General features: G+C 40.5%; 4 protein-coding genes across 4 annotated transcripts; 2 read left to right on the top strand and 2 right to left on the bottom strand.

The window, feature by feature from the left end:
• The first annotated feature begins 75,118 nt into the window (after positions 1-75,118).
• LOC124253186 (peroxidasin-like) lies at positions 75,119-78,856 on the top strand. The gene is made up of 5 exons (XM_046686913.1): positions 75,119-75,127; positions 75,605-75,713; positions 76,811-76,912; positions 77,508-77,600; positions 78,144-78,856. Exons 1-5 carry the CDS (start codon positions 75,119-75,121, stop codon positions 78,854-78,856), a joined length of 1,026 nt encoding a protein of 341 aa, XP_046542869.1.
• A 918-nt stretch (positions 78,857-79,774) lies between these two features.
• LOC124253231 (peroxidase-like protein 3) lies at positions 79,775-82,711 on the top strand. Its single transcript, XM_046686961.1, has 3 exons — positions 79,775-79,932; positions 81,664-81,766; positions 82,602-82,711. Exons 1-3 carry the CDS (start codon positions 79,824-79,826, stop codon positions 82,660-82,662), a joined length of 273 nt encoding a protein of 90 aa, XP_046542917.1. The 5' UTR covers positions 79,775-79,823; the 3' UTR covers positions 82,663-82,711.
• Positions 82,712-90,612: 7,901 nt separating this feature from the next.
• Positions 90,613-105,451, bottom strand: LOC124252917 (organic cation transporter protein-like). Its single transcript, XM_046686594.1, has 11 exons — positions 105,377-105,451; positions 103,691-103,841; positions 102,393-102,630; positions 101,686-101,789; positions 96,516-96,670; positions 94,914-95,082; positions 94,445-94,657; positions 93,027-93,253; positions 92,291-92,472; positions 91,422-91,573; positions 90,613-91,001 (listed from the first exon to the last, which is right to left on the bottom strand). The coding sequence occupies exons 2-11, from the start codon at positions 103,831-103,833 to the stop codon at positions 90,920-90,922; spliced, it is 1,665 nt and encodes a 554-aa protein (XP_046542550.1). The 5' UTR covers positions 103,834-103,841; positions 105,377-105,451; the 3' UTR covers positions 90,613-90,919.
• A 6,487-nt stretch (positions 105,452-111,938) lies between these two features.
• Positions 111,939-137,606, bottom strand: LOC124253180 (organic cation transporter protein-like). Its single transcript, XM_046686901.1, has 11 exons — positions 137,403-137,606; positions 133,999-134,236; positions 132,811-132,914; positions 122,923-123,077; positions 119,299-119,467; positions 118,851-119,063; positions 114,693-114,851; positions 114,137-114,363; positions 113,074-113,255; positions 112,778-112,929; positions 111,939-112,335 (listed from the first exon to the last, which is right to left on the bottom strand). Exons 1-11 carry the CDS (start codon positions 137,543-137,545, stop codon positions 112,254-112,256), a joined length of 1,824 nt encoding a protein of 607 aa, XP_046542857.1. The 5' UTR covers positions 137,546-137,606; the 3' UTR covers positions 111,939-112,253.
• Between the last annotated feature and the right edge of the window lie 6,573 nt (positions 137,607-144,179).

The following is a 144,179-nucleotide window of genomic DNA, read 5'->3' as shown; positions in this document are numbered from 1 at the left end:
CCTGGTGTAGATTGTGGTTGGAGTATATTCCTGGTGTAGATTGTGGTTGGAGTATATTCCTGGTGTAGATTGTGGTTGGAGTATATTCCTGGTGTAGATTGTGGTTGGAGTATATTCCTGGTGTAGATTGTGGTTGAGTATATTCCTGGTGTAGATTGTGGTTGGAGTATATTCCTGGTGTAGATTGTGGTTGGAGTATATTCCTGGTGTAGATTGTGGTTGGAGTATATTCCTGGTGTAGATTGTGGTTGGAGTATATTCCTGGTGGATTGTGGTTGGAGTATATTCCTGGTGTAGATTGTGGTTGGAGTATATTCCTGGTGTAGATTGTGGTTGGAGTATATTCCTGGTGTAGATTGTGGTTGGAATATATTCCTGGTGTAGATTGTTGGAGTATTGGTGTGGATTGTGGTTGGATTATATTCCTGGTGTAGATTGTGGTTGGAGTATATTCCTGGTGTAGACTGTGGTTGGAGTATATTCCTGGTGTAGATTGTGGTTGGAATATATTCCTGGTGTAGATTGTGGTTGGAGTATATTCCTGGTGTAGATTGTGGTTGGAGTATATTCCTGGTGTGGATTGTGGTTGGAGTATATTCCTGGTGTAGATTGTGGTTGGAGTATATTCCTGGTGTAGATTGTGTTTGGAGTATATTCATTTGAAATTTCATTAATAAAACCACCAATAACTCACCCCTCTATAAACGAATGACATCCATGATATTTTGTCTTACACTTAAATACCAACATCCATATGCCCTTCAAGAACTTCAATAAAGTACTTGCTATCGACAGACGTTCCGTGTTGTAGTAGTCGTACAAAGTCAACACCTTTACTCTCAGTAAGGAAAACCGAGGTCCGAACTTTACTCACCAATCCCTCACTTTAAGCCATTTGAACTCTATGGTGATAGGTTGGTTGGTTTTATAGTTTTAGGGAGACGTAGGCAACTATGGTGATCTAAGGTTGGACGAGTTGTCGCCCTTTTCACACACCTGTCTGACAAATTGCACGCCTCGCCACCCCGCACTTAAAGATAAGGGGAAATATGCCTGTACAGATAAGGGCCTTGCCTTACAGCGGGTATATCCTGAAACAGGGACGATTTCTATGGATAGACACTTCTTCAAGTGATGCTTGATAACGTAGTTAGCATCTACACCGAAACGTCGTATCCATTGCAGTAAAGAAGTTGTCTATCCACAAAAATCGTTTCTGTTCATCATACCAGCTTCTAACTGCCACTCAAAGAACGGTTAATCTTTGTTGTATGCTGAAGTTCATGGACACTTGCTTCGGGTAAGGGCGGTTGGGTAGCCTAGTGGTGGCATGCATTTTGTCTCAATAGTGAAGAGACACATTCTAAAATGGTGAGGTGAGGTGAAATTGGGTTTAACGTCGTGCTTGAGAATATTTCGCTCATATGACGATGTGCATGCGTGTGTAGGTGTATGTGCGGCTGCTTGTACTAGCCCAGAGTTAAGCTGGTTTTATAGTGCTAGCCCACCGAGATACCATGCCGCAGTGAAGCATGAATACCCCACTCAGACACATTATACTGACTCCGAGCCGGCCACTACACCACGGAGGCGGTCCATTCTAACATGGTTTGTACTTTGAGGATATACTGGTGTACATAAGCACGTACGCACCTGGTGTTTTGGGACTATTCCAATTAACACCATAGATATTTTCCAAGCAATGTTGTTATTGGGTACAATATCTGTGGTGTTTTGGAAACACATGCATAATGTTTGTGTCAAGGCAGAATCAAAACACTTTGATAAACAGATACACGACTTATGTTCTAAGTTACAGGTTTACCTTTAAACACCTTGCAGAAGAAGAACAAAGTGTATTAAAGGAAACTGCATTATGTGAGCCACTTTCTTTATACTCTTCTGCTGTTACATGATAACCCCACGGGAGTCAGCCTGTTATCTGTTACAATCTGTTATCTGTTATCCGACTGAGTTGGGTTTTATTATCGACACTATTAGATACCAACCGCATGGTCAATAGCCTCGAACTAATTGCACAGAGACTACGATGTCATCCATTAGATGTTAACTTGAGCTCACATTGCACAGTCCAGCTGTTCGCCATTACTATAACATTGAAAAGGTTTTGGAGACTCACAGAACAAAATGGTATCTCTGTCACATAAAACAGATGTTCTATGCATGGTGATGTATACAAAGTCAGTTTCTTTTCTGGTTCAAGTCATTATCACTAGCGCAATCCTTCTGACAAACTCTACATGGACAGTCTACGGAATGAACGAACGAATATGCATGGTGTACGTATATTCAACAAAGGTCACTACTTTACAAGGCAACATCACGGTATGAGTAACGATACACATAATTAAAAGAAGATACATGGTGTACAAATATAATTTACGTAGATGTTAGTATCTCCTTCTACGTAGATGTAAGCATGATCTACGCAGTAAGTATGATGGTATCCTTCCATTTGTCAGACATCCCAATAGTCACACAGTAAAGAGACGTGCGTAGATGACAATGGTTTAGACCGTTGCACCAATAGGCACCCATACAGAAATGTGGACAAATGTGCGGCATTATTTCACAAACGTACAAACAAACAGACAAATTCCACGAGCTGAATGGCCCCGATAGCTCCGCTATTCATGTTGCCCATATGCCATGTGTTAAGCCCTGGAGCACCTCTGTAATGGAACCGAGATATTGTTCTGACCCGGGTCTCACAGGAATCGTGCTGGGGGCTCACTCATTGATGACCATATGTCATGGCAATATAAGAATGCACACAGGTAATATAAGAATGCACACAGGTAATATAAGAATGCACACAGGTAATATAAGAATGCACACAGGTAATATAAGAATGCACACAGGTAATATAAGGATGCACACAGGTAATATAAGGATGCACACAGGTAATATAAATATACAGGTAATATAAGAATGCACACAGGTAATATAAGGATGCACACAGGTAATATAAGGATGCACACAGGTAATATAAGGATGCCCACAGGTAATATAAGGATGCACACAGGTAATATAAGGATGCCCACAGGTAATATAAGGATGCCCACAGGTAATATAAGGATGCACACAGGTAATATAAGGATGCACACAGGTAATATAAGGATGCACACAGGTAATATAAGGATGCCCACAGGTAATATAAGGATGCCCACAGGTAATATAAGGATGCACACAGGTAATATAAGGATGCACACAGGTAATATAAGAATGCACACAGGTAATATAAGAATGCACACAGGTATATATAATATAAGGATGCCCACAGGTAATATAAGGATGCCCACAGGTAATATAAGGATGCCCACAGGTACTATAAGAATGCCCACAGGTAATATAAGGATGCATAGAGGTAATATAAGGATGCCCACAGGTATTATAAGGATGCACACAGGTAATATAAGGATGCACACAGGTAATATAAGAATGCCCACAGGTAATATAAGGATGCACACAGGTAATATAAGGATGCACACAGGTAATATAAGAATGCACACAGGTAATGCACACAGGTAATATAAGGATGCACACAGGTAATATAAGGATGCCCACAGGTAATATAAGGATGCCCACAGGTAATATAAGGATGCACACAGGTAATATAAGGATGCACACAGGTAATATAAGGATGCACACAGGTAATATAAGAATGCACACAGGTAATATAAGGATGCACACAGGTAATATAAGGATGCCCACAGGTAATATAAGGATGCCCACAGGAAATATAAGGATGCCCACAGGTAATATAAGGATGCCCACAGGTAATATAAGGATGCACACAGGTAATATAAGGATGCACACAGGTAATATAAGGATGCCCACAGGTAATATAAGGATGCCCACAGGTAATATAAGAATGCACACAGGTAATATAAGGATGCCCACAGGTAATATAAGGATGCCCACAGGTAATATAAGGATGCACACAGGTAATATAAGGATGCACACAGGTAATATAAGGATGCCCACAGGTAATATAAGGATGCCCACAGGTAATATAAGGATGCCCACAGGTAATATAAGGATGCCCACAGGTAATATAAGGATGCCCACAGGTAATATAAGGATGCCCACAGGTAATATAAGGATGCACACAGGTAATATAAGGATGCACACAGGTAATATAAGGATGCCCACAGGTAATATAAGGATGCCCACAGGTAATATAAGGATGCTCACAGGTAATATAAGGATGCACACAGGTAATATAAGAATGCACACATGTAATATATGAATGCACACAGGTAATATAAGGATAAGGTGCCTATAAGGATGGTGAAATCACTTTGCAAACATCAGCAAAATGTCTCTCTTCACATGGTAAATATACTCAGAACAGATACACCTTAGCGTTATCATGTATTCGTGTATTTAAGGTGTGATGTATACACGAGAAATGGCGTTTTATATTTCTTTTACTTTAAAAACTTATTTAATTGACATTTAACTGTCAAATAGTTTATGCAAACGATTTCCCAATTTAAACGCCCGTTACACAAACATTATACAGACAGTAGACAATTGTGTAAATATTAAATATTTTAATGTCAATAAGGTGCTTACAGTGCCATATTTCAGTAATGAATTTATCAGGAATGAAATTGAAAAACACACTAACTATATCAGGGATAAATAAGTTATACAAGTCATCTGGTGAGCTGATTTAAATGGTAAAATAAAGTATGTAAAATTCGAAATGTATGAGTATGACTTCTGAGTGTATGTTGATAAATAATAAGTTTATAGATAGTAATCATCTATGGTCAAACCCCGATATGGGAGTTATACCGACGGGTTTAGCTGGGTATTGAGCGAGGAACCAGTTACAGCCACCCTTACAACGAGCAGTCGAGAGGTGAGGACAATCTAATTCACAAACAGAATAAGTGAAATATGTACTTGTACTGACAGGCTAACACTAACCATCAAATACCATCAGTAATGTCGTACAATCTGGTTCCGGAGGCCATTATTTTCTTTACATTGAATGAGTGAGTGAGTTTAATTTTACGTGGCTTTTAGCAATATCCCACACCAAAAATGGGCTTCACTCATTGTACCAATGTGGGGAATCGAATCCGGGTCTTCGGCGTGACGAGCGAACGCTTTAACCTGAAGGCTACCCCGACCTTCCCACATTGAATGAGAGTGGTTTACGCTACTTTGACATGTACTTTCCGCGTGTCAGCTTCAAGTGGAAACAGAGCCCTAATTGGTTTGATCATAGACACACACCTGTAAGATGTAACTCAAAGTGCAGGCAAACCTGGAAATGTAATCGGGGTAACTCGGGATTCAAACATGGAAGGTGTCTGGCACGTCCAAGGGACATAACTCTGTGCCGAAACGACGATTAGACTATCTCTGCTCCCATCACACCAAAATAAGATTGCCCTCATTATGCGTTTCACAGCACATGTATGCGTGGTAAAAGGTCTGATAACACGATCATGAAACTAGGTTTACATTGCCACTAGTGCAGGTTTTAATCACCATTTATCATAGATACATATACGGAACAGTCAAGGACATACTGACGTTTATCCACACGTCACTACCGCCATTTGATAACGGCGTTAGCAGCTACACGATAACGTCGCATCTATTGAAATCAAGAAGTTGTCAATCCATAAAATATGTCACAACGCTGGAGTCCCTGTCGGTGTAAGTGTTCAGTCAATCCATTGCCACCTTTGACTTGCCATGGGGGTTGTTTGTTCGAGTGGGACTTACCCGCGACATGCAGTAACGTGTTATACACGTTTGCCCAGGAAGACCCACAGTTTGTTGGCAGATTGCACTGACCACTATAAGCTAAAATAACTGTGGTGTTTCTGTCACTAGTTAAACGTAGCCCCGGGATAAAGGTGATTGTCACAACACGTAACTCATCTGCTGAACAGTCAGTGCCGAGGTCATGTGATCGATCTCTCATCCTGAAAGAAAATATTCAAAACAGTAGATAACGTGTGAATATAACATTTAACAAACAACAATAGTTATTTTTCCAAAGAATCTAGTTGCTGTGTTTTGTTGTTGTTGATAACCAATGCCTTGTGTTTAGCGTTTATCTGTCATGTCACATGGCTGCCTCAATGCATGGCTGACTGTCTCAATGCTCTGTCATGGCTGACTGTGAGTCCCAATGCCCTGTCACATGGCTGACTGTGAGTCTCAATGCTCTGTCACATGTCTGACTGTGAGTCCCAATGCCCTGTCATATGGCGGACTGTAAGTCTCAAGGCTCTGTGACATGGCTGACTGTGAGTCCCAATACTCTGTCATATGGCTGACTGTGAGCCTCAATGTTCTGTCATATGGCTGACTGTAAGTCTCAATGTTCTGTCATATGGCTGACTGTAAGTCTCAATGTTCTGTTATATGGCTGACTGTAAGTCCCAATGCCCTGTCACATGGCTGACTGTGAGTCTCAAGGCTCTGTCATATGGCTGACTGTGAGTTTCAATGTTCTGTTGTATGGCTGACTGTGAGCCTCAATGTTCTGTCATATGGCTGACTGTAAGTCTCAATGTTCAGTCATATGGCTGACTGTGAGTCTCAATGTTCTGTTATATGGCTGACTGTAAGTCCCAATGCCCTGTCACATGGCTGACTGTGAGTCTCAAGGCTCTGTCATATGGCTGACTGTGAGCCTCAATGTTCTGTCACATGGCTGACTGTGAGCCTCAGTGCTCTGCTCTGTCACATGGCTGACTGTGAGTCTCAATGTTCAGTCACACGGCTGACTGTGAGTCTCAATGCTGTCACATGTCTGACTGTGAGTCTGAAGGCTCTGTCACATGGCTGACTGTGAGTGTCAATGCTGTCACATGGCTGACTGTGAGTCTCAATGTTCTGTAACATGACTGACTGTGAGCCGCAATGCTGCCACATGGCTGACTCTGAGTCTCAAGGCTTCGTCACATGACTGACTGTCAGTCTCAATGCCCTGTTATATGGCTGACTGTGAGCCTCAGTGTTCTGTCACATGGCTGACTGTGAGTCTCAATATATGCCCTGTCACATGGTTGACTGTGAGTCTCAAGGCTCTGTCATATGGCTGACTGTGAGTCTCAATGTTCTGTTGTATGGCTGACTGTGAGCCTCAATGTTCTGTCATATGGCTGACTGTAAGTCTCAATGTTCAGTCATATGGCTGACTGTGAGTCTCAATGTTCTGTTATATGGCTGACTGTAAGTCCCAATGCCCTGTCACATGGCTGACTGTGAGTCTCAAGGCTCTGTCATATGGCTGACTGTGAGCCTCAATGTTCTGTCACATGGCTGACTGTGAGCCTCAGTGCTCTGTCACATGGCTGACTGTGAGTCTCAATGTTCAGTCACACGGCTGACTGTGAGTCTCAATGCTGTCACATGTCTGACTGTGAGTCTGAAGGCTCTGTCACATGGCTGACTGTGAGTGTCAATGCTGTCACATGGCTGACTGTGAGTCTCAATGTTCTGTAACATGACTGACTGTGAGCCGCAATGCTGCCACATGGCTGACTCTGAGTCTCAAGGCTTCGTCACATGACTGACTGTCAGTCTCAATGCCCTGTTATATGGCTGACTGTGAGCCTCAGTGTTCTGTCACATGGCTGACTGTGAGTCTCAATATATGCCCTGTCACATGGTTGACTGTGAGCCTCAATGCACTGTCACATGGCTTACTGTGAGTCTCAATGGTCTGTCACATGGCTGACTGTCAGCCTCAGTGCCCTGTGACATGGCTGACTGTCAGCATCAGTGCTCTGTCACATGACTGACTGTAAGTCCCAATGCCCTGTCACATGGCTGACTGTGAGTCTCAATGCTCTGTCACATGGCTGACTGTGAGTCCAAATGCTCTGTCATATGGCTGACTGTGAGTCCCAATGCCCTGTCACATGGCTGACTGTGAGTCTCAATGCCCTGTCACATTGGTGACTGTGAGTCCCAATGCCCTGTCATATGGTTGACTGTAAGTCTCAAGGCTCTGTCACATGGCTGACTGTGAGTCCCAATGCTCTGTCATATGGCTGACTGTGAGCCTCAATGTTCTGTCATATGGCTGACTATAAGTCTCAATGTTCTGTCATATGGCTGACTGTAAGTCTCAATGCTCTGTTATATGGCTGACTGTAAGTCCCAATGCCCTGTCACATGGCTGACTGTGAGTCTCAAGGCTCTGTCATATGGCTGACTGTGAGCCTCAATGTTCTGTCATATGGCTGACTGTAAGTCTCAATGTTCTGTCATATGGCTGACTGTAAGTCTCAATGTTCTGTTATATGGCTGACTGTAAGTCCCAATGCCCTGTCACATGGCTGACTGTGAGTCTCAAGGCTCTGTCATATGGCTGACTGTGAGTCTCAATGTTCTGTCACATGGCTGAATGTGAGCCTCAATGCTCTGTCACACGGCTGACTGTGAGTGTCAACGCTCTGTCATATGGCTGACTGTGAGTGTCAACGCTCTGTCATATGGCTGACTGTGAGCCTCAATGCTCTCACATGGCTGACTGTGAGTGTCAACGCTCTGTCACATGGCTGACTGTGAGTGTCAACGCTCTGTCATATGGCTGAATGTGAGCCTCAATGCTCTCACATGGCTGACTGTGAGTGTCAACGCTCTGTCACATGGCTGACTGTGAGTCCCAATGCTCTGTAAGATGGCTGACTGTGAGTCTCAATACTCTGTGACATGGCTGACTGTAAGCCTCAGTGTTCTGTCACATGGCTGAATGTGAGTCTCAGTGTTCTGTCACATGGCTGAATGTGAGTCTCAGTGTTCTGTCACATGGCTGACTGTGAGTGTCAACGCTCTGTCATATGGCTGACTGTGAGTGTCAACGCTCTGTCATATGGCTGACTGTGAGCCTCAATGCTCTCACATGGCTGACTGTGAGTTTTAACGCTCTGTCACATGGCTGACTGTGAGTGTCAACGCTCTGTCATATGGCTGACTGTGAGCCTCAATGCTCTCACATGGCTGACTGTGAGTGTCAACGCTCTGTCACATGGCTGACTGTGAGTCCCAATGTTCTGTAAGATGGCTGACTGTGAGTCTCAATACTCTGTGACATGGCTGACTGTAAGCCTCAGTGTTCTGTCACATGGCTAAATGTGAGTCTCAGTGTTCTGTCACATGGCTGAATGTGAGTCTCAGTGTTCTGTCACATGGCTGACTGTGAGTGTCAACGCTCTGTCTGTCACATGGCTGACTGTGAGCCTCAATGCTCTCACATTGCTGACTGTGAGTGTCAACGCTCTGTCACATGGCTGACTGTGAGTCCCAATGTTCTGTAAGATGGCTGACTGTGAGTCTCAATACTCTGTGACATGGCTGACTGTAAGCCTCAGTGTTCTGTCACATGGCTGAATGTGAGTCTCAGTGTTCTGTCACATGGCTGAATGTGAGTCTCAGTGTTCTGTCACATGGCTGACTGTGAGTGTCAACGCTCTGTCACATGGCTGACTGTGAGTGTCAACGCTCTGTCATATGGCTGACTGTGAGCCTCAATGCTCTCACATGGCTGACTGTGAGTGTCAACGCTCTGTCACATGGCTGACTGTGAGTCCCAATGCTCTGTAAGATGGCTGACTGTGAGTCTCAATACTCTGTGACATGGCTGACTGTAAGCCTCAGTGTTCTGTCACATGGCTGACTGTGAGTCTCAGTGTTCTGTCACATGGCTGAATGTGAGTCTCAGTGTTTTGTCACATGGCTGACTGTGGGCCTCAATGTTCTGTCATATGACTGACAGTGAGCCTCAATGCTCCTTCACATTGGTGACTGTGAGCCTCAATGCTCTGTCACATGGCTGACTGTAAGCCTCAATGCTCTGTCACATGGCTGACTGTAAGCCACAATGCTCTGTCACATGGCTGACTGTAAGCCTCAATGCTCTGTCACATGGCTGACTGTGGGCCTCAATGTTCTGTCATATGGCTGACAGTGAGCCTCAATGCTCCTTCACATGGCTGACTGTAAGCCTCAATGCTCTGTCACATGGCTGACTGTGGGCCTCAATGTTCTGTCATATGGCTGACTGTAAGCCTCAATGCTCTGTCACATGGCTGACTGTAAGCCTCAATGCTCTGTCACATGGCTGACTGTGGGCCTCAATGTTCTGTCACATGGCTGACAGTGAGCCTCAATGCTCTGTTATATGGCTGACTGTGAGTCTCAATGCTCTGTCACATGGATGACTGTGAGCCTCAATGCTTTGTTATATAGCTGACTGTGAGTATCAATGCTCTGTCACATGGCTGACTGTGAGCCTCAATGCTCCTTCACATTGGTGACTGTGAGCCTCAATGCTCTGTCACATGGCTGACTGTAAGCCTCAGTGCTCTGTCACATGGCTGACTGTAAGCCACAATGCTCTGTCACATGGGCTGGATCATGGTTCAAGTCGTTATCCTCCTAGGCACTGTTTCTCAAAGAGAACACAGAGCTACTACAACCGTGAGACAATGTTAAAGAATGGAAACTCAACATTACCTTCAGTGTCGGTGTATAGAGCCTAAGCATTACCCTGGGTTGTAATAGTGAGTGAGTGAATGAATATCGTTTTAAGTCGCTTTTAGCAATATTCCAGCAACATCACGGCGGGGGACACCAGAAATGGCCTTCACACGTTATAGCCAATTGGGGAATGGAATCGGGGTCTTCTGAGTGACGAGCGAACGCCAGGGTTGTAATAGCCTTAGAGATACGATCTCCGTATGAATTTGGCTCAAATGAAAAGAGACGTGTGGAACTATCATATGGTTAATACTATTATCCATCCCCTTGTATACTTCAATTAGCTGTATTAAACCGTGTTTCTGATTAATTAAAACATTCTGGTTTAAATTCCACATCAGTCTGGCTTTGAGAAAACAGGATGAATATTTACAGCTTTTAAGATGCTAATGTGTATGGAATACTGATAACAGCAACAGCCATCGCCCATTCCTAAGTTCAGTATTTTGGTCTAGCATTTATCTGTTGTTGTTTTGTTCAATATAACACTGTGATTCAGAACAATATTTTCAGACACAGTGATAGTTGATGAATCCATTGGCCTGTGCGTATAAGGTGACCGTAATATGTTCTGTGATAATAGAAACTGCTCTGAAATGAGAAGTATCGACTTGATTATAATTGCCAAAAATACATCTTTGATGAGCAAAATTAATTGAGGGGACCCACTGTTTTGTATGGATAAATTCATTTTACTGCCAATCTCACCCAAAGGCTGGAACACACATCTACACCCACGTTAACGTCCACATCTACAGCCACGTCAACGTATACATTCATGCCACACCCACACCAACCTTCGTGCAGTATCTCTGATATGCACACTTCCGAGTTAGGCCATAGAAGCATCATTTGCAAATGGGGAAATCTATGTAATGCAACCAGAATGTTATCAGATGTCAATGATTTGATGTTAAAACCAAAACTGAAAACGTTGGTTTTTTTGTAGCTGTGATATGTATTTCATCGGTGTTTGAAATATTTGAGGGTTGCAGACTAATTATTAAATGGAAAGCATACACTTGGACATTGAATTTGCACACAAATTCCAAACGAAATTCAGATGCAAACTGTGTGAGCTGTATACTGTTCAGTAACACAAAGGCGTGGTCCCCTTACATACCGTCGTATTAACCTGTGTATCTAAACAAGCTTTGAAAACACATCAGTTTCCTTATGGAGGAGGGCAGGCAATTAACGCCGCAATTTTGTACAGACTGAGGTACAAGTTATGCAGGCTTGTGAAAACTACTATTATATCTTCCAGTATCAACCTTTGTAAAATGATGCAACTTCAGACACAGAGTTTGTAGACAGTGTCTTGGAGGTCTTGACGTTTTATCTGCTGAAGTTGACTGCTAAAAGTATCATATTTTGTATAGTTTTGCCGGGGTTGTGTTCACAGAAACCCATACACAAACGTTTGTTTGAAGACGTGTAATCTGATTTTTTTCTGTGTTGGGTCAAAAACCAATTCAATAAATGTATCACGTATTGACAAGTCATATAATTTATAACAAAAACCTAATATATAAGTAAAAGTAGGTAGACTAAAAGTGAAAACACCATCTCTGAGTATATATATATATATATATATACTCTCAAAAAAAAAGAAACGCATATAGGAATTTCAACTGTATTTTGATGTTTATTTTGAAACATCTTGTAGGCTTTATGAGTAAATGAAATATAGCGAAATTGCACCCTGGGAATGCAGACTTTTCCGTCTTTGGCACCAACTCGAGGAAAGTCAGTTTGTGTGTCACATGGAGACGTGTGGTGGCGCTGAAGTCAATACCTCGTGTGACCACCGTGGGCATCCAGGACTGCACGGCATCGCCTCGGCATCGAACGAATATGTCTCAGAATCTCGTGTTGCCCAATCGCAGCCCACTCTGCCTGTAGTGCCTGTGCGAGTTGCTGAAGTGTCTGAGACTGAGGGTTTAGGCGTCGCGCCCGTCTGTCCAGGGCATCCCACAGATGTTCGATCGGGTTTAAGTCCGGTGATCTTGAGGGCCAGGGGAGCACATTGATGTTGTGGTTCTGGAGGAAGTCTCTAGTGTGTCGCGCTGTGTGGGGCCTGGCATTGTCCTGTTGAAACAACTCCCTCTGGCGATCAATGATTGGAAGGAGGTGTGGGCCTAGGATTTTGTCACAGTACCGTTGAGCTGTCAGGTTGCCCTGGATCATCACCAAATCACTTCTCCTACGGCAGGTGATCGCTCCCCACATCATAACACTTTCCCGGCCGAATCTGTCCACCTGGGGAACGCAAGCGTCGGCGAAACGTTCACGTCGACGTCTGTACACCCGCATTCTTCCATCGCGTCGTTCCAATAGAAATCATGATTCGTCACTGAACCAGATTCTACGCCAATTCGGTAGGTTCCAGGCCTGAACGTTGGTGCACCACTGAACTCGATGTCGACGATGTTGCTATCGACGCACAGGGCCAAAATAAAGTCTTCTGGCACGTAAACCAGCCTCTCTCAACCTGTTCCTGACGGTCTGTGCAGAAAGCCTCCTCAATCCGGGTATTTGTCGAGCGGTACTGGTCGCCGTAGCTGTTCGATGACGCAGGTGATGTACCCGGATGTAGCGATCCTGCGACGCAGTGGTCGCTCGAGGTCGCCCACTACGAGGGGCATCTGCTATCGAATTCTGCCGGCGATATCTCTCCCAGAGCCGTGAAATGGTGCTTTGGTGAACATTCATGCGTCGGGCAACTGCACGTTGAGACTGGCCAGCTTCAAGCAAACCAATGGCGATATGACGGTTGGCTTCACTTAGACGTGGCATTTTGCGTTCGTCAACAATATTCCAATACAGTGAATAATCAACAGACAGCGATCAACCTTTTATACCCATCATTGAGACTATCTGATCCCCAATTTTCACGTGCATTGCATGTGAATTGTGTATTCTGTGACACTACACGCCGAAATTGAAAATTGTTAATACGGGTATTTTACGGATGTTGCGTTTTGTTGTGATGTTTCAAAACATAAACACCATAAATGAATCACGTTTTAATTCATTGCTACATGAAATTGCTATTTCCGTGATGCGTTTCTTTTTTGGGAGAGTATATATATATACACACCATTGAATGTTCTTGACGGCCTTGTTGGCTGGTGGAATTGAAGCGTAAAAGAAATATAATTTACAGTGTCCTTCCTTACAGAGGCATAATCTGCTGTCCACAAGGTGTCTCAGGTCATGGCACAATCTCCATACAAATAGACAAGACATATTTGTATATTTCTTAAAAATTGTCACCTTATCAGTAGTGTGAGTGCTTGTTTGAATACCGTTGTGTCGTCGTGTTTACTGAATAACAAACGAAAGCTGTCTACCCTGCAACTACAAGTCAGACTTCCTCATACAACAGTCATTACAAATATGTCCTGAAGGGATATGGCACATGCATATACATTTGCACATTTAGCAAAACACCTTGTGTGGTCCTTATACCCGCCTGGGAAACTTTTACCGGACGCAAACAAATTGTGAAGTGAAAGGAATACTTTTACACTGCAAGTCCTTGGTATCGCCTGACTTTGGTAATAAGATCTATGGAATCTTGGTTTGAGTAATAACTTTGGTAATAAGATCTATTGAATCTTGGCTTGAGTAATAACTTTGGTAATGTAATCTATTGAATCTCTAAAACACATCAAACCTACAGATGCCAATTAATTCTGGTTTGGTTTTGCAGAATGTGAAAGCGTTTGTTCAGAAAACTTAATTTTAGAAATATGTAAACCATGGCAAATGTACTGATTCTGCTCATTATTGAATGAGTCGCTTTCTTCTATATAGATGATGCCAAGTCGTACTCACACACACACACACACACACACACTAATTACAGTGTCTAGACCTAGAGTACACACAGTCTTCTGGCCGCACCGTTACACAAACATTTCAGGGCTACTTCTGGTCCCTTGATCAGATACAGGACATGCATATACACATGTACACGAAGCCACATATGGTTACATCTATAGTCGTGAACCCAGCCGTGGCGAGGGTATAGTTATACGGCTTGAGGTGACAGTTGTTACAGGAACATCGGTAAAAGGTAACAATGTAAACAGGATCATAACATATTTAATGGATACGATAAGCTGACATTTTCATGCACAACCCTGAAGTCATCTTCACCTGGGACCACACACAGAGATGATTGAACCATCGATATTGGACACACGGTGCACTTGTCGCAACTCCTCTGACTTGTCAGGCAACCGATGAACACCTCCAATACACCGTCAACACACCCACCAAGATGAGCTTGCCAGGCAAAGCATGAACACCTCTAATACACCTTCAACACACTTACCTAGATGAACTTGTCAGGCAAACCATGAACACCTCCAATACACCTTCAACACACTTACCAAGATGACTTTGTCAGGCAAACCATGAACACCTCCAATACACCTTCAACACACTTTCCTAGATGAACTTGTCAGGCAAACCATGAACACCTCCAATACACCTTCAACACACCCACCAAGATGAGCTTGTCAGGCAAACCATGAACACCTCCAATACACCTTCAGCACACTTACCTAGATGAACTTGTCAGGCAAAGCATGAACACCTCCAATACACCTTCAACACACTTACCTAGATGAACTTGTCAGGCAAACCATGAACACCTCCAATACACCTTCAACACACTTACCAAGATGACCTTGTCAGGCAAACCATGAACACCTCCAATACACCTTCAACACACTTACCTAGATGAACTTGTCAGGCAAAGCATGAACACCTCCAATACACCTTCAACACACTTACCTAGATGAATTTGTCAGGCAAACCATGAACACCTCCAATACACCTTCAACACACTTACCAAGATGACCTTGTCAGGCAAAGCATGAACACCTCCAATACACCTTCAACACACCCACCAAGATGAACTTGTCAGGCAAACCATGAACACCTCCAATACACCTTCAACACACTTACCTAGATGAACTTGTCAGGCAAAGCATGAACACCTCCAATACACCTCCAATAAACCTTCAACACTTACCTAGATGAACTTGTAAAGTAAAATAAAGAAGTTGTTGTTACTCCAACGACCATTTAGATCATCCAGAATCATGTCCGGAACCCACCTAATGCATGTTACAGCTATACAGAGGTTACTTTCATTTTGCATGATGTATTTTGCATACTGAACTGCAACAACAACTGCATCACGTCGTGACAATGATTTAGGTGGAACAAACCACGAACGTAAGATATTTTCATAGAAATTCTCGTTTATTGAAAGACTAACTGACCGCTGGATGCTGAGATCATAGAGCTGCTACATATGTATAAGGGGTCTAGTTATTGGAAACGAAATATCTGCGGGGTTGTTCATGTAGGGGGTGTAGGGGTTGGTGACTGATGACGTGAACCATACACACTGTGTGTCGTCCTACAATAAGTGCAGCCTCAAGTAATTTCTTTAACACTTAGAATTGATGTCAGGTTCCTTTTCCCATATATGAAAATGCCATACGAGGTAAGAAATACACATCCCCTTTAGGTTTATATTTTTCAGAAATTGATTCATTGCGGGGGTCTGTAATTGAGACCTCCCACGTTTCCAACAGAATTTCGTTGTGCTGTGACGGAATGCCGGATGTGCGATTTTGTGTTTCTTTTCTGAAACTGGTGTAAAATTCGTACATTTGCGTTTGATGAATTATACAAAACCCACCACCATCCAAACATTCAAATTGACTCCATCAGCAACAAATGATATTTACATAAATAATTGACTCCCATGAAATAATTAGCGACTAGCTATTGTTGCTTCCCTTATCTGTTACAGTATGTTTTGAATGTTCTGAGCTGTGCTCCTCATATCAGGTTGTCGTAGAACAACAATGAAATAATACTCGATTCAAAGGGAAACGTTCACATATTTAGGACTAACAGCTAACAGTAACAAACGACAAGCACTCTGGGGGAATCAAATAAATTCTGGCAAGGATCGCTGATTAAAACACGATGAGTAAATATACCAGCAAATTAGCAAAGCAGCAATATAACGGCTATTACCAAAGATTGCTAACACTACTCTCTGACAAGACAGTCGACAAGATGATAGATGAAGTTGGCAGTGACCAATTATCACATGGGAGTTAATGAACTCTGTAGAACCAGTAGAACCGGCTTGGGAAACTGAGCACTTTGCGTCTCCCGGACAGCACAGATCAGGAGGATGCGGTTAAATATAAACCCAGATCAACGGAAAAATAGTCACTTGGACTGAAGAGAGAATTTCGACATGTCGGATTGACTCACAGTAGCAAACAGGAATTAAACATAAACTGGGCACTCCCTTTAACTTGGTTATCCGCGGAATGCTCAAAATAAGTGGTATCAAATATAACATAAAGAGAAAGAGTAAAATCGCCCCTTAAGTACTAACTAAAGAAATTGAGCACAAACTAACAGTTTGATCCATAAGTACATACCGATTCCTGGATACCAATACGCTCGAATGATCTAAAGTTTATACACCCGTGCGCGCGGACGTCGGAGGAGACAGGCTAGCAGGGACCCCTATGAGTGCCCCACGGAATAACCGAAACAGTGATTACTGAAATTTGCAAAACACGGCAAGCAAACTAACCAATAAAAGTGCTGAACATAAGCCACCTAAGTGTATAACTAAACATTTACAACCAGATATGCACAAGTCTTTAGTTGGCTAATAAGACCATGCAGACATGGGAAAGCTCATCAATACATGCACAAGCTTGCCTAACCATAGGATACCCCAATGATGCCCTTATTCGTGACCAACTCGTGTTATTAAGGGACAAGCCGAATAGCGAGGTTACGGAAAGGGGCGAGTGGTGACGAATGTGATGCTCTAGGGAATATCGTAGCACCGAGCTGAGCCGAAGGGGTGCCGAGCTGGGCCGAAGGGTGCCGACCTGGACCGAAGGAGACCGAGATGAATCGACAGTCGGACAGAGATCAGCGGTCACTGGATCGTGTGGAGCCTGGTGTTTTTACCCGGTGATGTTTCAGATTTGTGCATTTTATAATTTTGACCCCTTCCTTGATTCTTTCTAAATGAATTGCGGAATATACAAGAACAGCATTTTTTTTTGCAATACATTTTCAGTCAAATTATTGGAAAATGATTTCTGTTTGTAAATTATTTATCATAAATCTCACGAACATCTTTGTTTCTATTTTCTGGGCAAGTGAAAACTTGGTGATATCTTTCTTTTTGCCAGGTAGTACAGGTACGAAAGTATAAAAATTAAACATTGATGATTGTGCGTATTTTATCTTTTGACACCTACACGGTAAGCAGATATTTTGTGGGTCACGTGTGGTTGTGTTTCCTGTCACTACATGTCATTTTGTTAATATATTTTGAAAACCTAATTAGACATAAAAACATTGTAGAAAAATCGACGCTATAGAATTCACGTTGAAAGAAGATCAGACACATAGGCTTCCACCTTTCGGTATCCGATGTGTGGAGATAAAACGCTCGGTGTCTGCAACAGAGAGGTTACAGCAATGGGCGTGGTGTGGATTACAGATAGGCTGCGTTCGCCGTATTACCGCACTGATGCATGAAATCATCCTCATTCTTGTTGGAGATAGAGTTACCAGGACATCCGCGACACCCACTTCCATGTCTTTCTAATTCTTAACTAATCCACGATGTTTAGCACTGTTGAGGCCTGTATTGGGTTTTTGAGACTTATTACTTCGAATAAACAATCAAGAGAGCCACATCGGCTACACATTCGAGGAATTATGCTTTTATGTGAATACAATGATACATCAGGCTCATACTGCTTGCTTCACAGTTCATGCAGGAATACATGCCCACCTCAAAGGAGCCTCACAATGGTCGTCGTTGATTCAAATCCGGAAACTGACCAATCGAGATCATGACTAGTTACATTCACCTACAATGTACCCATCCTTGTCAATATTATTTCTAAAACTCTGTGGGAAAACCGTTACCATTTTAACCAAAAAGATATGTGATGTAACTAAAAAACTCCGGGGGTTAGCCAATGAGGGAGTACATATATTTTTTATAAATGGTATAAATACGACGATTGCCGTGTTGCTACAATTAACCTACGCTGCTTTTGAACTTACAACACTTGTAGGAGCAGAGAAACGGCAATATGAATATATGTAAGTATTGGAAGTTTGGGTGAGTGAGTGGGTATTCCAACGATGTTGTGGCGGGGATACCAGCAGTTGGCTTCATACAGTGTATCTATTGTGGGGATCATTTCGTGAGTGCGACCAGAGACCATATCTATTATATGGTCTCTGGTGCGACGTTTCGATACACATCTTGTAACAATGTGTGGAAGGAATGTGACAACGGCACAAGAATGTGTACCGAAACGTCGCACTCACGAGTTAAAAGAAGCTTTTCCATAAAATGTGTCTGTACTGAAATTTCAAACGTCTAAAACGCACTCAAAGAAGGGGTTTACTGTTGCTCTGACTTACAATAAGGTCGAATAATGTTTGAAGTTTGGCGAGAAGTGTGTTTTCGCTGCATCATTAGTTTGAAAAACTTAAAACTCTACCCACTTAAAATATTATCATATGCAGTTACTTTAGTTTGTTAATACAGTTTCGTGTAGCTATACTGAACACAGCCGCATGCGATATTGTCCATTTACCAATTACCTGTGTCAGCATTTTAACAAGAAATGGCAGGTACATATACTCGTATGGAACTTTTTCAAATTTCGATGGATGTTTTTGTTCATGATTTGTTGTAATGTTCCATACAATCGTCTAATTGTCGTATTCCACCAGCTATGTCCCCCTTGTTGTCAAGGGAGGGGGGTGGGCACAATATTGTGTGTTCGCCGTATTGGCATAGTCCTTTCAAAACGCTCATCTCATTATCTAAGGGTTTCTGGCCTTTTTATATAGGTCTGCGGCCTCTTCTAGCATGTATGTTCTCATTCCACATCGTACATTCAACCTAGTACCTACTGTCACATTCTGTCACATTCCGTCGAGTTCGCGTCATATTCTCTATGTTTCGTCCAGGTCATTGTTACATTTTGAGGGTAATGCTCACAGACAAAAACCCAAGGAAACGACCTCCCTTTGTATAGCGTTATTATATTGTTACAAGAACTCCAGCTGACGATGACAAGTTTCGTGCACTGATGACAACGTCTCCTTCAGGTACATACATCATTATGTCTGTAACCCTGCACATCTCCACCACTGCTGTGACCATGCACCGTGGGCACCACCCCCGGGCTTGCCACATATCTGAGGACACAATCCAACAAGCATTAGACAACCCCTGTAACCTTGGCCACGCCCCAAGACGATCACCCAGACACGCCATGGAACCAGTTAACGTGTGTTTTCTCCAAGAGGGGCGCGTCATCAGCAGTCTGCAAGCCATGCTGTCCAAATTTAAACAGGTTGGTTTTAATTGAAATGTATTAAACGCCGTAGTTTTGCAACTTAAAAAGCACAACTTACACTCTATGTTTGCTCTTGGTGAAATAATGAGGTCGAGTGATTGAACCTATATCAGTATCGCAGAACCCCTCTAATGCGGATCCTGGATATTCGGAAACTTTTTCTACCGGTTAATATTGTCCGTGAATAAAAATACATATGTACAATACGAAATGCCTCCTTAGTCCGGAAATCCGGTCTCCGGATCCGAACTGTGAATTTTGGTTAACAACAGTATCAAATATACACTGTTTTGTCTCACGTGACGATGTTTGCTTTACATTTCATCACCTTGGCATCCAACATATAAGGACGGGTATCATCACAGTGTTGGTATATAATCTTGATATTACACACGCTGGTTATACATGTATACTGTATGCATTGTACATCTAGACTGATGTTAGGTATATATTGTATCCAAAATTTCATTCACGCTACGCGTTCTTTTTTAAATCAAATTTAGAGCTATTATTATTTCGTTATATACCTCTGATTTTCCAACACAGTATGTATACATCCATTCTACCATAACCGTGTTATTAAAAATACATAGTGTGTTGGAAAATCAGAGGTATATAACGTGATTATATACCTCTGAATGAATTTGATTAACCAATCACAATCCAGTATTTACTGAAGTCATGGTAGAATGTGATGGATATAACAGTTAAGAAAGATATTTCACGACTTTTCATTTTTTTTAAGAATTGTCTGAACATACAGTATCGGGGTAATCTTGACTTCATAATAGCCTATTGAACTTAAGTGGGGGGTTTTAAGTGCTATTGTTCACTGGCCGTGATCAAGACTATCGGCTGTCAGTGAGCTCGTGGTACTTAGAGACTATGTGATTCCAGCAAAAAAAATAAAATTCCAAATATAACAAATGTTGCAATAAACTAATCTGCTGTATATTTATAGATATTTTAAAGCGTTATATTATATTTTTTATCGTACCTACAATCGTTTCCAAATGTGCGAATTACTCTAAGCTGGAAGCGCTCGTTACCAATATTATCATCTCTTTGTGATAAGCCTAGAGGTACGATCAAAGATGATAGCCTGATTTATCGAGCCTTCACCTCTGTTTATAATTCTATTCACATATTGCACTCGGTACACTCATAGTTCAAAAGTGACTGACAGGTATAGACTACGAAATCATACGACATGTCACGTAAAGGTGGAAAGTTAACAGTGTTGACATCTTGGGTGGAAACATGTTTTAAATAATTATATATTTTGGAAAAAATGTGCAACAAGATGCACAATGATTTTGAGAATAATGTTTTCTCTCACAAAGGAAGTCAATTATTAATCAAACTCCAAGATGAAATTACTGAGCTTGACTCATTTGTTGATGTTTGGTTTTAGGACTACAGACTAACCAGGTACGATGAACAGCTTCTGGCATCGATCGAGGTGGGCCTTCCCACAAGACTACATAGGAATAACAATGTAAGTCTGCGTTATTTTGACACTACAAGAACGTTTTAATATTGTACTGTGAGAAAGCTTTTTCTTGTACTTTTCCCCCAGTTAATATTAGGGTATCTATTTTAAAATCATTTGTTAAAATCGTTCTTAAAGATTCCGAAATCTAAACAGTTTATGGTTTTTCAGTCAAGTATCTCAAGTGTCTCCCGCGTACTTTACCTATATTGTGAACTAGGATAATTCTCTGTTTTCACATCACAATACGGCGAAATACTGGGCACGTGACCTGAATGAAAGTGCGCTAGTCCGGAGGGTACGTTCCGCGGATATCGACCTGATGAGCGGATTAAAAGAGTCATTGGCAGGAACATATTCCTATAATTTTACAAGCGATTTCACATCAGAACAGTTCGGAGGATCAAGTATCTCAGCTATTTGATTTAATATGAACAAGCGATATTTCATGAATATCCAGATACAAGATTGATGGAAGGACTCCGGTATCATAAGGGACTGTTCATAATTTATGGCTAGGGGGTGTGATGATGATATTTATGTAGAAGCATGTACAATGTGAATGACCCCCCTAAAATTCATGTACAAAATAAATGATGCCCCTGCGTGTCATATACAAAATCAATGACCCCCGTCCCCTTCCCATAATGTCTAAGCATAATTTTAAACATAATTTTATGTACAAAATTGCTGACCCCTCTAACTCCCCAGAACAATATGGGTGGCCCCCTTAAAATCATCAGAACCCCACCCCCAGCCATACATTATGAACGGTCCCTAAGTACACACAACATCAATCCCACCAACACAACCACACCAACACAACCGCAGCAACACAACCACACAAACACAATACCAACAACACGGCCATACCAACACAACCACATCAAAACAATACCACCAACACAACTACAGCAACACGACCACATCAACACAATACCACCAACAAAACCATACCAACACAATACCACCAACACAACCATACCGACACAATACCACCAACACATCCATACCAACACAACCACACCAACACAATACCACCAGCACACCCATACCAACAAAACCACACCAACACAATACCACCAACACAACCACACCAACACAACCATGCCAACACAATACCACCAACACAACCATACCAACACAATACCACCAACAGAACCATACCAGCACAATACCACCAACACAATGCCACCAACACAACCATACCAGCACAATACCACCAACACAACCATACCAGCACAATACCACCAACACAACCATACCAGCACAATACCACCAACACATCCATACCAACACAGAAACACCAACATATCCAGACCAACACTGAACAGTTACCGTATAAACGCTATAAATATCCCACCGCCCTCAACACCTCAAAGTGCTGAGTGCAGCGACAACTAACTTCAACACTGACAGTCATTCTATTGATTTGTTTCCTTCAATAATCACGTGGTGTGTGACGTCGGTGAAGGCAGGTGAGTGGGACAAGTTAGTGATGAAGATATTTTTCATCATTGACGCTGCAAATCGATGGGCTGGGTCTATTTACTGGAGTTGTAATTATTGGCCTTTATTATTCCCTAATATAATGATTACATATCCTTTTACACTCATTACACAGCCATATGATGCCAACGTTAACATTGTTAATGTCTGTGTCATTGTTAACATTGTTAATGTCTGTGTCATTGTTAACATTGTTAATGTCTGTGTCATTGTTAACATTGCGAACATAATGCACTAAACAATATGAAAGTATTCGTTTTAAAACCAATTATCATTTAAATAAATACGAAATCAAGGGTTGGGCGGAAGAGGCTCTATCTACAAAGAGGGGTATAGAGGCGCCCACTGAAGCCACTACTTTTATTATTATTATATATTTTATATAACACATAATACTATTATCAAATATAATTTACAGACCGCTGGAATATTGCTGAGTGAGGCGTAAAGCTAAACTCACTCACTCACTCATCAAATATAAACTTAACTGTTGGTCAGCAGAAAGATTATACGAATATTTCATGGTGGCTAAAATGAAACCAACAAGTTCATTGAATGTTATTTGATGGTGATGTGTGTTACAGGTGTCGTCGTTTTCTTTAACCACAGGATCAGATGATCGTTTTCTTTAACCACAGGATCACATGATCGTTTTCTTTAAACACAGGATCAGATGATCGTTTTCAGCCTCGTAACGTTGTGATAAAGTTTGTTATATTTTAGTCAAATCCGAAACAGTTTCCTTAAAATTGCAAATCATGCTACTTTGAATATATTTTCTTCGTCTTTTGTTCAGAGAACGGAGTATGCACAAGCAATGAGGTCCTACTATCGTGAACTGTCGTGTTTCTCGCATGCAGTGGGCAGGTCCGGTGTGTCCATGTCGTGGGCACACCAACAGCGTATATGTACTATCGTCAGCAGCTACCTCAAGCCGATGTTGTGTGTTGGCCCTGATGCAGGAAATGAGGATGTTTACGTCGACTGCAGTGACTGGACGAGTTTGATCCCTGATGAAATTGGACTTTACGGCTACAAAGTCGTTGATTACTTTTTACAGTTTGTGCAAACGCTCCAACCAACATGTCAAGTGACTTTGCCCCTGTGATGACTTGTACCACGGTCCCTGGTAGTTCCACGCTCTGGAATTGGTTTAACATTTTACCTCATCACCTTTGTCCAGACAGAACATGCTCGCCTTTTCTGTGAACACGTAGTTCTAGCGATCCATTTATTTAATTGTCACTGCTGTTTTGCCATTAACGCACATTGGAATCTGTACGAGCGGATATTTGTTTATGGACGTATTGCTGTAGGCTGCTCATTATCTCGTCACTGCTTCCAAACCATACAGATTATATATTGAGAAGCATAATTCAAAATAGAGGTCTTTCAGGACACCCTTATGGGCAGCGAACAATCTGAGTGTTCGTTTTGTTTCTTTCGTTGCACATGTCTGCGTTTATTTCCCTGGATGTGTTCTTTTTATACAAATATTTCCTCAAACAACATTTGTTATAAGCTAAAACATGTCCACGAGTTGAAAAATATCGAACCCCAATAACTTTCATATCAAACTTCATCTTGTTCATTAGATAGAGCCAGATAGTACCTATCAATTTTTGTCATATAATCTGCTTCTGATGTTTTCCAAATGTTCAAACAATTTCCATGGTATACCGTAACCTACTTCTTACGAGAAGAACAATGTAAGAGTTTTGTACTCTACCTTCAGTATATATTATATTGTTTCATGCTCGGCCCCCTGAATGTAGACAGCACATAACGTTGTTCTTGATATTCCGTGGTGGTTTGTGGGATGCTGTTGTTTCCAAACAGACAACCTTCTCATTCAATGTCTTTGTGTGTGGCATTTTCAGTCTTTTGTGGGTGAGTATGTTCACTAAAGTGTATAGTCACTGACTTTATTAATATTTCATTAATTTATTTATACATTTATATTTATGAACAATCATACAAATGTGCATATTTTTCTGTACACTTGTATATTGCCTGTTCATGTTCACGTTTGACATATTGTTTAAATATGTATTTCTGAAATCTTCAAAGTTCATCTGTCTCTAGAAGGTTTTCTCCCGTGTATGGCTTGCCATGACGTGTCAACATAGCCATGTTGATCTATGAATCGGAGTATTCCGTTCACCAGCCCTAACGTCTTCGCTTCAATAAACATGAATATTCATCTTCGAGTGTTGGACGTTTCTGTATGTTGTCCGTTGATATGTAACTCGACTTTCAGGAGGCCTAATATTTATTTTATATCATACACACGCCATTGTAGATGTTGAGTACACATTTCAGCCTCCTCAATCTAGACGTATGTGGTAACTGTAATGATCAATACGTGCTTCCTTGACAAACCTGAATACAGTTCCTTACATTGCACAATCTAGAGAACCAGCGAACCTTTACACGCAGCTGTGCAGCCGGATACAGTAATGCCCGGATTGACGAGCAGTTTCAGTACAGTTCTAAGTGAGGAAGAGAGGTTCCTGTAAACGTCTTGTCCAACTTAGTACGCCTCGCGTCATGGTGCTGCTAGAGACAGGGGAAGACTTGACATGCCTACAGAAAGAAAAAACACGTTACCACGTCACGCAACCAGTCAGGGGTGTTTTAGACTTATTAAAACCACCGCGACATTGGCGACACCCACAGGAGTATGATTCTGGTGCGGGCTACATTGTTCTCACGTGGATGTTCATTATGTATTAACAAAATACGATGAAACACCAGCGTTTCAACAACGTAGTCGTAAATTGAGATCAATACCTTAAAGTCAAATTAACGTGACGTGTTTATCAAGTCGATAAGTTGCACTCATATACATGATATACATATACGTCGTGCCCAATTCCAGGAATTGCTCATTCCCTGGGTTTGGGTAACTGCTCTACCACATTCCCGGGAACGCGGCAATTCATGATTTAGTTCGCACAATCCCAGGGAATGGGCAGGGAATAAAAGATAATCCAAATGAGAAACATCGCGACTAATGTTTATTCTGACAAAAAATTATCTTGATACAATGTAACACATCCAAACATTTAGGTAGTTAAAAATTCAAATATATATATTATTTTTTAAGCTGAAATTAATGGTCATTCTAACAAAACAGTATCTTGATACATTGTGACATATCAAAACATTCAGGTAATTAAAAGATAATATATTAAAACTGAAATTAGAACAGCTTAGAACAAACAATTACTTATTAACAAGCATAAATACCCGTTGTAATTAAAGTTGGAACCGCCTCTTTATGGCACACAGGCTTTTCTCCAACATGAAACACACACAACCTGTGGTATATCTGCAATATTGTTCCAACTCACTCGTAACAATACCTGTTACTTATATTTTAACCAAAGATTACCCAGAAGCTAAACGTACACAGATGTGATGTACAGGTTTCTGTAACGTGCATTCAAACTAACAAGAGCTTATACAGTAGATTATAGTACATAGATAAAATAGCATTGTACATGTTACGTTATGTCAAATCGGAAAGAGATTATACAGCACATTAAGATAATTATATAGGTATGATTTATATGTGCATACATATGGGTATACTGTTTTCATTAATGTAATAAACACATTAAGCTCTGCTCAGTCTCCACACCGGGAAAAGGCTTAAAACCAATCTCATTCACTCACTCACCTATGCTACATTACTTTCAGTTAAAAAGAGGTTGTCCGCCAAATGTATTTCTATAATTCATGATACTTTGTTCACTTTCTAAGACCAGTTCTTGGCTACCATTTTCCCAAACACCTATTGTCACCACTATCTGATTCACAGAAATATGATTATGATATACTAGAAGTGACACTTACTAGAGAATTCTTCGAAATATTGACATGGTTTTGTCATTTGTGTGATAGAAACAAGATGAAACATCTGGAAGGCGTTCCCGCACTCTATGACAACAGAATGACAAGTGCTGATGGAATTTAAAGCCGACAAGACATGCTCCTGCCAGCTGGTAGTGACACTGGGGTTTTACTGGCCTCTCGCCGACACACCCCTTTGACAAATCCAAGATCTACCCATATACCGACCTCAGTGACAGGAATCTGATACAACAAATCACCTGCACTCCTTCACCTCGAACAGTAACAGTTGACAGAATAACGTATGTTTCTGTTTGTGAGCAATGTGGACACCGCATGGAAGAATACCGGTACACAAAACCTAGATTACCAGCATTCAAGTAAAGTCCAACTGAACGGGGTCTGGACTTAATCCACTGAACCATTCTGTCCAGTATGTCCACATACATCAGACAACCACCAGTCTCAAGTATCGGCCGGAACTAATTCCAAGATGCAAGATGGTGGGGACAGCAAGTCTTCCTCCACTCTGCTTCATAGAAATATTGTTATCTGTTCTCTCAGATACATTAATAATAGAATCATCTCCTGATAAACATTGGGTGGTATTGACACCATACATCTAACCAATCATTAATGGGTAATGCAATGACACCTTACCCCTGCAATAACATGTGTCAATATTACCATATCCAATCAGAAGAGTTATAAAAAAAACTTGCCCAACACCGGAATCAGTAATTTCCATTCTGAAACACTAGATAGTCGCAGTTCACTGACAAACAAAGGAAGGTATTTGTCGAAGCGAGTGTACAGCCTATCTGTGTAGAGATCATGACACTGAGGACCACCTCCTGTCCCAGTCACGCACTTCACAGACCTGGGCCTCCCCTGGATAACAAAAGCCCTGAACTACCTAAGGCACCTTTAAGGAAACACGTACAGTTTCTTAAGTATACGACTGAGAATTTCCTAAAATACACCAAAAACGGAACTTTCTAAACAGAATGCTAGCATATAAAATGGACGGCACCATGAGGTGGTACCACAGACGTTTGAGCCCACATCATCATGAGTAAGTGCAAGGCGTGTAGTATAATTCTGGATATTAGTTGAACGTATGTTTTCGACAGCCGCTTTAATTGTTCATTAATTAGTTCAGAAATTACGTTGTATTTTGTTTTTCTAAAACATATTATGTGTTCATGACAACCGTGCACATAGCACCAAATGATTTCCTTCAGTTAGGAAGGTCATTCAGATTAAACTGGTTGCGTGGTCTGGGAAAGGTCCCTAAATGTGACCATAGCTCCATTGTTCCAGGCCGCCTCCGTGGTGTAATGGTTAGAGCGTCCGCCCGGAGAGCGGAAGGTTGCGGGTTCGATCCCCGACCGTGTCATACCAAAAGACGTTACAATATGGTACTTGTTGGTCCCTGCCTGGTGCTCGGCATTATTGGGTACAACAAGGACTGGTCGGCTCGGAGTCAGTATAATGTGTCTGAGGGGGGTATTCATGCTTCACTGCGGCATGGTATCTCAGTGGGCTAGCACTATAAAACCAGCTTAAGTCTGGGCTAGTACAAGCAGCCGCACATACACATACACACACATGCACGTCGTCATATGAGCGAAATATTCTCAAGCACGACGTTAAACCCAATTTCACCTCACCTCACCTCCATTGTTCCAGATACCCATCACATCGTGTTGCTTGCTGCCCTTCTGAGTCTGAACCTTACCAATGCCACCGACCTGTGTGAGCCTTGCGTTAACACGAACCCCAACAGGTCAACTCGTCGTGAAATACACAGATTTTCCAGGATGTTGGGGAATTTTCGACATTATGTGAACACAACACTGACATATTTCGTAAGTATTTAAAGAACAATATAACACACTGACACGACCATTTAGGAAACGTCCTAGGTTGGTTTAAAAACATTATCTATTTTCAACGGTAATATGTTTACGATACGCACCAACCAGCGAATGTGTTTTAGGGACTACATTTTCTAAATTAGTATTTTTGTAAATAAAATTACACATAAAAATTAAACCTTTTCAGAAGTATTCTTTGGATGCTAAGTGCTAGTACAGTGTTTTGTTTTACGAAATTCGCTCACTTACGATATATTCAATTTTGAAATAAAACATAAAATAAAATATTAGCTTCCGCGGTGATGCGGCTGTTTGAATGAGAAAGAAGATCACATGTGACTTGATACCTCTAACTTATCCAAATCCAGCATTTCCCAAACCTCTCACCTTTACCGTTTATTCAAGGTTCAGTTGTTTAACAAATATAACTTTTAGATGAAAGGTCCCCAATTCTGAAAATACGAATACGAACCCAATAGAATGAAGTTGATGTCTTGGATGCCTCCTTTCGCGAATACCTGTTGTCATCATTGATGTTAGGTAAATACTGTCATATTATTTACCTGTTGTCATCACTGATGTTAGGTAAATACTGTCATATTATTTACCTGTTGTCATCACTGATGTTAGGTAAATACTTTCATATTATTTAGCTGTTGACATCACTGATGTTAGGTAAATACTTTCATATTATTTCACCACTATTATGAAAATAATTTTGTCAATATATTCACCTTATCAAAAAGTGCAGAACTGACATTTTACATGTATCCTATATATGCTATATTTGACTGACTGACTGACTGAATATGGTTTTACGCCACTTTTAGCAATATTCCAGCAATATCACAGCGGGGGACACCAGAAATAGGCTTCACACATTGTATCCATGTGGGGACTCGAAACCCGGGTCTTGGACGTGACGAACGAACACTTTAACTACTAGGCTACCTCACCGCCCCTGCTTTATTTAAATAGACAGAATCATGAATATGGTAATGAGTACATGGCTGAATGGAGTAGAAGAGTCAAGGACAACATAATAAAGACTGATTACAAGTATACATGTCATGTATTGTTGTAGGTCAACGAACACTCCATAGAAGAAAACACATTGGAAATGTATATAAATTGGCCGCCAGTTAACCCTTTCAGGGCGGACAATGAAATCGTAAGTAATCTATAATTGTTTGACGTGAACTGCAAATGATATGATGATTAGCATCACTTCCGGGTGTCCGCGGACATCACAGACCTTGATATAACTGAAGTACTGTTGACAGTAAACTAAATAAAGTGGTCAACAAATAGGCCAATATTGCGAGGTTCTCCTAACTTCTCCATATAACTTCTAAGAAGTAAAGGACAATTTTGATTATTTTTTTCGTACGTACAATTTGCCGTGTATATAAAGTGATGCGAATTAGCGGGTAACCTTTATTCCTGAGCCGTACATGTATATGTTCTTGAAAACAGGAGTTGAAACAAATCCACCTAATCTATAATGTTGTTTAGAGCCAGTTTTGGGCACAATTGCTCCAGTGCAGCTGACGTATTTTGTCGCTTCTATGCAGTATTCAAAGGATGACTTATTACAAAGAAAGGTTTGTTCACTGGGTCTGCATTATTTAAAAATCAAGACAATCATTCGTATGATCGATATTTACATAAACGTGTATGTTTTCTTTGTTGTCGTACGGTTGCAGGAAGCACGATTCGAATCTTATCACTTGTGTTATCTTTTCTCGTTACTCTTGAAGATCCGGGTGCTGGTCGTAAGAGGCGACTAACGGGATCGGGTGGCCAGACTCGCTGACTTGTTTGACACATGTCATCTGTTCCCAATTGTGTGGGATGCTCATGATGTTGATCTTTGTATTGTCTGGTCCAGACTCGATTATTTACAGCCCGCCACTATATAACTGGATTACTGATGGCAGATATTTAGTCTCCAACAAGGGATGGAGTGATATTTAATCTGTAAAATAAGTGGACTTGTGTTGTTACAGATAGATGATCTCATGGCTGCCTACGGGTCTCTAACGGACGCCGACGCCAGGTTGAGGATATTCAATGACCTCCGCCGTGTGAGTACCGGCTATGACACGGAACAGATCAAGACGCCACTGTGTCATCTATGGAAAGCTGTGACCAGATCTGGAGCCGAGGTTCCCTGTACAGTTTGTCGGAAAGACTCTACAACTTCTGTCAGGGCTAGTGATTTCAGTCAGACAAATGCAATAAGCTATGTATATATCACACTACACAGAACATTGCATTTAATTGATACAATCAGAGAACATTTTAGAATTATCTAGACAAGCATTTGTATTGCCTGGCTGACATATCGTTATGTTCTGTGAAATTGTGTGGCAATAGTATGTCGGTATCCAACGTTGTATTTGTACAGTGAAAGTTTCCGTCCCCAAATTCTGCAATTCAATGTGCGTTAACTGTATATAAATATACAGGAATATACATTATATTTTTCTAAAACATTAAGATCATCGATCACCTGTCCATGCCATTCATAATGGATTTGATTTATGGACACTTTAAGGAAGCAATACTACATATGTGAAATATTTTCGTTTACTGTTTCTTCCTTGATTATTGATATAATATAATAACTTGGTATCTTCTTGTCATCACAGATGAAATACAGGCTGTTCTTTTCCATCTTAATTTTTCAGATACGTTGTATGATATTTTAGTCACTGATATTGGCGTGCATGTAGAGTTTAAGAGTCAGTTTGTTTAGATAAATGTAATACATTGCTTTTTAACCTTATAGTCAGTTAACATTTTTTTATTGTAATATTGAACCCTGTAGAGAACACAGAATCCTATGATTTAGATCTTTATGATTTTTAACAAACCCGGCAGTATGCATTATTGTTTCATGAATATATATATATCAAAATGTATCACTGTGATATGGACTGGATGGCCTAATTCATGAATAAACATTGATTGATTAACAAACCCGGCAGATGCTTCTGTATCCTGAGCTACTAGGGATTACAAATATTTGATTCCCGACAGTACCAAGCCATAGAACAGTAGGACAAGTGTGTTAGAAACAGTTAACTGTTTGGACTATTCCTAATACCACATTTCTGATGTACTGATCCTAAATCACCTCATTTGAGTCGATTTTATGCTGTCATTAAAACTTTCAATATTTTCAAATGCGTTAAATTTTAAATTTCCACAAGAAGAAACCATTTTCATAAAGTTTTACTTAGGACGCCGGCTAGATTTAGAGCTAATATAGTATGATAATATGCATCTTATGTGTGCTCTTAATGCATGTATAGTTCACGCAGTTCATAAATATTTGATAGAATCGACCTGATTTTCGTTATTAATCGGCCACAAAATGTTCCCAAATGTCAAACACTGTATACCAATGTATAGTGCTACACCTGTCCTCGAAACTGGCGATTCTGTGGTGTTGCATATTTGGATAAAAATGTGTCTGTTTTCTCACTAGCCTTTTATAATTTTGATAAATGTATGCCTAAACTAAACTAAAACCCCAATAAGCCGTAGTTTCAGTATGCCGCATTTGTATATGTATTTTCTGTGATATTCAGTAATTGTGTCAATTAAAATGTTTCATGTTTGCAATTAAAATCTAGTGTTATGTCAACAGGAGACCTGGCTAGCTATTCTAGAAACGTTCGTAGCCCTACGAACTTCTTATACCCATTCTTAACACATTGGCTACGATCAAAGTTAAGAATTCGTAGGGCTACGAACGTTTCGAGAATAAGGGTCCAGAATAGTAAATACGATCATCGGTTGGTCTGTTTCAGGGATCACATGTAGATTAGTATCACACACCCAGGAGCACTTGGACACTGGTCTTTGTCAATACTAGACATGCCGTAGTATCTGATTTCCATACAGATTGGAGGGGACATTAATGACTAGAATGTGGAAGGACTTTATTTGCATTTTTCATTTACAACGTGAATAAAACCGATTTCACCCTGTCTGTATTCATCTTCATAAAACAGTCTTCTGTACGATTGACCAGATGTTCGTGAAACCCTGCACTGTCATGGTATCCGTCACTATCACATATAAGGACACGTTAGCTGTTCCTCCGATATATATGGAACAAGCCAATCGAAGAAATTGCATCGGATGTCATTTTGGTCAGTAATGATTAAAAGCGACCTCCATATCACTTTACGTAACTTTACTGAGGCCTATACTGTTGAAAGGTGATCAAACACCTTTACTGAGGCCTATACTGTTGAAAGGTGATCAAACACCTTTACTGGGGCCTATACTGTTGAAAGGTGATCAAACACCTTTACTGAGGCCTATACTGTTGAAAGGTGATCAAACACCTTTACTGAGACCTATACTGTTGAAAGGCGATCAAACACCTTTACTGAGGCCTGTACTGTTGAAAGGTGATCAAACACCTTTACTGAGGCCTGTACTGTTGAAAGGTGATCAAACACCTTTACTGAGGCCTATACTGTTGAAAGGCGATCAAACACCTTTACTGGGGCCTATACTGTTGAAAGGTGATCAAACACCTTAACTGAGGCCTATACTGTTGAAGGGTGATCAAACACCTTTACTGAGGCCTGTACTGTTGAAAGGCGATCAAACACCTTTACTGGGGCCTATACTGTTGAAAGGTGATCAAAGACCTTTTGAGCAAGAGACGATTGACGTTTATGGGGAAAGCGTGCTCGAATGTATTAAAACATTTGTGACAGCAAAGGTCTTCAAATAGCATTTAGAAGTGATACACATGAGGAAGAGCGTTTAACGCCAACTTCTTTATTATGAGGAACACAACGTTTCGTAGTATATACTTACTCCTTCGTCAGGTGGTCATCATATCCACTTGCTTGATATACAGTTGGCCCTAAAAGGCTTCTGTATTGTAGTGGGTTGTTTTCAATTATAATTGAAACATTACCCTAAATAGCTCCAACATGTAACTATATGGTCGTAATGATATCCACTTGAAATCGTATCTGGTTGAGGACTTTCACCCCGACACAACACCGCTCCAGTTGTCTGACCAACTGGGGCGTGACTGGTCCCGTGTGTCGCTTCCCTTTGACGACACGAGGAGGAGAATAATAACTTTAGTTGGACAAAATGATCAACCACTGATTGAAGCAATCACCAAAGTGTCCCATTTTACTGTCTTGTACGCCGTGTGATGACACAGAAGCAGACAGTATTTAATATTGTAGAGTTTACCGTGGACACCAAGGGCTAAACACGGGGAATCCCCATGTGACAGACGCGATGAGTCCAGGAACGAGAAGCGAGTTACATGAGCTGGTTATTGCCCTGTGGGTCAGATGATTTCATGGGGACCGTACTTCATGTACTGGTATATAATTACACGGTCTTATTCTAGTATTATTAAACCTACCCCTATCTGACGTACAATGACCAGGCGTAATAATACGCATTGCGCCTTTAGATGCTACTTGAGCAAACCATAGACTTTAAACCCTGACAACTAAGCACATGTGACTAGTCCTATTGGACGATATCACTCACAGATGTGTGAATATCTACAAAGGTGTGCCTAAATTGCTACATTGGAGATTAACACAGTAGTTTTCAAATAATTCACTACGGTGTCAGCGGCCTCAGATTTTACCTGAGAAAACCACAGTGAAATACGCTCGTTGCTGGTAAAACAGATGAACGTACCTTGGTATGCACCCATGGAAACAGATTCCTTTAAATTCCGTTGACCGGAACCTACCACAACGTGGATAGTGTTTGGACAAATCTGTTCCCAGAAATAAAATTGGATATGTTACTTTTGATGACCGTCTTCGTTAACTTCCTTCTACGTACATATAGAACCGCACTGATGGGCACCTATACACCTATACGTTTCTACACAGGATTGTGTACTCGTGCGTTACTCGTGACACTCATGATATCGTCAGACCCGTGAAGATCCGGGTTAGAATATTGATCTTCAGTACCCCATGCTTGTCGTAAGAGGCGACTAACGGGATCGGGTGGTCAGGCTTGCTGACTTGGTTGACTCACGTCATCGTATCCCCGTTGCGTAGATCGATGCTCATGCTGTTGATCACTGGATTGTCTGGTCCAGACTCGATTATTTACGGACCGCCGCCATATAGCTGGAATATTGCTCAGTGCGGGGTAAAACTAACCTCACTCAGTCACTCATGATACTGTCACATTTAAGGGACACCGTCATAAGACTGGTACGTCGCTAGGCGCGGCGTTAACAACACATATATAACTCACAGAGAGAAAATAATACAAATATACTACCGGGCAAAAGAAAGTTATCACCGACTTTAGTTGACCAAGAAATAGAAACAAAGACGTATATGAGATTTATGATAATTGTATTACAAATAGCAGTCACTTCCCAGTAATTGGACTGAAATTTATTGTAATGCTGGTGTTGCATGTGCCGCAATTCATTAAGAAAGAGTCAAGTGGTCAAAATGAAAAATTACACAAATCAGAGTTCATTGAAAGAGTGCACATAACGAGGTAGTATTCAGGGGACACGTCATCAATAGCGAGCGTGAACACACGTCAGTCGGCATCAGGAATCCTGTTCCATAAGTCCAAGAGAGTCTGTTGAAGTTCCAGTCGGTTCGCTGGACGTTGTACACGCTGTCTCAGCTGACGATCAAGATTACCCCAGAGATGGTCAAGAGGTTCATGTCTGGACAACGCGCTACTGGTGTGAGGCCTTGCGTTATCGTGCTGCAAAATGACTCTTCTTCGCTCTTGTCAAATAAAGGGCACCACATTATGCCCTGTATCGCTGGGCATTCAGATTTCCCCGGATGATAACCAGGCTGGTTGCCTGGCCACAAATGTCACCCTATACCATAACGCCTCCTCCGTTGAACGTACGAACTTCATTTACGCAGGTTGGTGCCAGTCGCTCCCATCTACGTCGAAAAGCTCCAACTCAGTTATCGTTTCTGAACCGACTTTCATCTGTAAAGAGCACTCTCTCCTAGTTACGTCGCTCCCACCGACGTACAGTTCGTGGCCATTGCAGTCTGCGTTGACGGTATAGTTGGTCAAGGCCATTCCACAGAAGGTGCGGTAGGCTCGTATAACAGCTATACCATGTCGACAAAGGATTGTTCGTCTGCTGATGGCGTGTACTAGTGCTGTCACGAATCCGCTCCGGGGGTGGATCTGCCGGATGAAGCGGTCCCCGGCCGTTGTCGTGATTCTTGGTAGACTTGGGTCTGGCCTGTTTGCCAGTAGCTGTTTATCAATTTGCTGATGGTGGCCTGGCTGTAGTTGGAGGTTTTTGCCAGCTGACGTTGTCAATCCCCCATATTGGTCATACCGATCGCCCTGTCTCGTTGCGCTTGCGCAAGTCTTGGCATATTCGTGGTGCGTTTTTGGTTACTCCATGCTTGCTCTGTCCAACACCGGTATTTATGCCACAATCTTGCACAATCGTTGGACCAATGTCCCATATTAACGTCTTTCACGTTTTGGTAAATGCACGATTCGTTTTCGGACAACTTCGTTGTTATCGGGACCATGTTGCGTTTGGGCGAGCCACTAGCTCTAGGTCTAGCACCAGACGGGCCACTAGCTCTAGCTTAGGGTGAGTGACTCATTATATGTAAATTGTAAATTTGTTTTTAAGATTAACAAGTGTACATAAGTGTGTTCTCTCATCCTTGATAATCTCCAGGGTATACGTTACGATAACTCTCCACTATACCCTGGACGCATCTATGGCTTGGCCAGATGATTTTATTACCTCCCTTGGCTGGCTTCTTATCCAATCAGGTGTCTACGCTGGGAAGTTGAGCGGACCAAACACAACTCACTTGCGCTTCTCGAATTATCTAACCGATTAAACTTGGCAACACAATTTATTTGTTTAAAGTTTCAGACCTGTAAATTTGTTTGTATGATTTCCCCAAATATCTGAACCGCACTGCGAACAAACCTTCGCAGGAGCGACCGCTATCTTTGTTGACACTGGCAAGTTCGGTTGTAACGGCGGCTTAGCTGATTGGCTACTGTGAGAATGCGGAGCCAGCCAAGGGAGGTAATTCATCACAAACCTGATGTCTACGTATCACCCTTTTCCATGTATTGTTTTCATTCAGTGTGTACAAATTACTGTCATTAACCTATGTTCTGTGTGCCAACGGCCTGAAACTTCAAGAAATAAAAAAAAACATATATACACAACCGATGTGTGTGTATGTATATATTTGTGTGTCTGTGTGTGAAAGCGTCCGTGTGTCTATCAGTGTGCAGGGATGACAGTTGTAAGAGAGGGGTTGATGTGAGCCTCACCAGGCGACCTGGCTTCGACAGCGTTCTTCAGATCTGTAGCCCATGGCACAGACACAAGTTACGCACTTACACACCTGTAGAAAATACAACTGATTTCCAGAAATTATAATTAGTCTTGTGAGCCATATTCTTAGAAACAAGCGTTCTATAAACATAAGAGGTATGTAGATATATATAAGCGGGTAACCGTGGAGGTAGGAGTGAGTCCGGTGGTATGATCCATCACTGTGGGTATGTCATCTTACACACGAGTCCAGCACGTACCCCCGTTTCATTGTGACTGACACAGTTTAGGTTACCATGTGCTGGAATAACAAAGCTGTTAGGAAACGTGTCTTAGTTAGTAGCAATTGTAAATTATGATCTGAAGAAGCACTATACGGTGTCATCGTCTTATTGTGTCTTAGTGTCATGTATGTGTGTAAATCTATACCCCTGTACTACCGACTGGTGTGTTTGAGGAACATAATTCGTTATTGATATATTGTTATCACAGGCCTGGAGTCCAGTCAAGGATACTAAGCTATGGTTCCGACACGATACTTCAACACGTTAAATGTAACTCCACAACAAAACACAAAATCCTATCCACCAGGATGACGAAAGTGACGCTATTAAAAAAATATTGCATTCTGTGGTAAGTGGTCAAACCACTTTTTGTCAGATGTGGTCATTTTGATTTAATATTCCTTATTGAAAAAAACAACTTTGTTCCAAATTCATGGCAGAATGGCAAATAGATGCAAACATTAGCCTGAAAAAGTTACTCTTTTACATGGCTTTTTGTGTTATATACCCACGAAAACACATATGCCCATCGGACATAAGGATTATGTAATATTAAGCAATATATAATGCATCCTGTACCTGATTAGGTTACGTGAAAGACATGCCGCGGGAGTTAGTCTATGATTCCTGTTATACTAGGCGACGCCTTGTACCGGGTGATCAGGAGCCCTGATTGGTTGATTGTGAGTCATCCTAGTGGATCACAGGTTGGTCTGGGACAGACATTATTTACAGACTGGCTTTATTAACTTGAATATTGTTTTGTTAAATCTTCCACAACCATGCACCCGTCTGATCCACTCTTGACTTGTATCTAAAACCTCGAAACACGTTCATGTTTAGTACTGGATTCCGACGACCGATAGATGTCGGTACAAAGAGACTTATCATGCCGGCTCTAGCTAAGGTGCCACCACATATCTGTCTTGGGATTAACCATAACCTTTAATATAATCAAGGAGGTAGCTATACATTCACAGACAGATTTTGAGATAAGTGGAGTTAATACCATGAGGCAATTTGTCATTTGTACCAGGATAATGGATCAGAAATGAAGATAAATGTCATAAAGTTCGCTGTGAAAACAATAGGAGGAATGCTGGACTTTCTCACTGGTAAAATCTGGGAGAAGGTCATTTGGTGATGACTTGATGTGTATGAATCGTTTTATCTGTTCGAATTAGCTGAGTGAAAACAAGGAACTTCATCCAATAACTGAAGCTTCAGACATGTCAATTATCTCATTCCACAACCGTCAAACACCGAGTTCCATTCCCTTGATTTGCCTACCCGAACCTAACATAACAGAGGCCATTGAGACCGCCTCACATCTTGATGCATGTGCTGAAGGATTGCAAGGTATATGAAACACTGTGTGACAAGAGTTAAACTTTCCTGTGAACTTTCCCTGTTTTGCAAGAGAGCGTTCACTGTCTACATCTCACAAATGCAATCGACCATGGACATTTTACGAAGATTACAAAGAGTGTCGTTCGACTCTTGCTCTAAGGTCGTTTGTTCACCCTCACAACATGTGTGGCTGACATTTCCAAATGTGACGCACCAGTGGCAACTGATGCCCGAGAAATGAGGTCCAGGATGTCAACCTCGGAATTTCTGTAAAAAAATTCAAATCAAATCACAGAAATCCATCAGCACTATCATCACCGCTACTCCGATCACTGCTGCCAGCACCACTACCATAAGAGAACATCACTTCGTTGATGAAATGTCATTGACAACTCATTCGGGGGTTATGTTAATTGCTAGGTTGTCCTATGGTATGACAAATAAATGTTTAATAAATGGTGTATACCGAATGAAGGGTATGACAAATGATTGTATAACATCTTCGTAGATGAAAAAAGGAATGATAAATAGAATATCAGGAATAGCAAATGAGAGCGTGGTGTTCTCCCGTTGCACGCTGATGTTACTGGAGTTTGTTAATCATGGGCCCTTGGCGTTTACACTTCATGACCTGACGCAAGTAAGATTATGTATATTCCACTCTGTTGACCTTATGCTAATAATAACAACGCTTCTGTTGTTGGGAGGGCTAAAGAATATAAAGATCCTCAGGTTCACTTCCGTTGTGTTGGGGAATACCTGCAGTTCCAGTCGCCCTAGTCGTGGTGGTGGTTGTGGTGGTGGTGATATAGTTTTAGGGTGACTTGGGCCAAAAGTAGGGTCTATTTGCGCCCAACACATTAATCAAAGTTGGACAATCATAAATATAAGTAGGCACACTTTTTTTATGGTAACCATGCACAGAAGGACAGGATCTTCTGCTGAGTGACTTGTGTTGAAACATCAAGCAACCCATTCTATGTTTTGGGATGAAAAAACAACAACCAAAAAACAAAAAAAACAAAAAAATATGATGCTTGTTTAATAAAAAAGCAGAAAATCAAACAGAAAAAGAAATATTAAAACGATTTAAAAGCAATCCATGGCTTAAAAAGCCCTAGTCGTCTAACTGTAGAGGGTTGCTTTCCTTTGTAGTGCTAGGATCCGATCATCATGTGTTCGAAACAAAGACTATATGGTTCTGGGTTACCTGTCATACTAGAGTGTACCCATTCCCTGTATTTTGTAAGATGATTCGTGCTTTTTAACACTATTAGCATCAACAGAACTCCAGTCAATTGTCGTCACTGAGGGGTACAAGTAAATCCATTATTTGAATTCATCAAAACACAGTATGCCTTATGAATTATGCAGTTATTCGTGAAAAATAGTTTCTTGAATATGCACATATTTCTGCACACTATTTTAATATTGTTGCCTTCAAACGGGTCAACGTCATATTACTGTGTTTCCTGTCTAATATCAGGGAGACTATATAACGGGGAGTGGTCGCTCCTCGAAAAGCCCCTTAGCGTATGCCTCGGCTCGTCACGTGACCAGTGTAGCCAATATGCCAGCAGCGTAGTTTTTAAGATTGAACCCGGTTTATTTTCAACAGCTGATTACATTCGCTGAGTGTTGTGACAACTGAAAACCTACATGTAGAAGATAAGTTACCTATTCTGTCACATCATTTTAAGTCAAATAATTGTTATTAAGTGTCAGTATTAGTACAGTAGATTTATAGTAAAGTTTCAAGTCGGCATGTTGTAGCTCACTTCTTCAGCGAAGAAAGACTAAATTCTATCGCTAAAAACTTCTTTAGCATATTCGTTTAATAAGAGGGAAATTATCTTTATGAAAGGTGTTTGCAAAATACTGATAGTTCGCATAACAAAAATTTCGTGTTAGGGTATATTTAGGAAGTGAAAAATAATATATCGCCGATCTGCCATTGAAATAAAGGTGTTTTGTTCTAAAACAAAAAAGCGCGAAATCGGAGTTTGTTTTATACCTTCTGGGAAAACGGGTTTTGTCAGGGTGTATTTGAGGCGCAGTGAAAAAATCAGCTTGGAAGCGGTTGTCCGCCGATGTGAGCTATTTTTCTAATGTTTTGTTGATATCTCACAGGCACGCGTTTTATATGTTGTGACAGTAAATTAATTGTTTCTATAAACATGTCTATTTCACCACACCTTCTTTTACCGAGTCATTTGTCAGTTGATACTTAAAAGCAATGTCATTATTTAGCGTTGACAGAATTTCACTGTGATATAGATATGTCGTTGTCACAGACTAAACTCAATGTCTAGTTTTATTGACATTTGTCTGCCTGCCTGTTGCTAATGACAATATTCAATACACAGCTGCTATCACTGACCACATGCAATTTGAACTTAACACCAATCAGACTATACTCCATAAACAAAATGCATTGATTTATGGCCCAAGTTCGGTCTCTGGCACATTATGTAATTTCACAGACAGGCAGTGTGATAGTTGAACACATGACATGTTATGATGTCTGTTGATTGCAAAATGTTATACACAAAAATGAGAAATGTATTTACAAAACCCAACATCTCTATAGTTACACAACAATAAGCCGTGAGGGCATCTGCAAATGAACCAGCCGTTACACTTGAGTGCACACCCACCCGCTCTGACTGGGTTCGGTATCCCGGCTGCTTGTTTCTTGGGAAGTAAACCGAAGTACACAATATTGCACTTTTGACGATTGTACGCTTATAATTTTGTTTATATGTTTTTCATAACCAGCAATGTATATTATATGTCATGAATAAGTGATAATTGTGTTTTAATTATGTTTGATTTTTTGGTTGCATGTGACCTTTAACATTCTGTCAATGCCCATGCCATTCCACACATGCAATAAGATATCTGAATTAATTACTAATGTAAAAAAATGTCTCAAAGTAGATTTTATAAAAAGGACAGCTGATGTTAACACATGTGTTCCAGCGATAGTTTTGCGTTCTTTAACATGTTTGGGGAGGGATGGCCGTGGTGTATCATTTATTCTTTCATTCATTCACACATGTATTTCTTTCTTTTGTTCTTTTTCTTTATTTCTTTCATTCATTTACATATAACTCTTGCTCTTCATTTATTCATTCATTCATTCATTCATTCATTCATTCATTGTAAAATTCCGAATGATACAATAAACTGGCTGAAGTTCTGTTAAACGCAACCGAAGTTGCGCTGGGAACGAACCAAGTCACTGTGTGCGTTGGAGCATGACGAGGCACACCCTAATTAGTACAAATGGTAAAGAAAGCAAGTGAGTGACCTATCCCTGTTGTAGATTATCCCTGCTAATATGAAATCACATATATTTAAAAAAGAACAATTGACTGACTTTTTAAAAAATATATGTAAAATATTTTCCGAACTATCAAATATATTTCAAGTGCAGCCTGTTTCATAGAGCGGTGCTTTCTACTTAACAACCACAACCACCCAGCTGCATCTATTGTTCTTGCAAGTGTATACAATTACATCCCAGTGTAAGGCAGATATTTCGACACAAACGTAGAAGGAATTGAGAAATGCCCTAATTAGAACCCTCAACTAACCAACTAAGCATGTCACCCTTACCGTGGTGTGCCAGGACATCGTTAAGACCTTTATCTGATTGTTGCATTTATTGATATCTGACAGATGTCTCATTAATCTGCAGAATGGCAAATGTAGATGTCCCTCGGCGGTATTCCTACCTGGTGATCTCGGTCTCACACATGTAGGCGGGGATACATATCTTAAAGGATTATTGTAAAAAAACAAGATCTGGGCTCGACACCTTCGTGCGTTCGTGAGTTAACCTTCAAGATCGGTACATCCAGGTCCATCACCTGCGTAATCGGCATGCCCTACCAACCGTGACTGCCACACAAATACCAGGTTTGAGGAGAGTGTCAGCTCAAACGATTAGGAACCGTCTGAAAGAAGCGGGTTTACGTGCCTGTAGACCAGTTGTTGGACCTGTACTACGCCCCTACATCGACGCCGACGACTCAGGTGGTGCAACAACGTAAGGATACGGACTTTACAAAACTGAGGCGAATCTGGTTTTCTGATGAATCACGTTTTCTTTGCAACGTCACGACGGAAGACAGCGTCTGTATAGGAGACGTCATAAACGTTTTGCGCCCATCTGCGTCCCGACAGGTGGACAGATTTGGCGGAAAGCGTCATGGTTTGGGGAACCATCTCATACAACCAGAAATCAGACTTGGTGATCGTTCCAGGGAACCCTGACAGCCCAACGTTACATCAACCACGTGTTAGAGCTTCACCTTCTCCCGATTATTGACCAACAGACTGTGAGAATTTGTAACAGATTTTTTCAACGGGACAACGCCCGGCCTCATACTGCACGTGCAACAATGAACTTTCTGCAGAATTCCAACGTCAATGTCTTGCCATGACCCTCTAAATCACCAGACCTCAACCCTATTGAACACCTGTGGGATACTCTGGATCGACGCGTACGTCAACGTCAGCCGCCGCCACAGACGCTGCAACAGCTCGCCGTTGCACTGCAGGAGGAGTGGAGAGCCATTCCCCAGGAAAGAATCCGGCGTCTTATCCGTTCTTGTCCAAGGAGATGCCGTGCAGTGATTGCAGCGCGTGGTGCTCATACGAGATACTGAGAAAGACGCCCCCTGGTGACAAACTGGTGTCTGTGAGATGACTTTTGAAATGACAATTTTAAACATGCCCATCTGCTATTATTCTGCCAAATTTCAGACTTCTGTCTTAAATAATAAAATGCCGTGTCGTCCTAAAACTTCAGATCAAAATCTCTAAAATACAGGGTTGCGTTTCTTTTTGACAGAGTTTATGTCTGTCCGTCATGAAGCGACTCCATCTGCAGTCAATGGTCATCTGTGTTTGCTGGTTGGGTCAGAACCAGCTGGGTCAAACCTTCGTCCATATTACACACTGGACTTGAACCGTTGCTAAGCTGTACCATACGGGGAACAACTCTGTGAGACTGACGATGGGAAATTATAGCTTAAGTCCAATCTTTCCGTGGAGATTTTTCAGAAATCGCGGCAACTTTTGCAAACTTGAAATGAATGTAGTGTTTGAATGTGCTGTCGGTATTTGTTGTTGCAAACTACAGTTTCACGAGTGTCTGTCAATGGTCATTTAATAAACGTTCAGGACAAATCTGGATCCGACTATGTGGTGGTGGGATGGCCACAGTGTGAAACCCATCACTATTGGAATACATCAGAAAGCGGCATAAAACCCAGCCCACTCGCTCCCTCACTCACCCGTCCAAGAATAGTTTGCATTACTTCGAAAACAGTAAACACGGGGCCCCGGACAGCTATGACACCTTGTAGATGCGGACCTCAACAACATGGGGGATTAAATACCACTTCGGACATTAAGTACAGACGCTAGCTACATAGTTCCTGCATATTGCAACCATGACAACAAAAGGATACGGATGAAACATTTATCCCACATATTGCAACCTTGACAACAGGAGGATAAGGATGAGATTGAACGGCATCCGAGGGTCTAATCATTGACAAATACATTTCTCGTGACTAAGTAATAAAAAAAATATGCGCGTTTGAATGTAACTGTTTGACAATACGCTACTGATACAACATCGTGCGTTGCCTGCAGTCAGGCGCTATCTGCTGGGTTACCTGGTATAGAGCTGATGACTCCAGCCATCACCGTGATATTATCAGCCCTGAGGACCTGGGAATTGACAGAGGGCAAACACAACGGGAATGTTATAAGAAGCTCTTTCGGCTATATAGATCTGTGACAATTCTAAACGTTGCCAATTACCGGTGTAGCCTTTCTGAGCCCTACTCGGCCAGTCCCATCATGGTTGTCCAGCTACCTGTGCGGTTAATCCCTTTGATCTTCTTCGTATACCTGTGCAGCGTGTTGGATGTACGTGCTGTGTCCACTGTTAGTAACTGTAAGTACAATGTATTACAGTTTATCTGAGGTACAATGTTGACAAACCTTAAGGATAACTTCCGTTATTTCGTGAGTGTGACGTTTCATTACAGATTCTTGTACCTTGACAACATTGACAAAAGAATAGAATATGTAACGAAACGTCGCATTCACAAAATATGAATATTGTTATCATAAAACTGTCAATATCGTACTTCCAAACTTCTAAAATGCCACTCAAAAAGGTAATTTGAGATGGTAGACGCTTTTTAATATTTATGGAACACTGGCCCCATTCGTATTTATTTTCAAGGCACCGCTGTTTTGTTCCAAGAAAAATGTGTACGGACACTTTGTGTGAAGAATCGATCATCTGAAAAATAGTTTAAACGTACACAGGATTGAGATTAATCGCGTTGCGTATCGAGTATTTAAATGCAATTGGTTATGAAAGCTTGCTATCGTACATACAGATGTTCGTTGACAAGGAGGAATGCTGGCTGCTCCACCGTTTAGTGTAAACCGAAAGTGATGATTTTATTAGCCCGGTAAGATATATTATCATATTAAGTCACTTTTACCCATGTTATGTAAAAACCTGTTGAAACATCTGGAAACCTGTTGTGATGGAATCCCAAATAACTCTGTACCCTCTGTCAGGTAAAGTGACATTAACACGACAATGCGATATTTCACATTATGCTGCTTTGTGAGAAGATCTGAAGTTTAAAAATGTCTTCGGTTTTACTCTTTGTACGGCCTGGTCAGATGAAGGTGGTATGCTTTTATCTAAGGTAAATCCTGTCACCGGCAAATAGTCCAAGTTGCTAAATTCATCTAAACGTGTGAACACCGATGTCCCTCGCTGGTATTCCGAGGAAAAACTTCTTGTAATTGTTCGTTTCCAATAAGATACCGAGTTTAAAACCTTTGACTTCTATTACGTAACTGCGATGAGTGAGTGAGTAAGTCTGGTTTATCGCCAGGAGTTCTGTGTTGATAAATCGAGAAACATCATCAATCCGAAACTGGGATTCAAACCCACGATATTAGTGACTTGTTTGGCGACTTACCCATCAAATCAGCTGTTCTCCCAGCTTGTCAGAAAGACATAAAGTGGTATAATGTATTTACTAATTTAACACCGAAGTGATTTTGAAATATTTGGCTAGATTATTATTATTATTTACAGCAAGCGTTTGTCTACACGAAGAGACTGGTGCCTGGAACTACGTTCTCTAATTCTGATCAGTCTGAGATCGACATGACTGACTCTTATTCTGATCAGTATGAGATCGACAGGTTGGTTTGACTGACTCTAATACTGATCAGCCTAAGATCGACAGGTTGGTTTGACTGACTCTTATACTGATCAGCCTAAGATCGACAGGTTGGTTTGACTGACTAATTCTGATCAGCCTAAGATCGACAGGTTGGTTTGACTGACTCTAATACGGATCAGCCTAAGATCGACAGGTTGGTTTGACTGACTCTAATTCTGATCAGCCTAAGATCGACAGTTTGGTTTGACTGACCACGGATCATGATCGCCGCGAGTACACGTGTATTGACCATCAGATGTCTGACCAGTGATGTCCGTAAAGCAGCAGCCTGTAGGCTTTGTGGTAATCTTAAGATCACCCCCATGTGTAATGTCAATTACATATGTACCTAATACAAAGAGGCCTGTACAAAATACCAGAGATCTTCGTATCAACGAAACTGTTATAGTAGTGCGTACAGCGTGACATTTATCTGGAGTTTGATATGAGTGAGTGAGTATGGGTGTCATGGCGTTTACCAATATTCTAATAAACGGAGTACATCTAAATTTACTCCTTACATCGTTTCCAACATACATAAGAACTAGGGCTGTGCAATATTACCGGTTAACCGGTATATACCGGCACAGTATCTCGCGATACGATAATCGCGATATGGTTAAGATTCTGCAATATATTGGGTCATCCAGAGTTAGCTCCCTTTGAATTATCTGCCCTTGATTTCCATAGCAAAAAGTGCCCTAAAAGTGCCAAATATATATTTTTATTTCTGGTGGTTTCATGTAACATTTTACTAGTGGAAGTGTCATTATAAGTGGCTCCAAAAGTGCCAAATATTATACCAAATGCTTTAAGGTTTCATTTGGAGGAATTAAGTGGCCTCAAATGGACCATGTTTTTATTTGGACTTATTAGTAGACACAGTAGTAGTAGTGATATCAATTTATCATAAAGGTCTAAGTCTTATAAATTTTGTTGGACTGTATAATGACATTCTAGTCAAGGATCTTAGTTATTGGAGGTCACATGCGATTTTAAGCTCAAGTAGTTCAATTAAATCATGGTTTTGTTTCATTTTGTAATAGTTCATGTAAACACATGTTAATATTGGAGTTGAATCTGAACGAATCACTGACATACAGTAACAATAATTACATAGTGCATTGAAGTGCATTCTGTTGAAGCAAACAACATTGACCATGAAACCATGCTATGCTATTACCTTTATCATTATGTTCGTAAAACTTTGTTGCAATATTTCAATTAAGCATTCCACGTTAAAACTCTATATCATTTTATTTATCTGGAAAACCATTGGCATACAGCCATACACAATAGGGAGCCTGAAGGTATGGTACGTTGTAACAGCAACTAAGAAGATGATGTCGCACACAGGGAGCTATTATGAATTTATGATGTACGCACGTGGGCAGAAACCTTCCGTCAATATATCACAATGTGTATTGCAATATCTCTTAAATTATTGCAATATATCGCAATATGAAAAGCAGGGCAATATCCAGCCCTAATAAGAACTGTATTAACGTGTTTACACGGGATATGAAAATCAGGCCAATGATTCTTTAATCCAAACTTTTTCCCTGGGATCAATTAGGAGATAAACATACTGTGTTGGAAAATCAGAGGTATAGAACGAAATTATAATAGCTCTAAATTTGATTTAATACCGAACGCGTAGCGTGAGGTTTTAAATTAAAAAAATTAGAGCTATTATAATTTCGTTATATACCACTGATTTTCCAACACAGTATGTTTATCTCCATTCTACCATAACCGCGTTATTAAGATTTTGCAAAAATACATACTGTGTTGGAAAATCAGAGGTATATAACGTGATTATATACCTCTGAATGACTTTGATTAACCAATCACAATCCAGTATTTACTGAAGTCATGGCAGAATACCGGTTTAATTATGTTTCAAAGCATCATATTTTGTGATTTTCTTTATTTGTGGAAGAAGTTTCAGTTTACGTTATTGCTTAACTTTCATGTTCGCGTCTGATATGTTCTATTCTCACATGTATTTACAATATTGTATTATAAGATATTACCCTTTTATAATGTATATTAGCCTTAGCACAGCATGCCTATGATCCAATCCATTCGGAGGACGTTGGGGACGTCATGAACTGACGTCACAATTATCACGTGACTTGGTGTCTACGCGGAACCTCATGAATACAAGCTTCCTTGATAGATCTTCCACGCTTCCGTGCTGATATCCTGTATGTTAGTTCGCTGATGAAATATTATCCACTGGAGAACAATGGGGAAAGGTGCGCAGGGCTGGAATGAAAACAAGGGAAATGACACGCTGTTATCGCAACTATTGTGAAACATGGATAACAGTCGATCTGAGTCAGTTTAGGCATTTGTTTCATTATTATTCTGCTTCATAGTAGTAGTAGTAGTGGTGGTAGTAGTAGTAGTAGTAGTAGTAGTAGTAGTAGTAGTAGCAGTAGTAGTAGTAGTAGTAGTAATAGTGGTAGTAGTAGTAGTAGTAGTAGTAGCAGTAGTAGTAGTAGTAGTAGTAGTAGTAATAATAGTGGTAGTAGTAGTGGTAGTAGAAGTGGTTGTAGTAGTAGTAGTTGTTGTTGTATACTAAAAGTTACGTAGTTGCATGTTGCAAGGCCTGTATTTGGTGTTTCATATCTTACCCAAGTTGTTAGTTATACATAGAACATTAAGACGATCCTTTTCAACTGTTTCAACTGAGTAGCGTCTGTAATTTCAATTTCAATTATTTTGAAATTATCGGGATCTATAAATTCAAATCTAAATACCCAAACAGTATTCCTATTCCTATTCCTGTCCAGGCCTGACTTGAGGTCATTTGGTTGGCTTATCGCTGACACGTCATCACATGTTTAAGGTGACACTTAAAACCAATATCTGTCTTGTCTGTGAATGCGGGAACAGATTCTGCATGGCTTCTGGCAAATACCTACCCCAGTATCAAAGTCATGAGCTGGTCAAACATGTGCTTATTCAAATTGTCATGCAAGATACACGTGTCCCGAAATACCAAGAGTTAGATTAAACATATTAATATTAGCTCAGTAATACAAAGTCAGCTAATTGAATGTCCAATGTCACGACACGATGCGTGTTTAGTTGGTACATATTGAGGCGTTTGCTGAACTGGCGTGTGCTGGACTGAGCCTACACAGGTGTCAATACCCCGGGACACCGGAGACCATCCACCCTTGGCCTTTTACCTCTGGCAGTTTGTTCTATAGGGATAATGTAATCCTAACGTGGACATAGGTCAAGACCCTCCTCGAGGGTAAGAGATCAGGTTCTTGTGGAGATTCGACTCTCCTTCCATATATGTACAACTCGTGCGTGTATCTCATTGTTGCATCACATAGATTGTTATCATGGAAACATGAACATCACTGCAACACACTCAGGGAAATCAGTACTAACATTCACTCACAGTCAACAACACTGCAATTAACGTCAACAACATGACAACATCGCTACATCGTTTACTTCACACCTTGTTTAAAGGACACATCCGTGTCATTCACTAACCTGTTACACACGGGTCTAACCACGCAACGTGAGGAAAGGATCATCCGATTGATTCATATTTACACAGATACTCCGTCATAGCATTACCTTTTATACATAATAATATGAAAGTGTTGGATGATAATTTACGCCTCATCATTAGGATTTATGGACCATTTTGATCATACAGAGATTTCTTCATCTTAAGCTCTCCCATATCGGCTAAAGAACAGTTAAGATGGGGTTTCGTTTATTGTAATTATGCCCAGGTGCCTGACAAATCTGCGCTGTTATCTCCATCACCTACGGCACATGATGTGTGCTGTGAACGGGGTGAATGAAGCCGAGAGGCACAGAGGTAAATACACTGCAGACAAGGGTCTCGTGTTCACTTAACGGTGTGATGTATCTGTGTCGAAAAGTAATCACTGAACCGTTCAAAGATATGTGCAAAATGTCCTTAATCAGCATATCTGTGTACGAGCGTACTAATGTTAATGTTGTGTGTCATCTAGTTGAAATGTATGGTCCTATTTATTCTGGGGTATACGTTGAACCTACTTGTCTTTGACATACTAACTTCGCTGTAATCTCAAACTGAACAGTCACCAACCACCAACTTTTACCTTTTATGATTAGAAGCGACAAAACCCTTTCCACATTCATAAGAAATCTCTGCCACATTTAAAAGCAGAGTCGGTTGTACAGTTGTGACTATAAAGCTATTGATAATACTTGTTGAAAATACTTAATACAGTCCCTATTACTGCTACCACAACTACCATGGCAGCTGCTTTACTGTGAAAGCCTCGTTGAACACAGAATGTGCTAAGCGAGTCGTTGTTTGATAACCTCAACCTTGACACCTATCTCTGACTCGAGGACACTGCTAGTGATGAAGCTAAGGTCCTGACATACCTCGGTGCCATTACAAATGTGGTCCATGATATGACACTGGACAGCTGGGCAACATTCATGGGCATCGTGGTTAAAAATGTCAGCTCATGGAACTTAAGGTGTATATTATGTCTGTGAAAATAATAATAATAATAATAATAATATTTTTTGCGCCTAGAATCCAACACGATTATGTCACACACCATGTATATACAGCTCTTCATATTTCTCTTTGTTGTGAAAACCCTGTTTCCTTGTCATATGTATGTTTCTATGTTTCATATGTATGTTTCTACTCTCCAAACTATTGGGGGAAATAAAGAGTGTTCATTCATTCATTCATTCATTCATTCACTGTCTTCAACCGTGGACAGGCTGTGGAAAACAAAGAGCAGTACACCACGAGAATGTCACTGCGACCCCTGACGCGTCATTTAATCGTTTCCTAACTACAAAACCCCCTATCCAGTACCGTCAGCTATATGGCACCTTGTCCACATTAATCGCACAAGGAGGTTTTGTATGACTATTTTTAAGGAAAATACAAGCAGCAGAACTAAATTTCACCCGAGGAAAGGAATTATTTATTTAAAGCGAGATCCATTGTACTACACTTGAGACTATCTAATAACGATGTATTTTTGAATCACAATGAAATAGCGGCAAAACCAGGTGTTCAAGTCCTTCTTTGATTTGACCCGTGAAGGTCCGGGTTAGAATGAGTCTTCAGTAACCCATGCTTGTCGTTAGAGGCGACTAACGGGATCGGATGATCAGGCTCGCTGGCTTGTTTGACACATGTCATCGGTTCCCAATTGCGCAGATCGATGCTCATGCTGTTGATCACTGGATTGTCTGGTCCAGACTCGATTATGTACAGACCGCTGCCATATAGCTGGAATATTGCTGAGTGCGGCGTAAAACTAAACTCGCTCACTCACCTTCTTTGATTCCTGGAAGAATACGGTGAGAGGGGGATTTAACGGTACGTTTGAGGAATCCTGCAATACATCTTATCGTGTGATGGAGCCTTATAATTCAGTAGAAAGCAGGAAGGAAAATGTCTTGAAGTGGAAAGTTTATAGTTGTCACCTCTTTCTCGGTTGACACTCAGATGTTTATTTCACTTAAGGGAGGATTGTCATATCTGTTTGTGGTTTCTGAAGGATTTTTCATGTTCGTGTCATCTGCGTTATACCTTCACATTTCACATGACTATATCTGTAATGAGAGGCGTTTCATCGAATTCTACCTGACATAACATTTAACCAACATTAACAGTATCCTCGCTTCCACAGCAGAATCCCATTGCAGGACTTACCACCTCGGTATGTCTTCCTGACTCAAGGAAACTCAGGAATTTCGAAAGTCGTGTGAGAAGGAGCACCATTCTTTATATATACGCAAGTTACTAAAGAAACACGTCAAAACTCTCACCACATCATACGAAATCTGTTGCAGTTATATTATGAGTATGTGGTTTGTTTTGAGGGTTTTATATATATAACCGCCTCGGGACCACACAATCCAGTGATGGACATAATGACATACGATTGCAGATGATGTGTTCAAAATCATTATTATCATAGTGATGACAGGAGTGTTCCCCGTATCCCCCTATCCATCGTAAATGTATGCAGATTCTAGTCCATTTTTCACCTGAACAAAATCGGGAACAAGTCAAAATAGGGAATTGCATCGGACATAATTGTTTTCACCGATGCATCAAATATCGAAATGTCCTCCACATGTCTACCTAAAACGTTTGTTGTAAGAGTGATCGAACTTATATGTAAGTCGCATGACGCCCTTTGAAACTTTGAGAGCATGTTCGATTGCACATCAAAATTGGTTGCTTACCAAAGGCTGGAATATTGCTCAACATGAAGATCAAGTTTGGAAAGTTATGCCTGTTATAAAACATTAGACAGGTGTTATATTGGGTTCATATCTGAAATGCTGCTGTACGTCGTGTTTCAGTGCATTATTTCGACCAGGTGGTATGTGGATTGAAGCAGCAGGACCGTGTGCAGTACTGGTGGTGAGTAGATCTACCACACCGAGGAGGAAATGGGTGTTGTAATGTATTGTGTTTAGGGTGTGTATCTTTTACGTATAATGTGTGCGTGTTTAGGGTGTGTATCTTTTACGTATAATGTGTGCGTGTTTAGGGTGTGTATCTTTTACGTATAATGTGTGCGTGTTTAGGTGTGTATCTTTACGTATAATGTGTGCGTGTTTAGGGTGTGTATCTATTACGTATAATGTGTGCGTGTTTAGGGTGTGTATCTTTTACGTATAATGTGTGCGTGTTTAGGGTGTGTATCTATTACGTATAATGTGTGCGTGTTTAGGGTGTGTATCTTTACGTATAATGTGTGCGTGTTTAGGGTGTGTATCTATTACGTATAATGTGTGCGTGTTTAGGGTGTGTATCTTTACGTATAATGTGTGCGTGTTTAGGGTGTGTATCTGTTTACGCATCTTTATAATGTGTGCGTGTTTTAGGTGTGTATCTATTACGTATAATGTGTGCGTTTAGGGTGTGTATCTTTTACGTATAATGTGTGCGTGTTTAGGGTGTGTATCTATTACGTATAATGTGTGCGTGTTTAGGGTGTGTATGTTTTACGTATAATGTGTGCGTGTTTAGGGTGTGTATCTATTACGTATAATGTGTGCGTGTTTAGGGTGTGTATCTTTTACGTATAATGTGTGCGTGTTTAGGGTGTGTATCTTTTACGTATAATGTGTGCGTGTTTAGGTGTGTATCTTTTACGTATAATGTGTGCGTGTTTAGGGTGTGTATCTTTTACGTATAATGTGTGCGTGTTTAGGGTGTGTATCTTTTACGTATAATGTGTGCGGTTTTTTTGAGTTGAGTGTATCATTTGTGTGTGTTGTGTGTGTTTTCATATGTGTTTCGTGTACATTGTTTTTTCAATATAGAACAGACTTTATGGATAACAACTTCTCTTATTCATGAGTGCGACGTTTCGATACAGATTCTTGTACTGTTGTCAAGCATTAATGGAACATGAAGAGGGAGGTATATATATATACTGTTTTTTGTAAATTATATACATTGTACATACATAACAATATATACATTGTTTGTGTTGAGTATGTTCTGTGTATATTTTGTGTGTTTGTTGTTGTGTGTGTGTGTGTGTGTGTGTGTGTGTGTGTGTGTGTGTGTGTGTGTGTGTGTGTGTGTGTGTGTGTGTGTGTGAGAGTGTGTGTGTGTGGTGTGTCTGTCTGTGGTATTGTGTGTATGTTGTGTGAAATGTGAGGGCAGCCAGGTGGTAAGATGATGAATGACCTGGGTAGACACCACGCCCTAAGATTGTAGATAGTATTGACGATATATTGCTAGATTATAGACTAACGGCGTTATGGGATGTTCCTATGGAATCTTTTAAGACATGGAAAGGTAAATAGCACCCGGCACAATTACCTGTAGTGAGACATATTACATCAGGCATTGACAGAGTATGACACAGCCTGTGTACATATAATTATAGGGGAATAAGCTTATTGTCATGTATTAGCAAGTTGTTTACCAGTATTTTAAACTCGAGGGTAGCCCAGTGGTGTGACAAATATTTCTATTCTTATCGAGGAATAAGCTGGGTTTAGAGAGCATTACAGTACTGTAGATTGTATTTGTGTATTGCATGGACTGATAAACCTCTCAGTTAGTAAGGATGCTAAACTTTATTGTGCCTTTGTTGATTATCGTAAGGCGTTCGATTATGTTAACAGACAAGTTCTTTGGTCTAAATTGTATGGTCTTGGTATAAGTTCAAACTGTTTACGACTTCTTCGTAACATGTATTGTAATGTTAAATCCTGTGTCAGATTAGCTCAAAATAGTTTTTCAGATATTTTTCCTCATCACTCGGGGTTAGGCAGGGCGACAATTTGTCACCAATACTGTTTTCACTCTTTATCAATGATATACATTTTAGTTGACTACATGAGTGCTGCTCAGGACTTGGGAGTTATAGTATTGCACCTTCGTATACTGTTGCTGTTATGTGCTGATGATATGGTGCTTATTAGTGAAACTATAGAAGGATTACAAAGTGGACTAGACATTCTTCATTCTTACTGTATAAGCAATGGGGCTTGGTAGTTAATGTTGATTAAACTCAAGTGGTTGTTTTTAGAAAGGGTGGGAGAAATGTCCAAAGAGAAAATTGGTTGAACAATGGTAAACAATTAATTTTTGTAATATATTGTTTGTAATGCATATTTGGGAGTTCTGTTTTCATCGTCGGGCAGTTTTGCAGAAGCACAGAGAATATTATCTGGTCAGGGTAATAAGGCATCGCATTCTCTCTATCGTATTATCAATAGTAACACACAAATATCTCTTGATATGCAATATGATTTGTTCAAATCCCTCATTTCAACAATATTGTGTTATAGTTCTGAGGTTTTGGGTTTCATGGCGGCACATTAAAAGTTTATCAAGTATACGTTAAGAGTTAAAACTACTCCTTCTGCTTTTGTGTATGGTGAAGTTGACCAGCAATTCGATTGACAAGGATAGTTAAATACTGGTTGAAGATAGTGGATAGCAACGAGGACCGGTATATTCAAGTTGTTTAAAATGCTTTATTAGAACTGTCTAGATCTCATCCTGATAGGGTAAGCTGGGTGACCTTACTTAGGGATACCCTGATGGATATCTGTGGAATGCCCAAGTAGTTGTTAATAAATTAGGATTTCTTAGATCATTTAGTCTCAGAATTAGGGATATATATGAGCAAATGTGGGGAAATAATTTTTGCCTCATTAAGGCTGTACTTGCATATTAAGCAAAGTCTATGTTTTGAAAGATACTTGGTAGATACTGATATTTTTAAATATAGAACTACATAGTAAATTCAGATTAAGTTCTCACAATTTAATGGTTGAAAAAGGTAGATGGATTACTCCCAAATTACAATTCAGTGAACGATTATGTCCATTTTGCTGTAAAGACAATTGAAGATGAATACCATGTTGTGATGGTCTGTCCTAAATATGAACTTTATAGAAAAAGATATATATCAAGGTCAGTTTACAAATATCCAAGTATGGCTAAATTTGTTGAGCTATTGCAAGACGAACGTGCTGGAGTTATACTTACTTTGTCAAAGTTTGTGTATCATATACTTTGGTCAAAAAAATATAAATTCATTCATTCATTCATTCATTATAATATTGGTTCACACTCACTGACTCACTCACTCAAACACCCATCCACCCACCCATCCATTCACTCACTCACTGTCTGCGATTTGTGTTCCATAGGCAACCAAGACGCCGTCCGCCATGTTCAGTCGACATAGCGTGTGACCCCCACGACAAATACCGGACATACGACGGCTCCTGCAACAACCTCCGACGTCCTCATTTGGGAATGGCGGGTTTCGCCTTCGACAGACTGTTCGGTGCCCAGTACGATGACGGTAATAGTGCGCCATCAGTGTAGCAGTCAGTAGCATACCGATCACATCAGTAACACATCTACAGTCAGATGTTGCACGTAACAATGTAGGCGTAATACTTAATGTGTTTTCCGATTATATTTCCGTTCGGATAGCTTTACAAGTTCATTTAACAATACACAAGTAGGGTTATGATATTCGAACTTTCCATATCGTATCAGTGATACCGGTACAAATGTTTGAGTCTCAAATTACCAAATGGATCGTGACGTCAATAACTATTTGTTTCTGTTGTCTAGGTTACTATTATCCTAGGACCACTGGGGTGGACGGCCGTCCTCTCCCCTTCCCCCGCATGGTCTCCATCTTCATCCATACTGCAGATTCCCCCTTGACCAGCCTGGTAACATTGAGCAACATGTTCCAGGTGTGGGGACAGTTCCTGGACCATGACCTCACCTTTACCCCCATGCAGAAAGGTAGGAGTAGCACTAGACATTCAGGTCACAACAGCTCAGAACCGCCTCCGTGGTGTAGTGGTTAGAGCGTCCGCCCGGAGAGCGGAAGGTCGCGGGTTCGATCCCCGACCGCGTCATACCAAAAGACGTTAAAATACGGTACTTGTTGGTCCCTGCCTGGCGCTCGGCATTAATGGGTACAACAAGGACTGGTCGGCTCGGAGTCAGTATAATGTGTCTGAGTGGGGTATTCATGCTTCACTGCGGCATGGTATCTCAGTGGGCTAGCACTATAAAACCAGCTTCAGTCTGGGCTAGTACAAGCAGCCGCATATACACATACACACGCATGCACGTCGTCATATGAGCGAAATATTCTCAAGCACGACGTTAAACCCAATTCCACCACCACCACAACAGCTCAGAATAGGGCGATTAGGCCAGTTTCTATTAGAGTGACTTGATGGATAATGTGGTCAGTCTGGGTTACTGATTGGGATAGATGGTCCGGGGTTACATGGTATTTCAGTTTGTGTGATCCAGAGTGGATCACTTTCAGGTCGTCGTCATACACGTGGAATACTGCGACTCAAGCCACCAGCAACTAGCCTTTTCTTGTGGGGACATAGCAACTTGTATAGACACACGGGACGGTATGGTTCTGTTCTGTTGCTGTTTGGGGTAAGAAAAGATCCCCAGCAGAGTAAGAATACCTTGAGTCGGGACCAGGGTCAGGGAAATATTAGGTTTATACTGGGACATACCGTGTTCCTAAAAGGAAACACGATGGTCTTAAAGGGAAACATTGGGTTCATGCTGGGAAACATTGTGTTTAAAGGGAAACAATGGGTTCATGCTGGGAAACATTGTGATTAAAGGGAAACAATGGGTTCATGCTGGGAAACATTGTGATTAAAGGGAAACATTGGGTTCATACAGGGAAACATTGTGTTTAAAGGGAAACAATGGGTTCATGCTGGGAAACATTGGGATTAAAGGGAAACATTGGGTTCATGCTGGGAAACATTGTGTTTAAAGGGAAACAATGGGTTCATGCTGGGAAACATTGTGATTAAAGGGAAACAATGGGTTCATGCTGGGAAACACTGTGTTTAAAGGGAAACAATGGGTTCATGCTGGGAAACATTGTGATTAAAGGGAAACAATGGGTTCATGCTGGGAAACACTGTGTTTAAAGGGAAACAATGGGTTCATACAGGGAAACATTGTGATTAAAGGGAAACAATGGGTTCATACAGGGAAACATTGTGATTAAAGGGAAACAATGGGTTCATGCTGGGAAACATTGTGATTAAAGGGAAACATTGGGTTCATGCTGGGAAACATTGTGTTTAAAGGGAAACAATGGGTTCATACAGGGAAGTACAAAGGGAACACTGTTTATGTAGGGGAACAGAAGTTTGGTATGGGGGAACGACGTGGTCGTATGTCGGAACATTTTGTTCACGGGGAATCACTTTTGAAGCAGTTTTGCTTCACGCCTACACGACCTCCATATTGCATCGTTGACGTTGACACATCAAAGACAGTTGACACATATTTATTCCAAAGCGGTAATGAAGTATCCTGACCTAACATCTAAGCTTCTCGAACTGATTATTTTGTCTTCTAGATGCAGATGGAAGAAGTTTTATGTGTTGCTCTGATTTTGCAAACCGAGTCGGACCAGCGCGTTACCAAGGGTAGGTAAATCTGGGTCACTTTTCCTTCAGATGTCATGATCTTTTCTTTCTTCTTCACTGTTAGTTTAGGAGTGTCTATATGAACTGATTTCCCGACTTACTATGATACTGTAGTATACAAGGGGCTATCAAAACGTTTTGAGCCTAAAATACTTCTGATATAAGCATGATATATATAATCGATTTATATTGAAGAATGGTTAATATCATTCACATAAACGTGATACTGATATGCACATGTCGCTAGTTTCTAGTCACGTGACATCTAATCACATTGAGTATAGAGCAATCATAAAGTTTTTGGTCCTGGAGGACGACCCGGCGAAGCACATTGAAGAGCGAGTGACAGCAGCATCAGTACACTATGGGACTCAATACTCGTCCTGTTGTCAATCTCTCATCAATGTGCTTCAATGTGAGCCAGCAGCTGCTTCGCTTTTTATCTGATGTAAACAAAGCTTGCTGGTCAGGTTTCAGCAATGTAAATAATACATAACAATACTATTAAAATATCTGACAGCTGATACACAAACCGCATCACAACGCATTATGACATTAATGTAATATAAAGAGAACAGTAGCTACAGTTAAACTCAAGAGAGCAACTGGACCAAATTACAGCATATACTTAGAAGGCAAAACACTACCTCAACTTCCAGGATATATAGTCACTATCTACAACATGTATACAGGCCATGGAAAACAACGATGTCGTGTAAGCAGCCGGAATGGGCGACACAATTAAAGGACATGTACAATACTCTTTCCATATGTAATCACCCAATCTAAACGCACACTGCATTCACACATGTAATTAGATCACATTTAAGCAGTTAGATTTGATTATACATTTAAATAAGAATAAATGACATAACTTCATGAATTAAAAGAGAAGTTATACTAGCTATGGTAGAATACCTGAATATATGAATATACTTGTATAATAATTATGAACGACTAGTTAATACCTAGTTAATTGGTAGTGTAAAAATATATCTTATCAGTATACACAGACAACTCTACCAATATACAAGCTAACCTGTGTGTAAAGAGATGTTCAACCACTTGGTCCCCAAGAAATGCAAAACCATTTGGTATGCAAATGATATGGGACACAGCCGACTTGTATCAAAGATAGTATCTGTCCACCTGCTTGGTCAAACACAGTTGAACTGTGGGATAATGAACAAACCTATGGGTTGTTTATATAATGCTCAAGTGATGTACAGATTGGGACAGAAACTAGACAAATTAAAAGATGTTAAAATATTTACAAATAAATAATAGAATCAACTTGGCCATAGATATACAGTAGATGTGTTTTGTTTCCACAGGGGTCCGTGTTTCAACATCCCTATTCCACCCTTTGACCGCTCTATGAAACGAAAATGCATGGCTTTCTCAAGGTCAAAGACAGCGCCAAGGGAACAGTCCTGTGGGAAACGTACATATGACATCACTATTTGAACCTCTCTGCGTGAACAGTAACTTGCTTCATCGTACCCATGCTTGGTTGATCTACACACTTGCTGATAGGACCGATAGGTTGATAGTCTGAAGATGTATAGTAACCTGACACCTATAATGCAGGCAAAAAGTAATGTGTGCTTTGAAACATAAAGTGTTGTTGGTTTCAAAGTGTTGTCAATTGCAGAGATAGAATTATATGTCTTGAAGTCATATTGAAAATACAGTATGTGGGTTTTCTACATCGCTGATCTTCTTTCCCCAGGTTATCTTGAACAACTCAATGGCGCTACAGCCTTTACGGACGCTTCAAACGTTTATGGATCAAACAAGAAAGATGCAGATGATCTCAGATCGTTTATAGGCGGTAAGTGGCTCTTCACCTCATTCGCTTGTCATCATACAAATGGTTTTGTCACTGTTATTCTATTCGGGTCAAGTAAGGTCTCCCCTGTGTATCATTTGGGACTATTTACAAACACGTGACACTATCTCCTCCAGGCATGTTGAAGACCAAGCGAGGTGACATGCCCCCAGCGACTAGTGACAACTCCACCTGTTTCCGCGTCCAACCGGACGATTTCTGTCTACTTGCTGGTAAGTCAGCTCATTGAGTTGTGCTTGGTATTAATGAGACTGCCATCTGTACCTGTCTACCTGGAACATGAATCATGAAAGTAGTCAAGTATAGAATAATGTAGTCGAAATTGTTTCAACCTGAATATAATTATTGTTCTTCCACCTTTTAGTTTTTACTTTTGTTTAGCTTAATTATTATTGTAGATCATGTGTATTAATGACCTTCGCCGTGACAGTTAGTTTTAAATAATTAAGTACACTGAAACACTTTGAAAACTCATATTTCGATTTTTTAATGTTTGACAAAAATCAAATCACCTTGTGCTCTGTAGTGTTCAAGATTGGACGTGAGATAATCAAACACAACAGTGTCGTTTTGTCACACAGCGCTCATACCAAGTCATACGAGCAGACAGTAACTGTTACAGCTATCGTTGTTTTTTTTAATTATTAAATTTGGAGTGTATTGTGCGTTTTCATTGTATGTGAGAATTTCTGTGTCTGTGCAGGGTTTTATTCAGTTTTTATCCTAACAGGGTACCGAGAAATATTGAATGTGGTGTCCTTGCTTCTGTTCCAGGAGACAAGCGTTTAAATGAGCACCCAGGCCTGTCTGTACTTCACACAATATTCCTGCGAGAACATAACAGGATTGCCATAGAGTTGTCCCTCATCAACCCCCAATGGGACGACGAGCGCCTCTACCAGGAAACCAGGAAGATCGTAGCCGCCCAGATGCAGGTCATCACGTACTGGGAATGGCTGCCACTACTTCTCGGATCGGATCTGATGAAATTCTTTGAACTCGACTTGACCATTCCATTCAAATATCGCCCGGAAGTAAACCCAACAGCTGTCAATTCCTTTGCGACTGCTTCATTCCGCTATGGCCATTCTCAAATTCCAAATGTTTGGACAGTTGGAAGGCAGAGGGTCCCTCTCAAACACATGTTCAATCGGCCCATGTTTGTGCTCCAGGGATTGTCACAGGGGATGGATGATGTCCTGACAGGTATGGTCATGGACAACGCACAGAGAACTGATGTTCATTTCAGTGACGGTATCAGTAATCACCTGTTTGAGAAGAAGGACAGGCCTCCACTGGATCTGGTTTCTCTCAACATCAATCGAGGCCGGGATCATGGACTGCCTCCTTACACGGCCTACAGGTCGTTCTGTTCAAGGCTGCTTGGAATCACTCCAAGATGGCCAACTAACCTGTACGCAGCCATGATTAGACAATACAGGTACGTTATCGCAGCAGGAGTACGAATTTGGCAGTATTTTACAGTGCTGTAGTGTCAGTTTGTGTCAGATCTGGGTAGGCAATAGAAGGAGGGTGACTGGAAGACGTGGATGAGCCTGAATGTGGTGCCTGAAAACCAAACATAGTTAATATTTGAATGGGACTGGTATGATCTCCCTAGAAACCGATCAACCCTGACATATACATCTTCTGTGTTTATGTGAGCGAATCTGATAAAGTGAATGTTTTTAAAGCCACAACCACTCCAATCAGTTACAAGGGACTACTGTGTAGGATAGTTTTCCGCAACTTTTGCTTGTCGTAGGAGGCGACATACTTGGACGGGTTGGCTGAGCTAGTGGAGTGTGCTCCCCAGGGCGTGGATCGTTCCTCTATATATAGCCCGGGATTCACCGCGATACTCGATAATATATATGCTGCAAGCATTCAAATTGAATATGTAGGAGTGTGGCGTTTGACGACAAAAAGGATAAGATATCATCGTTACGAACCCTTACGTGGTGGTGGTGTGATAAGCAGAGCGGAGAATGAACGCTTTGTTTTAGTAAAGTACTGATTCTAGTTTTTTCTACCACCCAATCGGGATTCAAACCCAAACCCCAGAAAAGTACTAGAATACGAACTAGAACTAGAAGTGCTTATTAATAATACGTTAAATGTTGTTCTGGGCATGTAACTTTCCCAAAGGTTTTCCGTGTTAACGTGGGTTTACTGAAGCTGTGTCTCTTTACTATACATTTTTTTCAAAGCAGATTTTGACCCTGTTGTTACAGAAACATAGGGAATGTGGACCTGTTCTCTGGGGGTGTGAGCGAGCTCCCACTGCGAGGGGCAGAAGTAGGGCCCACATTCGGCTGTTTGATTGGTCTACACTTTCATCGTATCAAGTGGGGCGACCGCTTCTGGCATCAAACTACTGACGAGAATATCGGCTTTACACATGGTATATTCTACTGTGCTCTGTTTCATGTGATAACATACTGGAGATATCTTAGCATCTGGCTATCGAACTCTCAACCCACAAGATACTTAAGTTATATTGCTAGTTTGTTTTGTTTTCCCCATGTTATAAGGGGCTAATGAGAAGAGTTGTATTACTGTAGTCTTGTGTAACCGTTGTGTAACACTTGATAGGTCTCTTGTAGTTGAACATTTGGCATAGCAGCGATCTGTAAGCCATCGTTCTAGATACCTTATCAGAGAAACGTGCAACTGTTTTATCATCTGAATTTGGATACCAAAGATTGACAACGTCTTTGAGAGGCAAAGCTGGGAAGAACAAAGCGTTATATCGTAGGAGAGCCATCGAAATTGCATCTCTCTGATTTGCAGAGCTTGTAACTTAACAGTCTCGCTCGCATTAATTTCGACACTGAGCACACTGGTTATAACTGTTTGTAAACTCAAAAAGTTAGATGATGAATAGAATCTAATTCTCGTTGATTCTGATATCAAGTATTTCAATACGAGCCGATTACAGGCTACACCGCTTGTCTGATCTGTTATCGACCATTCACTATGGCGAGATTCCCAATACCTCAGGTAAGAGCGGAATCAGATAATATGGTAAAGCTTAAAATTTCATTTTCCTTGTAACTGATGTGTCAGGGACGGATAATGTTGTGCTCCGATTGAAAGAGTCACGTGGAGTGACACATTGTCCACGTTTACATGTTGTCAGTATTGTCAACAAACGTCCACGGACTCAATGTGAGATTATGTTAGAGTGCGCCAGTGCAACAACCGAGCCGCATCTATTCAGGGTCAATACATGTTGACTTGTTATTCTTCCAGCACAATACCTTGAAATACAGAAGGTCCGATTGTCCAGAGTGTTTTGTGACAATTCTCATGTCCGTGGATTTCAACCGAACGTCTTCAAAGTTGATTCGGGAAGGTAATACACATTTGCCACACCTTTTGTCATTTCACATCAGAATCTATGGAACTATTGACGCTTTTAATGAATTCTATTTACCATTTGTCTTCATAATCTGCACACTGACGTATATTTTTTCTGCATTTACTACATCAGACGATAGCATCATAATGTGGACTAATTTTTAAAAGATAGAAAAAGAAAATGTTTCAGCATCAAAGACTTCAAGAATTACAAAAAGAAGTAGCTCTTCTCTTTATGATTCGTTCACCTTCACGCTTGTATTCCAGAAATCCAGTGGTCGATTGTTCCCAGCTACCAGCTATGGACCTTACACAATGGGCAGAGCACTGACGTCATCGTGGCGTCCTGCAGGCGTCGGACGCCGAATTCCGGGACATATTCTGTAGTGTGGCTTTGAACGTGTTGATGTATGTTGGTACAATAAACATTAGCGTCGAATAACATGCATTGTCATTCTTTCACAGAACAATTTCGTGGGTATTATCATGTTCTGAGAAGGCATGGATATTATTTCGTATTTTCTCGCAGCTATCTTATACATTTTAGAATTCTCACTCATCGTTGAACTATGCCAATGCCTGTATGAAGAGGCCCAAAAACGAAACGGAAATGATTACTCTTAATGATTTGATGACCGGATTCTCTTAGCAATATATAAAGAATTATATCGTCTAACTCTGCAACTAGTGAGAATTAATTCCATTACACCGAAATCGCAACACACATTTATAAAGTTACTAGCCACATGTGATACAGAATCGATGTCTCTACCATTCATTCACTGTATTTGCAAAAAATATAGGCCATCGACCCACATGGTCGACAATATTGGTCCATATAAATAGATGAATAAATCACACCATATCAAACAAGGATGTATAATCAAACCATACTTAAGGCAGTCATATTGCATAGATGTACATGTAGCATTGTTTCCATACAATAGTTTTATAGTCATATGTCGCAAAATGTCATTCTTGGGTTTATTCCATAGTATATGAATGCAGCAACATTTCTAGTTACAGGATCATTTTCGCAAGACATCAATATGTTGAACTTTTGAAGAGTTGGGTTTACATAGTATTTAGCCGGAAGGAACTGTTTCCTGAGATCATCATACATCTTTCACACTCTAGCAACAATAAAATTCACTCTCGACATACTTCTGTTAACAAATACAACATGTTCTCTTGTCTCGAGGGATTGTATTATATCTTCAAGTCACTGTATGCAGTGTATGGGAACTGCATCTAAATCATGTAAGGGCACGACGAAATTTATCAATTGAAATTACTGAAATATATGAATAAGTATCAAGTATAGTTTTTTTTAAATAATGAATAAATAAACATCTTGAACTATTTGTTAATGGTGAATGCCAATCTTGTATCTATGAAGATTGTAAGCGCCAAAGAAATTAAGATACAAATGAATCAGGGAAATAAACTTCTTGTTGTTCCCATTCATATCAAAGTCCATACTTATACCAAAGAGACTTTATCTTAGAAGCCCAATTGATATTTCCATTTGTAAGTGCCTGGAATTGCCTATCATAACACTCTCTAGGATACCTATATTCAGGCATGCTAATAACTTACACCAGTAACTAACACAGCGTTTAAATGCATACATATATAGAGAGGGCATCTCCCACATTCGCCTCTTAACAGTATAGACTGGCGTAGTGTCCTTAACTCCAAGAAAATGCTTACATGCTAAAAGGTGTACATATGTCCCTTCTAGTACATTATCTTCCAGCAAACATTCACTGTCAGTAGATAAGCGGGTATTTCATTCTGTTTTAAAATCTTGGTATGTTTTGCAGTAAGGCACAGGGTTGACTGTATAAGTTTGGAAGGGTTAGGTGCCAATGGCCTTCACTATGATATACTTTATCAGTTTGGAAAAAGCTACTTCTCTTCGGGGTCACGTTGACCCAGGATGATATATTCTTTGTTGAAACCCGTTTACTTCCACAAGCACGGACATCCCTCTGACAAACCAAAGGTTATAATTCGGGACTGGGGATTCGAACCCATGACCAACGAGCCCGTTCACTGCTGAGAGGCTTTATTCTGCACAGTTAATCGTGACGCCTTAGATCTTTGTATCCAGCATATAACGAGAAGCTTATTCCTTTATCTTCCCATCAATAAGGGATAGCCTCATCACATAAACAGTGAACATACCTAGCGGGCATACTGAGATACTGTAGACAGGCCTATTGTGCTGCATTGAGGACACGGTCATTACGGGATGAACCGCTGTATGCACCTAAGTTTAGAGGCAGTTAAAATGATTTTGAAATCAGGTCATTTAAACATAAACTTGCCAACATACTGCGACATTGCAGTGTATATATTCTAGATGGTATTCATGGAACGTCCGATTTACAACCCTAATCTCTTCCATGCTTAAGTGATCACACCGACAAGGACTGCTGGTCTAGCAGGGAGTCCGAAAACGGAGACTGCAGGGAGAAAGAGATTTTAATTATGTATGCCATAAAAATGAAGGTGGATTAAAGGAAGTACTCTTGCATGACCGACATGTATTTGTATGGCGGTAGAAATGTTCTACCGAATTCTTTATAGGTATGCGTACAGAAATCACTTGAACTCCTTCTAGATGTGTGGTGAAGTTATAACGGAGATTATCTTTGTTTCATGCCCTCAAATTATCTTTTTTCATTCTTTCATATTATCTTTGTTTCATCCATTCTTTCATATCATCTTTGTTTCATTCTTTCATATTATCTATGTTTCATTCTTTCATATTATCTTTGTTTCATTCTTTCATATTATCTGTTTCATTCGTTCATATTATCTTTGTTTCATTCGTTCATATTATCTATGTTTCATTCTTTCATATTATCTTTGTTTCATTCTTTCATATTATCTATGTTTCATTCTTTCATATTATCTATGTTTCATTCTTTCATATTATCTATGTTTCATTCTTTCATATTATCTTTGTTTCATTCTTTCATATTATCTGTTTCATTCTTTCATATTATCTTTGTTTCATTCTTTCATATTATCTATGTTTCATTCTTTCATATTATCTTTGTTTCATTCTTTCATATTATCTATGTTTCATTCTTTCATATTATCTTTGTTTCATTCTTTCATATTATCTGTTTCATTCTTTCATATTATCTTTGTTTCATTCGTTCATATTATCTATGTTTCATTCTTTCATATTATCTTTGTTTCATTCTTTCATATCATCTTTTTTCATCACCTTGTTTTATCCTTCCATAGTATCTTTGTGTCACCCCCTTCAATTATCATTGTTAATTCTTTCATATCATTATTGTTTCATCCTTTCACGTACCTTTGTACCTTCAAAATTCAAAGAGCATCATAAGAAACTTGCTTTAGGAGAGTTAAACATAGAAGGCCTCAGTTTTCTCAATATACTGCAGAAACAATAACGAGGACATTTCCAACATTGGAGAGACGTCAGTGACAGAAACGATGTCCGATGCAAGTCTCAACTTGCATATATGAACCATATGTTCATGTGTTTCTAGGGTGAAGATCTGCCATGCCTTTGTGTGTGTGACGAACACCTGTATCTATTAATGAGTAATAAGCACATTCTTATGTTAAAAACGAAATAGTACAAGCAGAGATTTCTCATAGAAAAGGTTTTGTCTCCTTCAGTTACAACGTATTTGTAACTTCATTCTACTGTGTATACGATTAATAATGCTGTAGGAATGGGCGCTTGGTTATCAATGGTAGGCTCTGACATTAACATTGTCTTGAACACACAACACTAACTTAGTGTGGAGTAGGAGTAAATATTGTTTGAAAATATTCTCACTCCAAGTGAATGTTGAATTTAGTTGGACACCACGTGTCGAGTTCCAACCCTCATTGTATGGTTTACCAGGGGCGGATACAGCGTTTTGAGAAAGGGGGAATGCACACTGTTGAGAAAAGGAGGGGTGCACACTTCATTTTCACCCGAGTTTCAATGGTCATTTAACAAATTTTCAGCACAAAAGGGGGGGTCCACAAGAAGCAGAGAGCACAACCTGCGTTCATTACTCAAACTTCACACAGCCTGCATGCGCACTTCAACTGTAGAAGAGTTCAACTATATATTTCCAATAATTTCATCAACATGCACGATAAACCAACAGTGCAGCACATCTCTAAAATTAAGCGACAAACACCTTTCCACATTCATAATAAATATCTGCTGAAAGCAGAGTCGGTTGTACAATTGTGAATATATAATGAGCATATATTCGTATCAGCAATTTTAGAGGTGTACGGTGGCGTTTGTAAACAAATGGAGTCTGGACCAGACAATCCAGTGATTGTCACCATGCGATACGATGACAGACCATGTAACATTAATGTTATTTATGGGCTATTTGCAGCTGCGACTCGTTATAAAGTGTCTTCCAGCAGGTGAAATACTGAGTCTATCCACAGGGGCTCCAGGTCCAAACTGATGTAGTGCTTCATGAATATTCGGGTTTATCCTTTAAAGTATTCGATAAATGTGATCAAATAGATCACATACAAAGATATTGTTTGACATTTATCGGGTGCAAATCCCAAACAAAGAAATAAAGTTTTACAATATTAAACAATAATCACTAAGAATATTGTGGAGATCTGACATGGACAAAATACCTCAGTTACGGTAATGAAGTATAGGGATTTGTTTTAACCCAGTCAGATGTTACTTAGAATTCAGGATTCACAATGGACAATGTTTGTCCCACATTTATGGAACCATGCATTACAATATTGCAGATATTTCTTCAAACCCGTACCCGTGGGTTGTTTCAGCCAGCAGTAAAGATGTTAATCTGCACCACTGTGGCCAGTCCTGATGAAGCCGACACGCTGTGATATAGCTGGAATAGTGGTCATAGGGGCGTTAAACTAACCTCACTCATGCGAGTATGACGTGTCTACCAAATGTTTCTGTTTCGACCAATCGTGGACGACCTGTTAATAGCTTACTTGGTGACCATTCAGAGGAAGATAATAAAGTAATTAAATTCATGGTGTTAAATATATTTAGGGATTGATGGTTCCTCATTTCTCAGTAACTTTCTGCCAGTGTGTGTTTGTCCGAGGTCACAGACTCGACACGGGGAACACAGGTAAGTCACTTAAATCTTCTAATTTGGGGTGAAAAGGGGTTGTCAACAAATGACAGTTATAATATAGTAATAGATGCGATATACCTTCTTAAATAACGTCTCATATTCATGTAATAACCACGTTTCCGATAAAATAGTTGCAAATATGTTTTGTTGCGATATTTCCGACGTTTTGAAGCATGATTGCAATCATTTAGCACAATATCATGGATGGCCTGACTTCCTCTGGGATTGTTACTTAAATATGAAGTCACCTGAGTAAATGGAAACATCCCCCAACATCTTGACACTGTTTGATAAAAAACCTCGTATCCTCGTGTATTTTCGTATCGTACTCGAAGAAGCGCTCGTAATACAACATGTATTCCTAATGTGATATTTACGACCCACAACGATTTCGGCTTATTTCTCTATGCTGAACATTAAATGTATGTGTGTAGTTAAGCAGTCATGGAAGATTTTCAAATGTGGTGAAACACATCCAATAGTGAACACAGACCAGCAATGCTTCTTCATGAATATAGGGAACGTATGTTTGTAGTGATACACACACGCTCGGTAAACGTTCACTACGTTTATGAAATACAGATCAAGGAATGGAGATGACAACCCAGATGTGAAGAGTCGCATGACATAACACATTATGCATTCAATTCTTGCATGTATATTTAAAGGGGACAATAATCCCAAACCTGGCGTCAACTGCTTGTCGTAATTAGTGACTTGTGTCAAAATGGGATTTTTCCGGACAACAATTAACAGCAATATTTTTGCCACTACGCTTCATTTGACGGTGTTTATGGGGGACCAATCAAATGATATCTAGTCATATTCGTTGCTTTGATTATTTTCTTGCTATTCAAAACAGTTTTGTCGTTATTGCAACTTTTTTAAAATACGAAATTACCAGGTTTTTGTCGTTACTTGGATTATTTTCGTCATTTCCAGTTTCTTTAAAAAGCACGAAACTTCAGATTTCTCCCGAAGTAACGAAAAACGAAAACTTTACTAGTTATTGAACTAAACTTTAAACTACGGAAAAATAATGGAACTTAGTCGAATATTTCCAGATATGACACTTAATAATTGAAACAACGAGTATTTAAAAATAATTTGAAAATGACTGGTGATACTATAAGGCATGTATGCGTATCTCTTTGCAAACACCTGGTTTCACTGATTGTCAATGGTCCATTTGTATATTTTCCAAGCTTCTCGCCCTTTACAAGAGTGTCTGAGGATAGTCAAAACTGTGCTCTTCAACTGACATTTTGTATCCACATAGTACACCCTCACGGTTGAGTGCATTTTTCATGACTTTCGGAATAATATTCTTAGTTTATGAAGTGGCCGCATCCTAAGTATGTTGGATTAATAGAGCAATAAACAACGCATGAAAAACTACAAAGACAGTCAGCACAGCACGGGATTGCCGCCTGATGCTCTTTACGATGGTTATGTAACAGTGTACGGGATCGGTCGCGTGACGTGGTTTGGGCATGCGGTCAGTCCAGTTGGTATCAGGGTCACGGTAGGTCCCCACAGCAGATACTGTGGTCAAATATGTTATATGGCACTGTGTAGACGGATACTGTTAACAGTTGCCTCTCTGGTCCTCTTGAAAGATACGACACTGACATACATAGATGTGCACTTGTAAATATTATCATACACGGGCTAAAGCACATAGTGCCACTTGTTCAATATAAGTCACAACCTATTGACATAGTGTCACTTGTTCAACCTACGGGACACAGCAATACTTGTACAATGTACGTCACAGGAAAGAATATTTCAACGCAGTGTGTACAACCGTCTGTATTGATCAATAGAAATATTGTGTTGATTATTGATACCGTTGTCAACGGATGAATGGTTTCAAACATGTCACACACATATCAAATGATTCTTCAACTAAGATTTACTGATACAACACACTTGATATGGATATGAAACTTCTCTATTGTATACAGGCGACGTTTCTGCTCTGATACTTGCCCCTTCATCAGGAGAATGAAACGTCGTATGTAAATAATAAACCAGAATCGTCGTGTGTAAATAATAAACCAGAAACGTCGTCGTAAATAATAAACCAGAAACGTCGTGTGTAAAAATAATAAACCAGAAACGTCGTGTAAATAATAAACCAGAAACGTCTTGTATAAATAATAAACCCAGAAACGTCGTATGTAAATAATAAACCAGAAACAGAAACGTCGTATGTAAATAATAAACCAGAATCGTCGTGTAAATAATAAACCAGAAACGTGTAAATAATAAACCAGAAACGTCGTCGAATCGTGTAAATAATAAACCAGAAACGTCAGAAACGTCGTGTGTAAATAATAAACCCAGAAACGTCGTGTGTAAATAATAAACCAGAAACGTCGTGTGTAAATAATAAACCAGAAACGTCGTATGTAAATAATAAATCCAGAAACGTCGTGTGTAAATAATAAACCAGAAACGTCGTATGTAAATAATAAACCAGAAACGTCGTGTGTAAATAATAAACCAGAAACGTCGTATGTAAATAATAAACCAGAAACGTCGTATGTAAATAATAAACCAGAAACGTCGTGTGTAAATAATAAACCAGAAACGTCGTATGTAAATAATAAACCAGAATCGTCGTGTGTAAATAATAAACCAGAAACGTCGTATGTAAATAATAAACCAGAATCGTCGTATGTAAATAATAAACCAGAATCGTCGTGTGTAAATAATAAACCAGAAACGTCGTGTGTAAATAATAAACCAGAATCGTCGTGTGTAAATGTAAATAATAAACCAGAATCGTCGTATGTAAATAATAAACCAGAAACGTCGTGTGTAAATAATAAACCAGAAACGTCGTATGTAAATAATAAACCAGAATCGTCGTGTGTAAATAATAAACCAGAATCGTCGTGTGTAAATAATAAACCAGAATCGTCGTGTGTAAATAATAAACCAGAATCGTCGTGTGTAAATAATAAACCAGAATCGTCGTGTGTAAATAATAAACCAGAAACAACGTATGTAAATAATAAACCAGAAACGTCGTGTGTAAATAATAAACCAGAAACGTCGTGTGTAAATAATAAACCAGAAACGTCGTGTGTAAATAATAAACCAGAATCGTCGTGTGTAAATAATAAACCAGAATCGTCGTGTGTAAATAATAAACCAGAATCGTCGTGTGTGAAAATAATAAATAATAAACCAGAAACGTCGTGTAAATAATAAACCAGAAACGTCGTGTGTAAATCGTCGTGTGTAAATAATAAACCAGAAACGTCGTATGTAAATAATAAACCAGAATCGTCGTGTGTAAATAATAAACCAGAATCGTCGTCGTCGTGTGTAAATAATAAACCAGAAACGTCGTAAATAATAAACCAGAATCGTCGTGTGTAAATAATAAACCAGAATCGTCGTGTGTAAATAATAAACCAGAAACGTCGTGTGTAAATAATAAACCAGAAACGTCGTGTGTAAATAATAAACCAGAAACGTCGTGTAAATAATAAACCAGAAACGTCGTGTGTAAATAATAAACCAGAAACGTCGTGTGTAAATAATAAACCAGAAATCGTCGTATGTAAATAATAAAAACCAGAAACGTCGTATGTAAATAATAAACCAGAAACGTCGTATGTAAATAATAAACCAGTCGTGTGTAAATAATAAACCAGAAATAATAAACCAGAAACGTCGTGTGTAAATAATAAACCAGAAACGTCGTGTAAATAATAAACCAGAAACGTCGTGTGTAAATAATAAACCAGAAACGTCTTGTGTAAATAATAAACCAGAATCGTCGTGTGTAAATAATAAACCAGAATCGTCGTGTGTAAATAATAAACCAGAATCGTCGTGTGTAAATAATAAACCAGAAACGTCGTGTGTAAATAATAAACCAGAAACGTCGTGTGTATGTAAATAATAAACTAGAAACGTTGTATGTAAATAATGAAGAAGTTGCACTTCCATATCAAGTTTGTTGTATTGCCCTAACAACTTCTAAATGCCAATCAAAACTCTTTCATATTTTCTGATTTTGTTAACCTGCGTGTTTTCAGCCATGGCGTTCCCAGCAGTGACATACATCCTTGCTGCCTTTTGTCTGTGTGTCGCCGCAGCTGATTATTATGATGATTATATTGAAACTCCCAATGACCAGTTTGGTGAGTAATGGCTTTTTATATTGTCACATTAACTTCTCCTCTAGTTTTGTGAGCGTGGCCATTGTCAAATCCTCGAAATACACGTGGAATGTAGTAAGACTGAATTCATTGTTTGTGTGATAATGTCACTACTTCCGGTCACAATACACTGTGGTGTTTTTCGGGCCTTTCAAAACACCAGACTTCTCATATTAGTAAAAACGTCAAGATGTGTTTAAATCTGTAATATTTCACGTGTCATGGTGATATTAGTTTGTTTATTGCCATTGTGATAAATCTACTCTTTGTCAACTTCCTATTTTTGTTACCAAGGAAACATAATCGGCCATGACCGTATGTCCGAGATTGCTGCTATGAGATCCACCAAACTGGGATATGGACTAGGTGGCCAGTTCGAGAAGATGAACGATCTTTTCACATCCCCATTTGGATTTGGTGGCCTGAACTTCGGACATCGGATCTTTAAGCGACAGTGAGTGGGACTTGATTCATTCCAATATTTGTCGAATTCATAACGTCATCGCCTAGACAGCTCAACTCTCTATGGAAACAGATTTCACTGTGTGGAAAATACAAAATAACGGTGACAAATATTTGCATTGGAAATCAATAATAACACCAGGCGTTGCACAAGACGCTCACAATTGTATAAATTAATAAGTTGTTGCCCTTGCGACGCAATAAGCGGTACCCCTGTAAATGGCATGTAGCTAAAGTGCAACATAACGATGGCGTCAATCCAGAGATTGCAAGGAACCACAACTTCCAGATTGCCGTCCATAAGGTCTGTATGTGTTAAAATCGACAGGTGTTCCATCAAACAACAACGAATTAACCCTGGACCGTGTCTTCCCTTTTGGGGAACCTTCCATGTATACAGGTTCAACTCACTTGTATGAATACAGTTCATCCTGAATATGTGTAAATGTCCGAATGGAAAGATAACTTCTCCCAACATTCCATGATTTCAGGGCTCCAGGATTTGGTCCTGTGCCAAGTTTTGATGAAAAGGCATCTTTCGGTCCCGATCCTTTCCACAACGATCCCTTCCAAGGCAGTTTCGTCTCCACAAACGACAAAGTTAACTTCTTCAAAGATTCTGACAGTGGATTCAAACCCCAGGTGAAGATCAGCTGCTCAGACAGGCCAATCCAGTGTGACCGCCTAGCCAAGTTCAGAACCTATGACGGTCACTGCAATAACCTCGCCCAGCCCAAGTGGGGGGCAACAATGCAGCCCGTAGCCAGGTTCCTCAATCCCGTCTATGCTGATGGTGAGTAGGACCCTTCAGTCTGTATCAAGGTGGCAGGGGTAATCCAAGTGGGTAAAGTCCCGTTATTGAGCAGAGTTATGCTCCCTGGGCCTGACAGAAACTTAGATTAAATGTTAGCAGGTAATTAATTCAGCCATTACACGCTGAAACATGCACACCAAACTTTGATATTACCTGGTCATAAAAGTGAGTGAGTGAGTTTGGTTTATGCTGGTTTTAGCAATATTCCATCAATATCACTTCGGTGGACACCAGAAATGGGCTTCACTCATTGTACCCATGTGGGGAATCGAAACCGTGTGTTCGGCGTGACGAGCGAACGCTTTAACCACAAGGCTACCCCTACGCCCCTGGACATAACAGACTGTCGGAACCTGTTGGTCCTTGTTTCGAACACGCAATCAGGGTGACGAAAATTGTTCATTTATATACATGGGACTTACTGTTGATGATGTTGACGATGCGATTGATGTTCATGTTGTTGTTTATTTTGACGTTTCCGTAATGTTATTGGTGTCATTTTTGTTGAAGTTATTTGTGATATTTCGGAGAACGTTGTGGGTTCCAGGAACATCTCTCCCTCGGATGTACAGTCGTGTGAAGGACCCGAACACTGGACGCTACCCACTCCTCCCCACCCCCCCCGCTACGTCAGCCGCCAGATGCTGCTCCCCGACGACGGCGACGACAAGCACCTTCCCGACATCAGCAACCTGTTTATGCAGTGGGGACAGTTCACTGACCACGATATGACCGGCACACCAGTCTCCAAAAGTACTAGACGAAAATATTCACTGTTTTCTCTTGTAAAGAATCTCAGTTACCAATATTCTGACGCAGTGCTATATTTAAAAACTGAAAACAAATTTCACCCTTTTCAAATCATATATTCCATCTATATTAGTATATCAATGAATATTACAGCAGGTGCTTGTACGAGGAATAATTAGGATACTAAGGGTAACGCTGAGACAGGGTTGAGATAGACCCTTGAAGATACACAACAGTTAATACTCATCGGCGACCTTTTTCAAAATAGAGAAAACATTTGTTCCAGAACATGTATTGGAAAAACTAATACTGACTCATGTGCTTTGATCTAAAAATATCTTTTCTTGAAATAGTGAACAGATATGTTGCCTCTAACAAATTTCGATCACATTTCTTTGATAAGCCATTTGTATTACAGCTACCAGTGGGAAAGACCTTAAATGTTGCAACAATGTCAGGCTCTCTGATGACAACCCCCACCACCCTGATGTGTTTCAAGGGTAGGTCAATGTACACTCACACGACTATTATCGTACATGTTTTCGCAGAATGACAGAGGTCATTATGTAATTTGGCAAAATAACAGGTGTTTCAAGTTTACCTGTACCCGTGAAGATTCGGGTTAGAACTGGTCTTCAGCAACACATGCATGTCTTAAAAGACGACTAACGGAATCGGTTGACACATGTCATCGTATATCAGTTGCGTAAATCGATGCTCATGCTGTTGATCACTGGATTGTCTGGTCCAGACTCCAATATTTACAGACCGCCGCCATATAGCTGGAATATTGCTGAGTGCGGCGTAAAACACCAAACCAACCAAAGCCAATATACCTGTCATGACAGCCGTTCTGCCATGAGGAGAGGTGTTTCATCAGGTTGGCCGGTAATGCGAGGGGACATGTTTTGGGGGTTCTTGTTGAGTATTTCCTATTTTCTTTGCATAAATCATAGAGGTGGACCGTCCATTTTTCCGCTTCGATACTTAAGTAGCGTGTAATGTGTAGTACTATGATATGTTCGATACTTCTAGGAAGCCTTGTTTCCCAATCTACATTCCCCGGGTGATCGCCACTTTGACCGGACTTGCATGAACTTTGCCCGCTCCCAGCCGGAACCCAGGAAACTCATGTGTGGAGAAGGTATCACGTCAAATATTGCTTTACTAATGTATTTGCGTAGCTTTCAAAGGCTAGTGTGATGAACAAGGAGGGGAGTTCTATGGATGTACAACTTCTTTGTATGAGCGACGTTTCAGTGTAGCTACTAACACCGTTATCAAGCACTTGCTTATATCAATAATAAAGAAGTTGTACAGACATAGAACTCACCTCGTTGTTCACTTCAGTATCTGTTTGTTTCCATGTGTACATATGTATATGACTGGCCGTTGCTTTATCGTGCCACTGTTAATACCAAGTTATCTTGGAAAATATTGAGTCGCAAAACAACTGTCTCTCTTTCATCTACCACGTGACACACCTTCGATGTTACAATCGTTGTGTTACGAAACATTTTGCCGCCATAGCTTCGGTTTCATTCCCGAGTGGAATAGCACGAATATAAACATTGACATCCGATAAATTAACTTTTCATGAGATAGTGGGAGAGTCTAGTCTGTCTCACAGTCCCTGAACCACATTATTTTCCCTACTGCCTAGCCCTCTCTGCAGTGCTAAAGCTCCAAATAGAGGAAGTCTAGATTTCCTCAGGTTCAGGAATCCAGTGAGGTTCTGAATCCCCGAGGCTCCTTTTCAATTCAAATGGGTTTATTTGTTACTATCAAAATTATATATATTCAGAGACTAAGCATAAGTCTAGGGAGAGTCAGGTAGTGGGGTCGCTATGGAAACACCACTACACAGGTAGATGGGTACCAGGCAGGTATGATCAGAGCATAAACATGTGACAAACTGGCCAAACAGGTTACACTGACTGTATTATCTGAAATAACAACTATATTCACTACACAATATTACACCGTTATTTACACGTGGTATAAAATACCTGTTCTAATATATACACGCTTGATGTTTGAGACATTAATGTTCACATGACTTCGTCGCATAACCGAGAATGATATGTACATTCTGCCAATTTTTCATGGTTCACTTGAAGAGATAGAGTGATGTTTGATTAACAGTTTTTAATTATAGGAGATATAATATAGTCATAATATGTTTCTGTTCGTAACAACATGAGGAACATGAAGTAAAATATCCCGGATGTTATGTCACAGGGATCAGGGAACAGATGAACATGATCACCGCTTTCATTGATGCCTCCCAAGTGTACGGCTCCAGCTTCAAGGAGATGAGGGACATCAGAACATACCACCTGGGTGAGTTGGTTGCTTGGTTGTTGTTTAACGCCGCACTCACATAACACTCACATAACACTCACATAACACTCACATAACACTCACAAACACTCACATAACACTCACAAACACTTACAGGCAAGTGAACTGTTCGCCTGAAGAAACACGGGAACATAGGTACATGAGGAGTGAGTGAGTTTAGTTTTAAGCCGCATTCAGCAGTATTCCAGCTATATGGCGGCGGTCTGTAAATAATCGATTCTGGACCAGAGAACCAAGTGATCAATAGCAAGAGCATCGATCCACGCAATTGGAATACGGTGGCATGTGTCAACCAAGCCTGACCACCCGACCTCTTATACCAATATAGTATGGCAATCCCTGGTGTAGTCACGTGGTGAAATACTATGTGTGGGTTCGAATTCCAGGTTCCGGCTACAATTATAATCTGCGACAAAGCAAATCTGATTTCTTCGGATTCATTATACGACCCTCGTAACATACCCTACATACCCTACATACCCTACATACACTACTTGATATGTATTATTTTTTAAACTGCTGGAAGTTGCAGTGTTTACCAGGTGGCGGCTAATTATTCAAAATGCATTATCAGGACAGATGAAGGTTACGGATAAGAATCTCCTCCCCGAGGACGTCAACGCCACCTGCGTCAAGGACAACCTGGACGACTACTGCTTCAAGGCTGGTGAGTATGCCGCTAAGGTCAACAAACCGTGCATCTTGCCTCACGCCGCCTTCCACCAAAGTGTTACATCCGGGTTACCGACCCATAGCCTGGTGCCTTTTCTCGCCCTAAGCCTGTCGAGCGGCATATTCTGCACTTCTTGCCCTAAGATAGGTGGCAGGCAGGTGTTCTGCACTTCTCGCCCTAAGAGTGAGTGAATTTTAGCCGCATTTAGCAATTTTCCAGCAATATCACGGCGGGGGACACCAGAAATGTGGGGAATCAAACCCGAGACGAGCGAATGCTTTAACCGCCCTTCGCCCTAAGATAGGTGGCAGGTGTTCTGTGGTCCTAAGATAGGTGGCAGGTGTTCTGTGGTCCTAAGATAGGTGGCAGGTGTTCTGTGGTCCCTAACAGATACAATAATACGGTCAATCAGCAAGCAGATGTTCGTGTCTAGTTTCATCTAGGGTTCAGAAAAATGTAATGCCAAACTAGTTGGCACTGAACGGAAAAACATATGAAAAACGTATTGATAACTAATGTAGAACACCAAATTTCCAGGTGACGAGAGAGTGAACGAACAACCAGCCCTCACGGCTCTCCACACAGCGTTCCATCGTTACCACAACATGCTTACCCTTACCTTGAAGAGAATCAACCCCCACTGGGAGGACGAGCGACTTTACCGAGAGGCCAGGAAGATCCTTGGGGCATTGCACCAGCATGTCACCTACTACGAGTGGCTGCCCATCCTGTTGGGCAGGACATACATGAAAGAGTATGGTCTCACCGTCTCGGGAAGTGCTGACTTCCAACCCTACGGATCCAACATCTGGTACTATGATTCAAGCATGAATCCCACCATTATGAATGCTTTTGCTACTGCAGCCTTTAGATTTGGACACTCTTTAGTTCCCAGCAAATTTTCGATGGGTGGCCGTCGGGAGCTTCTGAGAAACATGTTCAATCGACCCAAGTTCATTCTTCAGAATGACGGGGATGGCGTGAACCTCATCTGTCGTGGTCTTGTGGGAGACCCGCTTCAACATCCAGACCATTTCTTCGCAACAGACCTCACTGACCGACTGTTTGAGGACTTCAACAACAAAAGTCTGGATCTGACGTCACTGAACATCCAGAGGGGCCGTGACCACGGTCTCCCCCCGTACAACGACTTCAGGAAGGCCTGCGGAATCCCCGCACTACAGGACTACTCCACTCTGAAGATCAACTTCCCTGAAAAAGCTAAACTCCTGTCTAAAGCTTATGGGTAAAGCATTTGTTTTGAATGTCGTTCCCCCATTAATATCTCCTCAGGCCGATAGTCTGGAAAGTCCCGTTTCGTTTTTAACAACTTCATATATATTCCTACCTTTGAAGGTCTGATTAAGAATTAGTCTACTGCAATTAATGCATTTCAGGCTTAGGGGCGCAGTTGGCGAGCTGGCTAAGGCGCAAGGCTAGTGATCCAGCGGGTTGAGGTGTCGGGATCGAGCCCACCTGTGACCGGGTGTAAAAACCTTTGAGTCAACTCTGTGTGCAGACTCTTTCAGCGTTGTCACAACCCCTAGTGTTCAGTACACTACCATGTGCACTTAAAAGAACCCACGACCCCGTTGGTATATGACCAGATGGTGGCCACATGAATACACCTAGTTGCGGGTACAGCAACGTGCAGTGAATTTGGACAAAGTACTGTGACTATGTGTCCCAGTCCACCCAGCTGTGAATGGGTACCTCGCACGGATGGGAAAGCCACACTAACTCGGTGCGCCTAGTGGCTGCAAGAGTTGTATACTCCCCAGGGAGTTGAGATTGAAAATACGATGTGAAGTTGAGCTTGACATCCAATGATCGAGGGAACAACTACCAGCGCCTTAAGCATGCACTAGTTGCCTGGATATGTGCGCTATATAAATATCCAATAATAATAATAATAATAAATAATAATAATTTCATTGTATCTCAGTTGAGTAGATGGATGCTTAACATGGATACTCATTAAATATTTTGGTCGGTTTTTGACAGACAGTGGTCTTAAAGCTGGACTCTTGCTGGAAGTAACAATAAACAAACAAAACAAGGCGAATGATTTTCAGCCACTTAGCTACCCACTACCCTTTACAATCTTATGGTGGCCAACAAAGTCAATCTTAAATCTCATGTATAATATCTTCCAGCAACATCGACGACCTTGACCTTTTCACGGGTGGAATCTCCGAGAACCCTGTTGCTGGAGGTATGGTTGGACCAACGTTCGCCTGCATCATCGCCGAGCAGTTCCGGAGGATCAAGTACGGTGACCGCTACTGGTACGAGACCCAGGACCGTTATACTGGTTTCACACTTGGTAAGTAATTCCACTGTCGTTGTGTACTGCATAGTATAATGTTCACGTCTGGTGACCGTAACGACGTTGATGTACTAGTGGTAGTGGTAGAAGAAAAAGTCGCAGACATTGCAGACAAGCAGAGAGCCAGACAGGGTAGCGTGTCGTCTTATGATGTGGGGTGTGACTTAGGATCACCAGTTGTCTACCTGACCACAGGGGCGATGGTATTAAGGATCACCAGTTGTCAACCTGACCACAGGGACGATGGTATTAAGGATCACCAGTTGTCAACCTGACCACAGGGACGATGGTATTAAGGATCACCAGTTGTCAACCTGACCACAGGGACGATGGTATTAAGGATCACCAGTTGTCAACCTGACCACAGGGACGATGGTATTAAGGATCACCAGTTGTCAACCTGACCACAGGGACGATGGTATTAAGGATCACCAGTTGTCAACCTGACCACAGGGACGATGGTATTAAGGATCACCAGTTGTCAACCTGACCACAGGGACGATGGTATTAAGGATCACCAGTTGTCAACCTGACCACAGGGACGATGGTATTAAGGATCACCAGTTGTCTACCTGACCACAGGGACGATGGTATAAGGATCACCAGTTGTCAACCTGACCACAGGGACAGTGGTTAAGGATCACAGTTGTCAACCTGACCACAGGACGATGGTATTAAGGATAGTTGTCAACCTGACCATCAGGGACGATGGTAGGGCGATGGTATTAAGGATCACCAGTTGTCAACCTGACCACAGGGACGATGGTATTAAGGATCACCAGTTGTCAACCTGACCACAGGGACGATGGTATTAAGGATCACCAGTTGTCAACCTGACCACAGGGACGATGGTATTAAGGATCACCAGTTGTCAACCTGACCACAGGGACGATGGTATTAAGGATCACCAGTTGTCAACCTGACCACAGGGACGATGGTATTAAGGATCACCAGTTGTCAACCTGACCACAGGGACGATGGTATTAAGGATCACCAGACCTGACAGGGACGATCACCAGTTGTCTACCTGACCACAGGGACGATGGTATTAAGGATCACCAGTTGTCTACCTGACCACAGGGACGATGGTATTAAGGATCACCAGTTGTCAACCTGACCACAGGGACGATGGTATTAGGGCGAGGTATCAGGAGTTGTCAACCTGACCACAGGGACGATGGTATTAAGGATCAGTTGTCAACCTGACCACAGGGACGATGGTATTAAGGATCACCAGTTGTCAACCTGACCACAGGGACGATGGTATTAAGGATCACCAGTTGTCAACCTGACCACAGGGACGATGGCGATGGTAAGGATCACAAGTTGTCAACCTGACCACAGGGACGATGGTATTAAGGATCACCAGTTGTCAACCTGACCACAGGGACGATGGTATTAAGGATCACCAGTTGTCAACCTGACCACAGGGACGATGGTATTAAGGATCACCAGTTGTCAACCTGACCACAGGGACGATGGTATTAAGGATCACCAGTTGTCTACCTGACTACAGGGACGATGGTATTAAGCAGGGTGCATACACCACCCAATAGGTTTTCATAAGATATCTCCTGACATTGTTTTATGGTACTTGAGAAGCTAGCACAGCGTTCTTCTACTGACAACAACACTGGGCAGCCAACGCAGACAGCCCTGATATATGTATGCTGAACGCAACAAGTATCGCCAGCTCTCTCTTGATTGGACCATTCATGTTTATTTCAGATCAGGTGAAGGAAATTAAGAAGTTTTCCATTGCTCGCGTCCTATGTGATGCCACATCCTCACAGGAAATGCAGACCAACGCCTTCCTTCAGCCGTCCTACCTGTGAGTACTTGTAGTGGTAGTAGCAGTAGCAGTAGTTGTCGTGGCAGCAGCAGAGGTAGTAGTAGTTGTTGTAGTAGTAGCAGTTGTAGTACTAATAGTGGCAGCAGTAGCAGTAGCAGTAGTACTAGCAGAGTAATAGCAGCAACAGAAGTAACAACATATGTAGTAGCAGTAGTAGTGGTAGTGGTAGTAGTAGTAGCAGCAGCAGCTCTGGTAGTAGCAGCAGTAGTGGTAGTAGTATTAGCAGCAGCATAACTAGTAGTAGTAGTAAGAGTAGTAGTAGTAGTAGTAGTGAGGTGAGGTGAGGTGAGGTGAAATTGGGCTTAACGTCTTGCTCGAGAATATTTCTCTCATATGACGACGTGCATGCATGTGTATGTGTATGTGCGGCTGCTTGTACTAGCCCAGACTGAAGCTGGTTTTATAGTGCTAGCCCTCTGAGCCGCATTGAAACATGAATACCCCACTCAGACACATTATACTGACTCCGAGCCGACCAGTCCTTGTTGTACCCATTAATCCCGAGCGCCAGGCAGGGACCACCAACAAGTACCATATTTTAACGTCTTTTGGTATGACGCGGTCGGGGATCGAACCCGCGACCTTCCGCTCTCCGGCGGACGCTCTAAGCACTACACCACGGAGGCGGACAGTAGTAGTAGTAGTAGTAGTAGTAGTAGTAGTAGTAGTAGTAGTAGTAGTAGTAGTAGTAGTAGTAGTAGTAGTAGTAGTGTAGTAGTAGTAATGGCAATTGCACAAAGTAGCAGTCGTTGGTAGAAATTGAATACGTAATTGTTACCCTGACCATAACGTTTCACTCACGACGTTTTCACAGCAACCCGAGGGTCCCCTGTCGCGATCTGCCGGATCTGGATTACACCAAATGGAGGGAATAGTCACGCATGCGCAGATCAACAGAATGAGATTTTGTCTTTGTAAATGCTAACACAGTTGGGTGGCAGAATAAACGTGGTATTGCCTATTGAATGTTTTGTAGACTGGTTATCTTGTCAACATTACCTTAAATATTGGAATCCCTTTGACATACTGTGTATGTGTTTTCTAGAATACCACTTGAAAGTTAGTAGTAGTAACAGTAGCTGTAGTAGCGGCATTAGCAGACAGTACTCTAGTCCTACTTGATCCACCCTACTAAAGACATACTGGACCTACCCTACTAAAGACATACTGGACCTACCCTACTAAAGACATACTGGACCCACCCTTCTAAAGACATACTGGACCCACCCTACTAAAGACATACTGGACCCACCCTACTAAAGACATACTGGACCTACCTTACTAAAGACATACTGGACCCACCCTACTAAAGACATACTGGACCCACCCTACTAAAGACATACTGGACCCACCCTACTAAAGACATACTGGACCCACCCTACTAAAGACATACTGGACCCACCCTACTAAAGACATACTGGACCTACCTTATTCTTCACTCCTGTTGGACTCTGGACTCCACGTCCTGGGCTTGTGGACTCACCCTACTTTGCTGGAGTGGTTGTTTGTTATGAGTTGTGCAGAGCGTTTGTGTAGTGATGGTTTCAGCTGAGTTCCGCCAGGCAGTATCAACACGCAACACTACGACCATGTGATTAGTCATATGAATGTTCCGTTGAGGTGAATAACATCCAAAAGAAAATCAATGCATTTCGACTTCAAAGTGTGATAATGGAAGTCTTGAAGTAGATATTACAGCCGCTTCGTATACTGTCTGCGGTCCCACTTGGTAGACGTTCTTGCAGTAGGAAGGTACACACAAATATGAAACATACAACTTCATGGATGACAACTATGTATATATACCTCTCATCATCTGGTGTATTCACTTTTAGCTTGATAACGTTGTAAGAATCTACATCGAAACGTCGCTCTATGCAATAAACAAGAAGTTGTCATCCATAGACTTATATGTTTCATTTTTGACTCACCAACTTCTGGAATGCCGATCAAACAATTAGTAAGGTACACACGCAAAAGACGGCTTCGAATCACATAGTATTTTGTGCAGCATGACATTTTTACGTCCGTACTAACGTATACAAGATAGAAGTTGACTAGACTATGAGTTACTTAAGAAATACACTTCTCTCTACCACCATGTATAGTGTAATAAAACACACTTTTGCCCTGAACTATTATAGTTAAAGCACGAGGACGCTTGCGTCCTACCCGATTCCAGATTCGTGATCATAACAAACAACTGACATGCATCGTGACGTCGCTTACATTGTGACGTAATGTAAAATGGTTCGATTACGAGGGGGACACTAGAATGGCGCAGTGACGGGATAACGTCATTCAATTGTTACGTCATCAAAAAACTATACCTTTATTGTCTGATAATGTATTTTTTTTCCGATTGTTCTAACCGCTAGGCATCTTAGAATATTAAATAAAGAATAGAGGTATGAGTGAAAACCCTTCTGAAAGCACTGTTCTCGCCGGCTTGTTGATATCTACATGCGTTATATTAAGGGAGATATCACACTGACATTTATCTCACCTTCATGTAAAATACTTTAATTTCATTGGTCAGTAACGGTTTAACAAGTTTCCGTGTCTGGAAAAAATATTACCGCTGCCACGGTAACCGTCAAGCTCTCCGCCGAGAAGCTGAAGCGCTAACAATCGTATGACGTCATAATATGACGCATGCCGTACCCAGTGTTCGAAACCATTCGATCAGCTGTTTTTGAGTTCACTTTGTACAGATTTATTTTACCGACTTGCACTGCTTTATTTAAGCTATTTTATACATTGAGTGGTTTGCACACCCAGCACAAACATAATAAACAATTTTTATAGCAGTTTTATGCTTGTCAGAATATGTTTCACTGACGTTAAAAATCCAGTCGAGAGGCAGACACCATTTTGTTTGCATGTCTTTAACACGATCTTTAACATAAAATAAAATGATTTTTGTACATTTAACATGGCGGTAAGTTAAATATGTTGCATGCTTCTCCCTCGGGTAATACAGTCTGATGCTAGTATAGGAAAGCACACACTCATATTAAATGGTGGCTAAAATGAACAAATACTCGACGGCGGTGTATTTGGTTGACTATTCGTGTTGCAGTGATGTATTTGGTTGGGTATTTGCACTGTGGTGATGTATTTGGTTGGGTATTTGTACTGTGGTGATGTATTTGGTTGGGTATTTGTACTGTACTGATGTATTGGATTGGGTATTTGTACTGTGGTGATGTATTTGGTTGGGTATTTGTACTGTGGTGATGTATTTGGTTGGATATTTGTACTGTACTGATGTATTTGGTTGGATATTTGTACTGTGGTGATGTATTTGGTTGGGTATTGTACTGTGGTGATGTATTTGGTTGGGTTTTTCTACTGTACTGATGTATTTGGTTGGGTATTTCTACTGTACTGATGTATTTGGTTGGGTATTTGTACTGTACTGATGTATTTGGTTGGGTATTTCTACTGTACTGATGTATTTGGTTGGATATTTGTACTGTACTGATGTATTTGGTTAGGTATTTGTACTGTGGTGATGTATTTGGTTAGGTATTTGTACTGTACTGATGTATTTGGTTGGGTATTTGTACTGTACTGATGTATTTGGTTGGATATTTGTACTGTACTGATGTATTTGGTTGGATATTTGTACTGTACTGATGTATTTGGTTGGGTATTTGTACTGTACTGATGTATTTGGTTGGGTATTTGTACTGTACTGATGTATTTGGTTAGGTATTTGTACTGTACTGATGTATTTGGTTAGGTATTTGTACTGTACTGATGTATTTGGTTGGGTATTTGTACTGTACTGATGTATTTGGTTAGGTATTTGTACTGTACTGATGTATTTGGTTGGGTATTTGTACTGTGGCGATGTATTTGGTTGGGTATTGTACTGTACTGATGTATTTGGTTAGGTATTTGTACTGTGGTGATGTATTTGGTTAGGTATTTGTACTGTGGTGATGTATTTGGTTGGGTATTGTACTGTACTGATGTATTTGGTTGGGTATTGTACTGTGGCGATGTATTTGGTTGGGTATTTGTACTGTGGTGATGTATTTGGTTAGGTATTTGTACTGTGGTGATGTATTTGGTTGGGTATTGTACTGTACTGATGTATTTGGTTAGGTATTTGTACTGTAGTGATGTATTTGGTTGGGTATTTGTACTGTGGCGATGTATTTGGTTGGGTATTTGTACTGTACTGATGTATTTGGTTGGTATTTGTACTGTACTGATGTATTTGGTTGGGTATTTCTACTGTACTGATGTATTTGGTTAGGTATTTGTACTGTGGTGATGTATTTGGTTGGGTATTTCTACTGTACTGATGTATTTGGTTAGGTATTTGTACTGTACTGATGTATTTGGTTAGGTATTTGTACTGTAGTGATGTATTTTGTTGGGTTTTTGTACTGTGGTGATGTATTTGGTTGGATATTGTACTGTACTGATGTATTTGGTTGGGTATTTGGACTGTGGTAATGTATTTGGTTGGGTATTTGTACTGTAGTGATGTATCTGGACTTTATGTTTCCTGTGTTTCGTAAGGTTTGGATAACTTTTGACATGATTTGTACAAATCAAAGTATAAAATGCAAGCTTTCTATTGTCCTGCAAAATATGTACAAAAACGACGAGAAAAGGTATCTACTGTATCTACGATGTTGTTGGTTACAGTGGTACTATGGCAGGAATCGTAGAGTGCTCTTAGCAGACATGTCACCACTCATGTAGCGTCACCACAGCCTAGGTTGATGCTGTGACGAGTGGTTCCCCGCCCCACTCCAATGTGGGCAGCTTTACGAAAATACCTGTGTACCCAGGTCACGAGGAGACAGGTGAATAACCTCAGGCACTCAACGCTCGCGATGTGTACAGAGTAACTTCAAGCTCAGATTGTAGAAGTGTTTAGTTGACACAAAGATCAACAAGAAGTATCTCGGTACACAATACCGAGGGATCAGATAAATCATCATAATACATGCAGGCAGCTTCAACCTCACCTTGACCTTCTCTGCCGTTATAAACGTTGTAATCAGCGTCCGTACGTGACCACCAGGTACGGGGATGGTTGGCGTGTTCAATCGCTAGCTGTGATAAGACGACAAGCATGGCAATGGGACCTAGACTGATACAGACAAGAGTCATCAGAAGATGACATATCCCCCCGGCCCCCACATCTTTGAAAGAACAAATCATCTGACAGTTACTTAAAGTCCAGCTTGATTTTAGACTAAGTGCAAATCGTTTCCATGGAAATCATGAGTCAAAAATCTGCAAATAGCAAAAGGCACCACTTTGGGATCTGCCTCACATATCTGCCAAGTTTTGCTAAAAGATATTAAGAAGTTTTCGCGTTGTGCTCCGGAAACAAAACCTACCCCTCCCTTTTGAGACTAAGTCCGAATTGTTTCCATGGAAACTGAGAAAATAATAAATCACAAAAATCTGCAAATAGCAAAAGGCACCACTTGAAGATCTGCCTCACATATCTGACAGGGTTTGCTGAAAGATATTGAGAAGTTTCGAGTTGTGCTCCGGAAACGAAACCCACCCCTCCCTTTTGAGACTAAGTCCGAATCGTTTCCATGGAAACCGGGAAAAATAAAAATGCCAAAAATCTGCAAATAGAAAAGGCACCACTTAAGGTTCTGTTTAATATATCTACCAAGTTGTGTTGAAATATATTGAACGGTTCTTGAGTTATACTCCGGAAACGAAGCACACCCTCCCTTTTGGGATTAAGTCCGAATCCTTTTTCATGAAAGTCGGGAAAAATACATATGCCAAAATTCTGCCAAATAGCAAAAGGCACCACTTTGGCATCGGCCTCACATATCTGCCAAGTTTTCCTGAAAGATATTGAGAAGTTTTCGAGTTGTGCTCCGGAAACGAAGCCAACCCCTCACTTTTGGAACTAAGCCCGAATCGTTTCCATGGAAACCGGGAAAAATAAAAATGCCAAAAATCTGCAAATAGCAAAAGGCACAACTTTAGGATCTGTTTGATATTTCTACCCAGTTTTGTTGAAAAATATTATACGGTTTTTGAGTTGTGCTCCGGAAACGAAAGCAATCCTTACTTACCGTCCAAAATGTTTCCATGGAAACTGAGAAAAATAAAAATGAAAAAAAATTGCAAATAGCAAAAGGCACCACTTAAGGCTCTGTTTGATATATCTACCAAGTTTTGTTGAAAAATATTGAACGGTTTTTGAGTTATGCTCCGGAAACGAAAGCAATCCTTACTTACCGTCCAAAATGTTTCCATGGAAACTGAGAAAAATTAAAATGAAAAAAATTTGCAAATAGCAAAAGGCACCACTTAAGGCTCTGTTTGATATATCTACCAAGTTTTGTTGAAAAATATTGAACGGTTTTTGAGTTATGCTCCGGAAACGAAGCCCACCCTTCTTTAAGACTAAGTCCAAAACGTTTCCATGGAAACCGAGAAAAATAAAAATGACAATAATTTGAGTTGTGCTCCGGAAACGAAAGCAATCCTTACTTACCGTCCAAAACGTTTCCATGGAAACCGAGAAAAATAAAAATGACAATAATCTGTAAATAGCAAAAGGCACCACCTTAGGTTATGTTTGACATATCTACCAATTTTTGTTGAAAAATATTGAACGGTCTTTGAGTTATGCTCCGGAAACAAAATGATTACGGACGGACGGACGGACGGACGAGGCGACGACTATATCCCACCGCATTACATGCCGGTGGGATAATAATATGACAGACATGGGTTCCTGTCACGCTATCACATAATACCACAGATTTTGGGTACTGGGGACATAGCCTGACCAGGTATTACATAATACGACGCACATTGGGTACTGGGGTCCAAGTTTGACACGGTATCACACAATACGACACACATGGGGTACTGGGGTCAGCGTTTGACACAGTATCACACAATACGACACACATTGGGTACTGGGGTCCACGTTTGACAGAGTATCACACTATAAAACACACATGGGGTACTGGGGTCAGAGTTTGACACGGTATCACACAATACAACACAGACGGGGTACTAGGGTCCAAGTTTGACACGCTATCACACAATACGACACACATGGGGTACTGGGTCCAAGTTTGACACAGTATCACACAATACAACACACATTGGGTACTGGGGTCCAAGTTTGACACAATATTACACAATACAACACACATTTGGTTCTGGGGTCAAAAATTGACACGGTATCATACACAATGACACACATGGGGTATCGGTGTCCAAGTGTGACACAGTATCACACAATACGACACACATGGGGTACTGGGGTCAAAGTTTGACCCAGTATCACACAATACAACACACATTGGGTACTGGGGTCCAAGTTTGACAAAGTATCACACAATACGACACACATTGGGTACTGGGGTCATAGTTTGACACGCTATCACACACTATGACACACATGGGGTACTGGGGTCAGAGTTGGACACAGTATCACACAATACGACACACATCAGGTATCGGTGTCCAAGTGTGACCCAGTATCACACAATACAACACACAGTGGGTACTGGGGTCCAAGTTTGACACAGTATCACACAATACAACACACATTTGGTTCTGGGGTCAGCGTTTGACACGGTATAACACACTATGACACACATGGGGTATCGGTGTCCATGTTTGACCCAGTATCACACAATACGACACACATTGGGTACTGGGGTCAGAGTTTGACACAGTATCACACAATACAACACACATTTGGTTCTGGGGTCAACGTTTGACATGGTATAACACACTATGACACACATCAGGTATCGGTGTCCAAGTGTGACACAGTATCACACAATACGACACACATGGGGTACCGGGGTCAGAGTTTGACCCAGTATCACACAATACGACACACAGTGGGTACTGGGGTCAGAGTTTGACACGGTATCACACAATACAACACACATTTGGTTCTGGGGTCAACGTTTGACACGGTATCATACACTATGACACACATGGGGTATCGGTGTACAGGTGTGACACAGTATCACACAATCCAACACACATGGGGTACTGGGGTCAGAGTTTGACACGGTATCTCACAATACGACACACATTGGGTACTGGGGTCAGAGTTTGACACGGTATCACAAAATACGACACACATTGGGTACTGGGGTCCAAGTTTGACACAGTATCACACAATACGACACACAGTGGGTACTGGGGTCAGAGTTTGACACGGTATCACACACTACGACACACAGTGGGTACTGGGGTCAGAGTTTGACACAGTATCACACAATACGACACACAGTGTGTACTGGGGTCAGAGTTTGACACAGTCTCACACAATACGACACACAGTGGGTACTGGGGTCAGAGTTTGACACGGTATCACGCAATACGACACACATTGGGTACTGGGGTCAGAGTTTGACACGGTATCACAAATTACGACACACAGTGGGTACTGGGGTCCAAGTTTGACACAGTATCACACAATACGACACACAGTGGGTACTGGGGTCAGAGTTTGACACGGTTTCACACACTACGACACACAGTGGGTACTGGGGTCCAAGTTTGACACAGTAGCACACAATACGACACACAGTGGGTACTGGGGTCAGAGTTTGACACAGTATCATATAATACGATACACAGTGGGTACTGGGGTCAGAGTTTGACACGGTATCACACACTACGACACACAGTGGGTACTGGGGTCAGAGTTTGACACGGTATTACACAATACGACACACATTGGGTACTAGGAATCTTGTCTCACACAGTGTCACGCAATACTCTTAATGTTTTGTTGACGGTCTGTTATAATGGTTTAAGATATTTCAAAACGACACAAAGCGTTTGGAGACTAATTTAATGGCCTGTAAAATATCCGTCACATTATATGTGTAACAATAAACATTTTCTCTTGAAATCTTTGGTCAGTAGATACTTATTGTTGATGATAGATATCTGCAAAAGCACCTGCTTGTATCATTAAATATACGTGGATATGAAAGAAGATCTGTGATGGATGAAGTATTGTTGAAACATTATGCCGATGACTTCTTCTTGATACGGTCGCATGCATCCTTGTCAGATCCGTCAATGCATCTGAACCTTGAGATGACGTCGCGGGTGTCGCTTTTACAACGCTTGGCATCACTATATACTGGAATCGTCCACCTTTTCCCTGGTATTTGATGATGGTATTGGGTCGTAGGCGTTGGTGTTTGACCTTTCGTTCCTGAATATGGCAGAACGAAATCATTCCTGAACGTTATAAACTGAATTATTGTACAGTGGTGCAACATGTTTACAGAACATTTAAAGGCAACAGATGTGTACGGGGAGGGGCTTGTAAAATGAAATAAAGTCAGGATTTCGCACCAAGATTATAATATCAGTCAATTTCAAGTTGGGAAAACTAAACAATATTGGCAGCTGGCGTTCATAATGTGTTACATCTATCATAGTTATCAAGTGTCAACAAGATACCAACGATTACGAAGACCAGTAAATAATCTAGTTGCAACAGGTTCGACAATACTGTACGATGGCATGTCGCGATTTACGTCAAACAATCAAGAGCATGGAAACCATTCTGTCTCTTAACAAAGACATTGCTATACAATACGCTGTTTATTATATTGAACACCCGCAATACCTTCCGAACAATATAGCATCTTCAATGGTTTCTGGTAGCTTCTTGTTCTTTGTTTCCGGAAGTACTAACGACAGCAGCCCCGCAGCAACAGTTACAACCCCGAACACGATGAGTGGCAGAGCTTCCGCTAAGTGTCCCCCAAATATAATACCCTGCAATACGATGGGAAGGATTTGGGCTTGACTTTATGAATGTGACAAAAATATACTGGCCACCATAACTCATTGAGGAATTCACCTTGCATTTTGTCATTCAACCAAAATGTGATCCAGTTTGTCAAAAGAGACATTTAGTAAACTGGCCTCACTTTTGTTTTAGAGAGGGCAAACACAACAACTTATTATGAACGGTTTTACCAACTGGGTTCCACTCGCGTCCCGACAAATGTCCCCCACAGCATATTAAGGTTATCCCGCCAGTAATGTCGCATGGCAAGTGTCGTGTATTATAATAAACATTGTATTCAGTGAGCTTAAAAAATGCATGAATGTTGTTTATTAACGATGTGGATAAACAAAATACAACCATACAGTTGACTGTTACTCGTGCTAACGGAAAACAGTTTCCAGAAATATTTGTGTTTTAAGATGGAAGACCGGAGTGTTTATTAAACACTATTTTGACAGATATATTTTCTTAAGTACAACATCTGTAACATATGTATATATGCATACGGAAGAGAGGAGGTAAACACATTCGCAGACACATAATATTTAGCATTGCATGTATACGCAACCTGGGACCAGTTGAAACCTATGGACAGATCCAAACGGGTCCACGAAGGGCTAGTAATTTGGACAACAAATATTTAAATTGCTTTCAGACTGGATCAATTCTGATGAAGACAAAATTACAGGTTATAACCTTACCAGGTCTGCTATATATGGGGCCACCATGCCGCCAGTGCCTTCAAATATAGAACACACCCCGATGCCAGACTGACGCACGACCGTCGGGAAGATCTCACAAGAGAAGACATACAACACTGCGAAAGCCGCTGACGCCCCAAACTTGCCGACCATAGCCAGGGTAACCGTGATCCACGTGTGTGCTGCAGCAAGGAGGATGTTTCAGTGAGTTAGTGAGTTTGGTTTAACTCCAGTATAACACGACGTGTCAGACCCATGCGTAAGGAACGCCTAATGAGATGAAGGTCTTACATATTTACCTGTTTACCTATCAGCAATGTCCGGTGCTGATGTACCTAGACACATCATCAGGGAAATCAAACTCTTCGTGAGAGATTACGTAATTCCTCACAGTGAATATCCCACTTGTGTCCTCTGTTTTGACACCATGTGATCGGATAGTGAGGAGAAAGTAGCAACTACAAGCAATATATATATCCCAATATGTTCTTATTCTTCTAGGACTAATCCCAATACACGTTACTTTGAGAAATAGCAGTTTGGTTAACAGTTCCGCCCTGTCCCGTCTCTCAGCATGATGAACAGAGGAAGGTCACCACGGTAAGTGGACTTGGACAATTGGTATTTGTTTCCAATCTCATTTATCTCATGTTAATTTGGGAACAGAGCCTAAATAACCTGCGTCACTTTGAACAAACAGCATGACAAACCAGGCGATGATTTCAGACATACTCACACTTGTTACCATAGATAACTGGGAACACTGTGGCAATGCATGCCACTCCACCAAGAATCATGTTAGCAAAGTATAGTTTCTTTCTCCCCGTCCTCTCCATGAGAAAAATGCACATGACATAAGCAGCTGTCTCTACGGCGGAGGAGAAGGTGAAGTTGAGGAAGACGTCTCCGCTGAGGTTGCTGACGTTCAGACTGAGGCCGTAGTAGATTATGTTGATAGCAAGCCTGTGTCAGAAAACACACTGAATGAGAAATGTGAATTGGGTGTAATGCCGATCAAAAGTATTTTAGTTATATCACTTCGTATCATGTTAATGTCGGAAGAAAGCATAAGGCAATGCAATTGCTAGAAACAAAATCAGCCAAATATAAATGATAACTTTCCTCAAAACATTCGAGAGACATCAATAAAGATGTTGTAGGTTGGAATCACTAGTAGGACAAACGTTAAGAAGACGCGTCGGTCTGGCCTGACGTTCTGACAGCGTCGATAAACAGGCCAATGTTCAGCTTCAGTTACAATTGCCTTCAAAAATCCCGCATGACTCACTGACTGAGTTTGGTTTTACGCCGTTTTAGCAATATTCCAGCAACATCACGGCGGGGGACACCAGAAATGGGCTTCACACATTTTACCCATGTGGGGATTGGAACCCGGGTCTTCGGCCCCACATGCATTCACTTGTGAAGCTAAGAGCATTTCTGCTGTACAGCACACGTCAGTGATTGTCCCGATGAAACATCCTTCAACTGATATACAATATTATGTGGCGGTGTTGTACATTATGTAACATTGTTGCAAGTGTAATATATTGTACCTGTTGACATTCAGTAAGGTGGCAGTGGTGTGCTCTATGAAAATCATCACACATTACATCTCAGGTTACAAGAAGACCAGCAGTTGTGCGGAAATCATTCTTACCCTGCCTACTCAGCCTACGACTGTCTTGGAAGCTTGACTATTGTTGCAGTAACGTGGATGTTACCATCTCTGTCTTTAGTGCTATAATCCCGGCTTCGGTACTATACTGAGTTTGAATTTGTACAGCCACTCTATGTGTATTGGCACTGCAATGCCTTTGTAGTGAGTGAGTTTAGACCTATTCTACCCCGGATCTTCACGGGTCGCCTCTGTAGTGACATGAAATGAATCTGTAAATGTAGTTCTGATAATCATCTCAGAATGCAGTTGTTATTTATATCACATTGTTTTGTTGTTGGTTGGTTTCACGCCCAGTGCTTAATCTTAACTTATTTCTGGTGAGGTCTCGACCAGGGAATAACACATAACAACATATAATAGTAATAATAATTCCCCGAGCCTTCGGTTGAGTGTAAGTTCATGAAGAACAAAAATTTTCTGCATTCGTTAACCTATATGCCGTAAATGAACAATGAATAATATTGTTAGCTTACCACTGACAGAATATGACAATTCCCCTCACAATGAGGACGGGAGAGGTGAACATGTGCCATATTTTCATCTGTGGGCCCTTCTCGAGCACCAGGCGCTTTATGGCGTCCTTCGGCAGAGATCGGCCATTGACGCGAGCTAATTTCTTTAGAATTACTTCCGCTTCATCCACCCGACCACGTGACAGCAGCCATCTTGGAGATTCTGGTATAACCCTGTCATTTGAGTATAGAAGCAAAACATGAGTCATTTCGAAATATAGTCTCTTTTCTCCAAGATAGGTTTATAGAGGTAAGTAGACTTATGTTTTAAAACAGAAAATGAACACAACCGTTACGTTTTGAAGCACTGATTGTCACTCCTTGATCCCCTCTCCCGTCCCTCTACATCCGCAAGTGCACACCGGGACGAACGCGTGCAAACATTCACCCAACTATCACAAAAGTAACTGGCGGTGGCCCGTTTCCTTACCACCAATATGCTATAAAGAACACCGAAGGGATGGACAAGACGATCTGGAGATATTTCCACTCTCTGATGAAGTAGGCCACTAACGCCAGCAAAAACAGACCAAAGCACCAGAAGAACTGTATGGCAATTCCTGCAATGGTTCGTTTTGAGGGACCAACGAGTTCAAGTCCTGAAATGTATCAATCAATCTGGAATTAATATTAAAAAATCTTAAAGAAACAAAACTATTTGTAAAATCATCAACATGTTCTCCTCAGAGAAGAACTCAGGTCAACCAAACAATTTGGATAACTTTACAGAAACCCTGAAATTTATCAACCTGATCGAACAGTTGACATCGTATCTGTATTGCGTAGATCGATGCTAGAAATATCAATCACTGGATTGTCTGTTCCAGATTCAAACATAATAAAAAATCCCATATATAGCTGGACTATCGCTGATTGCGGCGTTGAACAACAGCCAAACAAAGCAGTGAGAAACATTGGTAAAGTCATATCGTACGTCACTAAGGATTTCACGAAGACGATCGATTACTGTAATAGCCTCTTTCTGGTTTTCCAAAACACTTCTCAGAAGATTGCAAGTCACCAAGAGCAAGGCTTGTACATCTAACCCCTAATTACCAGCACATCACTCCCATCCTGAAGGGGCGTGAGTGGCTTCCTGCACAGCAATGGATCGGTTTTATATCCCTCTGGTTGCCTGTAAACACTATTCACAAACAACTAGCATGTTTCTTGTTGCAATAGTGAAACCGGTTAGTAACGGAATGTTACTGTCAATGGAACACTCTTCCCCTTGAACTCTTCTCTTACCTAGTCCACTATCAGAACTGCTCTCAAGATATATCTCTGCCATTAAGCAACTATTAGTAACAGTATTTCTCATAATGCTTTTTCAATACACCGGACATTTCTTCAGTGACAAATTATTGTGAACCTTTAAATCAGGTCAACCTGGCGAAGTGCCATATCAAATCAGGAATGCTCTCTGAACGACCACTGCATCGGATTGATGTGCAGTGTGATGAGAACACCGGCCCTACAGAGGTCTTTGATTGGATGAAAATGACTTGAATGAAAAGTCAGACCGAAGGCATTATCAGGCAGTCATTTTTGCTTCAACATAAATACAAAGGTGGATTATGCACAAAATTTAATGAGACTGCCCAACACCTTGTCAGTGCACGTGGAAACCAAGTTTTGAGCTGCTGATGAGCCGAACCAGACTGCAAGAATCGCCCGAGCCCTCTTGCTCCATTTATTTCATGTTTTCTTTAAAACATTAACATCGATACCGGGACCAGGGTCGGGGCATATGCACAGGAAATTATTTTGGACCAAACAAGAACGCCATGGTCATTGACAACGTATATATGCAGCCACACTCGTGGAGGCATTACATGATAACCTAAGCCGTCCACTTTTACACGCATCTAGATGCCCGATTACCTTCTTGGGTGCAATGGCCCATGATGAATGCTAATTCCAGAATTTAACTCGACACCTAATAAAATATACAGGGAAAAGTAGGACCAAAAGGACAAACAACACGACCATTGTATCCGTAAAATAGCAAATCATTCACTGTCCAACTCACCTATAACAAAGGCAATCATGAATGTAGACATGGCCGCTATCCCCGTGAAGAATCGGAACACAGCGAACACGATGAAGTTTGGAGAGAAAGCTAGAGCGATGCCGGACACCATCTGGATGACACCACTGGCCAGGAGAGTCAACTTGCGTCCAACACTGTGAGGACATAAGTCGGGTATATACTGAGCCGTAGTTGAGTTACATTTAGAGTTCTATCTCAAAGTTTCTCATGTTGATCACACGTGTAGCATTAGATCCGAAGACATGTCTATCACATGTGTGACATTAGAGCCGAAGGCATATCTATCACATGTGTGACAGTAGATCCGAAGGCATATCTATCACGTGTGTGACATTAGATCCGAAGGCATGTCTATCACATGTGTGACAGTAGATCCGAAGGCATATCTATCACGTGTGTGACATTAGATCCGAAGGCTTGTCTATCACACGTGTAACATCAGATCCGAAGGCTTGTCTATCACATGTGTAACATCAGAGCCGAAGGCATGTTTACCACATGTGTAACATCAGATCTGAAGGCATGTCTATCACATGTGTAACATTAGAGCCGAAGACATGTCTATCACATGTGTAACATCAGAGCCGAAGGCATGTCTATCACATGTGTAACAACAGATCTGAAGGCATGTCTATCACACGTGTAACATCAGAGCCGAAGGCATGTCTATCACATGTGTAACATTAGATCTGAAGGCATGTCTATCACATGTGTAACATCAGATCTGAAGGCTTGTCTATCACATGTGTAACATCAGAGCCGAAGGCATGTCTATCACATGTGTAACATCAGATCTGAAGGCTTGTCTATCACATGTGTAACATTAGATCTGAAGGCTTGTCTATCACATGTGTAACATCAGATCTGAAGGCGTGTCTATCACATGTGTAACATCAGAGCCGAAGGCATGTCTATCACATGTGTAACATCAGAGCCGAAGGCATGTCTATCACATGTGTAACATCAGAGCCGAAGGCATGTCTATCACATGTGTAACATCAGAGCCGAAGGCATGTCTATCACACGTGTAACATTAGAGCCGAAGACATGTCTAACACACGTGTAGCATCAGATCCGAAGGCATGTCTATCACATGTGTAACATCAGATTTAAAGGCATGTTTATCACATGTGATATCGTCAGATCCTTCAACCTTGGACTGCATTTATATGCTGACGACACTCAAATTTACATATCATTCAAACCCTTACTTTCCTCATCAGCTGTGTCTTCATTTCTCACCATTGAAAGAGTGTGTTAGCTGCATCAAAATCTGGATGTCGTCACACTACCTCAAACTGAATGATGATAAAACTGAACTCATAGTTTTCCACCCTAAGCGTCTCCAACCCAGTATCTCTCTTCCTAAATTCAGCATCGGTCAGTGTGAGATTCAGCCAAACCATGAGGTGCGAAACTTGGGACTTATTTTTTGATTCTTCACTGTCCATGGAGCCACACATCAATAACATCTGTCGAAGGGCGTACTACCACATTCGTAACATCGGCATGATTCGACGATACCTGGACGTCAAGACTACAGCATCTCTTGTTCAGGCATATGTAACATCTCGTCTTGACTACTGTAATGCGCTTCTTGCTGGCCTCCCAAACAATCTTATACAACAAGCTTCAGAAGGTGCAGAATACTGCAGCCAGAGTGGTCTCTCTGTCAAAGAAATCGGACCACATTACTCCTGTTCTTCACACTTCATTGGCTTCCCGTCCACTACCGCATAAAATATAAAACTCTACTCCTTGTTTTAAAAGTTTACATGGTCTAGCTCCTCAGTACCTCTGTGATCTGTTCCACCGTTATACTGCTGTACGTTCTCTCCGATCAAATGACCAGTGTCTTTTGACAATTCCTGTGACTAGGACAAAACATATGGTGACAGGTCACTTCTTTGAGATGGCTGGGCCTCATCTCTGGAACAATCTTCCATCTCACCTCAGAACACAACCAGATTTAGCTGTTTTTAAATCAAATCTGAAGATATTATGTCTCTTTGGTGAAGCATTTGAACTATATGTGATATCTTGACCATCTTAGAGCCAGAGCGCCTTTGAGCGGATTACGGATATTGGCGCTATATAAGTATTTGTATGTATGTATGTATGTATGTATGTATTAGATCCGAAGGCATGTCTATCACATGTGTGACAGTAGATCCGAAGGCATATCTATCACGTGTGTGACATTAGATCCGAAGGCTTGTCTATCACACGTGTAACATCAGATCCGAAGGCTTGTCTATCACATGTGTAACATCAGAGCCGAAGGCATGTTTACCACATGTGTAACATCAGATCTGAAGGCATGTCTATCACATGTGTAACATTAGAGCCGAAGACATGTCTATCACATGTGTAACATCAGAGCCGAAGGCATGTCTATCACATGTGTAACAACAGATCTGAAGGCATGTCTATCACACGTGTAACATCAGAGCCGAAGGCATGTCTATCACATGTGTAACATTAGATCTGAAGGCATGTCTATCACATGTGTAACATCAGATCTGAAGGCTTGTCTATCACATGTGTAACATCAGAGCCGAAGGCATGTCTATCACATGTGTAACATCAGATCTGAAGGCTTGTCTATCACATGTGTAACATTAGATCTGAAGGCTTGTCTATCACATGTGTAACATCAGATCTGAAGGCTTGTCTATCACATGTGTAACATCAGAGCCGAAGGCATGTCTATCACATGTGTAACATCAGAGCCGAAGGCATGTCTATCACATGTGTAACATCAGAGCCGAAGGCATGTCTATCACATGTGTAACATCAGAGCCGAAGGCATGTCTATCACACGTGTAACATTAGAGCCGAAGACATGTCTAACACACGTGTAGCATCAGATCCGAAGGCATGTCTATCACATGTGTAACATCAGATCCAAAGGCATGTTTATCACATGTGTAACATCAGAGCCGAAGGCATGTCTATCACATGTGTAACATTAGAGCCGAAGGCATGTCTATCACATGTGTAACATTAGATCTGAAGGCTTGTCTATCACATGTGTAACATTAGATCCGAAGGCATGTTTATCACAAATGTAATGTCAGATCCGAAGGCATGTCTATCACACGTGTAACATTAGATCCGAAGGCATGTCTATCACACGTGTAACGTCAGATTCGAAGGCATGTCTATCACACATGTAACATCAGATCCGAAGGCATGTCTATCACACATGTAACATTAGATCCGAAGGCATGTCTATCACACGTGTAACATTAGATCCAAAGGCATGTCTATCACACGTGTAACATCGATGTAACACGTGTAACAGATCTGAAGGCATGTCTATCACACGTGTAACATCAGATCCGAAGGCATGTCTATCACACATGTAACATTAGATATGAAGGCATGTCTATCACACGTGTAACGTCAAATTCGAGGGCATGTCTATCACATGTGTAACATCAGAGCCGAAGGCATATCTATCACATGTGTGACAGTAGATCCGAAGGCATATCTATCACGTGTGTGACATTAGATCCGAAGGCATGTCTATCACACGTGAAACATCAGATCCGAAGGCATGTCTATCACATGTGTAACATCAGAGCCGAAGGCATGTCTATAACATGTGTAACATTAGAGCCGAAGACATGTCTAACACACGTGTAACATCAGATCCGAAGGCATGTCTATCACATGTGTAACATCAGATCCAAAGGCATGTTTATCACATGTGTAACATCAGAGCCGAAGGCATGTCTATCACACGTGTAACATCAGAGCCGAAGGCATGTCTATCACATGTGTAACATCAGATCTGAAGGCATGTCTATCACATGTGTAGCATTAAATCCAAAGGCATGTTTATAACATGTGTAATGTCAGATCCGAAGGCATGTCTATCACACGTGTAACATTAGATCCGAAGGCATGTCTATCACACGTGTAACGTCAGATTCGAAGGCATGTCTATCACACGTGTAACATCAGATCCGAAGGCAGGTCTATCACACGTGTAACATCAGATCCGAAGGCATGTCTATCACACGTGTAACATTAGATCTGAAGGCATGTCTATCACACGTGTAACATTAGATCCGAAGGCATGTCTATCACACGTGTAACATTAGATCTGAAGGCATGTCTATCACACGTGTAACATTAGATCCGAAGGCATGTCTATCACACGTGTAACATTAGATCCGAAGGCATGTCTATCACACGTGTAACATCAGATTCGAAGGTATGTCTATCACACATGTAACATTAGATCGGAAGGCATGTCTATCACACGTGTAACATTAGATCCGAAGGCATGTCTATCACACGTGTAACATTAGATCTGAAGGCATGTCTATCACACGTGTAACATTAGATCTGAAGGCATGTCTATCACACGTGTAACATTAGAGTCTATGAAATGTCCATCATACATGTAACAAAAGCAACAAAACAAAAGTTTCAATATTCATCAGAGATGACTGCTGAAAGCAAAATCGACTGTAAGATGAGCAAGAGTTCGTATTAAGCATTATTACCTACGAGGGCGAACATATCGGGGTTCATATTTTTCATACGTTGCCCTAGGGCAAAATATCACTTTGTCATGGTGACGTGACGTCATGAACAAGGCTATGACGTCACGTTTCTTGTGTGGCGTTGCGTTTTCTACATGTGGCAACGGCGGATAGCAAGCCTGTGTTTGAAAGTAGATTTGGGTTTATTTTCCTCAATTTGACGACTTCGGTAATAAACAGAATATTATATTCGTGCCCATATCATACTATGTTTACGACACTCGTGCCTAAATATCGGCATATCGCTCTCGCTCGGGAAATACCAACATTTAGTCACTCGTGTCGTAAACATAGTATGACATGGGCACTCATATAATATCCTCTATGTAATGACACCAGGTGTCTGCAAACAATGAGCGTAGTGTCGTACTGATGGGAGCCACAAAATACATGCAAAGTCAACTATTTACCAAGTATTTGAAAACACATAGGTACTGAGAAGAAAGGGGAACTGTATCGGACACCATCTCTGGCACTGATACATGCCTGTCATGTCAAATTCAAGTCTATCGCACGTGAAACATGAGAGTTTAAGGTCTTTATCTGAATATTAAAGGATAACTGACTACAGCCGTTCCTAGAACGCTCACATGTCTGAGATGATCCCAAAGGCGACAGCCCCTGTCAGCATTCCCCCGAAACCAACCATGTTGAGATGGGAGCGGAAAGAGGCGTGGTCACACACCATGTCAAACTGAAATGGAAACTGATCATCGTGATGAAGACGTTTAAGTAAAGGTGAAGGTAAGCCCCGCTTTATGTACCATTTCTGTCAGGCTTTTACTGTATGACTAGAGGTTCATTGCCTTTGTCACCGCTTGGTTATTTCCTTAACCCGACTGTGAGTTAGATGGCACAGATAGTAAACGTTTTTAGTTTGTGCGAAGTCCACGTGCACTGGATGGTGTGGACAAACCCTGGGTCACATAATTTATGATCAATGCGATGGTGGGATTCGAACACACGATACTGGGACCCAGTCACATCAAGTCCTGTCCGTCACTACTATTTTGATACATTTTTACCCCTGTCGTTAGATGATAATCCAGAACACACACGTACAATACAAAAATTAATATATTTCGCTCAGGAAATCCATCCTTCATAATGTCTTCGGGTGGTGTGGTTTATAAACCATAAACACGTTACAGTTTTGCCCGAATGTAATAGAAACACTGCCAACGTAGTTAAACATTAGACTAAAAGACATATTTTGGTAAATTATTTAATTCTAAGAAATGTATGAGAGCGGTACGTTTGGCTACTTTCCTCGCCGTGGAGTTGATCGATGGTGTACCTGGGTTATTACTGTAGATGTAAAAGTCGATTGATCGTACACCCATCGATGACAAGTTATCTGGGATTGGTTTGTTCCCTGCGACGTTGTAGAACTGTTCGTGACGTCATACAGGCTACATGAGGCATAGCTCTCTGATTCGTCAGCGATTTCCATGGGAACAGACTGGTTCACCAGAGAGGCATGATAGAGGCTTTGTATCTTGTAGGTGTCGTTTGGCAGAGTAAGGATCTTGCACCTGAAAATGGTGTAACGGTTAGTCTGCATGCTTTGGTCACTGTTGCAGTAAGTGTATCAAATCTGTGTATGGTCTCTTTCACACACTCACAAACACAAACACACGCACGCACGCACGCGCGCGCGCGCACACACACACGCACGCACGCACGCACGCACGCACACACATCACTTCAAGAAATTCATCTAGCGTAGAACTGTCAAGCCACAAGAAATATTATATACCACATCAGTTTATTCTGGCAGAGTGTACGTAGCAGTGTGTTGTTCAATGATGGTATTCATTATGCCTAGGGTTTGAGAACAACAGGTTCCACGACACTTTAAAGGCAACATTGTGAAGGAAATTATGTGAATAGATCACTAAATCACTGATGACACTAGTTTGGTTTTGCGGGAAAGAGTAATCATGTCCAGGCCTACTGGCAAAAGTACATTCATACATATGTTATATTTGAGATTACACTTTCCTAGTACAGATTCTTGTACTTTTGTTGGGTTGAACCCATTCGGGATTCAAACAGACACCGTCAGAGTCAGGCACCTAATCGCCAGCACACTACGTCAGCCGCCTAACCCGATCAGCCACCGCGGCAAAGAACGTGTAATCTCAAATATAACACATGTTACATTAGACCACTTTCTAAATGGCATTGTGTGTTCATGCATTCATACAGTTCTTAAAAGAGAAAATGACAATGATTCTCCATGTGATAGTAGTATTATGTCGTAAAACTACAAATGCGGCGTATCATAAGCATATTGATGTGAATACATAACAATATCCAGTATTTGATTATGCGACCCTATATACGCCAGGGTATAGTCGGAGTATCCAAGACTGATTCATCGTCTTAATGTATCGAAGGTTTCCTATATTTTAAGATATTTTCTGCCATTGAGTATTTCCGATGATGCAACTCCTTTACAAAATTGCCATGACATGATATTGTATCTGAGATAGCAAGATCAAAACGAAAGGAACTGTTTGTGGTGACAAGTTCAGTCAACGTTTCACGTGAAAACACGACGACAAAACATGTATTTTGTTGCACACCCACCTGTATTCCGGCATTTCCAGGATAAACACCGGAAGTAAGGTCTGGACGGCGGAAGTGATACATGCTAAACACACCAGGAAATACACCCGGCGCTGATAGGGCCCGAACTCACCCACCTCTATCAATATCTCATCAAACTTCATTTTTTAAACTGAAACAAAAGAAGGATAAAAATATTGATTGAGGACAGTAGTAAATAATGTCCTCACTGAAAATACTTGCATCAGTTATGTGAAAGTGAACGTTCATCTCGATGTGCTCTGTTACAGGACGGAGATATCTCGGGTGGAACATGGCTTAAAACTACAGGGCATCCTATGACAAAACATAAAAAATTGATTAAATTGAAATTAAATGGAACCATAAATACTTTAAGATTTGGATACAACGGAAACGAAAGTGGGACAAGGAAAATAATTTCCTAAAATAAATTAAACTGTTCAAATGTGATCAAAAGCAATTATTGTACAGGCCATTTAATGGAACCAATGGCACTAATGAGGAAAGACCTACATCAGATTCCATTGAAAGGTTTTGGAAACAGCTATGATCTATAACCAGCAAATGCAGCCTCGAGGAACCATGGGTAGAGGAGCACAATATTATTGTACATGAAAAAATAATGTCGCAATGGGTGTGTTTCATTACACCTGATTGCCTGAAAAAGATCATTAAAAAGTCGAAATCTACTCCGGTGCCAGGGCCTGATCGTATTCGAAACTGATGTTGCGAACTGTTCTCTTTTCTCATTGATTCAGTTCTCTCATGCATTCAGAGGATCACCTTGCTTGGTTCTGCAAAGGTCGAAGAAAACTTCTCAAAGAGAAAGGTGATTGGACTCATCCTCAAAACTATTGGGTCGGTAAGTAGGTCACGGCACTTCGCGAGACCATAGTTCTTCCGGTGACAAACAACGTTTCATACCTTTTCGAATGGTCTCATCACACACACACACACACACACACACACACACACACACACACACACACACACACACACACACACACACACACACACACACACACACACACACGCACGCACAGAGAGAGAGACAGACAGAGACACACAGACAGACAGACGCACACACACACACAGAGACACACACAAAGACACAGAGAGACAGACACACACACACACAGACAGACACACACGCGCACACAGAGAGAGAGAGAGACACACGCACACACACGTGCACACCTCCTACATGTAACAATTTTGGAGAGTTAAATGTTGCCGAGCATCTTAATCTTACGGGCTTCTCCCTATGAAAGTTGAATTTCCCGCCCTTTCGGTATTTGAAGTGACATTAACAGTTTTGGAAAGACATACCCTTACCCACACCAAGGACGACTTCAGGACAGCTTGTAAGACTGGGCTCGATCGAACAATGGACATTTAATTCCATGCAAAAGACAACACACGACATCGTCTAACAGACAACACGTACTAGGCGTGAAGGATGATATCGTTCAAATAGTTACACTGTTGTGTCTCATGTCGCTGATAGTACACGCTTCTTGTCAATGCTGACTTGCACAGCTGATAACACAAATACATTTCATGGTTATGATTACACGAAACCCTACAATGCATGATACATGTATATTAAAATGACCATTGACTCTATATAAAGCAATTTTTAACACACAGTAATGCCTGAAGCATAAATCTACAACTAAAACTCACCAAGTCGAAGGTTTTCGAGAAAGAGGCTGTCTCGCCTACAGACCTACTGAACCCACGTCGGATGTACAATCAGCAGCTAGCATTGCTTATCACGGCGCACGATATTAAAAAAGCCTTCGAGCAGACAACCGGTCAAATGTGGTTTTGAATTACTTTTTTTACATTGTTATTCTCTGGAGGACGCGCGTTTTCTTGAACGTGATAGCTAAAAATATCCCCTGGTCTTTTGTTAACTCCGGTTCAGTTCAGAAAGGTTGAACAACAGTATAATTGCCAACATGAACAGCGGGGAACATTAATGTTTACCTATGGCACAGTTCGCACCCTGTTCTAGTCTCCAAAAATAGTCCCTCGACACAGAAACATGCAGATGATTGAGGGAGGTTTGCCTGCACTATTGCGCAAGTAGGTCAGTCGACTATCTTGAGCTGCTTAGCTGCTTGGCGTTTTAACCCAGCTTTGTAAAAAAACACTTAATGAGACGCGTATTTTAAATACAACAATTTGGCTGATTTAATTGTGTATTACACATGATAGGTATTCGATACAGAGCATATGCTGCACAGATGATATTGAAAATGAGAAAATGAGAAAACCGTTGTCCGGTTATAGCAATCATAGTGATAGCCGTGAATAATAAACGCAATATTGCCGTTATGATATTGCTTATCAGTATGTAACTCTGATTCTATTCTACTACATTTTAATCAGGTATTTTGACCTAAGGCCGCTGTAACTGTGTCACCGTAGTATTCCTTATGTACCTACCCGTGAAGATCCCAGTTAGAATTGATCTTCAGTAACCCCATGCTTGTCGTAAGAGGCGACTAACGGGATCGGGTGGTCAGGCTCGCTAACTTGGTTGACACATGCTGTTGATCATAGGATTGTCTGGTCCAGACTCGATTATTTACAAACTGCCGCCATATAGCTGCAATATTGCTTAATGCGGAGTAAAACTAAACTCACTCACTCACTCCTCATGTACCTTATGTTCCCGTGTTTCTTCATGCGAACAGGTCACGTGCCTTTATGTGTTTGTGACACTACACCCATGGGGCACCTCTCCGCGAACGCATAGCATCGTCACTATTTAATAAGATTCATAAACTGTTTTGCCTTTCCCGTCCATCCGAATCTGTTTCGTCGTTGTAATACGTTTATCGCTAAACACCTGTAACCTCAGTACGACGTGCACATGTTACGGTTTAAGAGTTAATGGTGGCTAGATATCCCCATCTGCATCGGAAAAATGTCATCTTGACCTTGGGCCGATGTGGGTTAATAATACAATACAATAATATCGCACTCTAATTTGCATAAAGCCATGGTCTGTTCCAAATAAGTCGCTTTGTACATTGGACAGCATTGCTAATTTTTTCACAAATTTGTCCTCATTAAAGTCCTCTTTTACGTTTCCATCCCCGTACCACTGAGACTGTAGTTAGGCCGAACTTAGTTTAACAGATATTTCACTTTCACATATTAAGTACATAAATTGTAGATATAACGTGAAAAACAGTCTTCTTTTCTATTTCCGAGAGTACTTTAGTCTATATTTGCCTACATCTCAATTCGCCTTCATCCATATCGCATACAAAAACAATGTAGGCTAATTGGTATTAGAAAATTCAGCCCCATACTCTTATAATGAGCCTGACTCACTGGTCAGGGCCATACTAACCTTGATCGACTTTTGTTATAAGGATATCTAGTTGAGTAGAGAGGTATTAGTGCATCCACCAATGCCACTGGTGCCATCGAGACAGTGGTCCCAGATGCTGATATCCGTTGGTACTCTTTCCATTACACACAAGCTGTTTGGAGACAAGTTTCCGAGAAAGGCCTGATATATGATATATGATGATCTGATATATGATAAATAAATTATCATTTCATTGTGATCAGAAAATGATATGATGTGATGATATGATGTGATATTTGATAAATAAATCATCATTTCATTGTGATCAGAAAATGACAAGTAACAGAAATAAATAAGTCTTTTTGTTCTTCAACTACTTCAACTATGAGAGTCCACTTTTAGATCAATACCCTGAATTCTTTTGTCAGCACCCTCAAACGAATACCGAAGAAGCTGTCAGCTCGAAACTGGATATATAGGCGGATGTGATACTGCTCTATAACTGTAACTATGTATTTGTTCGCCCCGGCGGAGTGAACACAGACCAAACATGTCGGAGAGAGAGACCATGTTGGGCATGTAGAGGCAAAATGGCTTCACTTTAACGGACCAATTATCTAAGATTGAAATGTACTTAGACATTAAATAGTGTTCTTTAGGTACATGTCAATATATTTAATGATACACCTTGGAATCGATAGTTGATTTTGACATCCCGGGCCAAACACTTGTAACAAATACAATATTGAAGGTATGGAGAAAAGAGCTTCACTTTCTACAATGTGTATGTTTGAATACGAAGAAAAGTGATATTATAAAGTGGTATTTTTACGTAATAGATGCATTGCATTTCTATACATGTTATTGCTTGGCCTGTCAAATTACATTTGTATCACTATTGTTAATAACTCATGTGTTACAAGACATGTGGGCGGGAGATAATGGAGAAATTGTAAAAATATAATCTTGGTCTGGCCACCCTTTCAGGCAACCGTCTTCATGCTTATGGTGATACTTGAGTTATGTGTATGTATATACCTGACTTTGTGCGACATTGTCAATATGACATTGTCACCTGATTCCCTGTGTCTACCTAGCCACGATTCGGTTGACGAATGCTGTACCAGTCGAGTCAAAGGACAAGGAGAATCGTCGTTGTATTAATGGTAATGGGGATAGTTTTGACGTTTTTATTTTTGACGATGGCGATGGTTGTGTCGTCTTGATTTATGATTATGGAACGGGTTTTGTCCCTTCTTTTCTTTTTATAGGAATATTTTGGTAGCGGCAATGATTTTGTCAGTTTTAATTACGACTTTTGAAATGGTTTTGTGCGGATTATGGCAATGGCTGGGACGCTTTTATCGAGGATTATGGCAATGGTTCGGACGCTTTTATCGAGGATTATTGCAATGGTTGGGACTCTTTTATCTGGGATTATGGCATTGGTTGGGACTCTTTTATCTGGGATTATGGCATTGGTTGGGACTCTTTTATCTGGGATTATGGCAATGGTTGGGACTCTTTTATCTGGGATTATGGCAATGGTTGGGACTCTTTTATCTAGGATTATGGCAATGGTTGGGACTCTTTTATCTAGAATAGTGACAATGGTTGGGACTCTTTTATCTAGGATTATGGCAATGGTTGGGACTCTTTCATCTGGGATTATGGCAATGGTTCGGACGCTTTTATCGAGGATTAGGGCAATGGCTGGGACTCTTTTATCTGGGATTAGGGCAATGGTTTGGGACTCTTTTATCTGGGATTATGGCATTGGTTGGGACTCTTTTATCTAGAATAATGACAATGGTTGGGACTCTTTTATCGAGGATTATGGCAATGGTTGGGACTCTTTTATCTGGGATTAGGGCAATGATTGGACTCTTTTATCTGGGATTATGGCATTGGTTGGGACTCTTTTATCTGGGATTATGGCAATGGTTGGGACTCTTTTATCTGGGATTATGGCAATGGTTGGGACTCTTTTATCTAGGATTATGGCAATGGTTGGGACTCTTTTATCTAGAATAGTGACAATGGTTGGGACTCTTTTATCTAGGATTATGGCAATGGTTGGGACTCTTTCATCTGGGATTATGGCAATGGTTCGGACGCTTTTATCGAGGATTAGGGCAATGGCTGGGACTCTTTTATCTGGGATTAGGGCAATGGTTTGGGACTCTTTTATCTGGGATTATGGCATTGGTTGGGACTCTTTTATCTAGAATAATGACAATGGTTGGGACTCTTTTATCGAGGATTATGGCAATGGTTGGGACTCTTTTATCTGGGATTAGGGCAATGATTGGACTCTTTTATCTAGGATTATGGCATTGGTTGGGACTCTTTTATCTAGGATTATGACAATGGTTGGGACTCTTTTATCGAGGATTAGGGCAATGATTGGACTCTTTTATCTGGGATTATGGCAATGGTTTGGGACTCTTTTATCTGGGATTATGGCATTGGTTGGGACTCTTTTATCTAGAATAATGACAATGGTTGGGACTCTTTTATCGAGGATTATGGCAATGGTTGGGACTCTTTTATCTAGGATTATGGCAATGGTTGGGACTCTTTCATCTGGGATTATGGCAATGGTTCGGACGCTTTTATCGAGGATTATGGCAATGGCTGGGACTCTTTTATCTAGAATAATGACAATGGTTGGGACTCTTTTATCGAGGATTATGGCAATGGTTGGGACTCTTTTATCTGGGATTAGGGCAATGATTGGACTCTTTTATCTAAGATTATGGCAATGGTTGGGACTCTTTTATCTGGGATTATGGCAATGGTTGGGACTCTTTTATCTAGAATAGTGACAATGGTTGGGACTCTTTTATCGAGGATTATGGCAATGGTTGGGACTCTTTTATCTGGGATTAGGGCAATGGTTGGACTCCTTTATCTGGGATTATGGCAATGGTTGGGACTCTTATATATAGGATTATATCAATGGTTGGGACTCTTTTATCGAGGATTAGGGCAATGGTTGGGACTCTTTTATCTGGGATTATGGCATTGGTTGAGACTCTTTTATCTAGAATAGTGACAATGGTTGGGACTCTTTTATCGAGGATTATGGCAATGGTTGGGACTGTTTTATCTGGGATTAGGGCAATGATTGGTCTCTTTTATCTAGGATTATGGCAATGGTTGGGACTCTTTTATCTGGGATTATGGCATTGGTTGGGACTCTTTTATCTAGAATAGTGACAATGGTTGGGACTCTTTTATCGAGGATTATGGCAATGGTTGGGACTCTTTTATCTGGGATTAGGGCAATGGTTGGACTCTTTTATCTAGGATTAGGGCAATGGTTGGGACTCTTATATATAGGATTATATCAATGGTTGGGACTCTTTTATCGAGGATTAGGGCAATGGTTGGGACTCTTTTATCGAGGATTAGGGCAATGGTTGGGACTCTTTTATCGAGGATTATGGCAATGGTTCGGACGCTTTTATCTGGGATTATGGCAATGGTTTGGGACTCTTTTATCTGGGATTAGGGCAATGGTTTGGGACTCTTTTATCTGGGATTATGGCATTGGTTGGGACTCTTTTATCTGGGATTATGGCAATGGTTGGGACTCTTTTATCTGGGATTATGGCAATGGTTGGGACTCTTTTATCGAGGATTATGGCAATGGTTGGGACTCTTTTATCTAGAATAGTGACAATGGTTTGGACTCTTTTATCGAGGATTATGGCAATGGTTGGGACTCTTTTATCTGGGATTAGGGCAATGGTTGGACTCTTTTATCTAGGATTATGGCAATGGTTGGGACTCTTATATATAGGATTATATCAATGGTTGGGACTCTTTTATCTAGGATGATGACAATGGTTGGGTCTCATGTAATCAGGTTTATGGCAATAGTTTGGAATCTTCTAATATAAATTATGGCAATCGTTGGTCTCTATTATTTATATCAACGTTTGGGAATTTTATGTCGGTTTATGGTTATGGTTGTGTTGTGTTAATTTATGCCTGTTAAAAAGATTTCATCCTTTTCTTTATGATCATGGGAATGAATTGGCATGTTTAATTCGTTATTGTGGGAATGCTCTTGTTGCTTTTTATTTATGAATGAGGAAACGGTTTTATCGCATATTGACATGCATGTTTCTTGGCAATGGTTACGCAGCATATATTTATGCCCGTAGGAACGATTTTGTGGCTTTAGCTATTATCATGTGACGTATCAATGTTTTCGATGCTGTTAGTTATAGAATGTCAATGGTTTTGTTGTTTCCTTTCACTGAAAGGAGTTCATGTCTTTCAGTGATGATTATGACTCAGGGTTTGTCCATTTATACATAATTATAGAAATGGTTGTGTTAATTTTATGTTAAAGGAATGTGGAATACGTAGGGACTGATGTTTATTTTCATGTTATGTTTATGCTTGCAAAAGTGGTTCGCCCCTTCTCTCCGATTTGGACAGCACTATAAATTATCTCCGGCCAAGGGGTCCGGGGTTGACATTGAAGACCAGACAGCTGGAGGCTGGAGGCCTCGGCCCTAAACGTCTAGACGTCTAGAATGATGATACGTTTTAGACGTCTAGACGTCTAGACAGAATAACGAAGTTGTATATCCATAAAATGTATCATCATTCTTCATCACCCCAACTTCTAAAATGCCCTTCAAGGAAGTCCTCATAGTCTCTCACACAATGTGTGAAATACATCTCCACAGTCAGATTGTTGGCACAAGGATGTTGTTGACACAAGGATCTAGACGAAGAAGCCCGGTATCCAAGGATCAGACACCCATCATATTTAATGCAACGAGGAGATCGGGGACCTGGATACATCCGTCAACCAGCACCATCGGGGATCCGAGTACAACCATCAAGCAAGGTGCACTTCAATTACTACATATTGGTCTTTACAAAACGACAACAGAGGTTTGATGATTGTATTTAATCGCATATGAAATCTCATGGTAGGTGAGTTATTAGTTGTTGAAATATATACTGTTTCCCTATATACACATATTGTTAAATGGGAATCTATCTGCATAACCATCAGCTAGTCTCATGAGCTATATGAAAGTGGGTGTAGTATGGAGGAAGATCTGTAACATGTGAAATGGTTGAACATGTATATCAATGAAAATGCTCTGTTCTTCCTGATATGGGCGCATCCCGTTCTTGGCATGTCCGCTGGTACAGAGGGTGCAACCGATGACGTCTCAGTCATTTCAGAGGTAGTAAACACTATAGAATGGAATCGTCCACCATTTCCTTTGTGTTTTTAGATACTATTGGATCGTACGTATACTTGTTTGACTTATTTTCCCTGAAAATAGAAATGAAATAGAGTATAATAGTGCAACACATTTGCAGAACACAAACGGAAGACAGGCAACAGGTTTGTGAACAGAAGGGCTTGTAACTGGAAATGGAATGATGACGATGCACCAAGATTATAAACTTAATTAGCAAAACTAAACAATATTGGGAGCTAATGTTCACACTGTGTTAAATCGAATATCGTTCTTAATAGTCAGCAACATTCAAGCTATAATGAAGAACAGTACGTATCCGACTCAGCTGCTAAAGTAAAGCGGAACAGGTACAACAATAGTGGACTATGGCATGTAATCTGTCACACATTTTAGACTATTATCCGATCTATTTGTCTCGCCTGTTGCGTCAAACAATAGAGAGCTTGGGGCCCATCCTGTCTCTTAACAAAGACACTGTTATACAATAAGCTGTTTCCAAAACATATAGCATACCTTCCGAACAATATAGCATCTTCAATGGTTTCTGGAAGCTTCTTGTTCTTTGTTTCCGGAAGCAGTAACGACAACAGTCCGGCGGAAACAGTGATAACCCCGAACACGATGAGTGGCAGAGCTTCCGCTAAGTTTCCTCCAACCATGACGCCCTGCAAAGTGGTGAGACAAATATGTTCTCCATAAATCATTTCGGAATTCATCTTCCAACTTGTGATTCTACCAAACTGTAAACCAGGATTTTAACAAGTAAACCAAAACGTTGCATCGTTAGTTACAAGGTCTTACAAGCTTACCAGATCTGATATATATGGAGCCACCATGCCACCAACGCCTTCAAATACAGAACACGCCCCTATGCCAGACTGACGCACCACCGTCGGGAAGATCTCAGCGGAGAAGACATACACCACCGCGAAAGCCGCCGACGCCCCAAACTTGCCGACCATAGCCAGGGTAACCGTGATCCACGTGTGTGCTGCAGCATGGAGGATGTTGAAGTGAGTTAGTGAGTTTGTTTTGACGCTGCTTTGAAAATACTTCCGTTATATGCTGGAGCGCATCATCTTTGTGTAAGAGGAAGGCCCGAGCTGACGCAGGCCTCAGATGTGTGCACAATGTCATTAAGAAAGTGATCAGATAACCCAACAAAAGTACAGAAGCTGTGCTTTTCTGCAAAAGTGTAATCCCAAATACAAACGTGTTACATTTGACCACTTTCGAAACGGCATTGTGTATTCGTACCTTTCGGCCATGGGAGCCGTGACAATTTAAACTTGTCAGAGGGGTACACAAAGCCTGTTCTAGGCTACCATGTGCATGACGTCTGTAAGTGTCGGTTCGAATCCCAACAAAAGTACTAGAATTTGTACTTTACTGAGAAACTGTAATCTTAAATGTAACATGTGTTACAGGTCTCCGATACATGATCAGGGCAAATCTGGGATACGAACAATTCGAGACAGGTTTCTGGTACACACCAGGGACGTAGTTCTTCAAAGAGAAGATCACCACCTCAGACCAATGAGCTACCTCATTGCCACACCATGTAAGCAGATAAAACATACAATGAAAGTTTGAACGAAATATACAATGACAAACACCGCGACCCGTGGTTCTTTGGCACAACGGATACCCAACGGATACCATAACAGTCGCGTCCTGTCTTGGAACTTCAACAACCCGCAACTCCACCTCTTTAAGACAGGCTTATGACCAAGTGAATAGAGCTAAGATAAATTGGACTCTTAGTACATGTTTCATATATCACGTCGTCTCAGTTTAATTTGGGAACAACGCCAAAAGGACCTGCGTCACTTCGAATAAAGAACATGACAAACAAGGCTTAAGTATACTCACACTTGTCACCATAGATAACTGGGAACACTGTTGCAATGCATGCCACTCCACCAAGAAGCATGCTTGCACAGTATAGTTTCTTTCTGCCCGTCTTCTCCAGGATAACAATGCACATGACATAAGCAGCTGTCTCTACAGCGGAGGAGATGGTGAAGTTGAAGAAGACGTCTCCGCTGAGGTTGCTGACGTTCAGACTGAGGCCGTAGTAGATGATGTTGATAGCAAACCTAGTTTAAGGATATATGGAATGCGATAGTGAGTTTGGTTCATGCTGATCGAACAACATTTCAGTAATAGTACGGCGTGTGGAAGGACAGCTGGAAGTAATGGCATGGCGTGTGTAAGGACAGCTGGAAGTAATAGCATGGCGTGTGGGAGGACAGCTCGAAGTAATAACATGAAGTGTGTAAGGACAGCTGGAAGCAATAGCATGGCGTGTGGAAGGACAGCTCGAAGTAATAACATGAAGTGTGGAAGGACAGCTGGAAGTAATAGCATGGCGTGTGGAAGGACAGCTGGAAGTAATGGCACGGCGTGTGGAAGGACAGCTGGAAGCAATAGCATGGCGTGTGGAAGGACAGCTGGAAGTAATGGCATGGCGTGTGGAAGGACAGCTGTCTCTACAGCGGAGGAGATGGTGAAGTTGAAGAAGACGTCTCCGCTGAGGTTGCTGACGTTCAGACTGAGGCCGTAGTAGATGATGTTGATAGCAAACCTAGTTTAAGGATATATGGAATGCGATAGTGAGTTTGGTTCATGCTGATCGAACAACATTTCAGTAATAGTACGGCGTGTGGAAGGACAGCTGGAAGTAATGGCATGGCGTGTGTAAGGACAGCTGGAAGTAATAGCATGGCGTGTGGGAGGACAGCTCGAAGTAATAACATGAAGTGTGTAAGGACAGCTGGAAGCAATAGCATGGCGTGTGGAAGGACAGCTGGAAGTAATAACATGAAGTGTGGAAGGACAGCTGGAAGTAATAGCATGGCGTGTGGAAGGACAGCTGGAAGTAATGGCACGGCGTGTGGAAGGACAGCTGGAAGCAATAGCATGGCGTGTGGAAGGACAGCTGGAAGTAATGGCATGGCGTGTGGAAGGACAGCTGGAAGTAATAGCATGGCGTGTGGAAGGACAGCTGGAAGTAATGGCATGGCGTGTGGAAGGACAGCTGGAAGTAATAGCATGGCGTGTGGAAGGACAGCTGGAAGTAATGGCATGGCGTGTGGAAGGACAGCTGGAAGTAATGGCATGGCGTGTGGAAGGACAGCTGGAAGTAATAGCATGGCGTGATGGAAGGACAGCTGGAAGTAATAGCATGGAAGTGTGGAAGGACAGCTGGAAGTAATGGCATGGCGTGGAAGGACAGCTGGAAGTAATGGCACGGCGTGTGGAAGGACAGCTGGAAGCAATAGCATGGCGTGTGGAAGGACAGCTGGAAGTAATAGCATGGCGTGTGGAAGGACAGCTGGAAGTAATGGCGTGTGGAAGGACAGTGGAAGTAATGGCATGGCGTGTGGAAGACAGCTGGAAGTAATAGCATGGCGTGTGGAAGGACAGCTGGAAGTAATGGCATGGCGTGTGGAAGGACAGCTGGAAGTAATGGCATGGCGTGTGGAAGGACAGCTTGAAGTAATGGCATGGCGTGTGGAAGGACAGCTGGAAGTAATGGCATGGCGTGTGGAAGGACAGCTGGAAGTAATGGCATGGCGTGTGGAAGGACAGCTGGAAGGAATGGTATGGCGTGTGGAAGGACAGCTTGAAGTAATGGCATGGCGTGCTGAAGGACAGCTGAAATAATGGCATGGCGTGTGGAAGCAATAGCATGGCGTGTGGAAGCAATAGCATGGCGTGTGGAAGGACACCTCGAAGACCTTGAAACATAACCAGTGCTATGCAGATGAACGAGACGGAATGGACATTTCCTCAAACCCTTCGAGAGTTTATATAGATTTTAGTGGATAATCAAACGAAATAATTGCTTGGTTTAAAACCACTTCTGATGTTCAGCATATATTACCGTGTATATTGAAGTGTTGAGAGAGAGAACAATTATCTGATCTACTACCTTTGGCTTTTCGGGTTTGAACTTAAACCTAAAATCTCTAACGAAATGATGATATAGCCGTAAAACAACTTTCACCCCGTGAACAAAACGCACACCTGTTTGACAAAGGCTACACCCGTAAAGATCACTTCACAACACGCGAATACAATAAATTCCTGGTTCATTAATATGTGACTATTTCTCTTCATAGTAATATAGGACCCGTGAAGATCCGGGGTAGAATAGGTCTTCAGCAACCCATGTGCTTGCCATAAAAAGGCGACTATGTTGTCGTAAGAGGCGACTAACGGGATCGGGTGGTCAGGCTCGCTGACTTGGTTGACACATGTCATCGGTTCCCAATTGCGCAGATCGATGCTCATGCTGTTGATCACTGGATTGTCTGGTCCAGACTCGATTATTTACAGACCGCCACCATATAGCTGGAATATTGCTGAGTGCGGCGTAAAACTAAACTCACTCACTCACTCACTCATAGTAATATACAATAAAAACTGAACAAAATGAAATGTTCTCTTTCACACGGAACTATCAGAATAATGGTGTACGGTTTGACCAAAAGAGAACAATGCATGGTTTGTATTATTTGTACAATTCTTGCAAAAATATAGTAAACAGTTTGATATCCTGCCATCATATTATTTTTGTAAACATAAATTGAGTACATTGTAGAAAACAAGAGTATGTATATTGTTAAATGTTTGTGACAATACGCGCACCTGGCCATGTATTAGACATCACTGTCCATAAAATGATATAGAAACATTCCATGACTAGTACAGTTCCGCATGAACATTTAATAAAACATATTAATAACGTATTATGTTTCTAAATATAAATTGATTATATTATAGAACACAAGACGGGTATATAGATAAATGTTTGTGACAAACGCGCACCTGGCAATTCATTAGACATCATTGTCCATACAATAAGTCCATGCCAGTACAATTCCTAACATATATGGGTGTATATACATTTAATACAAGTTAGTAATAACTGCCATAAAGTAATATAACATCAATGAAATCGTTGTTCACTAACCTGTTTATATCACATTACAATCCTGCATACTACACATCATGGGAACTACATACATTTTGAGGTTATGTCAAGGTTTCAGCTTCCAACACGTGCAAAAGTTTGTCAGTATCACTTATTTGGTCGTGTCTAAGTTCAAAGTGACAGTTGCTATATCGCGCGTAAATAAGTTGCAGTGCGGATCTAAGTTCTGAAATTTGGTTATAATTATTGTTGAAAAAAACAACCTCCATTTGTGAAAGACATATTTCCGGTAATACGACTGTAGTGTTGTTTCAGGAGATGTTGGTTTGCGGTTGTTCTCCTATGATCCAGTGACACCAGACATCCGAGTATGTTATATTTAAATTTTGTTTATATAAAAATAGATGTCTTATCAAGTCTTTAGATGTATGTTTCATTGCCTTATTCAGGGGCCAAGGCACAAGGACAGACCATGGATATTGGTACACAGGATATTACGCGGGACGTTTCCCTTGATTTAGAGATCGTTTGTACACATATTTGTAAAGTGTGTAATACAAAAACATTCTATCTATCTGCGTATTGTTAATTGTTTTTATTGTTTTTATAATTTGTGATACTACCAAAACGCCTCCGGTTACAATGTGAATTTCTATATTGGAATGGTTTGGTTCACCGTGAACAAAACTGAGAACAAACTTATCGTTATGCGTGTGTGACGCTGTCGTCGTTTGACGTTTAAGAGGAAAATAAATTTCATTTATGGCAAGCCACTTTCTACATAAAGAGTAAATCTGTAGCTGCAAGTAGATCCTGTAAAAAAACCTCGGCATTCATTGGGTTAAAACCACAGGGGTTTGAATCCCTGTTTGGAGAATAACTTTTAAAAATAAAAATCTAAACTTTTGCAATCGTATATTGTTTATATACGTTATGATTAACCTATACTTCATATTTGAACGAGATCGGTGAAGAAATAAATTTTTAAGAAAATTCCAAAGCTACACACATTACATAAAATACACAAGGGGTGACACTCGAGATGTTCAAACCTGATCGAAAACCGGACAGCCCGACTATTTTAACGTGCCGTTCAATCAAAATTTATGTTTTTCACAAAAAAATGTGTTGACCTTGCTGTTTATTCTTTTACCTTTTCTGCTCATTGTATTCAATTTCTCTACCTGCTTTTAATATTTGAACACTGACCCTCGCATTAGCACTACCCTCATTCTTTGAACAAGCGTCTGACCTCTCTTCGGTAAACATCGACAGTTTCCGTAATTCTTTCCGTGTAAAGCAGTTTCGAGACACGAAAATCGTTACATGGGCATAATGTAAACAATAACAAAAGACCCCATTTTCAACACCGATATGTGCGTTGATATTTCGTGTCAGCTCGCTATTGTCTCGAAATCGTACACATAAAACATGGATCTGAATGGTCACATTTATTGAATATAGTTACTATCTTTATTTTAGCATATTTGATGACGTATAATTCGATGATTTGGTCCGATTTTCTCCTGTTGTATTCTGGAAATAAACTGAACACCCAGTAATAGTAACTAGAAAACTGTTGTTTATCACATTACGTAATCAATAATAAATAGATCTAATACATGTGTAACACATGCAGCTTACCATTGATAAAATATTACTATTCCCCTGATGATGAGGACGGGCGTGGTGAACATGTGCCAAATTTTCATCTCGGGACCGTCCTCCAGCATCACACGTTTCATGACGTCCTTCGGCAGAGATCGGCCATTGACGCGAGCTAATTTGTTTATAATTTGTTCAGCTTCATCCACCCGACCACGTGACAGCAGCCATCTTGGAGATTCCGGTATTACCCTTTCAATGAGCAAACAAGGAACTTATTAGTCATATATATGGTGTCTTCTCTTCAAGACGACTATATTTGAGTAGACGAATGTGAAATGTTGTTTTTTACAGGTAATGAACAAAAGTGAAATGTTCTATAACACTTGAAAATGTATATCGATTCACTCTCATAAAAACGCACATACGCACGCAAGCTCCTTATCACGCTTCCAGGAACTTGCGCAGAGAGTGAGTGTTTCCTTACCACCAATATACTATAAAGAACACCGAAGGGATGGTCATCACGATCTGGAGATATTTCCACTCTCTGATGAAGTAGGCCGCAAGCGCCAGCACAAAGAGACCAAAGCACCAGAAGAACTCTATGGCAATTCCTGCAATGGTTCGTTTTGAGGGGCCAACGAGTTCAAGTCCTGAAATATATATAAATAACTGGAATAAAACTTAGGATACAAGAAAGCGACTTTTTATAACGCTAAGACATTTAATTGAAACCGTGTTTATTTCCACTACGGCTGAATAATGTCATCAACATTAGTGATTAAAACAGGCATCCTATTAGGGGGCCAGGGTAGTCTACTGGTTATGGCGTTCGCTCGTCACGCCGAAAACCCCGGTTCGATTCCCAACATGGGTACAATATGTGAAGCCCATTTCTTGTGTCCCCCGCCGTGATACTGCTGGAACATAGCTAAAAGCGGCGTAAAACTAAACTCACTCTCACTCACTTGTGGCATTCGCTGCACATGCTTGTAAGAACTAGTCACCGAAGCCTCATATAAGGAGATATCCTTCACATGTCTACCATAAAACTTTTTAAAAGTCTAAGTTCAATCATGTGGTAACCCTGATGAAACAAATATTGGGGCAAGAGTGGCTTGACGCTTTTAGAAAGAGCACATGTTCTATTGTATTTCAAACCCATTGAGATGCAGGCACTCCATCACGGAGCTGCTAAAGTGAAGGGTCACTGTTTGGAACGTTGAAGACACACAGTCTTGAGGGGGGTTTGCCACTCTGAATCTTTATGCCTTTAAGCACTGACGTAATTGGTGAGATTAAGGAGAAACGAGGCAAATATGCAGACCTTCTTCAAGAAATTTTATGGCTGCATCCTAGTTACCAAATTGGCCCACTCCTCATTGTTCTCTGCGCCTCAGCTTTGCTACCTCTCAATGTCTTAACTGACACTGAAATAAGTACCAGCGTTTACGGCCGGTAACACAGACCCTGTGATACTCTGGGTAATGTCGAAGGAAGGCCGCAGTGTTAGGGAGTCTTCACATTCTCCGAAAGGTTCTTGATGGTTCGACAGTGCTTCCTGGCAAAAGCCACATTCACAGCCCTGAGCTGATGATGAGCCTATCCGTTGTCCTGGAATCATGATGGGCCTAACCATGGTCCTGGAATCATGATGATCCTAACCGTGGTCCTGGAATCATGATGAGCCTAACCGTGGTCCTGGAATCATGATGAGCTTAACCATGGTCCTGGAATCATGATGATCCTAACAGTGGTCCTGGAATCATGATGATCCTAACCATAGTCCTGTAATCATGATGATCCTAACAATGGTCCTGGAATCAAGATGAGCCTTACGATGGCCCTGGAATCATGATGATCCTAACCGTGGTCCTGGAATCATGATGATCCTAACAATGGTCCTGGAATCATGATAATCCTAACCATGGTCCTGGAATCATGATGGGCCTAACCATCGTCCTGGAATCATGATGGGCCTAACCGTGGTCCTGGAATCATGATGATCCTAACGATGGTCCTGGAATCATGATGAACCTAACCGTGGTCCTGGAAACATGACGGGTCTAACTGTGGTCCTGGAATCATGATGATCCTAACAATGGTCCTGGAATCATGATAAGCCTAACAATGGTCCTGGAATCATGATGATCCTAACCGTGGTCCTGGAATCATGATGATCCTAACGATGGTCCTGGAATCATGATGATCCTAACCATGGTCCTGGAATCATGATGATCCTAACGATGGTCCTGGAATCATGATGATCCTAACAATGGTCCTGGAATCATTATGAGCCTAACCATCGTCCTGGAATCTTGATGATCCTAACGATGGTCCTGGAATCATGATGAACCTAACCGTGGTCCTGGAATCATGATGGTCCTAACAATGGTCTTATAATCATGATGATCCTAACCATGGTCCTGGAATCATGATGAGCTTAACCGTGGTACTGGAATTATGATGATCCAAACCGTGGTCCTATAATCATGATGGTCCTAACAATGGTCCTGTAATCATGATGATCCTAACAGTGGTCCTGGAATCATGATGAGCCTAGCCGTAGTCCTGGAATCATGATGATCCTAACCGTGGTCCTGGAATCATGATTAACTTAACCGTGGTCCTTGAATCATGATGAGCCTAACCGTAGGCCTGTAATCATGATGACCCTAACCGTGGTCCTGGAATCATGATGATCCTAACAATGGTCCTCGAATCATGATGACCCTAACCGTGGTCCTGGAATCATGATGATCCTAACAATGGTCCTCGAATCATGATGATACTAACCGTGGTCCTGGGATCATGATGATCCTAACAATGGTCTTATAATCATGATGGTCCTAACAATGGTCCTGGAATCATGATGAACCTAACCGTGGTCCTGGAATCATGATGATGTCCTGGAATCCTGATCCAAACCGTGGTCCTGATCCTAACCAATGGTCCTGGAATCATGATGATCCTAACCATGGTCCTGGAATCATGATGAACCTAACCGTGGTCCTGGAATTGATGATCTAATGATCCTGTAATCATGATGATCCTAACCATGGTCCTGGAATCATGATGATCCTAACCATGGTCCTGTAATCATGATGAATCCTAACCGTGGTCCTGGAATCATGATGAGCCTAACCGTGGTCCTGGAATCATGATGATCCTAACAATGGTCCTGGAATCATGATGAACCTAACCGTGGTCCTGGAATCATGATGATCCTAACAATGGTCCTGGAATCATGATGATCCTAACCGTGGTCCTGTAATCATGATGATCCTAACCGTGGTCCTGGAATCATGATGGTCCTAACCATGGTCCTGGAATCATGATGATCCTAACAGTGGTCCTGGAATCATGATGATCCTAAGTGATGGTCCTGGTCCTGGAATCATGATGATCCTAACCGTGGTCCTGGAATCATGATGATCCTAACCGTGGTCCTTGAATCATGATGGTGGTCCTGTAATCATGATGATCCTAATGGTCCTGATAATCATGATAATAATGGTCCTAACAATGGTCCTGGAATCATGATGATCCTAACCGTGGTCCTATGGTCCTTATAATCATGATGATGGTCCCTAACAATGGTCCTAATGATCCTAACCGTGGTCCTGGAATGGTCCCTATAATCATAATCATGATCCTTACCATGGTCCTGGAATCATGATTACCCTAACCGTGGTCCTGTAATCATGATGAGCCTAACCATGGTCCTGGAATCATGATAGGCCTAACCATGGTCCTGGAATCATGATGAGTCCAACCGTGTTCCTTGAATCACTAAGAAAGCAAGCTGGCGATCATAGTAACATCGTAACCCATGGTAACCTCATTCGGCTGAGTCTAAACTTAAGTAGTCAATTTATAACCAGATGAAAGAGGAATCCCTTGAGATGATTACCATATCAGTGAAGAAAATTAAAATCTTTTAATTTATTCATGAATAAATCTCTGAATCTATTTCACGCAGTTGTAAAGGCGTATTCAGTTTGATAGTATCAAAACATTGTTGTCCATATATTCCATCACTTAACCAGTGACTGGACAAGCAAATACTCAATGTAGGATAAATGAAATCTTTCACTGTCCAACTCACCTATAACAAAGGCAATCATGAATGTAGACATGGCCGCTATCCCCGTGAAGAATCGGAACACAGCGAACACGATGAAGTTTGGAGAGAAAGCTAGTGCGATGCCGAACACCATCTGGATGACACCACTGGCCAGGAGAGTCCGCTTGCGTCCAACACTGTGGAGATTGAATGCACATAAATAAAGTTCACAACTACTGAGAGAGAAGGACAGTTTGGGAATGATTGATTACACCTACATTGTATATAGTTCACAGATACTGAGAGAGGACAGTTTGGGAATGATTAAATACACCTACATTGTATATAGTTCACAGATACTGAGAGAGGACAGTTTGGGAATGATTGAATACACCTACATTGTATATAGTTCACAGATACTGAGAGAGGACAGTTTGGGAATGATTGATTACACACCACATTGTATATAGTTCACAGATACTGAGTTTGGGAATGGGAATGATTGATTACACCTACATTGTATATATCACAGATACTGAGAGAGAGGACAGTTTGGGAATGATTGATTACACCTACATTGTATATAGTTCACAGATACTGAGAGAGGACAGTTTGAGAATGATTAAATACACCTACATTGTATATAGTTCACAGAAGGATTAAATACACCTACATTGTATATAGCTCACAGATACTGAGAGAGGACAGTTTGGGAATGATTGATTACACCTACATTGTATATAGTTCACAGAAGGATTAAATACACCTACATTGTATATAGTTCACAGAAGGATTGAATACACCTACATTGAACATAGTTCACAGCTACTGAGAGAGGACAGTTTGGGAATGATTAAATACACCTACATTGTATATAGTTCACAGATACTGAGAGAGGACAGTTTGGGAATGATTGATTACACCTACATTGTATATAGTTCACAGATACTGAGAGAGGACAGTTTGGGAATGATTAAATACACCTACATTGTATATAGGTCACAGATACTGAGAGAGAGGACAGTTTGGGGGAATGATTGATTACACCTACATTGTATATAGTTCACAGATACTGAGAGGACAGTTTGGGAATGATTAAATACACCTACATTGTATATAGGTCACAGATACTGAGAGAGGACAGTTTGGGAATGATTGATTACACCTACATTGTATATAGTTCACAGATACTGAGAGAGGACAGTTTGGGAATGATTGATTACACCTACATTGTATATAGTTCACAGAAGGATTAAATACACCTACATTGTATATAGTTCACAGATACTGAGAGAGGACAGTTTGGGAATGATTGATTACACCTACATTGTATATAGTTCACAGAAGGATTAAATACACCTACATTGTATATAGGTCACAGATACTGAGAGAGGACAGTTTGGGAATGATTGATTACACCTACATTGTATATAGTTCACAGATACTGAGAGAGGACAGTTTGGGAATGATTGAACACACCTACATTGTATATAGTTCACAGATACTGAGAGAGGACAGTTTGGGAATGATTGAATACACCTACATTGTATATAGTTCACAGATACTGAGAGGACAGTTTGGGAATGATTGATTACACCTACATTGTATATAGTTCACAGATACTAAGAGAGGACAGTTTGGGAATGTTTGAATACACCTACATTGTATATAGTTCACAGATACTGAGAGAGGACAGTTTGAGAATGACACCTACACCTACATTGTATATAGTTCACAGATACTGAGAGAGGACAGTTTGGGAATGATTGATTACACCTACATTGTATATAGTTACACAGATAGTTCACAGAAATGGATTGAATACACCTACATTGAATATAGTTCACAGATACTGAGAGAGGACAGTTTGGGAATGATTAAATACACCTACATTGTATATAGTTCACAGATACTAAGAGAGGACAGTTTGGGAATGATTGAATACACCTACATTGTATATAGTTCACAGATACTGAGAGAGGACAGTTTGGGAATGATTGAATACACCTACATTGTATATAGTCTCACAGATACTGAGAGAGGACAGTTTGGGAATGATTGAATACACCTACATTGTATATATAGTTCACAGATACTAAGAGAGGACAGTTTGGGAATGATTGAATACACCTACATTGTATATAGTTCACAGATACTAAAGAGAGGACAGTTTGGGTATGATTGAATACACCTACATTGTATATAGTTCACAGATACTGAGAGAGGACAGTTTGGGAATGATTGATTACACCTACATTGTATATAGTTCACAGATACTGAGAGAGAGGACAGTTTGGGAATGATTGAATACACCTACATTGTATATAGTTCACAGATACTGAGAGAGAGGACAGTTTGGGAATGATTAAATACACCTACATTGTATATAGTTCACAGAAGGATTAAATACACCTACATTGTATATAGTTCACAGATACTGAGAGAGAGGACAGTTTGAGAATGATTGATTACACCTACATTGTATATAGTTCACAGAAATATGATTAAATACACCTACATTGTATATAGTTCACAGAAGGATTAAATACACCTACATTGTATATAGTTCACAGAATGATTAAATACACCTACATTGTATATAGTTCACAGATACTGAGAGAGGACAGTTTGGGAATGATTGATTACACCTACATTGTATATAGTTCACAGAAGGATTAAATACACCTACATTGTATATAGTTCACAGATACTGAGAGAGGACAGTTTGGGAATGATTGATTACACCTACATTGTATATAGTTCACAGAAGGATTAAATACACCTACATTGTATATATATAGTTCACAGAAGGATTGAATACACCTACATTGAACATAGTTCACAGCTACTGAGAGAGGACAGTTTGGGAATGATTAAATACACCTACATTGTATATAGTTCACAGATACTGAGAGAGGACAGTTTGGGAATGATTGATTACACCTACATTGTATATAGTTCACAGATACTGAGAGAGGACAGTTTGGGAATGATTGATTACACCTACATTGTATATAGGTCACAGATACTGAGAGAGGACAGTTTGGGAATGATTGATTACACCTACATTGTATATAGTTCACAGCTACTGAGAGAGGACAGTTTGGGAATGATTAAATACACCTACATTGTATATAGGTCACAGATACTGAGAGAGGACAGTTTGGGAATGATTGATTACACCTACATTGTATATAGTTCACAGAAGGATTAAATACACCTACATTGTATATAGTTCACAGAAGGATTAAATACACCTACATTGTATATAGGTCACAGATACTGAGAGAGGACAGTTTGGGAATGATTGATTACACCTACATTGTATATAGTTCACAGAAGGATTGAATACACCTACATTGAACATAGCTCACAGATACTGAGAGAGGACAGTTTGGGAATGATTGAATACACCTACATTGTATATAGTTCACAGATACTAAGAGAGGACAGTTTGGGAATGATTGAATACACCTACATTGTATATAGTTCACAGATACTAAGAGAGGACAGTTTGGGAATGATTGAATACACCTACATTGTATATAGTTCACAGATACTACAGACAGTTTGGGAAGGACACCTACATTTGAGAACAGTTTGGGAATGATTGAATACACCTACATTGTATATCACAGATTCACAGATACTGAGAGAGGACAGTTTGGGAATGTTTGAATACACCTACATTGTATATAGTTCACAGATACTGAGAGAGGACAGTTTGAGAATGATTAAATACACCTACATTGTATATAGTTCACAGATACTGAGAGAGGACAGTTTGAGAATGATTAAATACACCTACATTGTATATAGTTCACAGATACTGAGAGAGGACAGTTTGGGAATGATTGAATACACCTACATTGTATATATAGTTCACAGATACTCAAGAGAGAGAGGTCAGTTTGGGAATGATTGAATACACCTACATTGTATATAGTTCACAGATACTGAGAGAGGACAGTTTGGGAATGATTGAATACACCTACATTGTATATAGTTCACAGATACTGAGAGAGGACAGTTTGGGAATGATTGAATACACCTACATTGTATATAGTTCACAGATACTGAGAGAGGACAGTTTGGGAATGATTGAATACACCTACATTGTATATAGTTCACAGATACTAAGAGAGGACAGTTTGGGAATGATTGAATACACCTACATTGTATATAGGTCACAGATACTGAGAGAGGACAGTTTGGGAATGATTAAATACACCTACATTGTATATAGTTCACAGATACTGAGAGAGGACAGTTTGGGAATGATTGAATACACCTACATTGTATATAGTTCACAGATACTGAGAGAGGACAGTTTGGGAATGATTAAATACACCTACATTGTATATAGTTCACAGAAGGATTAAATACACCTACATTGTATATAGTTCACAGATACTGAGAGAGGACAGTTTGAGAATGATTGATTACACCTACATTGTATATAGTTCACAGAAGGATTAAATACACCTACATTGTATATAGTTCACAGAAGGATTAAATACACCTACATTGTATATAGTTCACAGAATGATTAAATACACCTACATTGTATATAGTTCACAGATACTGAGAGAGGACAGTTTGAGAATGATTAAATACACCTACATTGTATATAGTTCACAGAATGATTAAATACACCTACATTGTATATAGTTCACAGATACTGAGAGAGGACAGTTTGAGAATGATTAAATACACCTACATTGTATATAGTTCACAGAAGGATTAAATACACCTACATTGTATATAGTTCACAGATACTGAGAGAGGACAGTTTGGGAATGATTAAATACACCTACATTGTATATAGTTCACAGAAGGATTAAATACACCTACATTGTATATAGTTCACAGATACTGAGAGAGGACAGTTTGAGAATGATTAAATACACCTACATTGTATATAGTTCACAGAAGGATTAAATACACCTACATTGTATATAGTTCACAGAAGGATTCAATACACCTACATTGTATATAGTTCACAGAAGGATTAAATACACCTACATTGTATATAGTTCACAGAAGGATTAAATACACCTACATTGTATATAGTTTACAGATACTGAGAGAGGGACAGTTTGTTCACAGAATGATTAAATACACCTACATTGTATATATCACAGTTTGAGAATGAGAAATACACCTACATTGTATATAGTCACATATAGTTCACAGAAGGATTAAATACACCTACATTGTATATAGTTCACAGATACTGAGAGAGGAGAGTTTGAGAATGATTAAATACACCTACATTGTATATAGTTCGCAGAAGGATTAAATACACCTACATTGTATATAGTTCACAGAAGGATTAAATACACCTACATTGTATATAGTTCAAAGAAGGATTAAATACACCTACATTGTATATAGTTCACAGAAGGATTAAATACACCTACATTGTATATAGTTTACAGATACTGAGAGAGGACAGTTTGGGAATGATTAAATACACCTACATTGTATATAGTTCACAGATACTGAGAGAGGACAGTTTGAAAATGATTAAATACACCTACATTGTATATAGTTCACAGAAGGATTAAATACACCTACATTGTATATAGGTCACAGATACTGAGAGAGGACAGTTTGGGAATGATTGATTACACCTACATTGTATATAGTTCACAGAATGATTAAATACACCTACATTGTATATAGTTCACAGGATGATTAAATACACCTACATTGTATATAGTTCACAGATACTGAGAGAGGACAATTTGGGAATGATTGAATACACCTACATTGTATATAGTTCACAGAATGATTAAATACACCTACATTGTATATAGTTCACAGGATGATTAAATACACCTACATTGTATATAGTTCACAGATACTGAGAGAGGACAGTTTGGGAATGATTGAATACACCTACATTGTATATAGTTCACAGAATGATTAAATACACCTACATTGTATATAGTTCACAGGATGATTAAATACACCTACATTCTATATAGTTCACAGGATGATTAAATACACCTACATTGTATATAGTTCACAGATACTGAGAGAGGACAGTTTGAGAATGATTAAATACACCTACATTGAATATAGTTCACAGAATGATTAAATACACCTACATTGTATATAGTTCACAGGATGATTAAATACACCTACATTGTATATAGTTCACAGGATGATTAAATACACCTACATTCTATATAGTTCACAGGATGATTAAATACACCTACATTGTATATAGTTCACAGATACTGAGAGAGGACAGTTTGAGAATGATTAAATACACCTACATTGAATATAGTTCACAGAATGATTAAATACACCTACATTGTATATAGTTCACAGGATGATTAAATACACCTACATTGTATATAGTTTACAGATACTGAGAGAGGACAGTTTGGGAATGATTGAATACATGTACATTGTATATAGTTCACAGAATGATTAAATACACCTACATTGTATATAGTTCACAGGATGATTAAATACACCTACATTGTATATAGTTCAGAGGATGATTAAATACACCTACATTGTATATAGTTCACAGATACTGAGAGAGGACAGTTTGAGAATGATTAAATACACCTACATTGAATATAGTTCACAGAATGATTAAATACACCTACATTGTATATAGCTCACAGATACTAAGAGAGGACAGTTTGGGAATGATTAAATACACCTACATTGTATATAGTTCACAGAAGGATACACCTACATTTAAATACACCTGACATTATATATAGTTCACAGAAGGATTAAATACACCTACATTGTATATAGTTCACAGAAGGATTGAATACACCTACATTGAATATAGTTCACAGATACTGAGAGAGGACAGTTTGGGAATGATTAAATACACCTACATTGTATATAGTTCACAGAAGGATTAAATACACCTACATTGTATATAGTTCACAGAAGGATTAAATACACCTACATTGTATATAGTTCACAGAAGGATTGAATACACCTACATTAAATATAGTTCACAGATACTGAGAGAGCACAGTTTGGGAATGATTAAATACACCTACATTGTATATAGTTCACAGATACTAAGAGAGGTCAGTTTGGGAATGATTGAATACACCTACATTGTATATAGTTCACAGCTACTGAGAGAGGACAATTTGGGAATGATTAAGTACACCTCCATTGTATATAGTTCACAGAATGATTAAATACACCTACATTGTATATAGTTCACAGGATGATTAAATACACCTACATTGTATATAGTTCACAGAATGATTAAATACACCTACATTGTATATAGTTCACAGAATGATTAAATACACCTACATTGTATATAGTTCACAGAAGGATTAAATACACCTACATTGTATATAGTTCACAGAATGATTAAATACACCTACATTGTATATAGTTCACAGAATGATTAAATACACCTACATTGTATATAGTTCACAGAATGATTAAATACACCTACATTGTATATAGTTCACAGAATGATTAAATACACCTACATTTGTATATAGTTCACAGAATGATTAAATACACCTACATTGTATATAGTTCACAGAAGGATTAAATACACCTACATTGTATATAGTTCACAGAATGATTAAATACACCTACATTGTATATAGTTCACAGAATGATTAAATACACCTACATTGTATATAGTTCACAGAATGATTAAATACACCTACATTGTATATAGTTCACAGAATGATTAGAATACACCTACATTGTATATAGTTCACAGAATGATTAAATACACCTACATTGTATATAGTTCACAGAATGATTAAATACACCTACATTGTATATAGTTCACAGAATGATTAAATACATCTACATTGTATATAGTTCACAGAATGATTAAATACACCTACATTGTATATAGTTCACAGAATGATTAAATACACCTACATTGTATATAGTTCACAGAATGATTAAATACACCTACATTGTATATAGTTCACAGGATGATTAAATACACCTACATTGTATATAGTTCACAGAATGATTAAATACACCTACATTGTATATAGTTCACAGAATGATTAAATACACCTACATTGTATATAGTTCACAGAATGATTAAATACACCTACATTGTATATAGTTCACATAATGATTAAATACACCTACATTGTATATAGTTCACAGAATGATTAAATACACCTACATTGTATATAGTTCACAGAATGATTAAATACACCTACATTGTATATAGTTCACAGATACTGAGAGAGGACAGTTTGGGAATGATTAACAGGATGTGGTGTCTTACGTTAGAAAAACATCTATGCTTCTTTGATATTGCAGTACTATTACACATCGGTACTTACGTAATCCAATCTCATGAATGTCTTTGTGGTACGTTTGCCTATGACATTGTTAAACATGTATTTCTTTATTGTAATGAAACGCAGTATGAAAGAGACAGACTAACTGAAGATTTAATCTACATTCTTGATGTAGAAACGTTTAGTAACCTTTGGAATAATGATGACGATATATTACTCTGTTTTCTACTTGGGGGTCGCCCTACTCAGTGCACGAAGGACCTCGACTATGAAACATGGGCAATGTGCATAAGCCGAATATGCAGAACTATTAAGTTGTGGAAACGATATTTCTATGAATGTGTATAATTTCTGACATGTGTAAATACCATTCACATAATACCATATGTGTATATCCATATAATACCATATTGATTTACTTGTTGTAATGTACCTGTAAACCTTGTATTTATCTTCATATGCTATGGAGGAAATAAAGTACATCTATCTTTGGGGAATTGAATACATGTATATGTATATAGTTCACTAAATCTGAGGGAGATCACCGATACTGAGGAAGAGAAGAACATCTTGGGGGTTGAATACATATATGTAGTTTACAGATACTGAGGGAGAAGGACAGTTTGGGAATTGAATATATGTATATAGTTCACCGATACTAAGGGAGATCACCGATACTGAGAGAGAGAGAGGAACATCTTGGGGGTTGAATACATATATGTAGTTTACAGATACTGAGGGAGAAGGACAGTTTGGGAATTGAATATATGTATATAGTTCACCGATACTAAGGGAGATCACCGATACTGAGAGAGAGAGGAACATCATGGGGGTTGAATACATATATGTAGTTTACAGATACTGAGGGAGAAGGACAGTTTGGGAATTGAATATATGTATATAATTCACCGATACTAGGGGAGATCACCGATACTGAGAGAGAGAGGAACATCTCGGGGATTGAATACATATATGTAGTTTACAGATACTGAGGGAGAAGGACAGTTTGGGAATTGAATATATGTATATAATTCACCGATACTAGGGAGATCACCGATACTGAGAGAGAGAGGAACATCTCGGGGATTGAATACATATATGTAGTTTACAGATACTGAGGGAGAAGGACAGTTTGGGAATTGAATATATGTATATAGTTCACCGATACTGAGGGAGATCACCGATACTGAGAGAGAGAGGAACATCATGGGGATTGAATACATATATGATACTGAGGGAGAAGGACAGTTTGGGAATTGAATATATGTATATAATTCACCGATACTAGGGGAGATCACCAGAACATCTCGGGATTGAATACATATATAGTTTACAGATACTGAGGGAGAAGGACAGTTTGGGAATTGAATATATGTATATAGTTCACCGATACTGAGGGAGATCACCGATACTGAGAGAGAGAGGAACATCGTGGGGATTGAATACATATATGTAGTTTACAGATACTGAGGGAGAAGGATAGCTCATATAGTACTCAGGGTTCTGCAACACGTGCAGCATTGTGCTGGTGTCATTTCTACTTTATGTATAAGATGAGAGTCTCGACAATCTGACATATTTATGACACAAGTAGCATTAGAGTTTAAGTTATTTATCCACCATTTAAGAAAACAAGAGCACTCACATGTCTGTGATGATCCCGAACACGACCGCCCCTGCCAACATTCCCCCGAAACCAACCATGTTCAGATGGGAGCGGAAAGAGGCGTGGTCACACACCATGTCAAACTGAAATGGAAACTGATCATCGTGATGAAGACGTTTAAGTAAAGGGTGATGGTAAACCGCTTTACATATAATTTATTAACGCTATCGATGACTCGATGTCCATTGCCTTCGTCACCACTCACCTATTTCCTTAACCTGGTTCAGAGATTCTTCATGAATACATTAACAGACTGACTGTGAGTTAGATGGTTTGGTCTTACACCACTATTTCAGTGTCGTGTCACTATGGCGTGTCGGGTGAATACTGGGTGAGGTGAGGTGAAATTGGGTTTAACGTCGTGCTTGAGAATATTTCGCTCACATGACGACGTGCATGCGTGTGTATGTGTATGTGCGGCTGCTTGTACTAGCCCAGACTGAAGCTGGTTTTATAGGGCTAGCCCGCTGAGATACCATGCCGCAGTGAAGCATGAATACCCCACTCAGACACAGTATACTGACTCCGAGCCAACCAGTCCTTGTTGTACCCATTAATGCCGAGCGCCAGGCAGGGCCCAACAAGTACCATATTTTAACGTCTTTTGGTATGACGCGGTCGGGGATCGAACCCGCGACCTTCCGCTCTCCGGGCGGACGCTCTAACCACTACACCACGGAGGCGGTCGGGTGAATACTGGAAGGAAGTAAGGATGTCGCTGACGTTTACACTCAAAGGGTGCTGATAAACGTCGGATCATATATGTCCAGCGCGATAGAGAGATTTGAACACACGATATTCGGGCCTACCACGACCTAGTGAATAGTGCTGTCCCGAGATCGATACTATTGTCATACGTAAGTGAAACACAACACACGCAATACATAAATTTCTTAGCTCACTGATCCCTGCCTTTGTAATGTTTTTGGGCAGTGTTTAACCAAATGTAATCTGGTATTGACTAATATTTTACTTCACCATTAGTTGCAACTTAGTTTTGAAGAAACACTAGACAACGATTTGTTGTTCACCAAACTGACTAAAAGCTAACATAATGATATTACAGTAATACAGATCGTAATGGCCATCTATAAAACAATGCATGAGCACGACCAGAGTTGACATTGGCTTATCCCAGAATGACACGAAGCTTAGATCATGGTGTACCTGGGTTATTACTGTAGATGTAAAAGTCGATTGATCGTACACCCATCGATGACAAGTTGTCTGTGATTTGTTACTTCCGTGCGATGTAGCAGAACTGTTCGTGACGTCATACAGGCGGCATGAGGCATAGCTCTCTGATTGGTCAGTGGTTTCCATGGGTATAGACTGGTTGACCAGAGAGGCGTGATATGGGCTTTGTATCCTGTAGGTGTCGTTTGGCATAGAAAATATCTTGCATCTGAAAATGTTCACATGAGGTTCATTTTAGTCTTCATTTTGTCTTTACAGCTGCAGAGTTATGAATGTTTGTAACTCCACAGGTACATATAAACGTCTGGACATATAAACGTCTGGACATATAAACGTCTGGACATATAAACGTCTGGACACAAACCTGTTACTGATAGCAAGAGTAACAAGTAATTTACGGCAGCAAATTACAGAAATAAAGAGCCCAACCCGAGAGACATAAACCAACAAAGTTACATTTGTTTTAATTGTAGCACGACAAGCTGTTCTGACTACATTTGACAACCTTGTTCGCCACACAGTTAGGACACATATAATGTCATGATATATTAAAAAGGAAATATCACAAATTACAGAATTAGCTAGTCATACACTAAAATAATATTTGTTTATTAATATATATTTGCAGAGTGGATGGATCAGTCCTTAACAGTTAAATTATTGTAATAATGCTTCGGATTTCTGGGGAGATGCTGATTTCCGACCATAAATGTTTTTCATTTTGTAGGTGGTATTAGGTGTAAACATCGACTCAAGGGGCATTTTTCTCCAAACATCTACAGTGTCTAAAGGTCAGTCGGTGCTGTTGGTGATATTAGGTGTGAACATCGACATCGAACATGACACTAGGCAATACACATGGCGTCACCCAATTCCCTTGAAGCAGAGTTGAGTTGAGTTGAGTTGGGCTTTACGTCACATCGGCATTATTCAAGCCATATAGTGACGAGAACAAGTCTGCATCAACAAACATTGTAAGTACAGAGTCAAAATAAGTCTTATTTCAAAAACATTTATTCATTACATTGTCATTTAAAACAGAAAAAGTCATAGCACTAAATTTAAAAGCAGGCAATGTGTTAGTCACATTACACATTTACAATTTATGATACAGATCAACTTCCCTCAGGTAGTTCACTATCAGATGAGCGCTCACGCGGGAGAACAGATCTTTCAGATTTGTTGCATCATAATGTGAGTCCCTTGCAGACGATACGTCCACACAGTCAAGCAGAATATGTTTGATGGTGAAAAGTTCATCGCAAGAGACACAAATGGGGGGTGTCCATCCCCATCCGTTTTCAGCAGATAGTCATGTGTAAACCGACTGTGGCCAATACGAGTTCGTCGTAAAATTACCTCATCACGTCTTGACTGACAACCCAAGTAGGTATAACCAATTGTTCCCTTGAAGCAGAGTTGACTTGACTATTTCTTAATTTCTGAGGGCATTCTCTCTAGTACAACTGTATCTATAGGAATAAGTTACAAATCTGATCACTCATATATTATGCTCGATTTAGACCTTAACCCAATTGAAAGAGGCCCTGGATATTGGAAATCAAATGCCAACTTACTGCATGATAGAGATTACGTTAACCTGGTAATGGAAAATATACAAAATACTTTCAATGAAGTCAAAGCATCGGGAGAAACTGATGATATGACTTTCAAAATACATGACCAGTTTGTATCTGAAATGTTAAAAATTGGTGTAACTAGCACTGATGGTCAAAAAGACTTACATTAAATGGTAAAATAACGATTATCAAATCACAAATAATCCCTTTATTTACACGTCTGTTTTCAGCCCTTCCATTGCCGGACAAAACCTTCTATAAATCGCTAAACTCAATCTGGTTTAAGTTTATTTGGAACGGAATACGAGATCAAATAAAAAGAAGAATGTTTATATATGATCATTCAAAAGGAGGACTTGACATGGACTTGACATCAATTAAAAAGGCTAATTAAAAACATTAAGAATGATTTTGAGAAAGATGTTTTAACTATTTATAATGAGTTGCAAACTTTTGACATTAGAAATATTCACGAATTCAGAAATCTCCCTTTCATGAGTTTCGTTCCCTATAATGATTTTAGAACATACTTTAAGTGGTATCAATGTGTAATTAGATATATTCGGAGCCTAATGACTGATTCGGGACACTTAACAGAATTCAGTGTCTTGAAATACGACTTCAGTTTAAAAGATAATTTCATTACCTATTTCAGATTGATAAGGTTTATACCGAACTAATGGATTAACTTATCAAAAGATAACTTGGTTAACAGAACAAATTCAAATATTAACTGTAAAACTCTCAGGGACAATAGCTCATCACTAGAGTGTACATGTATGTATAAACTGATTCGTAATGATGATTGTATCTGTTCTCTTCAAGATCTTATTAAATGAAACTAAATGTGTTGGATGCACACATGTCAGAAAATTACCTTTCCAATGTTTTAATACAATACGAAATTGTGTGGAGGACACTATAAAATCATCCATCGTATCATACCATCAAAATCATTTCTTTTCAAAATAGGATTTTGCCAATCAGAAGGTGAAACACTAGAACATATATGTTTTCCTGTCGAAAAGTTCTATTTATGATAAATGAGTTCAAATTTTGGAATGAAGAAAGACACTATTTATAAATAGGTCTAAATATGAATAATTTCCTTCTTGGTGATCCAAAAATGAATATCCTTGAAAAACACCTTTGTATGATAACCAAGCGTTATATTCAAAATTGTCATTACAATAAGACTATTCCCATATTTACCCAATTATTACCTCTAATAAAACATAATCACAAAAAAGAAAACGTCATTTCAGGAGGCAATACCAAATTTACAGAAAAATGGGCACTCCTACAAATATAGATTGATGCAAACCAAACCAATGTTGATCAATTCGTACTCTCTCCTCTTCCTTTCTCCACCTTCTTCCTTTCCTATATTCCGATATCATTTTCTTTGTACTTTATTCATACAACCATTAAGGGTCATGTTATCCCGAAACATCTACAGTTTCTAAAGGTCAGTCGGTGATGTTGGTGATATTAGGTTTGAACATCGACTCAAGGGTCATTTTATCATGTACAGTTTCTAAGGATTAGTCGCAACAATCCATAAAACCTTCAAAGTTCCGCGTGCTTATACTACGCTCTCAGATCAATGCCTCGTTTAATGGTCCCGTACATCACAACACCATGCTATGGAAAAAGATCCTAAGCTGTACCAACACTACTGTTCAAATTGAAAAACGATACCCGATACCCGTGCTGCAGGTATGATTTCTATTATTGTATGGACATGATTCAAGTTATAGGATTTATGACATTTAAAAGTTGTTGCACACCTACCTGTATTCCGGCATATCCAGGATAAACACCGGAAGCATAGTCTGGAAGGCGGAAGTGATACATGCTAGGCAGACCAGGAAATATACTCGGCGCTGATAGGGGCCAAACTCACCCACCTCTTTCAATATCTCATCAAACTTCATTTTTCAAAACTGAAATGTAAGAAAAAAATCATTAAAATATTCATGGGTGAAACGTGCTTTGACAGTAGTAAACAACTTCCTCACCGAAAGGGCAGGCACCAAGTATGGGAAATCAAATGTAAGTTCAACTCGATGAGCTCTGTTATAGAGTGCTGTGTGAAACCCTGGTCATTGTGTGTGCTTGTTCGGGGCTCAATGAGAACAGGCTTTCGGCCGTGGGGGGCATGTTAACCTTCCTGCATGAATGTTATCGTAATGACAGAGAATGTTTCCCAGAAGTAGATAATGAATTCACAATTATTAAGGCAATGAGGACGGCAATCACGTGGCCAGTCACTGAAATACATGTCAAATTAACCTTTGAAATAATAACAACTTGTGATGTTTGCCCATGATTTGTACAATGTCGTGAGAGTGTCCCTTCATCTTCGAACAATATGAATATATAATACATGGTCAGGTTGGAAATGATTGTTTAAGTCCACTCACACATGTGTATGTCCATGTTTGTGTTGATCCTGAACGGTCTCAAGGTTGTTGACCATTACTGACATTCAAATGATTCCTTGGTGTCAGCTAAGGAGTGTGTATAAACGTTATACGGACCATTTATCCTAAATCCCGAGTATGTTAATTTGGAATTGTTTGTGTTGATGTAGTCTATGAGAGTATACAACAATCCAGCTCGGCTGGTACAGAAACAAACATATCGCCTGGCAATTTACAGTATTTCCTGATCACAGGAACATCTCACGTGTGTCAGCAAATCACCAAAGGAACTTGCATATTCAAAAAAAATTGTTCAGTCTCATGATCATTTGCGTATAACAATAAATAAGTGCGACGAAGCCCTTTCCACATCCATAGGAAATGTCTGCTAAACGCAGAGTCGTTTGTACGATTCAGAGAAGATATTAAGCCTCTGTTTATGAATCACTAACGAAAAGTTAAATTACCATGCGTTCGCTAAAAAGTGAGTGAATCCTACCTAGATGGTGCAATCGTCATACACCTAAGGTAAGGCCAGACGATCGATAGTACTTGTCATCGTATTGCATATATATATGTTTGTTACTGATGTCTCAAAATTAGTAATGTCCACCACATGTCCACCATAAAAGATTCTGAAAGCTTTCTAAGGTCAAGGAAGCTGGAAAATTGATCCAAAAACAAAATGCATGTTGTGGTTTGAAAGGTTGTCAGTCGTTATATTATCATCTTATATGAGGCCTCTCACTAGTGCCCCCCAAGTGGATAACATCCAACAGAGCTTGTTATCGTACACCTGTGTTAGAAACCACAGGTGATTTACTGTTTGTGAAGTGCCCGTAAACATTGTTCATCTCAATGGAAGTGTTCAAACATGAAAAATGATGTTTACAGAAACATAGGAATTATCTAACTGAAATGTCTTCATAATGACAATGCTAGACACCATGTACATCAGCTAATAACGTAAATGTACAAAGTATGTGTGTAACGTTTGTTCATAGTATGCCTCTGAGATAGATGTACCTGTAATTGATTGATAAAACGTAAACCTATGTGTCTATTATTGTGGTTGTGGCTACGTAGGTAAAGGAAAGGTTGGTTGGTTTCTTGTATAACGCCTCACTCAGCAATATTCCAGCTATATGGTGGTAAAGGAGAGGCGCTATTATTCGATGTTCATAAAATGGGAATCAACACTGTTAAGACTTTAATGTGTCAAAAGGGCGCTTGCCAATTTCAGCACGTTGTTGTGAAGAGCGAAGCTGAATACAGAGGTTCACTCAGCTTTCATCTTACGTAAACCCGGAACTACCAGAAGTAACACGTGTGCGGTGACTCAGGTCAGGTTGTGTACACAGTTCATGCATACTGTGTGGTATTTCAAGAAGCAAGGTTTCATCCTGAAATGTGTTTGCCAAAGCAGGATGTCAGACCTATCTTTTTTATTTTAAAAAAGGTGTGGCGATAACCTTTCCGTAGTTGATGGTTGACGTACATTGTACCATGACTAAGATAAAAAAAAGTATAGTTTGGGTTGTATGAGATATAATGTCCGTATTAGCAAATGTCTTGATTAATGGCCGAATGTCCATTGTAAATGCAGAGAGAACTGCCCGGAAATTAAAGTTTCAGTGAGGCCTCGGTGCGGGCAGGATCCGAACTAAATCAATACTCACCCGACAGTCCACATAACGTGTGACGAATCCCCGGAGTGGTGCAGATCAACCACTTTGGTAACACAAACCTTCAACAGACATGGTGCTGACTGACCAAGGATCATAATCTGGCATTGGAAACAAGCCAGCCACATGTGCAGCATGTAATCTATGAGTATTTTGATACATAAGTTTGAAGAATTCTTCATTCTTGCATGATAATTCTTCAAACAAATTGGAAACATATCACATCTGTTCAGGCATGTATGTAAAAATACAATTATAAACATGAATATGACATGCTTCTGCTGGGTGCAGCTTTAATCAACAAACATATGTTAATTGTTGCATGAGCCTTCAGTGGGTGTTACCGTGTTTACCCTATACACGAGCCCTTGGCGTCATCACGGAGTTTTTAGTGACCCGTGTTTACCCTATTCACGAGCACTTGGCGTCATCACGGAGTTTTGGTGACCCGTGTTTACCCTATACGCGAGCACTTGGCGTCATCACGGAGTTTTGGTGACCCGTGTTTATCCTATACGCGAGCACTTGGCGTCATCACTGAGCTTTTGGTGACCCGTGTTTATCCTATACGCGAGCACTTGGCGTCATCACTGAGCTTTTGGTGACCCGTGTTTATCCTATACGCGAGCACTTGGCGTCGTCATCACGGAGTTTTTGGTGACCCGTGTTTATCCTATACGCGAGCACTTGGCGTCATCACTGAGCTTTTGGTGACCCGTGTTTATCCTATACGCGAGCACTTGGCGTCATCACGGAGTTTTGGTGACCCGTGTTTATCCTATACGCGAGCACTTGGCGTCATCACGGAGTTTTTGGTGACCCGTTTGTGTCATTTTCACCCACTGGAATTTCCGCAGGTTCTTGTGATTCGATTCTCTGGCACTGACGTTTTGAATGCAAACTATATATAATTTGTTCCACATTAACATGCATTTACAAATGTCTTGTACAATTGTCTTAAAGAGCCACACGTATTTTATATATTAAGAGTAAATCACACATTTGTTATATTCTTTGCATAAACTGGTCGATGCAAGTTACTTACAGTATATCTGTGAACACATATCAACGTGAACAACACTTCACTGCGTCAGAGATGTCATTATAAACAGCAATACGCATGCACGGAGGACTATCCGTCCATTAACTCCATCGGCTGCTACAGAAAACAATGGCCCAACACACAACTTCCCATTTTGTCTAAATCTCATGAAGTCACCAGGCTCTTAATTAGTCCAAGGTCACATCCTTAATTCACACCAGAAACAGCGTTAACGTCTTACAATCCGACAATGACTTCAACACCTCGGAACATGCATCACGCTCTGTCAACCGAGTTTCAAACGAAAAACATTCGCACACATCCTTGTCAAGCAATGTCACGCACATGTTAAAACACATTTATAAATTGAAATGAGAGATGATGGCGGATGCAGCTGTCCGACGTGTCGTTGTTTCTCACACGCACGGTAATGGTTCGCAAGTCAAACACAGATTATCTCTTTGCGGTCCCCGCAGTTTAGAATTCAGAATGTCAAGGGTTGGATTTGTGGTCACTGACAGCAAAATGCTTACCATTAACGCTGGTTTGAACCAGTGCAGTCTGTTGTAATTACACGTTAGATCAAACGGTGAGGCAGCGTCATCGGCGTTCCCAAGAGACACGTTACAATTTCTCAATAAATCATGAACATATGATGCTTACTGAGGGGGTCTTACTACAGGAACCGTTGTGGTGAGTCTGCGATCGGCAACCGGGAAGGTATTACACGTCAACACCAGACATTAACCAGTCCCGATTGTCAGACAATACGCATGCATTATGCTGTACAGGGCAGCACAACGGTGAAAGTTATATGAAGGACCACTGACAGAGATGACACCAGGTGTTCACGAACATGATAAGGAAGAATACATTGATAGCATGATGTGGTGATGCACAAAGTTTAAATGGGGACTCGATGTTGTTGAGTTAAACCGCAATGTAAACTGTAAAACTGGTATGATTTCTATACAGACAACCTATGTTTCAACATTCCAAACCATAATGATATTCTTCCATCACTTTCAGGGACCAGCACAAAGATGACCACACGTAAGGTGCCCACAGGCCTAGTAGATACTGGTTGTACAACACAGCCACTTTGAAGCCACCAAGCAGGAGATGGACACCGTATATTATTGACAGGCCTAATGTTATTGTTACAATATCATCATCTTGGCGGAAACTGATTCGACCCTATTCTCAAATCAATTTTCCCATACATGCTTGCGTAGTGCAAGTTCCTAAATATGTTGTCAGTTTTCAGCAGGTAGTCTAAGTAATATACAGATCAGACTAAAACATGTCTATACTTGTGCGAGCAGTTAGGTCAGACGCGTGTTATGCATCGTTGTTGAATTTCCCAACAGCATGTAAAGAAATCTGTAAAAAGTGGAAAATCTTACCAGGTGTGTATATACCAAGGGGTGTATATCAGAAAATGTTGTCTTCTGTCCCTATATATACTTTCTGTTGACGGACGTGCCGATATTATATGCAAACCAACGCCTATCACATGACACGCTCATGTATGAGCCTCCGCGAAGAGGAACGTGTTAAGTTTTTCTTTAGAGAGGTCACGGGATCTTCTAACATGGTATATACTATCAAATATTCCATAATTGTTTCTCAACTGCGTTTAGCTTTAGGACATGATTGTTGTCATGGTTCCACTACTGAGAACATAGACAGAGGTGTTCGTCCGTGTTTGGGGAGGGTATATTTCGATATAAATGCTCCGGAAAATAGTCCCGGGACACAAAAATCAGTCGGTGTATAATGACCTATATTTTGATGCACTAGTGACGTCATGTGTGTGTATTATGTTTGATCAGATGTGACAACAGATGATTACACAATGTCATTTAAAAAGTGGTCAAATGTAATATATTTTATATTTGGGATTACAGCAAACCTGAAGTATCCAAAACGTCAATGACTGGCCATAGCACGAAGTTAATATGGCTTTATTAACGCCTGATTCAATTCCCTTTTTCAACTTCTACTATATATTCCTGTATTCTTTTCCAGGTGACCAATTGACTTGCCTATGCATGTGTTTGTGATGGATGCCACCAGTGAGGAAGCATACTCCAAAACTTTAGCGAACACCTGATATCATTACTATTTAATGATGTTTCATAAGTACATATTCGCACAGGCGAAATCGTAAGAGGGTGTTTCTTGCGAATTAGGAAAGAGATTATTTTTTTATTTTTTTATGTGCTGATGCTTACCTTGCTGACTGGCGTCAAGCATTCAGCAAGTCCAGACATAGCGCTATATGTAAACGGAAGATGCATTTTGTAGTGTGGAATTAACATGCAAGTGTTAGGTTTGACAGCAGTTTTATTGTATGCTGTCTTGGCGTTGTACTACGTTTATACTAAATACTGCAACCCACCTATGAAACTGGACTACGGGTGTAATGTGGAATATGGAGCGGATCCTGGTACCCCGTTGTATTTGACTATGTACAAGGTTAAAAATGGTTATAGACTTCAAAACACAACGAATACGCGGCCTGACGTTGCAAAGTAGGTTTTCGTCCCTCAAACATTCTCTTCAAAATCAAATTAATCTGTCACATTTTCCAAATAAAAATGTTTCAGGAAGCCTTGTAACAGTTTTACTGCCGTACACTTCTTGTCTCGGGCGTAAATTGGCCCGGAGAAACCGCAGCACGTCCCTCCTGCGCACGTGGTCTCTGTCCCGTGCGATGACGCACTATGATCTCGAGGTCAGAGCTGTTACCTCTGCAGAGTCCTTGTACTAAATACAAAAACCTCGGAGGGGGACAGCATCCTTGTTCAACATTACTTAGTACGGCCATTTACTGGTCACCACCTCAGTGAAGTAACGATAGCGTCTTCCGGAAAAAGGAAGGCTTATTGTTCGATGTCTCCGCCGACTCGTGTCAAAAGACGTGAAATATGCCATACTTGTTACTATGCTTAGCGCTCTGCATTAAAGGGGGCTGAACATTGAACGGTTAGCGTGGAGTCAGTAGATAGGTCTCGATAGGTAAATGGCAGTGGACAATTATTCTACAGCCTATCGGTCCGGAGTATACATATACATTTCAATGACCTTGAACGCGACTTGAAAGCCCATTTCACCTCACCTCTATATTATTTCTGATGTCCATTTATCGTCTGATTCTTCCTGCTACCAGGTGTTTGCGAGAAGGTGACAGCAAGTAAATTGTTGGACATCATTCTTGTCACCAACGTGTTATATTCGGAAAGTTGCAGATCATCGTACAACTTGAGCTAGAGACCTTTATTCTTGATAAAAGCATCCTCAGTTAATGTACCTCAAATCCCTGTGATGTATGGAGGCACCACGTGGGCTGGAAGTGCTGGACATGTGCTCACAGTTATGGGTTGACTTGACTAATGGAGAATTAAAGTTATCC

The sequence above is a fragment of the Haliotis rubra genome, unplaced genomic scaffold (genome assembly GCF_003918875.1).
Source record: "Haliotis rubra isolate DU_JTF1 unplaced genomic scaffold, ASM391887v1 Scf114, whole genome shotgun sequence".
Taxonomy (NCBI): Eukaryota; Metazoa; Mollusca; class Gastropoda; order Lepetellida; family Haliotidae; genus Haliotis; species Haliotis rubra.
Note: the sequence above shows the minus strand (reverse complement) of the source record. Positions and strands in the feature narration are given on the sequence as shown.

Coding starts and splice junctions, on each gene's coding strand:
- LOC124253186 (XM_046686913.1), top strand. Junction 76,913..77,507: donor CATCAGAACATACCACCTGG/GTGAGTTGGTTG, acceptor ATGCATTATCAG/GACAGATGAAGGTTACGGAT. Junction 77,601..78,143: donor CGACTACTGCTTCAAGGCTG/GTGAGTATGCCG, acceptor CCAAATTTCCAG/GTGACGAGAGAGTGAACGAA.
- LOC124253231 (XM_046686961.1), top strand. CDS start 79,824: ATGGTTGGACCAACGTTCGCCTGCATCATCGCCGAGCAGTTCCGGAGG. Junction 79,933..81,663: donor TTATACTGGTTTCACACTTG/GTAAGTAATTCC, acceptor TGTTTATTTCAG/ATCAGGTGAAGGAAATTAAG. Junction 81,767..82,601: donor TTCCTTCAGCCGTCCTACCT/GTGAGTACTTGT, acceptor ACGTTTTCACAG/CAACCCGAGGGTCCCCTGTC.
- LOC124252917 (XM_046686594.1), bottom strand. CDS start 103,833: ATGAAGTTTGATGAGATATTGATAGAGGTGGGTGAGTTCGGGCCCTAT. Junction 93,254..94,444: donor ATTGTCATATTCTGTCAGTG/GTAAGCTAACAA, acceptor TTTCTGACACAG/GCTTGCTATCAACATAATCT. Junction 91,002..91,421: donor GATGCTATATTGTTCGGAAG/GTATTGCGGGTG, acceptor TGCCATATTCAG/GAACGAAAGGTCAAACACCA.
- LOC124253180 (XM_046686901.1), bottom strand. CDS start 137,545: ATGAAGTTTGATGAGATATTGAAAGAGGTGGGTGAGTTTGGCCCCTAT. Junction 112,930..113,073: donor CTCCATATATATCAGATCTG/GTAAGCTTGTAA, acceptor ACCACTTTGCAG/GGCGTCATGGTTGGAGGAAA. Junction 112,336..112,777: donor GATGCTATATTGTTCGGAAG/GTATGCTATATG, acceptor TTCTATTTTCAG/GGAAAATAAGTCAAACAAGT.